The following is a 142,911-nucleotide window of genomic DNA, read 5'->3' as shown; positions in this document are numbered from 1 at the left end:
CTTCGTTGTACGGGCAAATATCTTTTGCTCAATCTGATTGAACTTTGACATCCAAAATGTCTGCCCCCTAGTGGCCAAAGAAACTAATCATGCAGCTTTAAGGTTAAGAAAGGCTGTGAGGAGTGTTTACTGTCAGAACCAGATGGTGAAACTGAATGTTTCTAAACAAGGAACGAGATTTAAAAAAAAGAGAAACAGAGCGATGGCAGTGAGACGGCTTGTTAATCCTCTCTGTGACCAGCTACTGACTTCTATAAGCTGCGGAGGAGCTGCTTGTATGCATGACTATCAGTCCATCTGTCTGTCTGTTGGCCTGTCCTACCACTATAACTATTCAGTGTGTGTATGTGTGTGAGTGTGTGTGTGTTTGCAGCCAACACCCCGGCTCATCCCCACTTTTTCCTGATTTCCCTTCGGTAAAGAAGTGTGGCTGTGTGCTGACCTGCAGCTCATTATACCCTCTGCTGAACCTCCTCTTCATGCTTCCCTCTCCTAATCTAATGGGACTTTCTGTCTGTCTATCTGTCTCCAGCAGCCATCCGTATCACGGTTCCAGGAAAATGACTTTCTGAAGGCCAATGTCAGTATTTTCATTATCTTAAGCCATTATCTTTGACTGGTTTTATGCCAAAACTTCCCCAAAATTACAAATATGTTTCTCTGAGAATTTTTATTCTTGTCTGAGTAGAGAAGGCCTCTGAATCTGAATTCAAATCATAATATATTAATATATGTATCAGTGTAACTTGGGGGCTTGTGCAAGGACATTTTAGGTCTGCGTGCAGGAAGTTAAATTGAACCAGTGTGACACAAACAAATGCAAACTAACAATGCAAAGTGAACGCTGCCTGCTGTGGTTTTAATTTTATTAGTTTTAAAAATGTTGACGGTAGCTGCACACACAGTGCAAAGCCATTTTAAATTCAGGGTCACTGCCCTACTAAGGAAAAGTTTGGTCAAAAATTAGTTAAAATAATTTTTGTGTCATTAAAATGTCTTCTCTCAAATGTGTTTTTTTTACAGTAATTGCAAAAACCTATAGAGAAACCACAGCAAACCATCGTAACTTCAGTTACTGTATTCTAACATGTAAAATATATGCAAGAAAATTAAGAAATATGTTATTATACTACTATATATAACAGAATAGAAAAATATTTTTAAAATGATCACAAACTCTCAGACTCACCACCACAGTGACCACGATCAGGTGTGAAAATGTGTTCAAATTCAGCCATTAGTGTCATATTTTAGTGGAAATGGTTAATATTTTTTCTGTTGAATATTGTCTTTACGTTTATAATTCTAAAATTTTATTTTCTCAGGATATAAAAATTAGTAGATTCAATGGTTCAGAAACATCCCAAAACCACTGAAATAATTTGATTTAAAAAAAAAAAAAACACTTGGAACATCACAAATCTACTGTACTATAATGATAAATGGTGTAAAGATTTGTTACTGCATTTTGCTTTGGTATGACCCAATAATTTTTAGAAAGTTATGCAAAGGTCAAATCAGAGGTCAGGATTAATATGTAGACAGAATAACTTGATATGAAGGTATAAAAACTGCCACATATCCAATTATCTGTCTGCAACTGTTTTGGCTTGACAACAAGAGAACTTTAAAGTCATTGTTCTCAGTTCTGCACTCTGTGAAGGGCACTACGCATTCAGTGAATCACATGTATATAATTTCAGCAACAACCCTCGTCAGTGCTCCACCCAATACTGACAAGACATTGGGCTTTCCAAACCTGTAACTCACCAAACACCCCAACTAAGTCAGCGAGTGACCAAAGTGAGCACAATTCTGAGAGGCTGACATTTTTTCCACAATCCTGTGGGAATCTAAAATCCCTGGAGTCAATCTCAGTATTCATCACACAATTCTAGTCATTTTTTATTCTCTTCTGTGTGCTCTGGTGGCTGGCTGTAGCCACCTGACCCGTGTGTGACATGTGATAGGAGCAGGACAGGACAGGAGTCCTTCTTCTGGGACGGGACAGGAGTCTGCTCCCATCGGTTGCCTGTTTTCACATCTAACCCAGTGGACTGACCCTTCACTATGCACCACCCTCCTTAGTTACTGTTGCTACACCTGTCAAGCTTTACGTTCTCACACTGCATCTATGCAATGATAACTGGAGCAGATTTAACATTGATATTGGGAGTAATTGTTGAAACATGAGGTCACTGTTTCCTTACAGAAGTAAGCATCCGTGGAAACGACTCGTCTTGAGCAAACAATGGCGGCTCCTTAAGAGGTTAGTGTAGATACTGTGATCTGTGTGCATCAGTTGTATAAGAACTGGAGAGTATTTCTTCATTGGAAGAAGAGCAAAGAACAACACTGAAGGCTTTTCTCCATGGAAAAAGATGTTTTCTCTCTTCTTCCGCAGGCTTCGGTTTGGTGAGTTGATCTGATTGGTCGATGTTAGCATGTATTACACGTGACAGGTGTGTGTTTTTGTGCGTGCCCTTTTCCAAGCAGTTTTTATGGACGACTTCTCAGATGGTTCTGTGTAACAATCTGGCATGTCAGATTACTAGAAAAAAGATAATAATAATACGAATTACCCTTTAAACTAATATTCTTACATAAAGCTCCTATAAATATTCAGTATAAATAGTGTGAACAGCAAACCAGCAAAGACAAAAACATAAACCAAAGTCAAAAAGGTGCCGCAGTACCTGATTGTGGCCAGCAGAGGGTGATATACCTACAGTTCCTTATTGCCCTTTTTAGTTGTAAGTTTGCTAATTTTAAAAAGTTTTTTTTCTTTTTCACCTTTGTCACCTTGAATCCATGATATTGAGGCCCTCAGCAGGAGGAGTGTGTTACAAAATGGATGGTTTCACTTGTTTCAGGTGTTTCCTCTGCATCACAATTTTGTCGTCCTGCCTCGGGGCAGCGATGTGTCGAGCCTGACAGCTTAAACCTCCACATAATAAGATGATTGTGTGGTGACGCAAGCGCTGCGGTGTCCGTGTAACTCCAGCAATCAATCCAGCCACGTAGACTACCTTCGGAGAGCAGAGCGGCACAACAGGCCCGTGCTTGTACTTCAAATCACCGAAGTCATAATTTAATTTCACACCTGCTCCTGCTTTCATGGGATACAGATGAGCTGTTTCTCAGGTGGAACGGGACGTGAACGGCTGCAGCACCTGCTGCCCCGTCTCGTCTCTACTTGCTCCGACTCGACTCATCTATTCAGCCCCACAATGTGATCCCTGAAGGACCGGTGTCAGTTTAAGAAGGGCCGATATATCAGTGAGCTGGAAACTCTGCACCAATTATAGACTGCTTTCAATAACAGCTGTTATTACAGGGACAGCTCATAAAATAGATTTTATTTTTTATTTTGAGCCCAACTCAAATTCTTAAGTTTTGAAAAAGTTTTAGCAACTACTGATCTTTTGTTGAGATAATTTACTTGACCTCTTTGAACAAACTTAAAGTTTGAATTTTAAAAACTCGAAACATTGTATTTAAGACAATATTGAGTAAAGTCATTGAAGTGTTTGTTTCTGAAACTCAAAGATTCAAGTTTATCTATAGAAGAAAAGTAAATTATCTCAACTAAAGATTATAGATCAGCAAAACTGTTTGTTGTCTACTTCAAAACTTCAAAAGGTTTGAGTTGGGCTCAAAAGTCAAAAATCTGTTGCAGTCTGTTGTCTTGAAATTCTGAGTTGTCTCTACTTTTTTTTTTCTTTTGCAGTGTAGATAGTTTTGGTGTGAGATGCAGGGTTTTGGAGATTGGCCATACAGATGTCTGCCTTCCGAGTTAATGGGCATCTGGTGCTTAAAGCACCTCCAAAAGTAAATCTGACTACATTCAATACCCAGTTAGTCAAGAAAAACCACAAACCTCTTTGTGAGAAGCTTGATGTAGGTAGATTCTAGATTCTACTGTAGAAACTAAGTGGTGCCATTTAGTCTTGTTATATTGGAGAGAAGGCAGACATCTCTTATTATAGATGGATAAATCACACATAAAAGCAAGAGGAAAAATCTGTATTTTTGTTTTTGGGATGAACTGTGCCTTTAAGTACTCAGAGCCTTATGATATTCAAATGATCAGTTCTCAGCTTCTACTAAAGTTGAGGTATGTACTTTCTGCATATTTCAGGTTTATTTTGTTCTTCAGTTCTTTCCTTCATCATCCTCTTTTCCTTCTCTCTCTGTTTGAGCCCTTGACTGCTTTACCTGTGGTGCATTCAAAAGTTGAAGCTATCCTCCTCTCTACCTGCCTTCCTGCAGCACCTGAGATCAATAAGCACTCAGGGAGAGGAGGAGGGGATGTGGAGGAGCAGGGCGTGTGGAGACCCACGCTGGACTGCAGGTAGACAGGTGGTGACGAGTTTCTGTCTCTCTTCCTTTTCTTTTCCTCCCTCGACATGTTTTGTATTGTTGAGTTTAGTTATTTTAGTTTGGGCTGGAGGTCACAGGTAGTCCAGTTGCTTTTTCCTCTGGACAGGTAAGGGAGAAGATATTTGTTCCTTTTGGCCAGGATTTCCAGCCCCTTTCTCTTTACCTTTTGTTGCACTTTTTAGTATGAAAAGTATGCACATAAAAGCATCCAACATCCTGTTTTGTTTGCAGAGTCAATGATAATCCATGCTTTGATTGTCTATAATGTGTTTCAGCTGCTTTTAGGTGCAGCTGATTTTTAAATTCACTCAATCGGTGACTTCCATCATCATCTGTTGTGGTCCAGAAAGTCTCTTTAGCAGGAGGAGAAATCTGGATCTCATGAAAAGTTACTTTTTTTTTAAGGGAACTAGAGCAAATCGAGAGAAGGAGAAAAATGACAAGTGAGATGAATGACAGGATGGATTCATCAGTCAGCAGCATGGATGGAGAGATGGATGGAGGCGCAGGACTGTAAATTGTGAAAACTACAGTAACACATAGTGTGTTAACTCCTTAGAGATGATGGACAGAAGGAGCGGTTGGTTTTACCTGTTTAAATTAGATGCTGAGAAATTGTAATCCTGCTAATAATCCCCATCTTTACCAAATGTAGCTGTAATCTAATTGTTTTTTTGCAACTCACTAAACCAGTTACATAATCCTGTTACATGTAATCCGTTACTCCCCAAGCCTGGTCATGTGTCGTGTGTGTTTGATAAAGAGAAGAAGAGCCTGCAGCTCGGACAGCAGGTCTGAAGTTGTAAAACTGCAGTCTCCACTCTGTGCACACACAGAGTCGGCCATTACAGTAGAGGCAGATGTGATTGATGGCTGCAGCTCTGAAGAGAGGGACAGAGGGAAAGTGACAGACGAGGCTCCGACAGCGGGAACTAGAAGGCAGACAGATCGTCCTTCTGCTCTCCCTTCACTCTCACTCCACTCCCAGAGCTCTGCAGAGAGGGAGGCTCGAAACCGGGACAGAACTACACACCCTCACAAGTGACCTGAACAACTCAAAAATGAGTCTCTTATGTTTTATGTCGCCTGAAATGTCTGACCTTGACTTTGCAGACTTGTACCCCTGCAAAGTTTGTCACTACAGAGGTTGTTTCCTCTAATGAAGAGTGAGGTGTCTGCACACTTCCCTAAAATCTGAGATTCATAAAGAGGTGAAGTCTCTTCCTTTTTTGTGGTATTGATGCCAGTTTAAAAGACAGTTTATAAGTCACGAAAGTTTCTGTATTTGTTAAATGCATCTCAGAAAGTAAGCTGTTTTAAATGTTGTGTTTTTGGGTGTTTGGTGTCAGAGTTGAAAGCATCCGTCGAACCCTGGAAGCTGCTGTGAGTCTCTGCAGCGTTCATGTAAAACCTTGAGAAAGTCTCAGCTCATTCTAAATCCTTTGAGCTTCAATTGAAATTCACAGGGACCATTACCGCCTGGGGGCCCCATCCAATTCAGAATCCAAGCGCCCCACCTGGGGACCCCAGCATGAAGCCGGGCCATCCTTCTTGTTTGACGGCCTCTCTGTCATATGTCAGGATTAGTCAGGCGTTGAGGTGGACCTTGTTATTGAAAAGCTCACCTGTCTCGCTCACCTCACTCTCTCCTACCTGATCTCCGGGAGAGGGAAATGTCCAATTTCAGTGATATTTTACTTTGTAATGAAAGTGTCAAGGGGATGTGAAAAGGAGGAGATGCACCATAAATCCCCACCTTGGGAAAACAGGGTGGAGAGCACACTCGTCTGTGCCGGTCCGACTCCTCGGTGAGTCGATGTTTTATTCACAGTCTGTCGGCGTTCACCTCTCTGCTTTTTGACGTGGACGAGGACGGTCCTTCAGCAAGAAGACAGTCCATGATTTTTCTGTCTGCCTTTGTTTTTTTTTCCCTTTCACCTAGAAGTTCTGTTCATGCAATTATTCTAAACCATCTACAGAAAAATGGATAAAACTAAAAGCCTGAAGGAACTGGTGTTTACTGATAATTAGAGCTGTAAAATGACTTTGTAGGTAATGAGTGTGAAACATTAGTTAGCACTTACTGCTGACTAAATAGTAACTGAATTACAATTCAATATTCACACTCAAAACTAATAAGGTGTTGCTCAGCCCATAGCCAAACTTTTTAATGCATTTCATTGAAACCTGTAAAACTGTTTTCCACTCACTCTTCAGAACTGAGACAAAGCTGTATTTTTACTCTTCAGTTATACTGGAAATATTTTAGAAGATCAAACTAACAGGCCAACCTCCTAGATTCCACTTTTTATTAAGCGAAGATGTCAGCTCAGTCAGATGGAAATAAATAATATTTCTTAGTATTAACCCTGATAATAAGTCCTTTACTTTACTCTTAGTACCCTCTATTGTAAGTAGCATCCTTGTTGCTTCCATTTTATTACAATGTACTCTGATTCAAGTACTAATTACCTTTTAAAAAGTGCAGTCAGTAACCTAATCGTATCACATTATCGAAGTGATGTCAACCCGGAGGCGTCTACACGCCCTGACTGACAAGGTGCGAGGGCCTGCTCAATTCTTCTGGCAACTTTAATTTTAAAATTCTAATAATAATCCCCATTTTTGCCAAAGGTATCTAACTGTAATAGAATACAGTTACCTTTTTGTATCAGGTTACATGTAATCTGTTACTCTCCAAGCCTGATGAACACACCAGCTTCCCATTTTGGACACCAGGACCATCTGAGGAACATCTAAATGCACTAAAAGAACAGCAAAAAGCAGGTAATCCTCTGCTCTGCTCCATAACGACACCGTCTGAGCCGTCCTGGCTATTGGTCAATTTCAATTACAGCTTCCTTATCAGCCGTCAGAGGGTCAGATCTGTGCTGCTGATTGGACAGGACGTGGCTTCATTAGCTGATGGGAAACACAATCAGCGCTCACTTTCTACCTGTCGTTATCTGCGTTTTTGCTCCCTCGCTGTGACACGTCGGGGTGAAACTGGACTGGAAGCGGTGAAATATACGAGCACAAACAAAGTGACAAAGTGTGAGAGAGAAGGAAAATGTGTGTTTGCATGAAGGATCAATAGCTAATCTTGAGCTTAATCTGGTGTCTCTGGTTTACAGCATATCTGTCCTCCCTCCCTGCTGCTGGCTGCTTCCTTACCAAGAGAACAACATCGTTTGTGTCTGACAAAAAGCTCCAGTGATTTAGGAGCTAATGGCTCCACCAGAGGAGTGTCTGCACACACTGAGAAAGACAGAAGGACGGCTTATATCAGCCTGAGGAGAGAGACAGAGGTCTGAAGCTTTTAAGAGTTTCTTTTATACATTCACAGTGTGAGCCAGCTGAGTACTTCATCTGCCTCGAGCTGTACCCAACGTTTTTTTGTTTTTTTTTATTTGAAGCTTCTAATGTCTGAACATTTTTTATGATGCCTAAATAAAAAATTCATTAGATTAAAGGAGAAATCAGTAATATATTTCCTGTAATAAATCAGAAAATGACCATGATATGTTATCAGAAAACATGCTAAGTTGAAATCCACTCTTCTCTGCTGCAGTGTCTTCTCATGAAATTTCTATTCCGGCCCATAACTTCTGTTTTTCCTTGCTTTTATAGTAATCAGAATTCAAATTAAAGCCGAATGTCTGTTTATGAGTTGAAACAAACTGTTAATAGTCTTTTAGAAGGCGTAAATGTTTAACTGGAGTCTTGCAGGCAGTAAGGCAGGCAGTCACTGAACTCCAGACTGTGTATTTTTGGAGCAGTGGACTTTTGTTTTCAGGATAACAGACTTAGCTTTACATTCACAGACAACTGATAGTTATAAACAGCTGATCAACCTACAAGTGAGGACTCAAAAACACCCGCATTAGCTTTGTTAACATCTTCCTGTTAAGCTTGAAGAATAGAGGGAGTTGTATGCCGTACAGATTGTAAAGCTCTTTGAGGCAAGTTAGTAATTTGTGATATTTGGCTGCATAAGTAAAATCAACCTCTCTTTCTGCCTCACTACATGAAAGGCCACCTTACGTCTTGCACTGACACTGAACATAAATCGTACAGTGCTGATTCGTCCTATAGAAAACATAATTCCTAGATGCTGGGCTGTTTCTTCCACATACATGCATGGACACACACATTCAGACTCAGACGTTCTCCCACACATGTATCTATCTCAGTCCCCTCATATTATCTCCATCCTCAGATCCAATCCAGAGTCAACGCTCCACTGCTCAGACTCATCCCCCTGCCTCCTCCGTCAGCCTCGGTCCGTCTGCAGCTCAGAGGAATAACTCACCCACCGGCCCACAGTAATATCAGGCTGCCTATCGATTAGAGAGCCGGCCGGGGAGAGATCGACTTCTCCAAACACAGACAGAGATGGAGTTGTTTTATGTGGATGTGTTCGAGGGACACCGGAGTGCTGCAGTGTTGACAACATGACCCAAATGAACTTCCTAACATGCTGAGGTCCCATCCTCACATGCTGGATCGGTTATTGATACGTCTCTTGAACCTTCTGTGTGGTTCTATTCCTTTATTAATGACAAAACTTTTGGATAACCCAACAAAATCGAGGTTTAATCAGTCTAGAGAAGATTGAAGAGGGCACAGATTGGTAAACTCAGCTGGTGTGTTTCGCACTGCTGTTTGTCCTGATCAGGAGCACCTGAGAAACATTTCTTAGCACGACATCATGCAACACTCCCTAAACGCCCGCTTTGCTCTGATTGGCCAACTTCCTGGAAGTCTGCCGAGGGGCTACGTGTCAAAAACTGAAAAACTGTCCTTTCAAATAAACTTTAAAATAAATTTGGATAAATCCCTCTCATCACTACATGTTTGCATGTCGTCACTTGACTTCGAAATTTCAATTAATCTTTAAATCAGTTCACTTGAATTAAACCTGAACCCTAATTTGATTCTCAAATGTCACATTTTATTCTGATTAACATCTCTGGATCTTCCTCCACACCACAGCGTACAGTCATGCAGAGACACTAACAGATATACTTTTAAAGACATTTCAAAAGTTTAAAACTTCTCAAAAAGATGGATGCATGTGTACCAAAACAGGCTTGTTACTTTAGATTAATACATTTGAGGAGAATTATTGATTATTTCTGTTTTGCATCATTGTGCACCACCCAACATCAAGACTGATTTCAACCTAAATGAAGGAGAAAATCTCAGGAGGTTCTTTGGTCCATCAATGCATATCCAACGTAACAAGACGAAAGAAGTTGAATCAGTACTTCTACTTTTACCAGATTCTTTTTTCCACAGGTATCTGTACTTCTACTGGAGTAAATAGTGTGTGTACTTTTGCCAGAACTGACACAAACACAATTTCAGAGGAAAACATCTGTTTCGATCCTGTTCGATCAGGACCACATACGGCCTGATTGAATGTCATCTTCGTCACATCCCAAGGCTTTGCTAACCTTGGTGGGTTTAAACACAAAAACGAATCAGTGGAGGTCGTCCTCCTTCGACGTCTGTCGCCTTCCCTCGTTCCGTCTCTGCAGACAGTGAGGGACGGGAAAATAGCTGCGAGCGAGACACCAGAAGACAGACGAGTGATTGTTTTTAGGACAGAAATGCACACAGCTGACACTCATACTTCATGTCAGACGTCCTTCAAGAAACAGAGCGTGTGTGTGTGTGTGTGTGTGTGTGTGTGTGTGTGTATCCTTCCACCTCCCATTTCACCTTGTTTACATTAGACCCTCCAATGCCACAGGGGGCAAAATTAATCAAATTAGGGCTGAGACGTCCGATGGACCAATGACCTCCACTCACATAAATATATACTCTGCTTTAATACAGTACAAACACGCACACACACACCGTCTCTTTCCCTCTCTAAATTAAATCAAGCTCCACTCTGATCATTAGTCCTGCCAATTGGAGCTGGAGTGAAGGGAATGGCAATAGACTCAGTAACCGGCTGCTGCATCCAGACTTTTATTTACTTTGAGCAGAGTGACACTTAATATACTACTACAACCAGGGGACCTCGTGATTTAGAAATTACCCCGCCACTTCCATTTTTCTCTGATTTACTGACATTATTCCCCAGATATGATATCAAGGCTTTGTTGTCTGTCAAGTCTTTGAAATACTAAAAAAAAAAAAGCAAGCTTGCAATACACTATCTTTCCGAAAGCCAGCACTGACTTGACACATAAGATTGTTGTTTTTAATTAACATTTAAAAGTCCTGGGATTGTTGGACCTAAAATGTGTGATCTCACAGCAGCTTTTCTAAAAAGTTGTGATACATGTTGTGATGATTTTAGGTGGTTTTGGCAATGAAATTGTGTTTTTTTTTTTTTTTTTTTTTTTTGTTCAATGCATTAAAAATCAAAGGCAACTTTATCAGAGCTCAGCCAAGGAGAATCCAAAAATGCAGACACACAAGTAAATGAACAAAAGATGACTTTAATGAACTCACTGACAGCAAACAGAACAAACTCCAACATCCAATGAAGAGTGAAAACAAAAGTCCAAAATCACAGCATAAAATCCAACCCAAAAAAACAAAAAAACAAAAAAAAAAACAGGAACATGAGGAGCAGACACAGGAATCAATGCAGAAGACAGAAATCATAAAAGTAGCCCTGACGTCCTGAACTTTTTCTGTGAAGCCGTTCACATCACAAACTCTGATTCCACATCCACACACACCTCCATACGGTAGCAGCCATCGCTCCACGCAAAACCATAATTAAAGATTTGGCTCTCTTTCTCCTCATCTTGTCCTCAGTATTATCTGCTCATGAATTTGCTGGCTTCCCGTGCACATCAGCTTATAAATTAAACTTCAAACACTGACTTCAACACAACAGCATGATCAAGTCTTTGTTATTGTTCATTAGCACATGCGGGTCATTTCAGGGCTGTGACCAGTTCACACTGGAATCTGATTTTCTCCTTGTTCTGCTGGCAAAAGTGCAACAGCAACTTGACTTCCTTGCAGATTACTTTTATCTGACTGTTAATAAATTATCTAACTTTGTCCCTTTGTCAGTCAGCGTGCATTACAGTTACAGAACAGAGCAGAAAGAAGTTAAGATAGGATCTGACAGTTTTGGTCTGTAGTTGATAGATATATAGGTTTTATGTATATAGATAGTTTGCTCTGGACTGAAGTTTTGGAGAGACAGACTGCTCAAAATACACACACACACACACACACACACACACACACACAAACTGGTAAAACTGTCTGCAGGGAATGAAGCAGTAGGAGACAGGGCATTTCACTTCATCCACCCTGAGGTGCTGGTGTTGTTTGGGGTGGGACAGCAGGGTGCTGGGACCCAGCGAGGGGTCACAGCAGGGAAAGTTTGAGGCCAGCTTCTCTAAGCGCACCTGATTGACGTGAATCACAGCCTCTCTGACGTCCACGAGGGATTCCCTCACACAGCACGACATAAACACAACCACATTCAGACAGAAACCACCTGATCGCTCCGCCGGGCGTTTGAGTTCCATGAGAACAAAGGTTAGAGCCCACACTCTGCAACGCCTGAAGGGAAAATCACCTGAAAGAAGAAGACGAGGTATCATTTTTAAAGGTCAAATATGCAAGATGAACAATGGCGTCTCTTTTTGGCATCATGCTACTTTGTTGTTATTAGTGCCCAAACCTGTTGTTAGTATTGTATTTTAAGTGTTGGACTACAAACTGTAATATGCAGGAATTTGAGGAGCATTGCTTACCTCATTCTTAATGTTGTTCTGGTTGTACTTTGCTTGTATTTGTCGGCGTGTGATGGTTTCTCTCCCAAGCCAGCCTGGGAACACTTGTGCATGCTTTAATTACCTGCTGAATTGACTACTGTAATGCTCTAGTTTCTGGTCTTCCTAAGAAAAATATTGCTCATTACAATAACTACAAAATTCAGCTGCATGTGTGCTGCCGAGGACCAGAAAGAAAACACACATTACGCCACTGTCACTGCACTGGCTTCTGCCGCTTCAGAACCGATTTTAAGATAATTTTATCGGTTTATAAAGTTCTCAGTGGTCTTAGTCCTAACTATTTATCAGATTTGTTTTCATCCAGTGGACCCTCTGGAACCCTCAGATCTTCTAGAAGTGGCTTTTTAATTATCCCCAAAGTTAGAGCAAAAACTCACAGTGACGCATCCTTTCATTACGCTGGTCCCGAGAGCCACAGAGGGAATCGATTTTTCTGTTTATTTATTGAGTATTTATTTGTACATCTTAATCTGGTTTACTATAGCTGGCATATCCTTTATGTTATTCACTTATTATTAACTTATATGTTTACTTATTGATTGATTGTTTTTAAGTTTTTATCTATTATTACCTAGTAAGTAAGATATTAATGACTTCCAGAAACACTGTGCAACAGTCCACTTTCTACTTTCCTCCCTCCCTATCTGTCTGTCATCCTCTCTCACAAACACACACACACACACAGGCTAGAGTGGTGTGTATTAGAAGTGTGTGTATGTGGTTGTATCTGCAGAGATCCTGCAGCCCTCTGGATGTTTTTTTCTTATTATTTTGACACTTTCCTAACCCAAATTGTAGGTATTTGATGTTGTGGCTCTCTCGTGGTGCATTTACGAACTGCTTGGACAAACACTGCCGGCTCTAATTTAAGTTTCCTGTACCTTTAACAGCGTCAAATGTTTCAGGGTAACATCATAGTGATAAACGTGGATGTTTTCAACCCAACGAGACGATGGGGACAGCCTGAACGCACCATTAGTTTTGGTCTTCGTGAGAGTGCGGTGATTTATTCTGTAGTTCATCCAACCTGCAGGTCCTTGGACTGTTAGGAAACCTGCAGACCACCTCTGAGCGGTGAAGCTGGTGATATTCTGGTTCCAGTGTTTAGGTTCCCCAGCTCAGCGTGGTGTTTCAGCTGATCATCAGTGAGCCGTGAAACTGAGAAATCCTTCACATTAATGAATCACCTCCAACAGGGTGAAGATGAGTGTCATGGGGACGATATTAAAGGGAGATGATATCTAGGTGAAGAGAGTTCCTGCAGTCACACACACACACACACATACACACTTACAGTGTGCCACTTGCGGCAGGAAGCATCTGGCCTCACCGATGACACAGGTGGTGGAGTGTGACTCCAACCACCTGGCATCCTTTAAGTATCCTTTTATAGATGAAATGAATGACATTATGTCCGTGTGTGTGTGTGTGTGTGTGTGTGTGTGTGTGTGTGTGTGTGTGTGTGTGTGTGTGTGTGTGTGTGTCATCAAAGCTCTCACCCTGCGGAGACTCTTTATTAAAACACCTGTTGGGTTTCCTCTGTGAGATCACACCTGTCCATCACTGATGAAAATGACCAAAGCTGAGTGTGCACTGACACATTTTCTGTGTGTGTTGGAAGGTTTTACTCTATATTTTATACTTACTGTTAGAGATGGGCAGTATTTTAATATTATTTTGGGTTTTAGCCTTTATTTCAGTGGTTTCCAACCTTTTTTCCTTGCTGGGCTCCCACAGCCTGAACACAGACTTGTATTAATTGCGAACAGGTCCTGGAAATCTTTGAAAACACTTGAATTTTGATGCAGTGTTTTCAGGGTTTGAAAAGTGCTTGGATTTGGGACAACAGATGTGGAGATGGTGCCTTGATATTCACAAGTAGAGGCTGCAGAACAGCACACAGGAATCTTGGTAACCTAATCAAACTTAAGTGCAAATATTTAAAAGCATTACATGAATAAAGAGTTGTGTAATATTTTTCTGTTTGTGTTTTCATAAAGTTAATTAATTGACTGCACACGCAATTGAGGATCAAATGAATTTTAATAAACTTTTCAATGTGAATTTGTGTGGAAAGTGAGCAAAAATCCTTGTGGAAGAGCTCTGACCACTTCACTACTGCAAAGATTTATTAACTATGTAATATTTTCCTGTCCGTGTGAGACACAAGACTTTTCTGCATCCCTCCCGTCTGCATCATGTAAAGAGGCTGCGGTGCTGTGCTGCAGTGTTAATGGAAAATAATGCAGAGAAGATGCATAATGTGGGATTTCTGCCATGACTGTTATTCTATATGACTCATCCTCAGCATTTCCAAACCATATGTCGCAGCACTGGTGTGGCTCTGTGGCAGCGGACTGTGGCACTCCTGCGACACCCAGGGGTGCTGCTCATGGGCAGGATAAATGGATTGTTGCTCGGAGGGCTGGAGGGTCCAGATGGAGCCCAGCACTGTGGAGAGGAGCCACAGAGTTTGGTTCTGATTATGAGAGACGCAGACCAAAGACGAACACCTGCAAATGTAAACTACCACACAAGAAAGACCTTAATGAACTAATGATGTATAAAAGTAGAATATTTGTCAGTTCAGCAGATGTTTTACTTCAGGGGACACAAAATAGCATCTAATATGTTTGTTATGAGGACATATTAAATAGTTTGGCCAGTCACTGTAAAGCCCGATTCATCCATGATATAAAACTTTATGTTCATATGATGTAATCAGTTTAAATAGTTAAATAGTTTATGTCCACACTGTCATGGTTTGGGTTTTTTGTGTTTGTCATGTGTCTTGACTTTACTTCCTGTCTCTGTCCTTTTCCTGCTCTTTTTGATTGCTGTTTGTTTCACCTGTGTCTGGTTCGTTGTTTGTCTATTTAGTCCTTGTGCTTGTTTGTTTCTGTGTCAGTTCATTAAATTTTCCTCTGTGGTGAAAATCCTAGCCCTGTCTGTGTTTTCCTTGCAATTTAGGTCTTTTTCCTTATTTGGATTTTGCCAGCTTTAGTTTTCTATGTTTTGGACAACCCCATTTTCTACGTAAGGCTGTTGGTCATTTACTTTTTTGTCATTAAATCATTTTGAACTCTTTCTGTTCAGCCTCAGCCTGAATTTTAGGTCTAGTATCTTGTGTAGCTGCTCTGCCTAACACACATACATAAGATTTAAAGAGGATATTTATCCACATGACAAATCTTTAATGTCACAGATGATTATAACAAATTTTTGACCAAAATGAAGTTACTGCCTTTTTCCCTCATAGGGCAGTATGAGAGTAGTGTTAGTGTGTTTGTTGGTATTTTGTTTCATCTGATCTGAATCAAAACACACTCACACACACACACACACACACACACACACACACACACACACACACAGACTTGGACATTCGGTGTTGGTGGTTTATTGTTTGATGTGATGTTTGTGCAACACATTTACAAAAATTTACACACCCTGACATCCAGACAGGCCTTTGGATGGGTTGCGGTCCCGCCGCATGTGGGGCCCACATGGCCTTCAGTCCAGGGCCAACACACACACACACACACACACACACACACACACACACACACACACACACACAGTGCTCTACAGCAGTTCCAACCTCCACCGTCTGCTCTGTCGACGTGACTGGCTTATAAATCAAATATAGATGTGTGTGTGTGTGTGTGTGTGTGTGTGTGTGTATGAAAATGCAAAGAAAGTGTCGACATTTGTGCTGTTTGTGCGTTTTAGTGTGTGTTTGTGTGTTTGTGTGTTAGTGTGCTCAGTCTGGAGGCAGCAGGTGCTCTGTTGATGTGGAGTCATACAGTACAGTTAGCATGAATTACAGGAGTCTGATCCAACACAGGTGTGTGTGTGTGTGCCTGTGTGTGTGTGTGTGTGTGTGTGTGTGTGTGTGTGTGTGTGTGTGTGTGTGTGTGTGCGTGTGTGTGTGTGCATGCGTGTGTGTGTGTGTGTGTGTGTGTGTGTGTGTGTGTGTGTGTGTGTGTGTGTCTGTGTGTGTGTGTGTGTGTGCATGCGTGTGTGTGTGTGTGTGTGTGTGTGTGTGTGTGTGTGTGTGTGCATGTGTGTGTGTGTGTGCATGCGTGTGTGTGTGCATGCATGTGTGTGTGTGTGTGTGTGTATACATCTGTCATACTTGGCATCAGATGACAGCGGAGGCTCCTCTGTGTCCCCCTGAGACGGAGAGTTCATCTCTGCCTGAAGTCTCACACACCAACACACTGATTTCATGAGAAAATTGAACTTCATTGATAAAAACATTTTTTTTTTGTCTGATGCATGCAAAAAACTTATCCAGGATGTTACAAAAAACATGACTAAAATTGCTAAAATGTAATCAAAATAAAAAAACTCAAAGTAGTGTGCACAGAGGAGATGTGCCACTCCAACTTTTGAAAAACATGTCCACCCTGATTATTTCTAAATAATTTATGTGATTGAAAATATGCATTTCTAAATTGTGGCAGTGGCTGGTCTTCTTGAGTCTAGCTATGGATATCAATTTAAAAAAAAAAAAAAAAAAGAACTGAACTGAAAGAGGAAACACTCCTTTATGAGCTGAGACACTTGTCCTATTTCTTAAGCCAAACAAAGCATGTGTGTGCATCTTCTGTCTAATCAAAAACTGTAAAACAAAAGATGAAAATTCTGTAGGAATGTTACAAAAAATAAGGCAAACATTTTGTGTAATCTCTTCATATGTGTGTTTATTTATATTTCCATTGCTGCTTGACTTAAAAGTTGAGCTTTATTGATTGCAGACTGGGATTTATGTTGTTCCCAGTTCACCCAATTTAACACTTGAAGGACTCAGCAGCTTCAGTTTGGACAGACTGGACTCTTGGATAAATCCGTCCCTGCTTAGATGCTCCAAACAGAGCTAACAGGCTCAGAGACAGAAACGTCCCCCTGGAGACAGAACTGTGATCCCCCTCCTTCTAAACTCACATTGTTTGCAGTTTTATAGTTTCGCTAACACTGGAACAAATTTGTCTTCTAAATGGAAGCTGAAGATGTCTCTAGGACGGGTCACAACCAGAGATTTATGAGTGTTTATCAGATCATCATGACTATAGTTAGCCACTCACAAACATTCATAAATTGTGAGTATTTTCATCCAGTAGAGCTGAAAGTGAGGTGTTATTTTGGTTGTACAAGCTGGATCATTCTCACCACAGACTGTTGCCACGTTTCCATCCAAATGGAGCATAAATCAGAGACAGATTTGCAAAAATCAGCAAAAGAATCCACAATCCACATCCACTACTTATGCAAATATAAGAAGATAAGCTCCTCGTCATAAACAGTTGGTGGCGCTAATTCTCCAGTCATTCATTGCAGAAGCACAACACAACTTGATCTTGTGGATTGGCGTATTAATTGCAGGCCACTTTTGAGGATATTCCATGTGTTAGTCTTCATATGTGGGCGGCACAGTCCAGTTTAAGTCCAGGGTGTGGATCAGCTCCAGCCCCCTGTGACCATACAAGGATAGGCGGTTACAGACACTGAATGTCTTGACATGTAATTAAAGATTCTGATTGTGACTAAAGAGACACTGAATCCAATTAAACACGTGCTCATCCTAATCTGAGAGGTCAATGATTCTGTTCCGGAAGGATCCAGGCAAAAATGAAGCTCTGGAAAGGTGGATTTAATTCTGACATGTTACATTAGCATTTAACCTTTAGTTCTGTTCTGTGTATTATCACATCACCTTCGTGTCCACATGAGGAAAGCACAAAGCATGCAAGGGAAAATATCACACTTCTTCATTAACAATTTTTTTTAAAAACAGATTCCTACAAATGCAGGGTTTAAGTCACAGTTCCTGAATTGTAAAGGTTAACATCTGCAAACTAACAAGCTTCATAATCTAAAGGACTGAATTTAAATGGCAATTCTGATTGTTTTTCACAAATCACACACTGGGTACAGTGGCAGCATTTCCTTTTTTAAAGTATTGTGTGCTTTGCTCCCACATAAGCTTCGATTAGTGGCTGTTACTCACTGGTTGTAAACTGTGTAGCACGCGTTGAAGAAATCCATCTGCATAATGCATTTGTCTGAATAAGTTACACCTTGCTGCACCTACTCAAACTGGCCTAAACATTATGAAACATATAAAGCCAGGATGAACCTACTAGATTAAGTCAAGCCTCACTTTTTCTCTTATGCTGGATTTCTGAATTCTGCTTTTGGAAAATAGCCCCTAGTAAACAGCCCAAAGTCTTCCTTCCTTCCCTGAGATCATTTTTTTGTTCTTTATATTGTTGTGACAGTTTTCATCCACAGCAGCAGAATTATTTACTTTCTCCTCTGTATCCCAGCAGAGGAATATGTGCTGCATATCAGGAGCGTCTTAAATCAAAGGCAGTGAATCCCTGGCAGGTCAATTACCATCTGACCTTGTGAGTTCAAAGTTAAACACACAGCAAATCACAATACAAGTCTGTGCTGACGGCTGACACTACATGCTCATTGTCACGTCTGTGATTTAGTAGGACTGAAAAAAAAAAAGCTGCGTGTTACATCACGCCATTATAATACATCTGAATGTCTCGTGCACGGTGTGTTTCTGCTTCACACAGAATAGCTCACTTCAAAGGGAATCAGATGGATCTCAACATTAATGAACGTGCACAAAAGGACTGACAAATGTATTTCGTGATTTATATATAAATGACGGTTCGTGAACACACAACTGTTGTTTAAGATCTAGTGTGTAGAACTTAGCGGGATCCAGCAATGAGGCTGTAGTTCGCAAACCAAAAGAACATCACCTGCCTCACCCTCCCCTTCCACACGTTTACGAGGACTTCAGTGGCTGCAGTCTGGAGTCTGTGTTTTCTATATATAATATATTATTTCTAGTTTTTGTCTAATTTGATACAAATTAAGGCTTATTAGTGTACTGTAAAATAAAATGGGAACAGATTTTTTGTTGTAAAACTGTATTTTCTCAATTAAAATGATGTTTTCTCTTGTGTTTATCTTCAGCAACACCGCAGATTCCTCCAGCCGGCAGGTGAAGGTGGGTGAGGTTATTATAGGGGAGTCACAGCTCAATGCTTTCTATCAGGACCACAGTTAAGGCAATATTAGACAGAGATGACAAGAGTGTGTGTGTGTGTGTGTGTGTGTGTGTGTGTGTGTGTGTGTGTGTGTGTGTGTGTGTGTGTGTGTGTGAAGAGGGGACAGAGATGAGAGAATCTAATTGACAAGGGAAATTTTCCGCCTCAGGTGTCACCTACTTGTTTATCAAAGTGTCTGTAATCAAACTGCCTCCGCCAGAAAATGGAGCTGCCGTCGTCTGCGACTCCTAATCACACTAACCAGCCTGTCTGTCTGTCCGCGCAATTTGGCCTCTGAAGACTGTCGACACCCTGCACAGTTTTGTCCTCCAGATCTCCGGTGACAGATGTGTCGTCCTGTTGAAAGACAGCCCGTGCCCCGATGTCACTGGGGCCCCTGTAAATGTCAGCAGAGACCGTCAAGGGCCGCTCCCGATGGAAAACGTGTGATGTACATAATGGTTGTCCTCTTTTTTTCTTTTTTTTTTTTTTTGGCTAACATTTTCAGGTGTCTGGCGTTGAAAAGAGCCTCTTCTGAGCTTTGGCCTCGCCTCTGTCATCTGACATTTCTCCTGAGTGTCCTGTGAAAGGCGTCCTGTCACATTGTGTTTTCAGCATTTAAAAAGCAGGCCTGTCACTTCAGGAACTGCTTTGGAAAAAATCATTGCAATTGTTACTTTTTTAGGCTTTTAAACCTTCTCATAAAACTGAATCATTGTAGCGAGTATGACATCCACACAGCCAGAGCTCAATTCAAAATCCAAACATCTGAAATTCACTTTTGTTTTCTCCGGGATTTGACAAAAGCTGACTCAACTTTCTTTGGTACAACTGTCATGATATCAATATTTTAAACATAAATATCATTCTAGTATCAACAAAAGATACTTGATGCCTCTTTTGCAGTAGAAAAAAGAAAACAGTCCTTTGCATGTAGCTGGAGCTGATAAGTCCATCGTGTACATGTTGCAGTGAGTTATTATTATGTTGTTTTTTTTTGTTATATTCATGATGATGAGTATGTTTTCTTTGTAAGTCACATGACCATGACCCAGAAGTTTAAGTGAGGAATAAGCCAGGTGAAAATATGGCGAGTGTAAACAGCAGACTTTTATGCTCCCGTCAATTCTACAGCTGATAATAACTGATTAACTTACCTTATTTGAATAGTGGTACAGTTGGGTTCATAAGTAAATGAGATGCCCAGGGCATGTTTATTGATATTTTCAAAGTAAAAGACCCCACGCAGACTTGCAATCTTAAAGACAGACTTAAAGACAACTGTTCAACTTTATAGTGTACTTACCCAAGATAGAAGCACAAAAGAGGAAGGAAAGACCAAATCAACAAAATCTGAGCACATCAACAAAACGCGCTTCTGAAGCACTGCTGAGCTGCAGACGTACGGAGGACAGACCAAAACCACAACGCTGGCATGCTGTGCATAGTTAAAGAGCTGCTGCAGGGTGATTTTTAAGTAATAATAACATCCATATTTTAAATAAAATAATTAACTAAATCCTAGCAAACTCTCTAGCACGCACCCACATGCACCTGGCACACATCACATGCACGCCCACATAAACACACACAGGTACGACATGCCTACAGTACTGGTTTTATTGGCCGTTCAGGTTTTGATCTGCCATTGGGCTGGTTTTGTCACACTAATATATGTTTTGCTTCTGACCCTGTCCACAGGAGCACATTGTTTAGCTTCCTACACAGGTACTCCTGCTGCTTCTCCAAACACCTCATACAACCACACTTCAAATAATCCCTTTATCTGACCTACATGCTGCACCACAACAACTATTATTACTCTTTGTGTTTCTTTTGTTGTGTCATCCAGAGTCTCCAGGCATCATCTCACCTCAGCTGACAGTGAGCCAACTCATTTAGCAGTTAAACATGAAAGTTAACAATTAGCTGGTCTGAGCTGCTGCAGCACCTTCTGTTCTGTTTGTGAGTCACATCCAAAAGTCTGCAGAGTCTCCAAACAAATTAACAAGACACTCAGCGATTCCAGCTGTTTCCTGCTTTGTTTCCAAACAAAATCTCTCTGTTTGTGTGTGTGTGTGTGTGTGTGTGTGTGTGTGTGTGTGTGTGTGTGTGTGTGTGTGTGTGTGTGTGTGTGCTGCAGCGACCCAAACAACACACGCACACGCACACATACAGAGTTGGCTGAGGATCCCGGGGCATCTGGGACTTGGATTAGAAGCCATGACAGGGAGATGGAGGAGGGATTACTCTGCCTGCCTTGTTTCAGCTTTCCTGCCTCAGTTTGTTTGCATGAGTTAGAGTGAAGATGAAGAAGAAGGAAAAAAAGAGATTCAGAGAGACTGAATGTGTTGGCCCGAACGTCTGCTCCGTTATTGGAAAATAACAAAAGAGGAGAAACAAAAAACGGAGCTGAGAGACATTTCAAACTGTTTCAAAGCAGAAACGATCTGTCAGTGACACAACAGCAACTCTCTCCAAGTCAGTAGCACTCAGCAATGACAACAGAAGGTTTTTAGTGTTTGTAGAGGAGGAGAAGCAACATTTAAACAGTGAAATGTGTGACAGAGCCTACACATTGATATAAACTCTTCGTAACTGCTTTTACAATTATTGATATAGATAAACAGTGTTAATATGTTCCTCTCCGTTACAGGTTTCTAGACAGAAACGTCAAAATTGGACAATTCTAAGTGGTGACTGTCATCCAGGTAACCAAGAAGATGTTTGCCTTTGTTTTTTATTATTACTTTTTTTATGTGCAGAGATTCAGGAATCCAGGGAGAGAGATGTTTTTAAGTCTGTGTTCAGCTCTCTGTGCTTTTGTAGCTTCTAACTGAATCTCTGTGGTTTGAAATTTAGTTTCTCTCCTGTTTTTACTCCCATGAATCTGCTTTATTTTACGGTTTCATGTTCACTTTCAGCTGGTTTATTGCTGATGAAAATTACATTTCCTGATTTTGCTGCTTCATAGGAAAAGCTGATGGACAATGAAATATCTCATGGGACTCTCATTGTAAAGAATTTATAGAAAATGAAATGCAGCTAACCAGATGCTCAACTCAAGACATGGCACACCTTCAAGCAGGTTTCAAAGGTGCAAATCTCTGCTGCACTGGGCAACCCGCCGAGCCAAACCAAGCCTGCCCATGAGCGGGGAAAAGGGTCATATGAGAGCAAGCCTCTTCCAGTTGGAGCTCATAGTGAAAAAAGTCAAACAAATAGACCCAAATATATAATATAAACCAAAGGGGCAATGCTAGACTGTGCAAAAACATTGGTCATCGTATCAGTCATAAATTTAAATGATGAGAAAATGATCATATTTCTTGCTCAGGCGTGTATTTTTTAGCAGTTCATGTTTCTGACTGTTTTCAGCAAATATTGCATGAATCCCATATCATTTTTCTCACTTCATCAGGTTTAATAAAGTCTGTCATTATTACAGTGTTTCACTGTTTTACCAAGCAGCAGAAATCTTGTTTCCTCTCGGCAAACACGAATGTTAATATTTGCTAATTCTTCTCAATCCAAACTAAATTCCTTCAGGACGCTCACTCTTCTTTTCAGAATAGTTTCATGAATAATGAGAGAAAGATTGTGAAGTTGTTTGAACGAGGCTGCTAGCATTTAATTATTTTCCAGTATTTGAGATAAATATGTTGCCAGTCCTGTGTTGTCTGCAGGATGTGCGATCGGCTGAGGGGGTCGGAGCTTTTATCGCTTCTGATCTGAAGAGTCGTAACCCTATAATAAGCATCTTCAGTGTTACCATGCTCATTACTTATCAGAGCAGCTTCAAGACAACAGATGCCAAAACAAACTGTACGAGGAGCTTGGGGAGTCTTGTTTCCTGATGACAGTGAACGCAGCAGGCTGGAAGGATCACTGCCTCTGTCTTAAGTGGAAAAACACAGAAACACACAACAGAAATCATCACACCTTCCAAAAGTAAGCCTGAGTACCAACAAGTATTTTGATAATCGATTAACATTTCACACACATTGACTAATCAATATAACTTTCCACGAGTTCCACCAATCAGTTTCATACAAGCACATTTCATTGAGTGTACTGAAAAGAGCAAAATGTACTGATATTTACTGACACAATCCACCAGGTGCACTTCTTCATTTACAAATAAAGCATATTTTGTTAGAATTTTAATATATTATAATAATAATTTCCTAATTCTGTAATCATTTTTAGTGCGGTTACTTAGAAAATCCAGAACAAGCAGTTTTATTCTCACCAGAACAAGTTTCCTTTGATTTTTAATCAATTCATTGCATCACAATGAAATATGTTTAAGAAAATATTTTAAGCAGAACTGTTCTGCAGAATCAGCGGTGCCTGGTTCGACAGTTTGATCAGAGTTTTGTGACCAGCGTGGCGTCAGATGACACTTTTTTCCCCCCTCTAACTTTATTGAGAAAGTGAACGGTTTTTTTGGTGCTCGTGCTCCACTGTGACCTTTTGGGGTAAATGTTTTATAGAGAACCTTTAATGTGCCCAGAACTTGATGTAACCTAAGATGGATGAATTTGCTTTGGTATAGCTCCTACTGATGCTGGTATTGATTAGAATTGTGTATCAATCTTCCCACCAATACCTGACAGAATGAAGTGAGTCTGTTACAGACATGCAGCAGGACAGTGACGACTGAAATGATTTCAGCAGTGTTTGTGAATTTTATGGAGAAGGAGTTCTAATATCAAGCAGAGTTGGGCTGATAAATGGGCTGATATTTTATCATTTTCTTAAAGCAGTCAGGTTTCAAGTCTCTGCAACTTTTTATCTTTTAAAGTTAAATGAACAGCTTTTCTTTCATCCTCGTACTGAGGTTGCTCATCGATTATTTTATGTTTTCAATGTGCATATGTTATTGCTTCTTTTGGTGAGCATCAGTATGCCTGGGCGTGCGTGTTGGAAACACTTTGAAATTTGCTGTCAGAAGATCATCTACATCCTTGACTTGAGTGATTTCAGACAATAAAGAGAACTGTAGATGCGCACCTGATGAATAATGAAATCAGAGCAGATTATTGATGCCTTTGCAGAACTTGTACTGCAGAGCCTTTAGTAACTTCATGAAGTCACGGCTGATTGGTGCAGTCGGTTGAGGGAAGCGAGGATGTCGTGAATATTTATTGATGTGGCAACGTTTGTATCAGAACTTCAACTAGAAATACTTTCAAATAAAAGGAACACAAAACTATTATGGGTGAATAGCTCTAAAATATGGAAATAAAAGGAAAAAGAAAGCTAGCAAATTAAAAACCTGCAACAGAAACAAGTAAAGGAATACTGCATTACTTATTAAAAATCATTATAATTGACTAGATTTTGCACGACCACATTCAAATAGCAGAAGATGAATGGACAGAAATAGCAGAGTGATGAATGGACAGACTGTGGAAACAGAGGTGTATTTCAGCCAGTAAGTAAGTCTATGCAGCCTCAGTTAGACTCACAGCGACTGCGGTGAATGCAAACGAAGCTGACTCCTCCTGCCTTTGATGCTGCACGGCTGCTGCTTCTAAAGTTAAATGACATCAGAGAGCTGGAACAGACAAAAAAAACTCTAGAGAAGAAACTCTGGATCTCAGTGGAAGAAGCCTGATTAGAAAAGGTTGGAGAACAGAATCACTTTCATACAAATGATCAAGCTGGTCGTGACTTTTAGCTACGGTGTGGCAGCAGTTTGGTTGTATGACTGTGCTGCTTTGTGTCAATTAGAGCTGCAACAATAAATCCCTTATGAATCGACCAAAAAATTATCTGCATCTATTCTGACATGTGCATTAGTTAGCCATGCATTGGACACAAACTCAGCAACTTGGCTTTGTCATTAATACCCGTGATGCAAACGGTGAGCTCAGCAATGTCAGTTCTTTCCTGGACATACACCCAAACAAATAACTGACCCAAAAACCATGACTTTGTGTATTTTGATTACATGTAAAATTTCCATGCAATTTTATTACATAAGTTTAACATAAAGGGTTGCATTTAAAACAATGTATTTCTATCACATTTACTCATGTGAATAAATTAAATACCTTATGTCAGATTTGATTACAGCGATAGTTTACCCAAAAATGAAATTTCACTCAATATCTACTCGCCCCTGTGCTGGTGTGAGGATGGGTGAAGAGCTCCAGTTTACAAAACACTCCCAGAGCTTCCAGTACAACTGAAGTGAATGGTGACCAGTTTTAAAATGTAAAAAAGATAACAAAAAACCAACAAATTGTCTCCATACTGCTCGTGTGGTGTAATCCAAGTGTCTGTAAGCCACAACATTATAATTTGACCCAAAAAGACATCATTTACACCATGTTTTTAACCTAAATGTCAACTGTAGCCTCTCAGCGGGTACACAGGCTCTCACCCAAGCGGTAAAATCAGTGAATACTAACATGCAGTCCTTCAGAAATGCATACATTTAAAAAAAAAAATAGTAACATGTTTTTATTTGTAATTGTATTCAGTTGAACTGGCAGTTTAAACTGGAACTAGAGGAATGGGCTGGACTCTACTATATGACCCCTGGGCCACAAGTTTGAGACCCCTGCAAAAAGAACTATAGTGTAGAGTAACCTACAATGCTATCACCTTTAGCTTTGCAGATGGTTTTCGTTTTTTTTTCAGAGAAAAGAGAGCGCATCTATCTTTGCATTTACCTCTGGTCACACTGAATTCTGCAAGCTTTTCCACCTGCATAAGCCTGTGATTTTTCTGATCCAGATAAGATATATCAGCACAGTGCTGCATTTTTTTTCATTTCATCATTTAATGTCATCTATATTGGCTTGTATATTTCAGGGTCTTTTTCTGCCTCTTTCTAATTTGTCACAGTTGAATGGATGAGCAGAGTTCACATGAAAGCAGTACGACTCCTTAATTAACCATTGTACTCCAATTATGTGGCATATTATTTATTTAATATTTCCAATTTGTATTTATGAATTTCATCCTTTATCATTTCATAATTTAATGATCATGTCAAGTAATTTTATCTTAACGAGCTACTTTTATTTACCATTATTTTTAGTCATTTTTCCTGTGGAAATCATCTTATGCACTTCACCTCTTCTGCACCTCCAGGCGGTTATGATGTTAATTCATTGACTCCGGTGTCTTTGTGAATGAAAGAGGTCAGATTTCCAGTAAGTGCTTAACAAAGTTATTTGTTTTCAATGATTTTGAGTCTCCTAGGATCCAGACTTTAGGATCCTGTGGAATATCCTTTTGAATAATTTCTGAGGGAATTTTAATAATATATTTACAAAACTCAGCAATTGATGGGCAGCACCAGGTCATACAAATATCTGCATCTGAACATTTACATTTCTGACACACAGGTGATATATAATTGTTAAATTTGTGCAGCTTAACAGGTATATAGTATGTTCTGTGCAAGATACTGAATTGGATTAGTCTGTGCTTAGTGGAGATTGTTGAACCATCATATGAACAATTGAGATCTAACTCCCATTTGTGTTTTGTAAGAAATTTTTCATATTCAGGACAATTATGATTGTGGATTCTGCAAACAGCTGACGTTAGACCTCTGTTTCATGGATGTAAGGTGTTTAATAACTGTTTCTCCAGCAGAGTCTCCTCCTGTCTGCCGGGACATCTATCAGGTGAATTTGCTTTGACCTAGTCTCTGATTTGCAAGTACTTTTAAAACAGGTTGTGTTGAGGCAGACAGGCATTATAATTAGCAAAACAAAGGAAAAACTGGGGAGTAGTAGGCTAGATAATCAAGCTAAAATGTCATGTTGCTGCGAGCGCCACAATTGAATAATGGCTCAAAATTTAAATGTGATAAGATGAAAGTTGGATATGTGTGTAAGCCACAATAAAACAAACAAAATGAACACACAAAATATCTAGAAAGGAAATATTCTCACATCTATTTTCAGTATTAAAAATATAACCCATCACCTGAATTCAGGTTTCTCTTCTTTTGCCGAACTAAGATGAGTTTCACTTGCTTGTTGAGTCACCTTCTCTTGGGATGCAAAGGTCAAGGATTCAAATCCACACATGACCAAGTCCTACTTGCCAACAATGCAGCAACTCATGCATACAAGCTGTAGGGGTGCCAAGTCTTGCATAATGTTGCTTTAAGTCAGCATGGAGAGATTGTGGGACGGTCGCTCTGTAAACACTTTGCAAAGCGTCTTCCAACTCGCGCAGATTAAGATCTAAACATGAAGGGGGGGGCAGCGGTTCGTCACTTCTCTCCCCCGAGAGCGCTGCAGATTTACCCTCTGATTCAAACGCGGTCCAAACATGAGCCGAGAGCTGCAGCGTCCTCTCTGTCTGTGTGCCACTGAGAAACGACCTCTCAGTGTAGGAATCAAACAGCATGACAGGAAATACATCAAGACACCCAAGAGAAGGCCACAGAGGACACCATGAAGAGACAGAAACAGGGCACGAGACCGTGCGCTGACTTTAATTTATTCATGAAAGACTTTGTTTTAATTTAACCAATCAGAAACTCAGAGAAAAAAGATGTCTGTGTCGACTTTTACACCCCCGTGCACACTGAGGACTATGTTCTCTGCCACTGACAAATCGACCTCCAATGCAATATTCCCCTGCTAGAGTTTATGAAAGTTCGTTCTCATCTTTCACCTGCTGTTTTTTTCTGTGAAGTCAGAGCACAAGCTGTCGAGAACATTCTTACCATCAAGCTGTATCCAATAAAAGTCCATATACTTTATCGGCTAACGGGTCTGTTCTTGATTCCAGGAAATGCAAACAGCTCCAGGAGGACACGTCAGCAGGAAAAATGATGCAATCTCCCTGTTTTCAGCAGACAGGTGAGACTGAAAGCATGCTCTGTTTTACAGCCAGTCGAACAAATACAGTATACATCATCAGCTCACCTGTGGACAAGAGACTCCCTGCACCTGAAGAGACATGGAAACATGAACGGGAAGATTTTTTTAGAGCTTTGAGCTGCAGAAACATGTTTTCATCAAACATTAATTTTAAGTATTTAAGAATAAGCCGAGAGCCTCAAAGCCCCATCTTACAGCAGGTGCAAGCAGGTGGTTTTGCTTACAAAAATCAAACAAAAATCATCTGAGGCCATGACTCAGATGAATTGATGATGAATGATTGATGAATGATTGATTAACAACAAATCCAAATGTATAGACACTTCACAATCAAAATTTCTAAAAATCAGCTGTACGTCCTGCAGAGATGAAATTTCTTCAGCATGTCTGCTGAATTATGAATCAAGTTTGTCTCACTTTAACTGTGGTCAATTCAAAAGTCCATCACTCTATGTTTTTACAAATGTGAAAAATTAATCAACAATCTATATCTTCACAAGTTTTCTTTTAAATGCTTCCAAAATCAACACAGACATTCTCTAGATGGTCGATTTTGAGTGTTTCAGATTGTGTTCAAATGCGGTAAGACTCCAGTGATATTTAATGTTTAATGTTTAATTTCTACTGTATGCACAACATTTTGAAGTTCTGTGACATCCCTCTCTCTAATTTTCTGCTTGTGAACTTCTTCCCGGCTCAGCAGCGAGTGGGCGGGGCCAGAGAGGGCATCGGGAACCTGGTTCAGAGATCTGCCCTGCCTCCCAAAATACTCACTACTAGACCAACAAATGTGGATTAATGAGCCGCTAAAAATAGTCCTCAACAAGTGCACCGTTGTTGTCAAAGAAGCAAGTATTTCAACTTAACGTGTCTCTGATGACATATCATGGGCATTTTATGATTTATTATAGTAAATATATTACAGATTTCTCCTTTAATTAGATTTTAAAATAGCATATATAATGCAAGTAGATCAGAAGTAATAGAAGACAAATGCGATGTTTTGAATTTCATTGTCCTCAAACTAAATTTTGTGATGTTTTGACGTAATGTTTGCTCCAACACTAAACCATGAACTCCAGAGTCTGTCACTCCATTGACAAAGTGACTGGACAGTAAATCATGTGATGAATACAACATGAAGGCAGCTGGTGGAAAGAAAAACTCAAACCCGGGACTCACTTTCATGCCATAATTCATCGTCACACAGCGTTATTGGTTTGCCTCACTTGACCAGTTCATGAGTGGATTCTCTGGCTGCAGCTCTTCAGCTGTCCTCACATTTCTGTGTCAAAGGGCCACTCAGATCAATAACACATTTCATGCTTTCTGGTGTCAGCGACACGCCGCACTGCTGACGATATGACTGAAGAAGAACCGCTCTGCTGTCTGAAACTTTCCTGTCTCTGATCACCCAGCTGGAAGATAAAAGATGGTTTTCTGAAGCTGATTAAACTCGTTTTCCTCGTTTCCATCCCAAAAAAAACATGACAACATCTTGTCCTTTTTTGTCTCTTTGTTCTCTGTGACGCCGCTAATGCAGTTGACCTCTGACCTTTCATTTGAGAGGCAGCCATATGTCATTGCATGTCACAAATCTCTACCAATCAGATGTGGCTATTGATTTAACAGTGCATCACTCAAAGCATCATGATCTGGAGGTCAATGGGAGGCGCCACCTCCATCTGAAGAGCTGCCCTCCTCTTAATTAAGCTCCGGCTAAGAGTCTTTACTCAACACTTTTGGTTTCACCTTGAGTCAACAGCTGGAACGGGACAGTAAATGATGCTCTCAACAATACATTTAAAGTCATAAAGTCAAAACCTGCTGCCCTAAAGAACCAACTCATAGTTATTTTAAAAGATGAGTCTGAAATGCAGGCTCAGGAGGGTTACTTTAAAAACTTACTCCAATACAGTTAATAATTACCTGTTAAAAACGCTTCACTTTTATTACCTCAGTATTTTGTTTGTAGATTTATTAATTGTTTGTTAACCTGTTCCTTCCTTGATTATGTCTTGATGCAGTTTTACATTATAGCAGAAATAATTAACGTTTAAATGTACTTATTACGTGGCTTTGTTCGCCCCCTGGTGGCTGCAGTACAAGTAAAATAAAAATTCAAAGTACACGTCAAAGATATTTCTCCCAAAGATGTTTTAAATCATTTTAAGTAGTTTGTTCAAATGTTTTATTTTTGTTATTTGATGCTGTAAAAATGGTTACGGTTAAGGATTTCATGTCATGAGTTACTTTCCATCACTGGCTGCTGTAATTTTAACACTGCGCATAATCTTATGTTCTATCCTCAGCCTGGTCTCGGTGTCTTTTTATTGCTATTAATTCAGTGATTACAGTCTATTATGACAGATGTGATGACTACATATTTGTCTGGCACCTCGTGAACATGTTTATCAAAGTTTCTCGACATGTCCGCCACAGTTTTGTCACTTTTTTCGTTAACTCCTGTATCGTTTCACCCAGTTTCACCTGTCTGCTGCCTCTCTGTGTGATCTGTCCCACATCGTCTCCTGCAGTGAGTCAGAATTGAGAGCAGCGACAGATTACACACAGTTTGCTACAGTATATGGGATTACTGATATTTCTCTCAGTGGCTCTGATGTAATACAAATTGGGTCACAGCTCAGAGACCCAGATACAGTAGAGTTTTTTGTTGCCAGTATACTCTAAATCCAAGTCTCTGACAGATTATATTTCATGCCGACAGATCTTCATACATAATTTTTGGGCCACAATATCCACTTTTTTTTCTCCTCACATAAAAGCCCCTGAAACTGCTCTGAGATCTTCACTGGACACTAAGCTCCCTGTTGATATCATTCAAACTGCACTTTATCCTCACTAACTACACAATACCATTGAGGTGCACATAAAACTTCACAGAAATGGTCTGAACATTGCACTTGTGACTTGTGATTTTTACACCCCAGGTACAAATAGCATTGTTGGCTACTGACACCTGGGTGCTAATAGCATCTGCCTTATTTCAGCTTGATACCTGTTGTCATAATTAACCACCTTCAGCTGTTCATATCAAACTGAAACTCGTTTTGAAGAAACAATAACTGAAACAATGAAGATGAATGCAATAAGTGAGTTTATTTGGAGCTCGTATAATGCAGCAGTAAAGGTGTAGTCAAACCTGTCAGGTAAACAACAAACAGGAAGGATGAAATCCCTGAAAGTGTTTGTCGAGTTTTGGTGAGATACAATGTTCGCAGAGGTCACAATGTAAAAATTACAGTAGATGTGTCTGAAATCAGTTCCTTTTAATACTGAAGCCACGTTTCCACGAAACACTGTCGGTACAGTGCCCTTAAAAACTGTATGGGACCATGTGTAACACAACACGCTCAGTTGGTTTGTGCGCTGAATCCTTTGTCGTGCAAGAAGTTGACCAATCAACAGACTGCAGCATTTCTGTCAGTAGCTTCCCAACTTTCCGTTCTAAAGCCAAACGAACTGAACAGCTCGGTGGAAACGTGACTCGAGTGCACCATATTTACAATGAAACTTATCAGCTGTATACTGCCCTCAAAAGTTTTACAACGGAATGAAAAAAGTTGTGCCCGTGGCAGGGACTACTTTGCAATACATCACATTTTGCAGATGCTCACTCAGTATTCAGTCAGTGTTTTATAGAGAGGAGTGAACGAGTGAAGTGATTTCAGACACATCTGTGCATATTTTACCGTCTGTGTACAACAAGCACATTAATTAGAAAACAAAAATGTTCTTGAAAAAATTAGTGTTTGGTTGTGGCAACACACTCGGTGCAGCCCTCTTATGTCTTTTTATATAATATATATTGTATTAATTATTTTGTTAATTTTCCACAATTTATGAAAGTCACGTCTTATTTACTGTATATTTTTATATATATTTTTGTCTTTTAAATGGGTGCCTTAGTACAAAAATGTAATTGTATAGATTATGATAATTTTGAAATTAAAGAGAGAATTCACCCCAAAACCAAAAATGCATATTTTCCTTTGTCATGTAGTGCTATTTATCCATCTAGACGGTTTTGATGTGAGTTTTGGAAAACAGCTCCTAACCATAGAGAGGTCTGCCTTCTCTCCAATATAATGGGACTGAATGGCACTCAGCTTGTGGTGCTCAAAGCAGCAAAATAATACATTTGAAAAATTCAAACTCATTGTCTCTTTCGAGAAATCATGACCCGGTTACTCAAGATAATCCAAGGTAGGAACTACTTTCTGTCTACTAAAAGACATTTAGATTCTACTGCAGGAAGAAGGTAGTTTGTATATGAAGCTGCTCACAACAAGTTCTGTGGATTATCTTGAGTAACCAGGTCTTGATTTCTGGAAAGAGACATTCTTTTTGGCACTTCAAGGAAGGAAAAAATATGTATCTCTGATTTTGGGGTGAGCTGTCCCTTTAAAGGAAGGTTAGCTTACAAATTGCCAGCACCGTTAGATAGGATGAACAGAGATGAGAAGAAGAAGCAAATATCAGGACGCAAGAAGCACATCACTGGCTGATTAGGACGCAGTGGTGGCTTTCTTCCTCATCACCCTCCTCACAGGCTGTCTGGGGACGGGCGCCGGAGCCGGGGCCTGGGCCGGGGCTGAACCAGCGTTGGCGTTGCCGGCCTTGAACTCATCGATGAAAGTTTCTATGGCGGTGAACTTCTCGGTCAGGTCGCCCAGGTGAGCTTTGAGGGCGTTGAACTCCTTGAAGAGGTCGTCTAAAGCCTCAGACAGCGGCTGGATCCTGACGGGAAGGCAGAGAGCAGTTAAGTTCTGGTGAGGGTTTCAAGCAGCCATACTTTTTCTTTCTTTCTTTCTTTTCTTTCTTTCTTTCTTTCTTTCTTTCTTTCTTTCTTTCTTTCTTTCTTTCTTTCATCATGTCAGTCTGGTTTGTAGGGAAGCTAAGAATGGCTTTGCTGTCAATTATTTTTTAGTGCAGTTAATTATTTCATTATCTCAAGATAAGAGAGCTGGTTTTCTTTTGATAACAGGTTAATTTTATCTTGCTATTATCTTAAGAAAACAAAGGGCCACTTCTGGTCTGGTTCCTTTGATCACACTTGGTTTCAGCCTTCGAGATCACTGTCATGACCTCATCTGTATTTTAAACAATCAGTAAATTCATTGATGTGAAAGTAAATGTTAAAATTTTTATATTTTTAATTAAAACTATTTCATTTTACTGGCACTAGAAAGAAGGCAAATTAGGTTTGCAGCTCACTGTGACCAATTTTTAGTGTTTTTTTAGTTTCTAAAACTCACTTCAAGTTTATCTAAAGAAGAAAAGTAAATTATCTCAATTAAGGTTATAGGTCAGCAAAACTTTTTAAAGTTTATTTCAAAACTTAAGAGTTTGAGTTGGGCTCAAAACTCAAAAATCTATTGCATTGTGTGAAGTCGTCTTAACTTTTTTTTTTTTTTTTTTTTTTAACAGTGCATTTGTGGAAGATAAGTTGTATGAAGAGGAGAAATGTGAAGTTTATTTTTGTACATTTTGTCAGACATCTTTGTCCTCCTGTGTGTGTTGAATGAGCAGAATATTCCACGTGAGTGAAATGAAACAGTCTGAGTGTCGGGAGTCTCCGCAGGAATTTGGTTTATGCTTCGGGCTGAAAATACAGTCTGGAGTTAGTTGGGAACACTCTGTGGCTGACGCCGTCATGAGAAACTGCAGCTGAAACTGCAATTTAAAAGTCAAAATAGCAACGTGCTGCTGTGCAGTGTGAAAGAAACCAGCTCGAGTTTTCCACAAGGAAGTCTGGTCCTTCCTGCCTCTCGCCACAGTTTGAGGATGAGACGTCATTATGGTCCTCCAGTTAAATAAACAGGACTGGAGCAGCCATGTTTCAGGGATTTTCTCTTTCCTGTTTTCTTTTCATTTAGACTCTCAGCTTTAATTTTTTTTTCACTTTTTAGTTTTCTCTCATCTTCCTCTGTTTCTGTTTTTGTCCTTTTCTGTTTCTGCTGTGCAGTCAATGACCTTTGCTCAAATACTTTTAATTAAAACTCTGTAATGAGTTAAATAAATCAGTTTTAAAATTTAAAACTTATCTTAATGTGCATCAATAAAATGTTATTATTTCGTCCAGACTTTAGACAGTTTTTTTGTGCACATTCATTAATTTATGTAAAAAAAAAACAAAAAAAACTCAGTGCTGCAGACCAGCACAGGAGAGTTTGCAGCCAGTGTGTGTTTACTGATGAAGCGCTCGTATTTAATGGAGCGTCTGAATAATACATAAACATTTAGCATCCTATAAATTCTTTATAATAAAAGTTCCCCATTACTGTGTTATCTAAAAGTTTTTATTATAGTCGCAAAATCAGGAAATGCTGCGTTTTCATCAGCAGAAACTTAACACAACTCCTCTCCGGCTGAAAGTGAACATAAAACAGGCAAAGTACAAACAGCGACGAAGGAGAGAAACTGAACTTCACTTCAAACAGCTGAAATTCATTTGAAATCTACAAAAGTACTGAGAGCTAAATACACAGACACTTTTAATAACCTCTCTCTCTCTGATCTCCTGCACACACGAGCTGAGTATCAACACCAGAAAAAAGACAGAAAGACCAAATTTGGTATTTAAAAAAAAAAATGCATATACTCACTACTTTTGGTGTAAAAAAAAATTTAAAGACTTTAAAAAAAAAATACATTTTATGCCTCTACAATGTTGACAGCTGTGGCCAGAAGCATTATGTTTTTGGGTTGATATCTCAAGAACACCTTGAGGAAATTTCTTCAAACTTGGCACAAATGTCCCCTTAGACTCAAGGATGAACTGATTAAATTCTGGTGATCACTTGTCACTGTGACCTCCTGTACCTCCCATTCTCATGAATCCTCCAGTATTATAAATATTATAAGTTATATATAATGTATAGACACATTTACATTCAGCTTTGTTCTGTTGTTGATATTTAATAAAAGTCAGATATTGTCACAGTCTTGGGGGTTATGTGTAGTCATTTCCTGTTTTATTTTGGTAATGTCCTCCCTCGTGTCTTTGTTGTCTTTGCTTCCTGTCTTAGACTGTTTTTCCACCTTATTGAGTTGTGATTGTTTTCACCTGCTCTTCATCATCAGTATCAGTATTTAGTCCTGTGTCTGCTCCCTCTTTAGTTGTCAGTTGTCTTCATCTTTTGTGGTCAAGCCTCACAGTTTTTGTGTTCTGAATTCTCCCCAGACTTTCACCTACTCTTGTTATAAGTCTGCACTTGAGTCCATTCTCACATTTGCTGCTTTACACGATTAAAAGTAGAACTGATCAATGCTTTTGATCAGTGGTGTCTTTGAGAAACCATCTGAGCTGATTCTAATATGATGTTTTGGCCGGATTTTACATGTATGACTTCTTATTCAATCTCGAGTCTTCCAGTCTTTTCTTACATCCATAATTTCCGTTCCTTCTTGGAAACCGTCATGGGTCAAACCAAACACTTTTTGCTTGGCCAAGTGTCATTGAAACTGATCTCTTTACCAGCACAGACAGAGAAAACATCCAAAACCAAAATTACATCTGTGAGCTGAAACATGGCAACCAGTCAGGCTGGTTTTGTAAGAGACGATAAAAGGAAATCAACTGAAAAAATGTGATAAAGATTATCTGATATGAATGAAAGCTCCAGAGCCGCTTCTAACCAACTTATAAACTCTGACACAGGTCAACCGCTTCCTTCGGTTGTCCCCTCTGTACCTGGCGTAGTCTGGCAGGAGAGACTGGTGGTCGTTCTGCAGAAGTCCCTTCATCTGGTTCAGGATGTCGAACCTCCAGTTGTCCAGAATCTGAGTCAGGTTGGCCACGCCGCGCATGTTCACCCTCTCAGCTGAGACAAAAAGAGCACAATTTCTCTTATTCCACAAACAGAAATGTGTCAAAGCTTTGAATTCATGCAACTGATGAGGGGTCAACTCTGTCACCACATTTACACCTGGTATTAAAATGCAAACTGTACCTGGATAATTATCCAGATCAGGAAAAACACATCTTAATGCAAGGTGTAAATGCTCCGTGATCGGAATGTGATCAGATCTGCCTGACCACATTTGAGGTAGTCTGGTTTGTATGGTGTTCAAATCTTATGTAAATGTTTGAATTCAGTTTTGAAATAATTTATTTTATTTCTTTAGATAAACTTAAATCTTTTAGAGTTTTAGAAACACCAAAAATTCCCTTTAAAAATCAAAGTACATTCATTCAAGTGAAAGTGAATGATGGTTCAAATTTTATTTTTGAAGTTTATTTCAAAACATAAAACAAGTTTGAATTGGGTTCAAAACCTTTTTACATTTGCCAACTGTAAAAATATATAGCCTGTTCACCAAATTTAGAAAAAAAATATATACATATTTCGACAACTACAATATAGCCTACGACTGTGGCTCAGTGCCTTTTCCTCTAAATTTTGACAGTGGTTAGACTTCTTGTGTCTCCTTAAACTAGCTATGGATGCCAAATTTAAAAAAAGGTTTTCAAGGAAAAGAGAGAATTTAATAGTTGCGACTCCAAACAGATTTTTCTTTCTTCTTTCTTCTTTGTTTCAGAGCGGGACAAAAATGGGTCTTTTGATCATAAAGGTTGCAGACCCCTGTGGTAGGGTAATCATTATTCCCTCCGCAGTGCTCATTGGTTGGTTATTTTTTTTATTCGAGAAACCGCTGTTACATGTCACAATGCCAGACCGGAGCCACAGCCGACTCAGCAGAGCGGGTGGATTAGAGGATCTGGACCCAGCCAAGCTTTATCACAGAGTGAAAGCAGAGGGAAACTGTTAGCCTCGCTCTGCCAAAAGCATCTCTGTCCAAATTGTTGAGCATATTTTGAGTCCATTGTTGTAAGCTGCAGCTCTGCCTGACCAGACAGATCCTACAAGGCAATGGGATCTTCAAATAAAAACAAGGAGGCATTCATCAAAGCTCGCTCTGAGCAGCGAGGTTGCAGTGTCGTCTTTCACCTCTAGCTTTGACATCATCATGACGGGCCCTGAACTTGACCTCTGACCCAGAGTAAACAGAGAGTAATCTGGGTGCTCACAGCCATCCCTGTAGTTCCACTCGTCGGTGGTCGTCGACGTAGGGCGTCGCCTCTGGGCCAGAACTGTGGCAACAGCCAGTAACAGCAGCAGCACGCTCAGTTTGGGGGCCATGATCAGACCAGCACCTGGAGGAAGAAGACAGATGGATTATAAAGAGAGGATACTGATTTTTTATTTTTTTAAATGGTAATTTTTACGTGAAATGAGAGACTAAAAAGAGACTAAATACAACCCCTTTGCATCTTGTGTCTCACTTAAAGCCCAGATTATGTATCGTTTAAATAGCAAAGGTGGAGTTGGACACACCCTTGCTCAGTGTATGTTGGACCATGTGCTATAGATTTTCTAAAGAGGGCCCTATATATTTAATTATTTGCACTTCATTAATACAGTGGAGTAATCAGTGGTGGAGGTAACTAATTACAAATACTCTAATTGCTGTAATTAAGTTATTTTTTGGGAGTACTTGTAGTTTTTTGAGTATATTTTCAAGTCTGTACTTTTACTCGTACTTAAATATGCAGCATGCAGGAGTTGGGAGTAGGGATGTTGATAATTAATCATTAATCGTAAGAATTGGGTTTAATTAAATCATGCCAAGCTCTTTTTTTGGAGTCATCAGTCTTCCTGAACTCTTCTCTTGCAGGATATAGTCTAAATTCTGCATTCCAGTCTCTACTTTAGTCTCTAAATATTCTGTACAGCCTGAGTCAGCGAGCGGCGGGGATTACACTGTTCTTCAGCACTGTGTTAAGCCTTGTACGGCTTTGCTACCACTGTGCCGATCACTCCTAATAAAGCAGAGAAAAAGGAAATCTAAGTTTTCTGAGTACAAACTTCTAAGTCTTCCAGGCGTGTCAGAGGGTGGAACAGGAGAAGAAGCCCTGAGGCTAAACTTGCAGCTCCTGCAGTCAGCTCACATTAAGGAATGAGTCCAAGCAGCTGATCCACGAAACGAACTGACAGAGTTCCTCGGAAAACTGGGAGGAGAGCTGCAGAGACATGCTGAGTACCACCTACCTCAGCAACTTCATATTTGTTCCAGTGATACACCCACAAACCTCTCTCACACTCACCTACAATAATACACAGAGGCTCGAGTAGACTATACAGTTGGTCGTCTTAGACGTGTGTGTTTACATGAATTCTCCCTTATTTCAGTTTCCCATATTTATCCTGTAATCTTTGGTCAGATTGCTGCCATTAAGGTGGCTGTAAAAAGTTTAGCTTCAGTCAGTTAGGATGGATTCCATGTCCATCTGAAGAATCAGTATTCCAATAGGAATGTCATTCAATTTGACTTTTGATTTTAAGGTCATGATTCCATTGGATTTTAAAAAATAAAATTAGCACAGGCAGCTATGCTGTTGTTAGACTATCAAGTCTTGATTTGTGAAGATCATCAGATCATTAGTCTGAGTCACTGGATACACACTGCTGACATAAGTCTGCCATCAGTAGCTTGTTTCAAGCAGCATCGTGGCGTCTGCCGTCTATGTTTTCAAAGTCCCAAAGAAACAAAAACAACCTCTGAGCTGCAGCCTGCAGCTGAAAACAGCAAATTAGTAATGTATCTAATGGTATGAAAATAAACAAACCAGCAACTGTTACCTTTTCTTTCACAGGAATGCAGGCATTTTAATGGCAGAGCTCACTGCCTGACATGCAATTTTTTTCACCAAAAAAAGTTCCCCCTTGACACTGTTTTGCAGCAGCACCATTGCTGCGTCCTGGGCTTAGCGTCACCCAAGACGTTTGTGATTGGTTCAAGGAAATGCAAACAAGGCAGGGCGTTTTTCCCCTGCAGCAGAGTTCTGTTGAGAGAGGTCTGAGTATGCAAGACTATCAGATCATTGGTTTTATGCCCTGACAACTGTCATTTACATTTTCAGATTCTTCTTTGAGTCTGTATGGTATCAAGTGTGAAAACAGTAAAAACGTAAGTTATGCCATTAATTCTTGATTTTGTCTTTGGCACATGTCAGATGCCACAAGTAGGTGGGGGTGGAGAGAACAAAAAAAAATACCGGCAGAAGTGCAGATTCTGGCTTTGATTTTGATTATTGATTATTTTGGTTGATTTGATCTATTTTAGCCCAAATATACAGACACATCAGATTCAGTGCTTCCAAGCATTTGGCCAAATTGTAGTGTCATATTGCAATCATGTAGACTAAATGTACAGCAAACTCAAATTGGTCTGAGGCCACTAATGGCATTGTCATCTCACAGGGGGGAGGCTTCACTATTCAAGAATTCTCGCAAATTCAACCAATCCCTGTGTATTATGTGCAACCTTGCAATTTTGTCCAAACTCTGCAACTTTTCCGCAAATTTGACCAATCATTGTAGCTTCCCACAAGTTCCACCAATCAGAGCAGTCCTCCACGTCAATGCCCTATTTGTACATCTCAATGAACAGACTAAAAAAAGGCCCGCAAAATCCTGTAGGGACTGAAAAATGCAAACCACTCTATATTACACAGTCTGCTGACTTTAGTCTCTATTTAAAGAATAGCTGGTGATGTTTTCTATTTTATTTCTTGTAAATAAATGTCATGTGCAGAGTCAAACTGACACTGATTGTGCTAACAAGTGTTGTGTGTATATTAGAACCTGATAGTATATCCTCTTCCTCTGAGCCATAGTGCTTTGTTGTCCAAAACTCCACGGTGGAAACCACTTGGTGATCTCGTTTGTCTGGGTCAAAGTGATCGCAATAGGCGGATGATTATTATAGTCATTTCTTTTTTTTTCTTTTTCTACAGTAACAGTATTTTTTCACATTTACTGAGCTTCCCCTGAGACTGTTTGCACACCCCATCCCACTTTAAAAACCTCGGTTTCCACTGTATTAAAATCACCCTGAACGCACACATTATAATTTATTTTAACTCACTCCCGCGCACACCGTCCTGCTGCCACAGACACTCACTAGAACACCAACTGTGGATTCATCCACCGCTGAAAATAGTCCCAAACAAATGCAGTGTCTCTTCTTAGATTAATTAGTTATAGGGTGATTTTTAAATATTCCCACCAGTGGGCTTGGACCTGTGACCCACAGACAGGAAGTCAGTCAAGTGTTGAGATATGAACTTCTTGTTGGTTTGGTACTTTTCGGGGCATATAGAATTGCTAACTCTATCCTTTAACACAGCATATGCCTCACACAGGCCCACACACTTATACAACCACCATGTGACCACACGTGTACTTCTCTCTACACATTCTTTAGCAACCAAAATCTCATCCATTCTAACCACCAGGCTCAATCTGGCAACCACAAAATAAGTTTGGCCCTGCAGTGAAAGAAGGCAAAGAAGTCATTCAATATTTAAACGACAGATGCCTGATTCAAATTCATGCTCAGCATTAATAAAGAGTCCCATTCAGTTTCATCTCAAGCATGCATTACACTTAAAGTGCTCGTGCTTTTACACAGCATGAATACAGTCATATTTTCTTTCAAAACAGCAACACAGCCTGGAGAAGAAGTTTTTTTTTCCCTTCAGTTATTTGAGATTCTTTTTCATCATACCACTTTTTTTAAAAGACTTTTTTTTTGTTTTGGTTATTATCAAAATAAAGATTAAAAAAGAGCCAGAAAATCAATTAAAAATCAAGTAAAAAGACAGATATCTAAATAAAATGCTGCTCGCTGCACATACCTGTGTATTAATAGTGTTTACCTGTTGTTGTTTTGTAGCTCCTCTACTGCAAAGCTTCCTCACAGTCCCAACAGAAGGCAGTGACAGGCATGCAAGAAGTGCAGAAAGACAGAGTGCAGAGAGAAAACACACTCCCCTGCTGCACACAAGCATGCATCCACATGCATACACACACACATATATAAAAAAAAACTCTCACTTTTAAACACACACACACACATACACGGCCAGACGCACAGAAACACACACACACAGCATCCACCCTTTCCCCATCATTATGGAGGCCCGGTGGTCAGCACAGTGTGGTTTAGGTTTGAGGCGAAGCTCCAGCTCCTCAGTTGGTTTCTTCTGTTTTGACCACCGTGTGTGTGTGTGTGTGTGTGTGTGTGTGTGTGTGTGTGTGTGTGTGTGTTCTATGACCCCTGGCTGAAGTCACATCCTGGATCCTTCAAATATGAGATCATTGGTGGATTTTACCAGTCTGTGCTTGTGCTCTGAAAGTAAGAAAGAAAGAGTTATGGATGGTATGACTGTCAACAGTTACATAAAGATACATAAACATAACGTTACATTACATAAAGTCAAAATTATGCTGCCTTTAAATGAATTTGTACTCCATCTTCTCAACATGATCAAATCAAGTGAAAAACATATCTATTATCAGAGGTGGGGAGTAACTAATTACAAACACTTTGTTACTGTACCCAAGTAAGAGAAAGAAAGAGTTATGGGTGGTTATTAGCTCACTACACAAAAGACAACAAAATAGATGACGCAGTAATCAGTATAAGTAGGTTTAACCTTCGGTGCAAAAACCTTCTCCAAATCTCCTAAATGCAACTTTTCAGCGGCTCCGCTTGGACTCGCTGCTCTGTTTTATGAGGAAATGAAAGTGTTTGGGTCCAGGTGTTCCATCACTGGTTCAAATTTGCAATTTAGGAATTCCACCTTGTTTACATTGAAATGTTTCACTCTGTTCCCTCCATCTGTTACACACTCTCCATCACTGGGAGCCGTTGTTCAACAGAAGTGCTCAAAGAAATGCATATGGGCCGTAAATGTACAACAAATGAAATAAAGTGAGCAGAAATCTGTGGAGTTCAGCAACAAGGGACAGGAAGCCAAAATGATGCTGCCTTTAAATGAAATTGAACTCCATCTTGCCAATATGATAAAATCAAGAGAAAAACTTCTGTATTATCAGAGGTGGAAGGAAAAAAGTGCAAATACTTTAGTTTTCAGCTATCTGTACTTTACTTGAGTGTTTATTTTTCTGGAAGCTTTTTATTTTTATTTCCTACATTTAGATATAAATATTCATACATTATGTACTTTCTACTCCTCACATTTTCAAAACAGGCTTGCTGCAGTAAAGGAGGTGGATCAGTACTCGAGTAAAGAATGTGTGTTCTGTATATTATGTACATTATGTTCACAGAAAATGTTTGAGCTAATTGTGGAAAAACAGGTTCCCAGTCAGGTGAAGAAAATAAATCACAGATGACAGTTCAGATCAGAGTCTTTAGTCAAATGAGCACTCGGCTCCTTTCGTCATGTCCCTGTTTTACCTTCGGTTTATCCTCTCTGTCTCTCTCTGGCACAGATGGTCAAGCTGCAGGCCTGTATCAAATATTGTGACAAAGATTATTCTGCTGCCTCTGTGACAAGCTCGCTCACGTTTTCTGTTAATACATAAAAACTATACCATTTCTCTTCAGTATGGTGGCAGTTTGAGTTATGACTATCTGCAGCCAAACACACGCATTCATTCATTCATTTTCTACAGAGTCTGACTGGAGCAGCTGTGAATACGTCCACGATGTGGGACACGAGCCAGATAATCACAGAGAGACGCACACACAGGAATACACCTGCACTGACACTGGCTCTTATGTGATTAAGATACGACAAGATAATCCTTTATTAGTCCAACAACAGGGAAATTAGCAGCAAAATAGATAGAAGCATCAATAAAAAAACAGTAAATAATAAGGATGTAGTGTAAAAGAATATAAAAGGTAGGATCAATATAAATAAAGATAGAGAAGAGGAAATGAGTAATACGTAAATAAGGTAATATATAAAGAAAACTATAAGAACAATATAAACAGGAAACAGACTGAGTAGATTAGTTAACATTATTACACCAAGCTGAAATGTAGGTATTGCACAGTTTGTTATGAGATAATAATGCAGCTAAGTAAAAATATTGCGCAGTATGATACACATTTATATTTCCCTGAGTGGTTATTGCACATCGATCGAAACTACAGTTTTTTGGGGGGTTTTTTTACAATCGTTGAAACTGAATTTTAGAGAAGATTTAATCATTTTGTCAAAAACTCCACAGATCTCTTGCAAAATGAAACAAAATCCTACATACAGCTGTCATATGAATATCTCTCAGAGGATCGGTTTTTTTCACACTCAAATTCTGTTTATATTAGATTTGGCTTGTTGAGGTCATATTCAACTGTATAAAATTGTTCCGAAATTGTTTCGTTTTTCTTATTTTTTAAGTTTAGGGTTGTTTTTGCTGCAATGCAATTTTACATTACATACAATATAAAGACTGTTGCTGTACTGTGCTGCAATGCAATGCTATATATTTATCAAATAAATATTGCATTGACACAATTATTGTGTCAGCAGAGGATAAAATGCTCATTTGTGCACATCCAGTGAGCTCCAGTGGGCTTACAGAAACTCACAACCAGCTTCCCAGAGTCAAACTGTAAACCTGTAGGAGTTCTGAGACACATTTGTTCCCTGTTTTGACAAAACTCACAGTGATGGCGCTGATAAATGAAATGAGAAGCCCCACAGTCAGAAGATCTGTCTTTGTGGGGGGTGTAATGATCTGGGTTAGGTCATTGTTGGGCCACGACTGAGTACATGGTGAACCAAAGTTTTGGATTTCATTCTTCTTCCTCCTCCTCCTTTCCTCTCCTGCTCTCACTCCTCCTCTTCCTCTCTGTCCTTCATGCTGCTCCATTTTTGCCACCTGAGGTCACCTGAGGCTTCTTTATGTGCTCTGACACATGATTGGAGTGTTTTGCTAATTGAGTTTGAACTGGAGAGACGTGAGTGAGACCAATTAATGTGTGTGGCATTTTAAATGACAGTGTGTTCTAGGTGAACAAAGTGTGAAAAATGATGTGGTTTGTGTTCAGATATTTGCAAAAATGTCTCAAAACATCTCAAAGTAAACTTTCAGGGGAGCTCTACTATTCTAAACTAGGCTGCTTCTTGAGTTTTTGGCTAAAAAGTTTAGTGTTTTATAATCGCATCAGAGTTTAACCAAATTGTGAGGTGCCGAGAGATTCCTACACCAAGTGCAAACCCCCATGAGATTTCAGATTCATGAGTGCAAGACAGAAAGTTGTGCAGTGTGAACAGGACAGCAATCTGACCTCTTTGAAAGTCATGTATCGTGACTAAATCAGAACTTGTTCGGCCTTCTTTGTTTGTTGCACCCCGACATACTGCCGCCTGCAGCCAGTTGAGCAGATCATGCTGCTGGTTTTGGGCAACATATTTTCCATGTAACTCCACAAAGTTATGCACACCCCAGCCAAGCATCACAACAACGTGGGTTATTAGTGTTCAAAATATATATTTTTGAGGGTTGTTCTTACTCAACTACATCTAATCAGGTCACTTTCCCAGCTTTTCCCAGCTTGTAAAGCCCCAGAAAGAGAGGACCTGATAGAAAGAGATGAAACTCACCTGCAAAAGAACGTGTAGAGACTCCTTTTATCTTCAAAAGCGGGGTCGTCCTCCCTCCTCAAGCCTCTGAACATTATCAAACAGAGGCTGTAGAGATGAGTTCACGTGTAGAGCTTAAAAGAGGTTTAAGGGGGCGTCCTGGTAGCCTCGTGATTAAAGGACTTAACCATATAACCACAATGTTCCCTTCTAAATGACTGTGTCCTGTCTGTATCTTCACCATCAATGTGTATTAAAGGCAAAACAAAAAATTCAACGGACGATGTTGCATAAAACATAGATATTTAATGTTCAAAGTGATAAACTTTATTGTTTTTTTGTAAATATACACTGAAATATATCCACACATATTTCATCAGAGATCAAGGACACTTTTCTGATATCAGTGCTGGAGCCACAGTGTCCTCCTATGACATTTCTTTTCCAGGCGAACTGTTTCATTAGCCTGTTTCACATTAATCAGCGTTTGAATTAATGCTGACTTTTCTGCAAATGAGGAAGTGAAAAATAGGGAGTGATGACAGTCATCAGAAATTGTTAATAATCTTTCAGAAACTGAAGATGTTCATGGCAGTCAAAAGGATAGTTTGATGCGATCAAAGGTCGGGTTTAGTTTTTTAGTCCCCAAAACACTGCTGGAGTTTCAGAGGAAAACAGCGTTGCAGAATCTCCCAAACTGTGGAGGTGAATGGTGAACAGTTTTCAAACAACACGATAAAAACATAAAATGCCTCATCATTTATAAAGGGGGTAGTGACGGCGTGATTAGTAAAGGAAAACCCCCCCGATGGAGTCCGGACACTGGTAGTGGTGGTGCAGAGATGGCTGAAGATCTGGATGTGATGAGGACTGGACTTCTGATGAGCTCAGCCTGGGCTCTGGATTAAAAGAACTGGAGGAGAACGGGGTGGAGGAGTGCAGAAACAACAGCTAAAAGCGGCAAGGAGGTGAACAGATTTAAAGTTCTGACACAACAACATGATTGGCTGATGGAGATCGTGGTTAAATCTGGTTGGTTGACTTAAAGAGCGAACGCCCATGGATAGCTGATTGAGAATAAGTGGATAAGAAAAGACAGTTAGAGATGGATGAGGGGTGAAGACAGTCCTCCTGATTGAACTTAGACTGAGAATTTTTCAGGCCTCTATTCTTTTTCATTTTTGTCCTGTAAAGAAACTGATACAAGTTCAAATCTGTTGTCTTTTCCGGTCTGTTTTCAAGTTTTCCTGCAGTCAAAGGAGCTCAAGAGGCTCTGAGAGACATGCCCCCCGCCCCCCCAAGAATCAGAGCAGGCAACTATCATCATGCATTCACTCTTCCACTGTGTGTGTGTGTGTGTGTGTGTGTGTGTGTGTGTGTGTGTGTGTGTGTGCGCACCCCCTGTGGCTATGTGTGATTTCTGCTCTAATCTGAATTAAGGCTGCCTGGACCTGCCCCGCTCACAGCCTGCAGATAAGAGAGATTAATAGAATATTAGAACAGAGACGTAGGTGTGAAGGCTTACACGGAGGTAATGATGATAGTTTTATCGTCTTGAAACGGCTTCATTAAAATTAATGTACAGATGGGGCACTGTCCTTGGTCCGGTCTGTCCTGCCACTGAGTCATGACTGTCCTCTGAAGCTGAGACAAGTTAGACAAGTGTTTGACTACTGCCCCCTGCTGGAAGTTAGTACTGAGTGCATCCTGTCAGTGTCCAGATGGTAACACAAACGCCAATGTGCAAAACTGATGATTCAGTGTGTGTGTGTGTGTTTGGGTTAAAGAGTAGTTGCCAGATCAGGGGATCTATTTATTGATAACTCTTTCATATCCTTTAACCAGCTAATGCTTAAGTTTAATATCCTCCACTCTTATTTTTTTAGATTTGATCTGGAAAAAAGCTAAATCCAGAGGCCTCTGCTCAAAGAAATCACTTTGACTTTTGATTGTGGCTTTGGACTAAAGAATATAAATAAAAGGAATACAAATAAGACATAAATGTAAATGTCGTCTCTCTTTTACAATTTCATGTTTTGTTTTAGCTTTTTACTAAATGATTCATTTTGCCTGATGCAGTAAAATCATGGATTCCAAGTGAGCAGGAAATTCTGGCAGGATTATTAATTTCCACGCAAAGCTTTTACCTCCACTCCTGTGGCAGTCAGACATCTCTGTGATGTGCTTAGTTTGACTCCAGAGAGCCAGTGAGCTTAAGATCAATGACATAAAAAAAAACAATTTACAGTTAAACAGCAAAAGCAAGAAAATAAGAGAGTTATAAAGGTTTATAAACTACATAATAACCTTGCTTATATCAGGGTTGTTGTGCAGAATGATATTAGACTGAACAGGTAGAGCTGTCTTCATTATACAGAGAATTATATCATCATGTTCTCCTCCAACAACACGACACCCCCGTGTTACAGGAGGGTCTGTGTCAGCATTTTCCACCATCCTGTTCAGCAGTGAGGGTCCACGCAGGGGGTAGCTATGTTTTTTAGAAGGATCTGGAATCATGTGGCGTGAGTCTCAGTGGAAAGAGCCGAAACACACAGAGAGCTCACGGAGCGCTGCAGAGACGCATGGGTCCTTCATTAAAATGGTATTAATGTCACTGTTGGGTTCAGCCTGTTTCTGTCTCTCGGTGTTTTGACCTGGCAGCTGACGTCCTGGACGAAAAGGCCCATCTCACCTACACAATCCTCCCCCAGCGAGTCCAACTCTGGGCCAGTACATGCTGTATGTTTTCGATGTTTTTATTCAAAATCACATCAGGTCCTAATTCATACCGCTGCGCTTACAAATGCACATTTTCCACTGTGCTTAATAATCATGAGAGGTTTCAGATGTCAGGATCCACATTCATGCGACCATGTTGTTGTTCTTTCCAGCCGTTTGTTGCAAACTCTTGTCATTTAAAGCAGGACATATTGTTCTAGTGACATACGGCTCGATACACCATGGTCGGGGGAGGATAATATTAATAGTATATATGTGCAATATTTCACACAGGTGAATTTTTTTTTTTTTTTATTTCAGAGTGCAATATCAATACTGCCCTACAAAAGAAAAAGGCATTAACTTCTCAGAGTGCAGAAGTGAGAAAAATTACTTTAAAGTTTTTTTTTGTCGAGCCAAAATAGTTGCAGGCAGATAATTGGATATGTGGCAGTTTTATAGCATTATATTAGGTCATCCTTTCAACATATTAATCCTGACCTCTGATTTGACCTTTGACCCATATTTGTAAGTTCCTGTGTTCTGCCTTTGCAGAGCTTACCAAAAAATATTGGGGTCATACCAAAGAAAAAGGCAGTAACTTATCGTGCTACTCTGTTCTACACAAACTGAAGCTTTTCCAGCTCTTTGTTGGCAGAAAGTTTGTAGCCTCGCTCCCTCGCAGCCAACAGCCCACCTAAATAACAGATTACATCCAGCATATATTTTGAAAGACGGTTGTTTGGGTGTTAATCTCTAAAGACAGCAGACAGTAATTTCAGGGATGAACAGATGATCATAAAGCCATTCTCATTAAAATGTCAAACTTGAAAGACAAGTGTCCAGTTTTGATCCAAAAATAACCCTGTGAGGCCTCCAGGAGTTCCTCTCTGAGGTTCTCCTCTGAGGCTGAGCAGCTCCTCTGGGGGGACCTTTGATCCGGTCCAGTCACAACAGCAGACTCTGGCCGCAGCTGAGTCCACTAAGCTCCAGCTGAGAACACAAGCCGTCATCCTGAGTGTTTCCCCCTCTCATCCTCACAACAATCACCACCAGCACAGAGTCAGAGACCAGTTCAAGAATGTGAAGCCTGGCGAGCCAAACAGTCACGCCATAATGTTTGTTTCTGATTCCCTCGAACAGAAGGAAGACATCTCTGCCACGTATCTTCAATCCATAACTACAACTTGTAAGATGAAGAAAAGAAAGTTTTTTTTAATACAAATGTTGTTTACAAAATTATTATTCAAGTAAGTAAAAATCTCTATTTGGGACTGAGTAATGTATTTTGTTGTATATTATGCTATATTTATTACATGGCTTTGTTAAATACTGGATTCTTATTGGACAACTGCAGCATTCTAAGGTCTGTTATACAGGAACAATAAAATCATTGCTAAATTACTAAAATGATCTTGAAAATAATATTTTGTGCCAAATTACTGATTATTTTTGGTACATAACCATACAACAAGCAGGATAAAAGGATAAATGTGTGTTGTTTTGGTAAGTAACCATTTAATGAGTGGAATAATGTACAGTGAGCAGTTCATTATTAAAAATAAACCCATTCAGGACGATTTAAGACCTGTATCATCCTGTCTGGATTTATTTCACCTATTTATTTGACCTGTTCATTGTGCATTATCCCTTACTTATTATCATTAAGTACAGAGCCAAATCGATATATTGATTGACTGATATGAAGACTATCGATTTGAAAAACTCAGCGATGTCTCTTTCCAGAAATTATGACCTGGTTACTCAAGATAATCCAGATAATCCACAGACCTCGTTGTGAGCAGTTTCATGTTGGAACTACCTTCTTTCTACAGTGGAGAGAAAAAGTAAAATGAAATTTGGATTTTATTTAGTTCTGATTATTTATCTGTATGCAACAAGGATCGCTAAAGACTTGTGTGTGTGTGTGTGTGTGTGTGTGTGTGTGTGTGTGTGTGTGTGTGTGTGTGTGTGTGTGTGCGTGCATAGTTGGGGACGGACGATGGACACATGGTTCTACGCCAAGCACTGTTTCCTCTCTCTGCTGGAGAACATGTCCAAACACATGGTCATGCTGAGGGACACGTTGGTACAGGAGTGTGTTCAGTTTCCTGGATCTCTGTGAGAGTGAGAGCCAATCTCACACACACACACACACACGCATGCACACACCTGTACAAATGCTGGACCGCTGCACTGCAGTACCAACATTTCAGTTCAACAAACACAATTTCCTTGATGTCAAAATACAACAGACTTTGTTTTATTGGCTGTTTATTTCACTAACATAAAATACATGATAACACGGTCCTCTGCATGCATTCAGATTTCATGCATTTATCCTCTTTGGTCAGTGCTGGTTGTACAGCTGCCTTCGGGCTCTGTTTTCTACTCAGTAGATAAAATGTTTGTGAAAACGAAAAACACAATTTAAAGAAAATTAAGATTTTCTTTAACTGATTTTTGAAAAAGCTACATTTTAAATATTTCTTGGCCTTTCAAATAGGGATGCTCCAATCAGGCTTTCAGTTTCAGATATCAATAACCTCACACGACTACACTGTTTGTGTGAACAACAGTGAGTTCATTAAATTCAATATAAACACTTTTGTCTTGTGACGTGTTCAGACAACATGTCACTTTGCTTCTCTCATCTGGAAACTTTTTCCCTCTGAATGATCACAGAGCGGCATGAAAAGTCTAATTCTTTTACAAACATTTTTAGGTCAAAAACTACTGACCAGTTTGGGTCTAGACCTCTGAATCCATCCACCCGACTGAGCTGCAGCACTGCTGCTGCCAGCCCTGTCATTCTACATTGAGTTTGCAGAAGAAATCTGAGGAGAAGAAAATGGTTGTAACCAGGAAGCAGTTTGATTTTTCATTTCCTTTCATGTCTGTGACATATTCTGCAGATCTACAGATTGAAACCGTGTGTGTTTTTCTGATGCTGTGCATGTCAGGCAGAAAAAAGGCAACACACCAAATCTCTTGAGCCACACCACTCTCATGGGCTGTGGGAATATGAAAATGAAATTTAAAAAATAATCGTCCAAAACCCTGATTTAATTTAGAAAAAAATTAATTGTTTAGGCCGCCATCATTAGCCAACAGCCTGAAGGCAGTGCCTGCCTGAGTCAACAGCTCCAGGTCCACATGGACAGGAACATGAGCTGGTCTTGGATGACAGTTTGCTAAAGATAAGATTTACCTTTTACCTAAAAGAGTAGAAAAGAGTAACTGCAATATCTGATCGTTCCATGTGAGATTGGAGCATCACTACTTTCGAAAGGCATCTTATTGGGATAACTGGATTGTATTATAGCTGCACAGATTCAGCACAAACCATGAAGCATATTCTTCATTATAATCACAGAATGCAATATGAAAGAAATGTAGGTTTAAAAAAATCCATTTGTTTCCATTTTGTACCAAAACAGCCACATCCCAGCGTTTCATTAAGCATTTTCACCATCTTACGACTATGTTCATAAAGCAACATATTGTGTCGGGATTCAGTCTCCGGCCACGAGGAGCATCTCTACCTGATGATCTACAACGTTTTTCTAGTGTGAACGTGGTACCCGTGAGGAGGGGAGAGGTGGCGGGGGTGGGGCCTTCAGGAGAGCGGCCTCTTTGTTATGTCCTGCTCTGTCAGGTAGTAGTTCAGGTATCCTCCCAGAGCGCCGACAGCCACCGCCGTCATGTGACTGGAACAGCCGTCTGCGAGACAAGAAATGACAAAAAAACAGAGGAGGAAGGAGAGGAGAACGTGAGAAAAACGAGTGCATGTGTGTGACTTTTTGTATAGGGCTGTTTTTGGTGAGTTTTATTTTGCTTCTGTCAAGTGTTAATGAAGTTGAGCGTCATCATCATTAGGAGACTTGGACACCAGGCGAGCAGCACGGAGGCATTTTATGTTTTTTCACAGTCATCCCAACATGTTGTACAGCAGCAACAATCATGTCAGTCAGTCACCAACTGACCTGGAAGTATTTTCTCCCTCCTCTTCACCCTCCTGTGAGGCTGCAGCTGTTCCAGCAGCTCGTCTCCGATGATCTGAGAGATGATGCTCTCTGAGGAAACAAACGGCACAGAATGCAAAATATTCATCCATCTATCCACATCCTGCATGGAGAATCTCGGCTAATGAGTCTGGCTCAGGCTGACACCTGATAAATAAGTCCTCATTTACACCACCTGTTAAAATCCAGACTTTTGGCTCACGTGTGATGAACAGAACAGAATATTTTTAGATCTGTTTTTTGTCATGATGCAGAGATGGTCTGGTTTGCACATCATATTCTATAAACTTAAGCAAAACATATTTGTTTAGTTTTCTGGAGGAAAAGGATAATAATAATCATTCACTGATTTTTGTTTTTTTGAACTGGCTATGATTATTTTAATGCAGTTCAAACACTCACTGTCTCTCCCGAAGCAGCCCACTTCCTCATCCTGCAGCCTGAGGATGTGCTGCAGCCAATCGGCTTTGTAGAAGTCGGAGAAACCAGCCAATCCGCAAATCAGGACTGTTGACAAGAGAGCAGAGGAACTCAAGTCAGTCAACATTTACAGAAAAAAAATAGTCATTCTGGTGAATCAAAAAATCAAAAAAATAAATAAATAAAAATTAGGAAACGTGTTTTTTAATAAAAACTGCAAAGAGAAAAAGAATATCGAGTGCATGAAGAAAGCAGCAGACACTCACTGTTTTCGATGAAGATGTCGACCGTCTGTTCAGTCAGACCGTCCTTGATGATGTCTTGGTTGGTCTTCATCATGTTGGAGCAGAAGATCTTCTCGTAGCTGCGTTCAGTCATGTTGGCTCGGGACGGTCGAGTGTCTCCTTTCAGCAGGTTGGTGCAGCCTCTCTGAGAAAGAAACACAAACCAGTCAGCAACTCACAAAGTCAGTGGAGTCCAGGTTATAAACAGAGCAACAATTCTGCTCATTTCTGCTGAATCATCGATGAGAATTTAGTGCATAACTACATATTAAAAGATGATGTATGCAATATATGGAGAATTATGTTAGAGATTAAATTGAACAGATGATCAAGATGACTAATTTCTGTGGATGTTGCGGTTTCCAATCTTTTATAACTTATTTTACAGTCCATATTATAGTGAAGCCAAAAAAAATGTACTTCACTTTAAAAAGTGATCTGTTTTCCTAATTCTGAATGCTTTTCAGTGACGGAGTAACTTTGGAAGATTTAGCCGTCCATCTCACCATTTTTCCGATCATGAAGTAGAGCAGCTGGTGGGACAGAGAGTAGTGTGGACAACCGAAACGAGTCATGGTGTCCCGACACGGCTTGGTGACGATGCAGGGCGTCCCGTTCATCTTCCTGCTCAGACAGACACACACGTGTTTTTCAAGAATAGAAAATATAGTATATAAGCACAAAGAATTATAAGAATAACACATTAATTTCTGTATTTTGAGGAACTTCTGTGAGTCAGAATTCTTGAAAAACCTTTTTTTATTACTTTTTTGTAATTTATGCCTTTATGGCCTTTAAGTCTTCACATTCTTGTGAATGTGATATTTCAAGAACACCTTGGAAGAGTTTCTTCAAACTTTTTTAGAAATGTTCACTTTGTGGACTCAATGATGATCAGATTTTGGTGGTCCAGGGTCAAAGTGATCTCAGCTACCACATTTTTGGCCATTACTCAAGATTTTATCCGTAAACTAGAAGAGATCACTCAGTAGAGTGCAGATCCCTGCCAGGCAACAGATGGTGAAGCACCTGCTGCAATGTCACCACAACTGCCGGACTGTTCCACCAGCATCAATGTGACCTCCACATACGTCGTCCCGAGCTCAAACTAGATTGCAAACTGAAGCAGTTGTTGATCACTTGTGGCTCCAACTGACCAGTTAAGAAGAGCGAGAGGTTGGGTGTCAAAGGTCATATGACACACAGCAGTCAAAAAATAGAATTACTTTGCAAATCTCTGCTGGTTGCATCCAACAGTTGTGGTGGCATTGCAGTAGGTGCTTCACCATCTGTTGCCTGGCAGTGATCACTTACAGTTTTGAGATATTAAGTAATTAGTTTGATACAGTCATTATTCCAAAAGACTAAATCATTATTTTTTTGTTTTGAGGCAACTCATTATTTCAGAAAAGTCATGCTACGGTGTGCGTTGTCCTCTGTGTTCGTGTGTTTTCGCACCACGTTCCCAGCAGCAGGGTCAGACATTTGTCACTGAGCTGCTCGTCGTAACACTCGGTGGTCATGGTGGAGGGATAGACCAGACTGGGATCTGTGGAGCTCCAGCCCTGTGGAATCAACCAGAAACTCCAGGACAGCAGGGGTTCAAACTCTGCATGACACAGAAGAGCAGAGAGATGGAGGAAACGAGTAGTGACAAGACAAGACAGGACAAGAGTTTGCTGATTATTTGATTTTATCAGTTCCATCCACAATTATTGGTAATGATTGATTGAACATTCTGGGGCAGCAGGGCTCGAACTTTTCTTGGCTTACAAAGTCTTTGCTGAGCTGAAGTCTTTCTCACCTCTGTAGTATTTGGGGTCGTTCTGCTTCAGGGCAGCGACGGCCTTGTCGAAGCTTTGATCGAGCCGTTTGACCAGAGCGACGGCGGACGTCCTCTGAGCCCAGCTGACCGGGTCGCTGTGAGGCCACGTCCGAACTGCTTCCTTCAGTTCAGCTGAGACACAAGACAAGAAAACCAAAGATAAAACACTTTCTTTGCATAAAGTTCATTTGTGTCAGAGGTTACATGTAAAATTTAACTCTGAACAATTATTTCACTTAGGAGCGTGGATGGTGATGTCTGTCAATCTACCACCATCCGCCTCAGCTGTACTTTATATTTCATGCCAATTAGCAAATGTTTAGGATGCTAACATGCTAAACTAAAATGATGAACATACCTGCAAAACATCAGCATGTTAGCACTGTAACTATGAGCATGTTAGCATGCTAATGTTAGCAGTGTCTCTAATGAGAGAGTGTACACACTTAACACTGTACCGAGATCTTCTCTGTCATAGGGCTGCACAATTAAGCAAAATTTTGGTACAGATTTCTGCAAAAAAAAAATATATATATATACACACCATAGTCATTTTAATATGTTTTTCAATCAAAATAAGATTAATAATGTAAATCTTTTCATTACCTCTAATATCACAAATCATATCACAATTGCAAATCAGTCAAAATAATCGCAATTAGATATTTTTTCTAAATCATCTCTCTGTGCACAGATATGTGTTGTATTAAACTCATAAATTCAAACAAGAACAACCGAGGCTCCTCAAGTTTATTCTCTTGTTCATCAAAGTGAAGACTGACCAAACGTAGGAGAAGTTTACTTCATCACACTGTAACTTTGTCTGGGAAAATATAAACACAGGCTCACTTCATGAGATTCTGACCCTGTGGCAGGCATTAAAAACAAGTAGACAGAAATAGACGACCTTCTCACAGATGGTCTAGTTAACTTATGTAAGTCATATAGAGGCATTAGTAATACAGTTTTTCTCATTCACTTTGGCTCAATTTCTCAAAAGAGAATTATGGTTTTCAAGATAGATAGATAGATAGATAAGACAGGAAATAATGTGAAAGAAAGAAAATATATTAAATTTGCTGTGAAAAACATAAACCTCTCTTTGTTTTGAGTCTTTAACTTTTAAACAATAGGCCTCTAAACTCCGTAATAATAAACAGTGTCCGACCATTTCACATAACTGTGACTGGTGTGTTTTTATTAGTCTTAGTGCCCTGGGGCATTTCTCCAAAAATGGCCCTGTTTAGCTGAACCCAACCTCATAAACAGCCAGAAACCCTGCAGATGCCTTCCAGATGTTTAATGCAGCTCAGGACGTGTTTACGTACCCTGCAGCATGAGGAAACCCACCACCCCGTCCAGGTTGATGTGCTCATGTTGCCGCTCCAGGAAGGATGCTCCCCTGGAGAGGCTGCTCAGGATGTCATCGATCACCTCCGCCCGCGATCCGCACACTGCGGCAAACAGAGCCAGCACTGCGGCCAGCTGGTGCCCCGCCGCCCGCATCTCCTCACTCGGATAATCCCAGCCTCGGAGGCTCCGGGAGGAACAGACAGAGACAGAAGGAGGTGCAGGGAGGACAGGCTGTCTCTCCTCTAACAAGGGGAATGGAAAGTGAAGTGGCTGGGGGAGGAAAAAGCCGTGACGTCAGGACGGCTGTCATTACGAAATCCAAACTTCTGCTTATTTATTTAAATTATTAATTTACATACTTCTGTATTCATTTCCTTTTTTTTTACTTTCATTTTTAATCAGTTTTATTTTTTTTTTATGTATGTATTTATCTATTTTTCAATTTATTATATTTTTTATCCATTATAATAATATTTTATATTTATATAATTTTATATATTTTTATTATTCACTTTGACATTTATTTGTGTTTTTATTTGTGCCTCATAAAGTCTGCGTCCCCTTTAAATTTTAAGCTCCGCCTCCTTCACTGAGCCACGTCACATCACAAACAAACATGGCGACCCACTGCACCTGCTTGGCTTTTGTGATTGCATTTGCGTTAACTGCGGCGCTTTTAGCGGTGTTTTATGCGGCGGGGTCAGATGTAAGGTGGCCGGCGGTGTCTCTGGCTTTTGTGACCGGGCTGGTGTCGCTGTGGCTGGGGAGGCTGCGGCAGCGGGACGGCGGGACTGACCGGCGGGTGTGTGTCCTGGTGTTGGGGGATATCGGTCGCAGTCCTCGGATGCAGTATCACGCCTTGTCCCTCAGCAAACACGGATATAATGTTTCATTTGTCGGGTTTTTGGGTAAGAAAGACTCACAGTGTAACAGAGCTCCAAGCTATCATTCATACATTCATCTGTTTCCCTCATAACAGCTCCTTAAAACTTCACCTCAAGCTGTTTATGGGTCCACACAACTTTATCAACTTTACTAGGGCTAATAATTAATCACAATATTATCGAAATCACAATGTTGCTAAGTGCAATATCCAAGCCACAGATGCAGAACCATGTCCAATTTTTTTTGAAAAAGGAAAAATTTGTGAGAAAACGGGACACTTGATAATGATCAGTCACTTACTGCACCATCGGTATTTCAAATTCCTTACAATTTAAGCTGCAAAATATACTGACAAATATCATCAGTGCAATCTTTTAATCTGAAATGTTCTCCTTTTAGATACAAAACCTCATCAAGATGTGCTGAGAGAAGAGAAAATAAGGATCGTCCCCATAGGAGAAGTGAAAGGTGTTCGAGGTAACTGGAACCATATTACTGTGTTTTATGTGGTGGAGAACGTATTTAGATCTTTTACTTCAATTAAAGTGCCAATAGCACACTGAAAATATTCTACTGCAAGTAAAAGTCCAGCATTTAAAACATTACTTATGTAAAAGTGTATTAATATTATCAGCAAAATGTACTTAAGTTAAAATGCTTCCTGTCAGCGTTTTACTATTATGTCTGATTTTTACTGACTGTTTGAGATGTTTTCATGGGTGATTAAAAGTTGTGTTGCTGTTTACACAAAGTGCTTTGTTGTTTTTTTCAGTGGGACCAAAAATCCTCACCTACGTGACGAAAGTGATCATTCAGTGTCTGCAGCTTCTTCATGTGCTGCTGAGGATGGAGCTCCAGTCTCATATATTAATGCAGGTACTGGATAGTGTGCAGGATTCAGTGGCATCTAGTGGTGAGGTTGTACCCTGCAACCAAATGAATACGTCTCACCTCACCCTCCCTTTCCGTGCATGTAAGAGAAACTGTGGTGTCGAGAAAACATGCAAAATTTTGAAAATAATTTGTCAGAAAATATCGATTTAAAAATGATTTTATTGTTCCTCCAGAGTCTGATCAGAAGTCTATTCTTCATAGCAACAGTCTGTTACACACAAATAACAAGGATTCAAGGATCCAAGGACATAAGTTAGCATTATACTACACAAAGTTGTACAATGAAATCAGAGCTGTAGTTCCTTTATAATGCACACAAAATACTGTTACTGTTGTAATCGACCAGTCAGAATCAAATATTTAACTGTGTAAGCTGCAGAATAATGAGAATGTAACACTTTCACTGTCCTGCCATTCAGACTGATGTTTATGATTGTGTTCATATCCCAGAATCCCCCGGGCTTGCCCAGCATTGCAGTGGCGTGGTTCGTTAGCGTCCTGCGTGGCAGCAGATTCATCATTGACTGGCACAACTACGGCTACACCATCATGGCCCTGAGCCACGGCCAGAAACACCCAGTGGTCCGACTGGCAAAGTGGTGAGTTCTGTGAAGCTGATGGGAGGCCGTGTGCTGAACTCTTCAAACAGACTGATAATCGATTGATCACATCATTAATCACTGGTGAATACAGGAGATCGTTTTATCTGTGGTCCTTAATATTTTCAAGGCTGTTATCTTGTGATCACAAACTAATTTTCTTGAGATTCTTCTTGAGGTGCTGTGATCCTCATGATGCTTTAGGCTACAAGAAAAACATTCTTGAAAGTTTTATGCAATTTAATTTCTGACAGTGATGTGGTTTCTTCCGTCTTCTTCCAGGTATGAACACTTCTTCGGCCCTCTGGCATCTCACAACCTGTGTGTCACCAACGCAATGAAGGACGACTTGCAGAAGAACTGGGGCATTAAGTAAGATTTGTTTTGCACTTATCATGTTATATACACTTATCATGTTGTATATCTATATATATATATCTGCACTGTCGTTTTATGGAATGGATATGAAAGCAGTGTGTAGTGTAAAATCGGTGTAATGTGTGCTCTCTTTCTGGTCCTCGTTAGCACGTGCAGCTGAGTTTTGTAATAACTGTAATTGAGCAATGTCACAATTTCACAAAGTTGAGCAAGAATTACAAAATACCTTATGTTATATTACAAGCTTCCTTTGGATCAAAGTGAGTTAGATAAAGATAAAACTTGAAAATGCCACCTGCCTGACTCATGTGTGAGATTAAAGCTTCTATATCTGTCAGCCTATTTATCTTAGCTGACAACATGAAGGAAAGTGACGGTTTTGACTGTTCGGCATCTGCAGGGCAACGACGCTGTACGACAGACCAGCCTCCATCTTCAGAGAGACTCCACTGAAGCTGCAGCACGAGCTCTTCATGAGACTGGCCGGAACATATCCTCAGTTCCAGAGCAACACGTGAGAAACATGACAAGAGCATCTCATATCTGTTTATAAAAGACCTAACAACATGTTTTGCTACAGAGCATTTGCAGTTGCACCCAACTTCAGTGTCATGCAGACCATAATTTTGTAAGAATATATAGACATTTTCTCTCTTGTTGTGTCTTCATCTCACTACATACAAATGCATTGCTTAAAACCACCAAGATATATTTAAAATTTGAATCTAGATGTTAAAGTTTCCACAGACATTAACATGTATACAGACACTTTTGCCTTGACCGTGCTGTCGTGTGTTTCCCAGGTGTGAGGAGGAGGAGGTGGTGGTGGAGGTGGAGAGGACAGTTTTCTCAGTTTCTGATCCCACCAATGACACAGTGACCTTGAGGGGAGAGCGACCGGCACTGCTGCTCAGCAGCACCAGCTGGACAGGTGAGAGGCAGAGATGGTTCACATCAACATGTCCTGCTCAGTAAACCTCAACAGCCACATGCACGCAGGTTCATTTGAAAAACCTAAACCTTGACGTTTTTAATTTGCAAGTGTGCAGGAGTCTTTTTGCTTTTGAAATCACAATTTTTCTGAATTTTTCCTTCTCTCCACAGAGGATGAAGATTTCTCCATCCTGCTGAAGGCTCTTGAAGGTACAAACTGCTGCTGCTGTAAACTTTCTGTTAACACACGGAGCGTAAAATGCAATATCTGTGTGCATGTCATCACTTCTCACCTCACAGCTGTTTGTTCTCAACAGAGTACGAAGGTTTCATTAAAGGAGGAGCTTCTCTACCGTCTTTAGTCTGCGTGATCACAGGTAGTCCACCACTCTGACAAAATACAATGATTTCAAACAGGTTTCAGTTTTGATTGAAGTGTGTGTGTTGGTCTCATGCTTTGTGTGTGTGTGTGTGTGTGTGTGTGTGTGTGTGTGTGTGTGTGTGTGTGTGTGCAGGTAAAGGTCCTCAGAAGGAACACTACAGGAAGCTGATTGACTCTCTGCACTTAGAACATGTGAAGATCTGCACTCCCTGGCTGGAGGCAGAAGATTATCCCGTCTTATTAGGTGAGATTAATTGACATGACATCGAGAACTCACTGTGTGTTCAGACCTGCTCCTCTTCATATCGATGTTATTTACTCTTAAAATGTTTGGACTTACAAGGTCAGTCAGTAGAGTGCAGATCTGTAACAGGCCATCCAAAATAATATTTTATCTGTATCTATAGATCTATAATATTTAACTATGGAGGAGTCAACAGACAGTCTAGGTTTAATAGAGCTTTCATTTTTCAGACAACTATAGGCGTTCACAAAAATTGGGTCACATTTTGAGTTGACTGTCTGCCTCGTCTGCCTCAAAACGGAAAGAACACAGTGAGTTCATTTATTTGTTATCATTAATAACATTAACATGTCTGTCTGTGTCCGTTTGTCTCGTCAGGTTCAGCGGATCTTGGCGTTTGTCTCCACAAGTCATCCAGCGGTCTTGATCTTCCCATGAAGGTGGTGGACATGTTCGGCTGCTGCCTGCCCGTGTGCGCCATCCACTTCAACTGGTGAGCACCGTCCACGATCGGCTGTCTGATGTACACAAACACACACAGAACGTGACCGTTCCTCCAGCTTTGCATTGTGAGATAGAAAAATATAGCAGCCTGTGCAGACCTTTAGACGTTCAGTCTCTATTGTTTTGGCTGAATGTTTTCATGCAGTCATCATCATGTTTTTATCCAGTAGAATCGAGCCGTTTGTCTTTGACATTCAACATTATTGCATCAATTGTAGATTATGAATTATATGTGTCATAGAACTAAAAAAAGATGTTTAATTGTTCTGTGTTCAGTGATGGAAAATCCCCTGAAACTGCTCTTTGGTAGCTAGAATTAATCTGTAATACCAAGATGTGTGTGTATGTATCAAAAGTTAGCACAGTGGTCTTTTTCTCCCCAGTTTACATGAGCTGGTGAAGCACGAGGAGAACGGACTGATCTTCAGAGACTCTCAGGAGCTCGCCGAGCAGCTCAAGGTGAGACTGTTGTAAATGTACCTAAAAAAAAACAAACATCAACATATATCCAATCCTATAAAAGCTTATAAGAGTTATGCAGAGACTCTTCCTTCACTAATAAACCTTCTTTTAAATGACTGATGTTGATGTGTGTTTTTCAGTCTCTCCTGTCAGAGTTCTCCAGTTCAGAGGGCAGACTGGGTGCGTTCAGGAGGAACCTCCGCACCAGCAGAGGGCAGCGCTGGGACGACAACTGGGACCAGAACGTCCTGCCTCTGATAACTGCTCCCTGACAACTTCAAGGAGAACGAATGAACGAACAAGCTCAAAAATATCTCTGACCTGTAGTACTATTTATCCATCTAGACTAGAGTAGCTGGGTCGTGATTTTTGCAAAGAGACACCTCTACAGCAGATATCTCCAAAACCTGGCAACTCACAACGAAACTATCTAAATGTATAAATAGAACTACAAACCAGAGGTTAGGGTGAACTGTCCATTTAATGGCTGCAACCAGGTCGGATTCTCCTTGAAATGTTGTTTTTACATTTTTCAAGCCAAAGTTACGTGAGTCACACGTTAGCCAGTTAAAAAGTAGCAGGAGGAGATTTTTACTTAATACATAATTTTACAGTTTGTTATGTTTTGTGGTTATTACGGTGGAAACGCTACTGGTTTTGTCTACAGGGGGCTCTAAAGTCAACACGGTATGAAAGTTCCTTGTAGTAGTTTTAACATGGAGATGAAGCATTGTGGCGTGAAGGCGGAGGATTGTCTTAGCAGTCTGTGGATTGTCCAGAGTGAAACATCTGGGAGAACTTTGAAGGTAACTCAGCATCTCTTTGTTCATCTGAGTCCATTAAACATTGAGAAAAATGAAATGCAGCAGTAACTCACAGGTGAGATTAAGTTTTCATTCCAGTTGTTTTTCCTTCTTCAGAGAACTTGAATGTATAAAAGGACACTTTGATACGATGTACAGTTGTAAATAAAATCTTTATTGTACTACAGTTGTGTCATCTGTACAGTTTAATCATTTCTATGGCAGAGAGTCTGTTGTAAGGAAACACATGGCTGACAGGTCCGGTGATCACATGATGGCTGATTCCTGCCTTTTCTGTCGAGACAAAACACGTTCAGTCAGTTCACTGAAGAAAGAAAACAGTTAGCGGCATTCAACAGGTGTCAATAAGTGATAAAGGTTTTTTAAAATCAGGAGTTCCTAAACTTTTTCTTGTCAAGGACCTCCACAATAGATACACATTACACCACAGATCCCCAGTTTGAAAAGGATAAAGTCTTCTAGCTGCAACAATTAGTCAATCAAATATCAAATATGCATTCAGAGAAGAACAAATGTCTCTTACCGAGCTGCTGCTTGAAGCCGCTGTACGTCTCCTGGTTTCTGACGGTGGAGCAGATGAGGACCTCAGGAGACGAACACCTCAGGATCCTGGACAGCAGCTTCACCAGACTTCCTGCAACTTCTGGGTCATAAACCACATCTGAACCACAGGGAAGAAACAAATGATGAAAGGTAACTGAGTACATTTACTCAAGTACAACTTACGCTCCACAACATCTCATAGGGAAGATACTCTTCTTTTTACTGCACTACTTTTATCTGACAGCATTAGTTACTTTTCAGATGCATTTTTGCATTCAGAGTTTATAAAATATGATTTAGAATTTATTTTGACCAAAGTGAAAATGAAAAACAAACCCAAGAAATTATTTGAGTTACACCCACTTTAATCAGTTATTACCAAAAGTGCATCAACTGAGTCACAACCCGAAACTGTACGAATCATGTAGCCAATTATGAGACTTTGCACATTTGTGGCGCCCCCTAAAGGTAAAACACAATGCGTTTAATACACTTGCTTAGTGAACACTCCTGAACATGTTTCCATTTTCACATTAATATCTCAATTAGCTATTTAGATCAGCAGTGTAGCTGGTCAGTTGGCATCCGCTGTATAAACTGTCCAGTGACTCAGACTGAGCTCTGACCTGCAGCGATGACCGCGTCCGCGCCAATCTGCTTTAACTGTTCCTCTGTTGCTGCCGTCCAGTCCAGCTCCTCCACACTGATGGTCTGCTCCGTCAGACCGTTCAGCTGGACGTTGTTCCTAAGTTTCTGCAGGACACTGGGGTGACAGTCACTGAAGACGTATCTGATCGGGCTGCAGGAGCGACAGGTGGTGATACCGGTCAGCCCAACGCCGCTGCCCAGCTCCAGAACCGTCCTGCAGACAGAAGGACAGGAAAGAGAGAGTTACACAAATATATTTGTGGATATTTCCAAGATAAAGGGTTGTGATTATTGTACAGATACTAAGATCTAGAATTTTCTAAATGATTTTTGCCACTTCTGTCCAGAAAGTCCCAGGTTTTTTCTGAATAAATAAAATTGTTTTCCCCTCGACGTTACTGGAATTTTTCTAGTGGTAGTTTGAGGGGTTGGATACCTGCCGGTGAAGAACTGCCGGTGATCCAGAGCCCACTCTGCCAGGTAGAGAGCAGCCTCCCAGGTCACCAGGCCCGTGGTCCCCTCTGAGATCAGAGCAACGTTTTCCAGCAGGCTGACAGCATCGCCTCCGGGCTGATGGACAAAAACCAACACCAACATGTTAATGTCAGGAGGAATGACATTCAACTAGGGATGTTAATGACTCCGACTCCCTCTGTGCAACGGTGTAAATTCAACTGCAGAGTCCCTTATGTTGTATATACTGTTCTTATTTTTCTATATTGGATTTTTACACTTAAACTGATATATTTTGCTGCTGACTCTGTCCACAGCAGTACATTGCTTCACTTCCTACACCAGTACTCCTGCTGCTTCTCCAAACTGGGGGCATGTCGACTGTCATCCACTGTTGGTCACACGCTATGGATAAGCACAACCACACTTCAATCTGAACTATCCCTTTAAGAAAGGGATAAAAGATGAGCTGCTGTAATACAGTAAATGATGAGTGTTTGTTACCAGTAAGTAGCTCTTGAAGCATTCAGTCGTGTCTTCAGCTCCCACCACCTCAGCCAGAGCGTCATACAGCTCATCCAGAGGATCACTGTCTGCTGCCTCCTGCTGCACACAACACAACAGGAAATGTGTTACCTTGTCACTCTGTGACATCGGTCCAACACTTCAGACTGAAATAATATTTCAGAAAACATAACATTGCAATACACTTGAGTATTAGAGACAATGTACCCTGAAACTAAACTAAACCAACTTAAGAAACAGTCTTGGAACTTATTTTTCTGATCATTCGTACTAAATGGCATTATTATTTCCTGGGAACCTTGAAGACAGTATTAGGAAATTATTAGTAAATAATGTAAAGGTAAAATAAAGCGTAGCAAACAAATTTATTTGACTGACAGGTCACCAACCCGTCTGATGAGCTCAGAGAGGAACAACTTCCTGAATCGGACTGATGGTGGAAACTTCCGACACAGAGGGTGAAGACATGTCTGTCAACAAAAGAAAAGATACAGATACATTATTACTGATTACTGATTTTTCAGGACTGTTTTATGATTATAAGACCATGAAAGGTTGTATGCACGTCCACTTACCTGTTTTAAAATGTCTGAAATCAAGTCTGATGATTTGTTGCTTTCAAGATCTTTTTCTAAGAACTGAAAAGTAAAAAATGATCCGTTAGAAATTACAGAGCTGGTTCAAACCTTTAACGAGGCGTATTGTGCTAATATAATGGATCGGAATTAAAATTTGTTCGAGAATTCAGAAAAAGTCAGAACACTTTAAAATCAGAAATTTTGTATTTCTGTCAGGATTGTGAACTTATCTCATTACTTGATCTTTGTGTCAGAATTCCACCTTTTCTTGATTTTAATGTTAAAACAAAAATGAAAAAATGTACTGTCTTCCTCAGGCCCCAAATCCTGGAACAAATATTTGTAAATGTACTTTACTTTATCTACTAGGATTTAACAGAACATGACTGATACATAAGTTGACACAATCAATAAATTACATATGTATCACTTGAATCTTAAATTTTTTACCCTTTATATTTATCTTTTTCATTACGATTTTATTCTTATTCTGATTATTAACACATATTCTACACATTTTGATTGTGTATGTGACAAATAGAACCGGTGACAGTTTTTTTCTTTACTTTGTTTTTGCATACATTTTGATGCTACATTCAAAATTTAAAAATCAACCCTGAGTCTCCTGTAATTCCCAAAATACATTTGCAAACCTGAGAAAAACGTCTTCCATAGTGGACTTGTCTCTGAAATGAAGTAGGTTGATTGTTTTAATTGTTTTAATTCCGACCTGTTTGTGGGTGATATGTGTGCCGAATAATGCAGAAGATTGCGCTGAACTGTAAAATAATCTCAGTCATATTTTGACACTGAACACATTTTCCGCTGAGCAAATAAGCATGAACAGTCAAATATTCAAATGGAGTTTGGCGGAGCGCTCGCTCTGTGTGATGAATGGAGACATGATAAAAACTCTGCTGGCGGCCAGTCTTACTCACTGTCCAGGGAAATGAAACCAGACGACTCATGGCGAAAAAAGACACCTGAAAGTCCCGTAAAATATCCGTTTTATTTACTCTTGACCCTTCTGAAGTGTGGCTCTGCTCTAAACGCTCCATCTTCAACGTGTCTTTGTTTACTTCCTGTTTACCCACAAGGCATCGCGATAATTTTTTCGCTGGACTTACCGGGTATTGTAGTTTTTAATTCACATTACTTTATTGACTTTGCAGCTGTATGAGACTTGCAGGAAAAAGACCGAACAACATTATAATAGTAATAAATAAATAAATGAAATAGGAATACAAATAAAAATAATACAACAATATTATTAAAATAAATAAAATAAACAAATTGACTAAAATAAAAAACGTAAAAGATTAAAATATATGGCTGTGAATAACTTGTTATTTTTAGGCTGTCAGAGGTTTTTATCCCGCCCTTTTTTTGCTGTGTCATTGCAGGAGGAGATAAATCTCTTTACAGTTGGGCCAACTCCTCACTGACCACCAACTCTGACAGCAGCAGCTCACACACACTGGTGATCAGTGGTGAGTAACAAATAGACTATTGTTTATTATTATCATTCTTTTTTCTTGTTGTCATGTATTACAATTATCAATATTTTTGATTATTAGAGATCTCCTTATTGTGCCAATAACAGTGGGAGATGAATTTGGAATTATGAACCCAAAGTGGACATAATCAATGAAATTGTTTAATGATATTAAAGTAGTAAAAAAAATATTACAAATGTGCATAGTTTGAGTTTAATTTTTCAATGGAGCTTTTATAGTGGTGTCCAAACATTAAGTAGACATATTTCTATTAATGTATAATTACCTAGAAAATCATTTATCACTCCATATAGTCACTGCTGTAAAATTAAATAGCTAAAATAAAACACAAGCCCTAAATAAATAAATAAATAAATAAATAAAGCAAAACATGTAGACATGAGGGTTAAAAATAATACAAATACAGTGGGATCTGTATTAAAAAAACATATATTGGTATACTATGACCCTTTTATCAGTGAAACAACTGCACCCAGACAATAGGAGGACAAGTAGGACAACCTGTGCAGTACAGCACACATCTACTGAATTTTGCAGCTCTTCTCTGTTAGAGCCACAAACTACTGAAACTCAGTACCAAGTGAGATGAAAGAGTGCAATAGCTTTGCTGGGTTTTAAATTCAAGATGAAATCATGGCTAAAATTAACCCAGTCTTGTACCCATCCCACATAAACTCAAACACTCAATCTAATACTATGAAATTTTGTTGTATCTTAATGTTGTAGTTTGATTTTTGTTGTGGTGGTGTCCTAGTGTTTTAGTTTTATTGTTGTTGTTGTGTGGTCTTAATGGTGTAGTTTCTTTTTTCCTTTTTTTGCCATGGTGTCTTGTCATTGTAATGATGTTTTTTTTATATAAATATTAGTGTCTTTCAGCAGAGAAATTATTCTCTGTTTCCTGATCAGGGACTACAGATGACAATTAGCTTATAGCTAAATCTGGTGCAGCTAAGTAGCTGTGCATTGTCCCTGTTAAATAAATAAAGAAATAAACTTGTTACTGGTAGAGTTGACAACTGACTATAGAGGGTATCGAGATTCGTGAGTCTTCACTGCCCTCTAGTGGTCACAGTCACGAACAGCAAGACTAGTGTTGACTTTAATTAAGTGGCTAACATACTATTTTCGATATATTTGCTTTTTAAAACTCATTATCAGTGTGGCTGATAATGGAACAGTTTTAATATTTTTCTGGTGTAGAATTCAGTAACGTCACCAGCTAAACGCCCGTCAAAGTCAGATAAGAGTTTGAGGCGATAGTATAATGACAAGACTTCCGGTTATTAGTTTCAAATTAAAGATACCAAGTTAAATTTTAAGAGACCCAATAAAATATCTTATATTTTAATAAACCAATTTTAAACTCATGATCATATTTTTTTCATAGTCCGGCTGAAACCTCACAAATAATAACATATTATATATTGGTGAAACTCGGCGGTCATAATAAAAGGAACACATAAACGTGTGTTTCTCACCGGAACATTTTATGCACTGGACTGTCAACAAAAGATATGGCGCCGCTCCGTTCTCTACGCTGCTAGACGGCGCTGATGGAAGGTGAAAGCTTGTGTTGGCGTTAAAGAAGGTAAACAATGTGTTTTCTTCTTACATATCCTGTGTCTGCTCTGTTGTTACACAGTTTCACGTCTCTGCCGTGTGATGCAGCCTCATTCAGATTATTAGGTTACATATCATTTTGTAGTCTGTAGGTTAAATGACTGTGGTGAACTTGGAGTAAGACGAAATCAATCGGCGTTAAAGCTGTTCTTTCATTCATTTTTTTATATAAATATGTAGGACATTCGTCTTATTCCGTCGGCAAAATCCCACATTTGTTTTAAAATACAGCTAACCTACTTTCGTGTGCTAGCTTGCTAATTGACTTTACTGTCATTGACATCAATGGCAGTCTTGCCTCGAGCTTTATATGTTGCCACAACAACACGCTGCAAGCTCAATATGTGAAGGGCAATAAATGAGGTCAACCGTCTAGTCAGATACGTTTGGCCACGAAACTCCCTACGAGAATCTGGGAATTTAATATTTTCTCCGCTGTTGTGCTGATCTGTAAGCACGCTCTTCAAACAACAATATCTTTAATGAATAATAAGGAGTCCCTCTTTAATTCGGCATACGACAGGTATTATCTAGTTTATTATAATTCATTTTTATATACATTTAAAGTGTTGCTGGGTTTCACATCTGGAAACAACAGCATGTAGAAGTGGCACAAGTAAACATATCATAGCACAAATAGTTTGTAAAGGTTATTTAGAGTACAAGAATTCCTTTTGCTGGGGGATCCCCTACAATCCTCTGAATCATAATCACCTGTCCTGTTTTTTTTTTTATTTTCTGTTTTTATCAGATCATCAGAGCTGCTGGAGGCTGAACACTGAGCTGTCGTCATGGTGCTGAAGATCTTCTTCCCGCAGTGCTGTAACCGGGCTGACAGCGGGCTGCTGGTTGGTCGCTGGATATCCGGCCATGACTCTGCCGTGGTGCTGGCGGTCATCCACTACCCGTTCATCCCCGTACAGGTCAAACAGTACATCCAGCAGGTCAGTGCAGCAGCAGGCCAGCCTCTGTGTTCACTCACGTCTGGTTGGGGTTAGACTTAACTCCAGTTCGTGCCTCTCATGTGTATTTGAGTGACAGAGCCAAGCATCCTGTTTCCTGAAAGATAAATACCAGGTGATTTTTGAAAAACTCACAACACCCATCAAGGACTCTTCTAACTGTCTGGATGAAAAAATGTAAAATATTTTAACAATAAAACCAGATTTTTCACCCTGTTTGCAAGTCACTTTTCACTTTTTCCTCATCCAAACACAGGTGATAGCAGGAGGTGACACATCAAATTAGTACATTTGTTCAACGTGAACCAAATTTAAAAATGTTGTTTCCAAAAAGTCGGGGTCCTTTGAGGTCCACAGTCCTCCTCATTCACTCCTCTCCTCCATGTTTTTCCCTCAGATGAAGGCCCAGAGTGGGGTGGAGCTGTCGGTGCTGGGCTCGTGGAGTTTACCCAAAGAGGGCCAGGAGGGCATGGAGAGCTTCCTCCGAGACCTCAGCACCATCTTCCCACAGAAACGCTGGCTCCAGATTCACCGCGAGATCGGCAAGATGGGCTTCACTTGCCAGGTCCTCAACCGGGATCAGAGTAAGATCCTCCGTCGTCTGCTTTCAGATATTTATCACTTCTCTGTGGCACATACTGTTGACCTGCTGTTCCCCCTGTTGTAGGGAGGAGGGAGCAGAAGAGGTTAATAATTGTGGATTTTGAAACATTACCAAGTTGTGCAAAAGCACAGTTTCCACTCAGTCCTTGTATTTCATTCAGAATTACTCTGTTTATTATCTTTGGTGAATAATTACATAATGTCAGGAGGACTTTCTGTTCAGGAGTTAATAATGAATTTATCTTTGTCCGAACCAGATGGAAGAGCAACTCAACCAGAGACGAAGAAGAAGAAGAATGAGAAGGTTGAGGACGGTGATGGGGAGGCCGGAGGTGATGAGGAAGAGCAGGATGAGGAGGAGAAGGTGATCTTTGTCCACTATGAGCAGAGGAAGGTGATGCTCTCGCAGCTTCACCCAATTGAAAATGGCGTTCCGGACCCCAAAACTGATCCACCGTCTGAGCTGAGACAGGTACATGACAGGATACAGTCGTGTACCACAGCAGAGTAGATGTTTTTAATGGTTAAATTGAGCATAATGTTTGTTTATTTTTTCTAAAAAGTCATTATTTTGCTCTGATTCCCTTTGATTTCAATTTCTCCACTCAGTAAAAAGCTGGGATAACCAGCGCTCTGACCTGATTATATGCATCCTCAATAATTTTAGCTATTGTGTTCACATTTTACGCCAAGAGCAGATTTTGCTAACACAGTGCTGCTCTCCTGTGGTCCAGGTGTTCCAGACGGTGGCCCACAGCCAGCCTCTGTTCTTCATGGACAAATATGACGACGGGCCGCTGAAGTCGACTCACTGGCAGTCTGAAGGCAGAGAGGCCAGCATTATCGTGGAGCTGCTCAAACAGGCCTCCTTACCGCTCTGCCTGCTCATCAGCTGGTTGCTCTCCATATGGACCTGGATCTGTAACATCAGGTGAGAAGAGAGGAAACAAATACCATGAAAAGACCCAGTGTGTTCGTCCATCTCTCTGTTCATCCATCCATCCATCCATCCATCTCTCCGTACTTTCTGACGTCCTCTCTGTAGATCTCACCTCCAAGCTCACTGGTTCCTACTGAAGATGTAAATCTTTAAAACACTTTCACTTAAAATAATGCTCTGCTATTGATCAGTTTTACAACAGATGTATAACCAAATTGTACTGTACAGGGTTCATACAACATCTTGAAAGTTTTGAAAATGCTTAAAGGAAAAATATGACAACAAAATTAGCACTGCAGTCCAAATATCAAAAATAAAAACTCTGGAGTTGGACAAACCTTGAATGACTGGTTTATATTTGATGTGTCAAATCCAGGCATCGTAAGTCAGCACGCATCGGCTCTAAACACCATCATTGTTACTTTCATTATCTTTAGGATCTTCAGTCTTTATCCGCTGCGTTTCCTGTCCAGTAAGCTGTCCACCTGCGACCAGCTCAGCTACAGAACTGAACACATGAGGACGCTCAGCTCAGTGAAACCCGCCGCCGGACACACACAGTTCATGAGGTGAGGATATCCTCTGGCAGAATCAAGAGGTTTACACTGATGTGTTCAGTGCTGCACACATTATGTGTGAACCAACTTCTTGCAGAGCTCAGATGATCCTCAACATCAGCAGCTTTCATATCTAAATCAAAAGCTGTATATATAGGTTTTATTATTATTTTATTTTAGTTGCCTCACCTTGCATTGCTAGCAGATGAACCAGTGCTCAAAGTGACGCGGCACCCCTGATTTTCTTCTCCTTCATGTCTTTGTCTGTCTGTAGGAAAGCCAACATTTTGGTGTCAATCCTTGTGGACGTGGCTCTCGGCGTGTTGCTCATGTCGTGGCTCTACAGGGACAACCACATCACCATGCTGGCCAACACACTGGTGCCTGCAGCTGATGTAAGTGTGACTCATTACACGTGTTAAAATGAGCGTCTTTCACACCTGACTTGTTTCATTTTGTTCATTTGGATCATTATCAGGCTGATTGTATACCAAGGTTGGAGATAGACGCAGCATAAAAGGCATAATATGCAACATTTTTGGTAAAAACAATGCAGAGACTCAATGCTGTGATTCAAAAACAAGGTTCTTTAGCTTGTTACTGCGATAAGGTTCAGCTTTAGAAATTGAATTTAATTGCAGTAATCAAGTCAAGTAAATATTGACCTTGATGCTTCATTATTGATCCTGTAAATAGTTTGATTAAAAACACTTCTGAGCAAACTGCTGATGAACTGTGTTGTCAGATTTCTGCATCCTGTCATTAAACTCCTGTGTTTCCTCCTCAGCATGTGGCTAAAGAGCTGGAGGAGCTGCTGCAGTGGCTGATGGGAGCTCCAGCAGGGCTGAAGATGAACCGTGCCCTGGATCAGGTTCTGGGCCGCTTCTTCCTCTACCACATTCACCTCTGGATCAGTGAGTCGCAGCACAAAACACACACTCAGGGCTTTATATCGTACTGATATTCTCTGTTTATATCTGAACATTTCCATCCTGAGAGAAAACAGAAAACTGGATATAAAGGCCTGGTAGTGCCCTCAAGAGGCTTCAGAGGTCATTGCATTGTTCAGACTTTCACCTCAACCTGTTATCTTTCCATCCAGGCTACATCCACCTGATGTCACCCTTCATTGAGGGGATCCTGTGGTACGGAGGCCTGTCAGCTTGTCTGGGCCTGACCTTTGCCCTCTCGCTGCTCTCTGACATGGTCGCCCTGCTCACCTTCCACATCTACTGCTTCTACGTCTACGGAGCCAGGTGAGACATAAGCACAGGTTCGACCACGAGCTTATGTTCAGTTTTTTACATGCTACAAAACAGAGAACCATACTTTTAAGTTTCTGGTTTAAGAAGTATCGTCCGTGCAAATTTATGAATCAGATAGTTCCACTTCTTGATTATGATTGGCTGGGCTGTATTGAAAGCTGTCGTAAAATACTGTATGAACACACACCTCTGACCACATTACAGTTAATTGTAATGTTTTCCAGTTATGAGCAGCAGTTACATTTCAAACCAAGTGCACACTGGTTAATTTTCTTACTGTGAATACACTCAGAAATACTTACAATTACAATGTTGTATTGTATTGTGACTCACTGTGGATTTGTGAGAGATGTTCCCTTTCATTCCCTGCAGGGGGCATATTTTCCCAACCTTTTTTCTTCCTCTGTTGCTGTTGTAAAGACATTTTAATTACAGCTCCCCATTGACCCATACGTTCAAATTTCTGAATGGCATTGTGGGAGCACAAGATAACCATTACAGTGCCTCCATCTGCACCAGGAGAGCAGCTGTCTAAAATAGAAAATGATCTTATCTGCACATGGACAAATTTTCCTCACCTTGGTGTTAGATTACATGTTCAGGACATCTAGAAAGACATTAGGAAGCTTTTACTGGTTAGGATTGACTGAAACTCGTTGCATTTGCCAAGTATTTGCTTAGATATCTTCCTCTGGACTGAAGTGATGGAACAACAGACTGAATAACAATACTCCCTCTTTGGGCCCTGGTCATAGTGGGAGGTATTAATAATAACAGAAATAATAATAATAAGAAATAAAATACTCAAAATGATTAAACAATTACCAAAATACTGGGTTTGTACAGATGCTGGAAAAACCGAAGTTTAATGAGAAGTGCTTTGATTTTGGATTTTGGTGCTTAAAATTATAATTGCATTACTTTCATCATAAATCGCTGCCTGACTAAGTAGTTCAGATTTTGTCACCTGGTTGTAGAATGTGATCATGAAACATAATTTTGGTCGTTTATAGCACAATAACATCTGATTAAATGAAATGAAAGTGAAATAATCGTTCTGAGTTTTATATATATAAATGTGTAATTTACCACATCTGTAAAGTGCTGGAAAAGGTTGAAAATGCTCCTTTAAAATTCTTGGTCTTGACCTTCACCTTCACCTTGAAAAGTGCCCAAAATCGACTTCAGAAAAGGTGAAGGAACCCTGAAAATAGCTGCCGATTAACTTATTACTTGACAACTAATTCATTGATTGACTAATCTCTGCAGCTCTACCTAAATTGTACTTTTGGAAGCAACTTAAGTCCTAAAATATGCAGAGATTCTTCTCACTGGGAATCAGCTGTCGGAAAACAGAAAACAGACATATGGTTTAGGAAATGAGCCCAGAATAACAACAGCAGAAGAAGCCTATTTTTTTGCAGTAGAACACCCACTAAATTCAAAAGCCCAAGAAGTCATGCAGACAGTAAAAGTAGCTGTGATGTGTTTTGGCTTGAAAGGAAGCAGAGAATACCATTGTTATTATCCCCTCAATTATAACTGGTACGACAACACATAAATCAGCCGAATCCGACTTGCAGAACAGGATGTTTTGTTTTACGTCACTGTTGCATAACCGGGTCAGACAGCTGTATAAAATAATTTAGTGCTTCAAGTTGTTTCCTTCAGCCTGCCTCAGCTGGTGGACACAGTTTGCTCAAGTCGTCTGCTTCTCCTGTGTTTTTCACTACAGTCACTGAAGATATATCTGGTAGAATAAAAGAAGATCGTAGAAGCAAGTAGGGGTTTCTGGCACAACATCACCTGCTTCCGAGGTGCACAGAGAATAGGAAAAGGGCTGATAAAGGTAAAACTCCAGCAACACTTGAAGTACATCGAACAACTTTATTTTCAGACCAACATGTTTCAGCTCTGGTCTTGACCCTGATGGTCTGAAATAGAAGTTATTCAACATGTTACAAGTGTTGCTGGACTTTTACCTTTTTGAGAATAACTCACAGGAAGCTACAATGATTGTTCAAATTTGCAGGAAAGCTTCTTTTTAGGGACTGTTAGTTGTCTGTATCTTGGCACCATCGTAAATGAGGGTTCTCCCTCTGAGGATTTGAATAAATAAATGATGAGGGCAGCATAAAATTAGCACAAAAAGTAAATTAAATCATTAATCACCATTATTTGTGTGGCAGTTAATTTTCAACTGAAATGTCATGACTGTGACGGCCCTGCCCAGAGAATGCGCCTCCATGTGGTTGACATATGTGGCAGAACATAGCTGTTGTTTTAATCTAAAACATCTACTGTATAGTTTAGTAGCTCAGAAAGATCTAAATATAGTTTGAATCATGTCACTGGCTCCTTTTGTTGTATAATTTTTAATCTCCTGTAATTTGATAACATGACCTGTTATGGTAATTTCTATTTGGAGATTGAAGGATCAATCTGGTGTATTCTAATTCTTATTATTGTTAAATCATGGCTGTTAAGATGACTCTCACCTCATTGATTTTAAACCAGGAGGCCTAATGGACCAACGTGGAGCTCTGTTGAGTCGCCGTGTGGTGCGATGGAAGGCTGAACACTGTGATAATAGTCTTGGATGCTGGAGGAGAGAGGATTGACTAAATTATGCATTTGCTCTAAAGATAGCTTGGCTCCCTCGCCCGTGGTGCATAATGAAATATTACCCACTTTCCTTGTTACATATTTATGCTCCAACAGCTCTTGGAATATGTGCAAGTGTGCGTTTAAATTCGGTCTAAGAAGCTTTGTCGGAGTAACTTATTAAATCTGTATGGCTGGACTAAAAATATCTCCTGCTGCTGCCACCACAAGAGCTCTATTTGTACTTCAGAATTAGCTTTAGAAAGCTCCCTGTGATTTACTCCTCCAACACTGACATCTCACAGATTCAGTGTACGTTACAGGCGCTCAGAGATGGTTTTCTTTAAACAAACTTCTCCTGAAGAAGAAGTCTTAAGGTTTGTTGTTTGGCGCTAGATTGGTTTCTTTTGCATTTAAATAAATTTAATTGGTTGGTTAATTTCTTAGAAGGGACACCACTCCTGAAAGTGGAGGAATTTAAATATAACTTTCTGTTAAGCTGCATATTGACTCAGTGATAAAGAAAATAAATTGCCAATACTTATATATTACCAATACTGAAATGCTCAATACTTATTTCCAGGCCTGGTTAATAGAAACCCAGTTCTGTCACTCTCCCCGTTTCTGTAGCCTCTAACCCCCTCTAGTCATTTAGCTGTTTTTAATTTTGTGATTGTTATTTGTGTGTGTGTGTGTGTGTGTGTGTGTGTGTGTGTGTGTGTGTGTGTGTGTGTGTGTGTGTGTGTCAGGCTCTACTGTCTGAAGATCTACGGCCTCTCATCTCTGTGGAGGCTCTTCAGAGGGAAGAAGTGGAACGTCCTGCGGCAGAGGGTGGACTCCTGCTCCTATGACCTGGACCAGGTAACACACACACACACACACACACACACACACACACACACACAACACGGTGGTCTTCACAGAGATACAGATGTTTACTGTGTTTGTTTTTGTGGTGCTTCAGCTCTTCATTGGAACGCTGCTGTTCACCATCCTGCTGTTCCTGCTGCCCACCACCGCTCTCTACTACCTGGTCTTCACTCTGGTAAGATGAGTCACAACTCAGGACACTAACTTCTGCCAATGTGATCAAAAAAATTTTAAGTGTCTGACAACATTATGAAAAGGATCACTAGAGTGAAGAGTTTTGTTTAACCACAAAAAGCTGATTTGTTGCTCTCCTTTTCAAGTTCGTTCAAACTCAACAGAAACAAAATCAAAAACGTCTTGGATTTAACTGTTTTAACAATCACCAGCTCTGGTTTGGTCGAAATAAACCTTTAATTCAAGCGTGCAGGTCAGGTGATGCAGGGCTGTGAACTGCAGCAGCACAGCAGACGACGAAGGAAGACATTAAAACATACTTGTCGACACTGAACAGGAAAATAAGAACAGATTGTTGAGTACTTGTATTGGATGGACAAATCTGATTTGACTAAAAAACACATTTTGTCGGGAACAGCATAATTCAGTACGTCATTACTTTTGGCTACTAAGTCGTCATTTTGAGATACTAGTCCTGCACAAACAGAGCTTTAGTATTACCTGGAGGCCTGTGTTTCATGTAGCACATTGACACAGTATAAGCATTATCTCTGGATATGTGACGTGGCAGATTCCCACGGGATTAAGATCACAGACAACATCTGTAATTTTACAAATTACTGGTGTTCCCCAGGTAACACTAGTCCTGTGCAAATAGGGCCTAAGTCATTTTTCTGAGATATTAAATCACTACTTTCATAAAGTTTCTCATTATAGTGACTTACAAGATCTTTTTTTATCACATTGGCAGGAATGGGCTTCTATAAGACACTTTAATGAGAACAGCAGCTGATATCAGTTACAACAGAGTGTCCTACAACCTGGTTCTAGACCTCTGAGTCACTGCCCACATCTGTAGCTGTAAACGGGATTCTAGTACTGAAGTCATGAATCAGTGTACTCCTTGATAACAACCCTTCACAGAAACTCTCCGAAATGTTGAATTATTTGGATTTTTCCTATTTTGTTTATTGAGTTAGTCATTCAGTTATGTTTTCTTTTAAGTTCTTCAGGGAAATTTCCTCTGGACACACTGACTTAGTCTCTGTCTTCCTGACAATAAGCACCAAATGTTCTTCTCGTTAAACGTCTTTGGAAATTATCAGGAAATTACAGACCTGTAAATGCTGTTTCAGAGCCGTCGTCACATTGATCAGGGATTATACTGCTGTTGTGAAATACTGAATTATTTATTTAGCGGCCAGTTAAACATTATTTATGATTTTTGACCACCGTGAAAATTTGTCACCATTGCAATCCCTTTTAACTGACATGAACTTAAGATGACGGCAGTCGCTATTTGTGAAGAAGCCACAAATAGCTTCTTCACCACCTTTAAAATCTGCACAGGCTGTGTTTGATAGTTAAAAATAGCTTCTTGGAGTATCCCTGTAAATAAATCATGAAATGTGTGCTTCAGTTTGTTCACTTAATGCAAACTGGGAACATGTCCACTAGAAGATTAATGGATTGGAAAGCTTTTTTTTTATACTTTCCAATTAATTTAACAACATTTCAGAACTAGTTTAATATGTGACTCCAGCGCTATTTGAATCCAGTAGGACGTGTTTGTTTTTAACCCTTGTGTGTCTGTTTTGTGCAGCTGCGGCTGGTGGTGGTGCTGTTCCAGGGAGTCCTCCACCTCAGTGTGGACTTCATTAACTCCTTCCCTCTGTTCGCTGTGGGCCTCCGTGTCTTTCGGTCCTACAGACTGGCAGGTACGTCACATTTATTGTCTCTCTGCTTTATTTGTGTAATAATGCTCAAATCAGTCTTATCAAGATGAAAGCAAGTTGTTTTCTTTTTGGACTTAATTTTATGCTGACGAGACCCAACAAGCTTTGTAGCAAATTAAACAAAAACTAGAAATGCAGGTATCTGCAGGTATGAACGAATGGATGGTGTGATTAAAAATCATACACAATAGACCTGTCATCTAATTGATGTGTGTGTTGTGTATTTTACAGAGGGTGTGAAGTTCAGGGTACTGTGTGAGGAGCCTGGGACAGCCCTTCACCTGCTGATGGAGGTGAGGAGTAACAATTCGTCTCTGTTTAAATATAACTTTATGTTGGCAAGTTGATCTAGTTTCCTCCAGCTGAGGAGTATTTCCAAAATCTAGTTCTTTTTCTAACCCGAGGTTCTGCATCCTGCTGCTGCAGAGCCACATGTGGCTCTTTGGCCTTTCTCCCATACCTGTATGGAAATAAATAACCATTATTTTTCAGTTTCCATTTATCATTGTTGTAGGCCTAAATTGAATCTCACTGTCTCCAACCGTAAAAATGTGCAGCCTCAACCCCGAGCAAAAATAAAATTTTAATATTTCATTAACTAAAATGTGCATCATAACCTCTATACGTCTATATTTGTAACCAGTTCTAACCCAAACCATGTTTTCCTAAATCTTTTTTTTTTTCACTGTTTTATTTATTGAGAGTTTCAAGGCATACGTGGAACACTACATAATAATATTGTTGATGGTAGTAATAACAATAATGATAATAGCAGCAATAATAACAAATCATTTTTAAAAATGCTCTTATGTCTTCCTCCTCAGATTAACCCTATAAAGTGCAGCACAGTGATTCAGACCTACCGCACCCCGACTTACAGCTGTTACCCCAAAGACTCATGGGCTGCCCTGGCCAAGAAACTGTTTGTCGGGGAGCTGATTTACCCCTGGAGACAAAAAACCACCAAGACTGACTGAGAACCGTCAGACAGAAATGTAAGCAAACCGGAGAAAAAGAAAAAATGAGAAATGAGGGGACAGAGGAAAGGGAAGTGACTGAATAAATAATGAGATGGAGACAGAAAGATGGAGGGAAAGAGGGGAAATGGGAAACAAGGGTGGATTTGGTACAAAGACCTTTGAGATACGCTTTCATGTTGAATGCATGAAGAATGTCACAGAAAGACTGAAGCTGCCGATTCACCACAGCTTGAAGAAGAACAAGAATGAGTCAGTGTTTCTGAGCGCAGCGAACATGGTAACGTCAAACCTAAAAACCAGCAAGAAGTCATGTCCTGATGTAAGAACTGTGATCTTAAAATGATGTCCAGAGCATAATGATAATCCTCTTATCTTCATATATCCTTCATTTGTGATGACATTGGGCATTTTTTGTTGTTGTTGTTGTTGCTGTTGAGGTGAGAAATTACAAACCCTAATTTTGAAAAAGCTTGGACACCATGCAAAACATAAATAAAAATAGAATGCAACGATTTGCAAAAACTTTTTCACCTATATTCAGATGAGTTCAGTACAAAGACAAGATATTTAATGTTTAAACTGATTGTTTGGTGTAAATATGCACTCATTCTGAATTTGAGGCCTGCAAAATGATCCAAAAAAACTTGGGACAGGAGCCTGTTTACCACTGTGATACATCCCTTTTTCTTTTAACAACACTCAGTTTAGGAATTGCTAAATTCTTTTCTATTTCTCGCAGGCCAGTCTAGTACCTGAACTCTTTTACCACGAAGCCACACTGTTGGAAGACACGCATAATGTGTCTCAGCATTGTCTCGCTGAAATAAGCAGGGATGTCTCTGAAAAAGACATTTGGATTGCAGCATGTGTTGCTCCAAATCGTGTATGATACTGTCACCTGTAACCTGTTTACCCGTGGAAAGTTCCAAACAGGTGTTTTTTGAGAACTTTCCCAGTCTTTTGTTGCCCTTGTCCTAACTTTTTTTGAAATATGTTGCAGGCATCAGATTCAGAATGAGTGTATATTTACAAAAAACAATCAGTCTGAACATGAAATATCTTTTCTTTGCACTGTATTCAGTACAAGTTGAAGAGAATTTGCAAAGCACTGCATTCTGTTTTTGTTTAGGTTTTATGCAGCTTCCCAACTTTTTGGGAATTGTAAATTAAATATGAGAACTTAAGACTCCATCATATTTTTCCCAATGAAGGACCAAAACTGCCTGCCTTATTTTTCCCGTGAAATTGTCCATTTGTATGATCCGCAAACATCTACTGTAGTTAACACAGACACGATTTAAAGGGACAGTTCACCCCAAATCAAAAATACATATTTTTCCCCACACCTGTAGTGCTATTTATCCAACTAGATAGTTTTGATGTGAGTTGCAGACTTCAGCCATAAAGGTGTTTGCTTTCTGTCCCATACAGTGGAACTGAATAACACTGTAAAGTAAGCAATGTCTCTTTCCAGAAATCGTGACCTGGTTACTCAAGATAATCCACTGACCTTGTTGTGAGCAGTTTCACGTGGAAACTACTGTCTGTCCAGTAGAAAGAGAGCAGTTCCAGTAGATTCTACCATATAAAGAAAATAGTTCCCACATAAAACTGCTCACAAGAGGATGTGTGGATTATCTTGAGTAACATCAAGTTAGTTACATATGTGCCAGTATAACAAAAAACCAACAGAGACATACCTCTCACAATCAAACATATGCAACTTTTTTTTTACATTCATCCTCCCCACAGGGTAAACACTTCCTATTTTGGACACTCCATGAGCTTACATGTAGCGCCACCTTTAGGACAAGCTGACAACTTCTTTACACAAGATATCTCAGAATGTAAAAAGATTGGATCGTTTCAGTCTTGTGTGATCCAATGTCACACAAAACATGGCATTTGGTGCAGCCCTACCACCCAGAGGATAAACCTTTTGGTTTTAATAACTCCGTGACCAGAGGAGAAGGATTTTACAAGTCGTGTTAAAGGGAACAGTTTTCAGACCATTATGGGATAATGCTAAATGCTAAAACATAGCGTTACAGTAGCACAAGTTAAAAAAAAAGAGTCATCAAATGAGCAAGCTGACTCGGTATGTAGTGTGAAAATCAATTTGATCTTGATAACAGCACTTCAAGAAAAATCTTAACTCAAGACCCACTCCATAGATTTTAAAGCCTGGGTCCACTAACAAAGGTGAAATCAGGCATTTATGCATTAACTGCACTGACCATGTGGATAGTTGTAATCTTTTATATTATTAAATTATTAGGAAGAGTCTTTAAATGATACTAACTGGACAAACTGATTTTTTATGTCTTTAAAAATGATTTTTTTTATCTTAAAAGTGTTTTAGTAAAAATTAAATGATTTTTTGTTTTATTTTAGGTTCATATATTGCCATATTTAATTTATATTGGAAGTATTTGACAGACCATAATTTACAGAGAGAGACAAACACTTAAACTGAACTGTTATGGTATAAAGTAAATCCTTTAGTGAAATGATTCTGCTTGTGTTCAGTTTGACAGCATTTTTTTTCCATTTATGTGCCAATTTATGTCAGTTTAAATTAAATGTTGTCCTTGTATCCTTTATAACAATCAACCTGAAGCAGCTCACAGTCAAAGAAAAAGTTCAACATTTGTGGTTTTGGCTCGAGAGGAGCACGTCTGACAGCAGTTTCAGAAGCGCTCCGTTTATACCTGGTATTAAAATGTGATCTGTATCAGGATACACTGTCCAGATTGTTGAACAGATTGCGTTTACACCTACCTAAGATCCAAACACAATACAAGCCAGACTACAATCATGTTACGTTCATGTAGCGTTTACACCTGGCATTAACATGTATTTTCCTTTTCTGGATAACGTATCTGAATTCAGATCACCTTTTAAGCCTAAATAAACTAAACACTTTGTGGCCAATCTTTGTCCTGGACAATAGACTGTAAGTTATAAAAGAAGTGGACGAAGTCATTGTGATGTCAGCCATTAGTTTGTGGACCACCACTTTGACGCCCCTTGTTTGGTTTTTTTGGCTGCTGCCAACTTGGGTTTTTGGAGCCAGAGGAAACCATATTTGACCAAGACAGTGGAGCTGGGGCGATTATAGGTTACCAGCCCCGCAGGGCCAGGTTAGTTAAGTTTAGGGAACACGAAGTAATCAGCTAACGCTAACACTAGCTTGGTTAGCAGAGACAGCAAGCAAGATGATTTCCCAAATTCTAAACAGTTTCTTTTATGTGAATTATTTCTGTTTGTTTTATTATATTGTGTTAACCTTTTACTTGATCATCCCCTGTTTAGATGTTCTAAATGTCTCATTGCCATTTAATAAAATTTTTACCTATTTAACGCACTGATGTCTCTTCTTTTCAGATGATCTGCTCTTATCTGTTCATAAGCAGCTAATAAAAGAATTGGGATGGAAATCACGACAGTCTTACATGATTTAATCTACTCTATGCTGTCAATAACAGACAAAACGTGGGGCTGCTCCATTAATAATTAATTCCAAACAGAATCTGTGTGCTTAGATTTAATGGGTTTTATTTAAACATAAACTACAATCAAAATCCCCCTGGATGCCGCTGCAGCACGCACGCTTCCAGTCTTACAGTAATCCTGTGATTGTTTTTTTATATTTACAATATTTTATAAATCCTGTAGATTATAGGAGTAGTAGTATGATATTAAAGGTGGGGATGTTTGTACAAATTGTCATTCGTGACAGTAGCACAATTTCATATGGATCTGGGTAATAATATTTCCAGAGACTGATGACCACATTTTGATTCATAATTCTTTTTGAGTTTTTTATGTTGCAGTAATTACACAGAATGATTTTTATGGCTCATAATTACGTTTAATTGCTTTAATGTGTGCAGTTTATCCTCTGCTTGTTAATTGTGTGTGCATGTAAAGGTTTGATGCTACAAATAATTCAAATTCTTTTAAGCATTCAGGGTTCTTGTTCTAACAATGGCCCAGAAAGCAATTAAGGGGAAATCACTTCCCTTTTATAATTAGGCTGAAGCTTTTCAGGGGGAAAAAAAGCAACAAACAATTTGTGGCACAAAACAGTAAGTTTTACAGCCCCAGTGCCAAAATGTTGGGATGCTGTGTAAATCATCTCAACAGAATGAATGATTTGCAAATACTTTTCGACTTGTATTCAACTGAATACAGTGCGAAGACGAGATACTTAATGTTCAAACTGACTAAACTTATTGTTTTTTGCTCATATACACTCATTTTGAATTTGATTCCTGCAACACATTTCAAAAAAGTTGGGAGAGGAGCAACAAAAGACTGAGAAAGTTGCAGAATGGTCAGAAAACACCTGTTTGGAGCATTTCACAGGTGAACAGGTGAACTGGTAACAGGTGACAGCATCATTATTGGGTATTAAAGGGGTGTCCTCGAAAGGCTCAGTTGTTCACAAGCATGGATGCGGTGAGGTTCACCACTCTGTGGAAAAACTGTAAAAAGTCCAACAGTTTAAGAACAACGTTTCTCAACACAAAACTGGAGAAATTTAGAGATTTCACCATCTATAATCATAATGTCATTAAAAGATTGAGAGAATCCAGAGAAATCTCTGCACATAAGGAGCAAGGCTGAAAACCAACACTGAATGTCTGTGACCTTTGACCCCTCAGGCAGCACAGCATTAAAAACTGCATTAAAAACCCACATCATCGTATAAAGGACACTACATGGGCGCAGGAACACTTTGGAAAACTGTTGTCAGTAAACACAGTTTGTTGCTGCATCTACAAATGCAATTTAAGACTCTACCATGCAAAGAGAAAGACATATATCAACTTTAATTAATTCTAACCCAATCAATCAATTGATCAATCACTACCTATTTTCAAGAGTTTGCACTGTAGTGAGCTCCAAAGGAATGAACAGATCTTGCAGAAATAATGATACATTACAAAACCGCTGCCACTTTAAATGTGTTTTACTCATCATATTATCTTTAATGATCTCATTCAAGCTGTTGCAGCCAACAAAAGTCTGTATGCTTCATTTATTACGTGTGTGGAGGCGTTCATCCTCAGGAGATTGTTCTGGCAAATCTAAAGAGAGGTGAGTCATAATGTTACATAAACAGATTTGAAACAGATAGCATCAAACACACACAAACACAGCACAGCCTACTACTGTAGCCTACAACACATTTCATAATACCATTCATGTTCCTCCTTCAAATCACAGGAAGAAATGGCAAAAAAACATATTATTCCCCCTCAAATCAGTTTTATTAGTGTTTTAAAAGAGAAAATTGCACTGAATCTAACATTATCAGCTCTGATTTCTTGTTCGTTTAATTTCATGCTCCATCAGTCATATTAGAAAATAATTTGTACCAACACAAAACCTGAATTTTCAAGGAGCAGCCCAACATTTCAGGAATGCTGTTTGGTGTGTTGGATCTGCATACAATAAATATACATATACAAAAAATGTGATGCATGTTGCAAAGTTTGTAGGCATTTTTTTTTTTTTTGGCAGATTGTTTCAATTAGAATAAAACTGCAAAATACAATATAGTAATAAATAATGAAACCTCTAGTCAGTTAATTGAAATGTACATGTTTGATTTTTGCTCGAGGGACAGCTATGATTAGTGGAACTCACGGGAAGCTACAATGGTTGGTCAAATGTCTGGAAAAGTTGCAGCGATGGTGGACAAAAATGCCAGGATGTGTAGAATTCCCAGAGATTGTATGTGCAGTTGACACCAGTTGATTGTTGTTTTGTTTGTTTGTTTGTTTTGTTTTGTTTTGTTTTGTTTTGTATATAGGGGAAACACTTATTAGCACAAGAGCTTCCCAGCACGTATATGTGCAGACACTATGAGTCTTGTTTTGTAACCTGCCCCTAATTGACTGAAACTATAAAAACAACTAACTGATGCTGATGTTAAATTTTTATTAATTTTCTTAACTGTTCCTTCCTATAATTGGTTGCGAATGCATATGTTCAGTTATTTTACATGCTAACTTAAATTTCTTCAATAAAGTTGTTAGTTTAAAAAAGCAGCTTTCTGAGTAGCTTTGTATTGTCATGTTGGTGCAGAGTCCACATGGAATAAACTTTATATTTTATATTCATGTTTCACTTATTTGATGTTCTGTTGTTGTTATTCTACTGTAATTTAACAGTCTGGCAAAAGCATTTCCCTCAGGATTAATAAAGTTCTCTTTTATCTTATTTTGTTTGATAGAAAAGGTCTTAAAATGTATTATATCAGTAACTGGTGATTTTTTTCCACTAACCTTGATATCCGTTCTCAAAAGTCCCATATCGATCAGGCTCTAATGCTCACAAATGAAACTGACAGGATAATATCGTATTGGCTGTAAAAAGGCAAAATAAATTCCCCCCAAACTGTCTTTATTTTTACTTAAGCCCTTCTCAGAGTATAAGAATTTAACTTAAACAGTAAAAAGACATTTCAGAGCTTTGATTTAATCATGTTTTATCCACATGATAAGATGTCTTTTTTGCCATTGTTCTGTATTCAGTGAGAAATGATTCATCTTTGTTGTTCCCCTCACCATCTGCGTGTTGTTGACAGCAAACTTTGATTGACGTTTTGCTCGACCAATGTACGCCGCCACGTATGTGCCCGTGGAATCGACGTCCAATCGTTGGGTTGGAGGCGGGGCTTGGAGTGAGAGGGCGGGAACAGAGCGGGAGGGCGAGCAGCCGATCTGTCAGCAGCGTATTCAGTGTTGTTGTGCGGTACTGAGGAGTCACAGCTGTGATTATGACTGAATATAATGGAAAAAAATGGCAGGATCGCGGACTGAGATTACCGAGTACTTCTACAGAGATTTGGACTGGACGTAAAAATGCCACAGCGTTTTGATCCCACTGCAGATACCGGTATTTTCTGGATATAACGCAGTGAAGTTACGGGAATCTTTGTCATCCCGGACTAAAGAAAGACAAGGGGGGCCTGAAATTACACGGACGTCGGTTGAAGTTGAGCTGCGCTAGCTAAGTTAGCATTTAGCTTGCTGTGAAATGCTAGCAGTCTCTTTTTATCTAATGGGAAGCAGGCGTATAAGGGGTAATGCAATGTTATATGTGGCTGTGTGTAGCATAGCTTAACCAGTGGCAGTGTCTTTAAACAACTCTCGTTGTGCTTTGGGAACGTTAGCACCAGTGGTAATAGCTAAGCTAACTGGCTAGCTCTCTGGCAGGGCTAGCTTGTTGTTTCCCTGCTGACTTAGGCAGCAAGCTTTTTCTAACTGGGAACAAAAAGGCAAGAGCTACACCCTTTAGATTTTTTTTTCTGTGTTTCCTTACCATAAAACATATCCCAGAAGAGATATCTGCTCATAAAGTGGCAATAGCCACATCTTATAATTATCATTCCGGACAATAAACATGTTTTTTCTTCCTTACATAGATTTTTGCCAAGCCTACAAGAGTCATCCTGTCCACATACAGTTATAGTTGCTCTTTGAATGTCAGTGCTCCTCGTATTTAATATACTTTAATCTGTCATTAAGACAAAAGGCGTTTGGCACAAGAGAGATTGTGGTTACAGTTATTTATAACCTGTCAGCTACCAGTTTGAAAGACAGTGCCAGTTGTTTACATTAGGTAAAGTTTTTTTCTCCACTGAGCACCCCTTGAGACTAGATCTGCGATAAGTCAATTAATCACTTAGTTGTCAGCTATTGAATTAATTGCCAACTATTTTGATAACTGATTAATCATTGAGTCATTTTTTAAGAAAAAATATATTCCTAAATGTGAATATATTCCAGTTTCTTTAGCCCTCTGTGATAGTAACCTGAATATCTTTGGGGTGCAGACAAAGCAAGACAGCTGAGGACGTCATCTTGGGCTTTGGGAAAACATTTATCACCATTTATGAAATTTTATGGACCAAACAACTAATCAGTTAATGTAGAAAATGATCCACAGATTAACCGATGATGACAATAGTTGTTAGTTGCAGCCCTACGTGTGACCAGATTATTTTTCTCAATAAGCAATAAGGATGTTTTGCTTTTCACAACCACATTTTTGGCATCCACCTGTTTTTCAACTAAGACACTCCTGTAAGACTGTGTTGTTGGCCTTATTTTAGCCTGAAAATTATCTACTTGCTCACAGTTTGGAAGACTGTTTAAGTTACCAGGCAAAACAAGGACTTTATGCTGATGGACCCCCATTCAGCAAGTTCATGGGATAGCAAACATTGCCTTTGTTTTGGTCAAGTGTGTTGAATAACACACAAGGGGGTTGGTTGGTTATCCATCCTCTTGTTGACGGGGAGTTTACAGTCACTCATCTTCAGCCTCTTCTGCCCCTGGGCTCAGATGTGAGACACAATGGGCAGCCAGGGCAGCCCAGTGAAAAGCTACGACTACCTGCTCAAGTTCCTCCTGGTTGGAGACAGCGATGTGGGCAAAGGAGAGATCCTGGACAGCCTGCAGGATGGATCGGCCGAGTCCCCATACGCTTACAGTAGTGGTGAGTCACTCTAGTCTCAGCTGATTGGCCTGTTGGCACAGATTTACCCTCTTGTGATGATGATTTTCTCCTGTTGTGTCATGCTTGCTCATCACAAAGGTCCTGAACATACTAGCTGTGCATTTTGCTGTGTGGACTGTGGAAAAAAATACACAATGAGCTCTCTGAAACATAACACAGAGCATTCACATGGAAGCAAGTCAGACAGTCATGACTGTATCTGTATTGTTCAGTTAGTGGATAAGTTCACTTGCTAAACAATAGTTTTCATGACCTCATAGTCATAATAATATGTTACAATAGGTTTTAGACCTGTACATTAAACACTGAATATTTTCCATCCTCCTCACCAGTTTTTCCTTGACAAGTGGTGTCCATTTGTAAAAAATAAAGGAAAAATATTGTAATATGCATGGTAGTTACATGTGTTTGAGCTAATTGTAGACTGCTACCACTGTGAGTATGCTGCCCAGATCCATAGGAAATATTCAGTAGGTTTGGTCTGAAATTGAATTACATTGTAATTTCAAATACAAGTAATCTGTATTTGTTGGTTTAGAGTAGCTACACTTTGGAACAGTAGCTCTTTTAGCTCCATCCACCATGCTGTGAAGGTAAAATCTGATGGAGCTGTGCCCGGTCAGATGATTGCTTCCTTGGTGTAGGAGCTCAGATCACCTGGCTCTGTTGCTCCAGGGCTGACAGCCACTATCTGATCACTGCCTGCTGCTGCAGTAAGCTGGTGGTCTGTGGCTACTATTCATGCATACTCACACACTCCCACTCCCCCAGAGGGAAGCCCGACCTAAAAGCAGAGCAGATAGAGCAAAGGGAAGCAAATGAAAGAAAGTTCTTGAAGGACCATACTGGCTTTTTTGTTTATTTATTCCAATTTAATATACATCATACACATATTACTGTTAAAGATTCTCCAAGATATTCCATAGTCTTTTTTAGATTTTCTAAATGTGTTCATTCCAGTCATTTGGTGTTTCCCAAAGGTTTAGAATATGTTTGGCTCATTGCACGGGATTGCATTCACAACCTAATTTATGATATAGTGACCCTACCATATCATGCTGTTCATAGGCACACTAGAAAGATTTCAGGATGTTAAATACAGAAGTTTTGGGTTGGTAAAGCTTCTCAAGCACAGCAAAACAATGAGAAAAATACGGAAATATAAGCAGAGGGCATAGTCTATTGGTCAATAATCATTTGTTGCATGGCTTTGTCACTACCACATTGCTCCTGCTCCTATGTACGTGAGTGCCTGAAGTTGGCTTTGTAGCTGCTATTTATTTATTTCCCTCATTTCTTCAAATAATTGGCAGCTTTAACTGCAGCTCCCCAAAGGAATAATAAATGTCAAAATATGGGGGGGAAAAAAGCGGTGTGGGTGGGAGTAAATCCATTTGGGTGGGTCGCTCAAATTAATTCTACATGTGGAAAACACTTTATCACAATAAACATCCCGTTAGTGGGATTGGGTATGTCGTGCAAATCATTATAATGGCAACAACAAAAGCAAGCGCGGTTCACTGTGATGGATTACCTCGACTCAGGCCACCTTCAGATATCTGCAAATTAGTTTTAATAGTGGAATAAGGTGAAACTAGTGGTTGTAAAGAAAGCTGGAAAAACACAATAAACAAACAATCTTTAGGTCTTGTAAAGTGGACCTTTGTCACATGCATGCAGCCTAGTTGAACTCTCTTCTCCACTTCAATTCACTGGTCTGGGAATATGAGCTGCTATGATATAGGGCTGCACAGTTAATCGCAATTGCCGCATCCAAATCGCAGAACCAAATCGCAATTTTTTGAAAAAGGAAAAATGTGTGAGAAAACATTTGTATTGCATATCGCAATTTCAATTGAAATAATTGCAATATGACTTTTTTAACCAACCATGCATCCTTACTTATTAATTTCTTAAAGGTAAAATATGAATGTAAATTACATTTGTCAAGATATTTGCTCCAGCAAACAATCTTTACCAGAGATGCTGTCACAGACGATTCCCTGAGTATCCGTTTCGTTTTTCAGATGAGGACGATTTCCATCTCCTCCCCTCAGGATGAAAGCAACTGTTCATGAAAAATACATCAGTCAGCAGAATGACCCCTTTTCACCAGTGCTAATCTAATGAATTCTGCTAAAGGGTGATGCTGCCTTTTGGCATTTGGCAGCAGTGTGCAGTGCAGTGTGTCATGTTGTGTGTTTTCAGACACCCACACTGAAGGCCAAACTATTTCACTGAACCAGGTGACAGTGATTTAGAGAGGGAGGTCATCATTGCAAAAAAAATATTAAAAGTCTTCAGCAAAACATTTGATGAGGGTCTCTGCATCGTGGCTGAAGTGTTACTCTATTCCTATAGATTGTTGGTGGCTCTTAACACACTTACTGAATGCTCTGGTAAGAAGCTACAAGGTTTTGTACAGTTCATAATATTCAAATTAGGGGTGTAAGAAAAAATCTGTATATTTGGATATTGCAATATTGTCTATCTGTTCTGATTACCTGAAAGAGTAAACTTCTTAATCTGGAATTTAATTAGATTAGAAAAATAGCAATATATCACCTTGCTTACGCCATTACAATATATTGAAGCGTAACGCCTGTATCATGATACGTATCATATTGCCAGATTCTTGCCAATACACAGGAATAGTTTAAATCATATTTTTTTCAAAAATTAGCAGAAGTCAGTTAGCAGAAGCTTAATCAGCCAGTATTTTGAGAATTCATTAATGGTTTTAATCTTTCTCTTTAAAAATTTGAGCTGTTCTCTGGCACAGCCAGACTTAAAAAATATTCTGAAAATAATCGTTAGTTGTAGCCCTAATCAGAAGTGCCACTTAAAGACGTTACCTTGGACTTAAGGAAATTGCGATGGGCATTTTTTGCTATTTTCTAACATTTTATAAACCAAATAATTACACGATTAATCATACAAATCAGATGATTAATCAGTAATAATGAAAATAATTATTTGCAGCCCTTATACTAAAATACCACATTACTGGCCAGCTCTAGTTGGAACTTAGTTTGACACATAAATATTTTCAAATGGATCTGCATTAGTGTGGCTGACTTAAAGATGAGTGCATATCACCTCTGCATTAAAGGACCAATGTGTAGGATTGAGTGGCATTTAGTGGTGAGCTTGCAGATTGAAAACACCTTGCATCACCCCCCCACTTATGAATATTATATTCAGTTTATGCCAATAAATCCCCATAAACCTTACACACTGGATCTTTAAGGTTTGTAAACAGCCAACCTATGGAGAAGCTGTTACTCTTCTAAGAGCAAACTCTTCTCAGCTTCTTAAGAGTCACTCTAGAAGAGGAAGATGTCCTAATTGATGCAAGCAAGATCAAAAGCCTTCAAACAGCCTCATTAAATATGGAGAGCAGAGTGGAACGCCACTGAACACGCTTCAGCTGGGATGTTTGTGCAGACAGAAGCTCTGTTATTGATTTCCATCCCTCTGGCAAAGAGAGGTTAGCATGGAGGGAAGGGGATTGCTTGTGAAGAACATAAATATTTTAACAGGAGAAAATCAGGACAGAAGAGCAGATTTTAATTGGATGACATTGTCCTCAGGCTGTGATTGGTACCCTTCCTGATTTGGGTCAGTAGGATAGACCCGTCTGTCACATTTCCTCCTGTGATCAGTGATTGTGTGTTTTATTGATCAGAAATTTGATGATTAGAAATTTCTAATGTTCTTACATTGCCCCTGTTAAAGGTCTGCATTGGTGAAGGATGTTTTTTTGGTGACTTTGTCAAATTGTTTCTGGCCCTCAGGTATTCAATGTTATGTGCTTTTGGATCGTTTTTATGATGTTTTGCAGTGTAGTTATTTTCTGTGCTGAAGTTAAAGCTGACACATTTAGCTTTATCAATTTGTTCGATTTTTTTTTGACAGAAAACAATTTTAAAAACTGAGAACTAATTTAGCAATTGATTAATCACTTCACCAATTTTCTAAAATTACCAGAGCACAAAATGGCATATTTAAACTTTGCCCATAGCCATTCTTAAAGAGACAGTTCACCCCCAAATCAAAAGTATATATTTATATGAGCTTTTTTCTATAAAGGTTTCCTCTGGCTTGTAGTGCTATTCATAGATCTTTACTGTTTTTGTCTCAGTTGCCAAGTTTTGGCGATATCAGCCATGGAAATTTCTGCCTTCTCTCCAATATGATGTAATTATATTGGGTCAGTAGGATAGACCCGTCTGTCACATTTCCTCCTGTGATCAGTGATTGTGTGTTTTATTGATCAGAAATTTGATGATTAGAAATTTCTAATGTTCTTACATTGCCCCTGTTAAAGGTCTGCATTGGTGAAGGATGTTTTTTTGGTGACTTTGTCAAATTGTTTCTGGCCCTCAGGTATTCAATGTTATGTGCTTTTGGATCGTTTTTATGATGTTTTGCAGTGTAGTTATTTTCTGTGCTGAAGTTAAAGCTGACACATTTAGCTTTATCAATTTGTTCGATTTTTTTTTGACAGAAAACAATTTTAAAAACTGAGAACTAATTTAGCAATTGATTAATCACTTCACCAATTTTCTAAAATTACCAGAGCACAAAATGGCATATTTAAACTTTGCCCATAGCCATTCTTAAAGAGACAGTTCACCCCCAAATCAAAAGTATATATTTATATGAGCTTTTTTCTATAAAGGTTTCCTCTGGCTTGTAGTGCTATTCATAGATCTTTACTGTTTTTGTCTCAGTTGCCAAGTTTTGGCGATATCAGCCATGGAAATTTCTGCCTTCTCTCCAATATGATGTAATTATATGGCACAAGTCCTGTGGTGCTCAGAGTGCCAAGAAATACATTTGAAAAACTCAACAGCAATGTCTCCTTCCACAAATCACGATCCAGTTGCTCAAAATAACTGACAGACTTTGTTGTGAGCAGTTTCATGTCGAAACTACTTTCTTTCTACAGTAGAATCTACCAGAACTACTTGGTTTCTTACGTGAAACTGCTAACAACAAAGTATGTGGAACTGTCCCTTTAAGCTTAGGTGATGCAGCAAATTTGCTGGAAATTCTGTCACAAAACTGAAACTGAAATAAGCATATATAAGTGTATTGTTAAATCCATGGAATTTAATACCTGACAAATCAAGGTCTCTTGAACCTCTAAATCTCAAGTTACCATAAAACATTCCAATGCATTAATTTCCAGTGTTGCCCACAATGACCTAATACGTTATCTAAAGGTATTAAAGAGAAAGCTTTCTCAGTGATGGAGGTCTAACAGAATCTCTGCTGCTTTACAAATCTCTCTTGTCTCTCCCTTTCTTTGTTGAGCCTCCTGTTTGAAATAGGCCTAGTTGACACATTCTGACCGATTTCTTGGTTGGTATCATGCAGGATGGACACTATAAACAGATTTTTCAGAAGGGTGTGCTTTGGGAGGCGTTGGGAGGGGGGCATTGGTGTGTTGGGGCTACAAATAATTTTTTAAGGGATCTTAAGATTAATATTTCACACTGATAAGGTTTTGAATTTCACACTCAGTTGATGTTTGCCATCAGATAACGCCAGCCTCCGAGGGATGAAGCCAATTAAAATGCAAAAGCAGGTTGTAAAGACACTTTTCAGAGCAGCTGCAAGAATCTTAAACCTTTTTTTCACTCAGCACACACTAACAATGGAATATTCCCAGGGGTCATGCAGGCACGGCGGTCCATTGTTCCTCTATAGCGTTGGACTGGCTGTTTTGACAGTAGCATATCCATAGACAGCAGTTATCGCTGGATACAGGCCAGCTCAGAGATAACTGAAGGAGAGGGGGGTTTAGAGTGTCGGTAGGTAAATGAAAAGCTGAACCTGGTCTAATCCTCTTGAAAGATGCGCGGACTGACACACCGACTGTTCAGTATTACCACAGAGCTTAGCTGCAACTGCAGTCTCACTGCTGTCGGATAAAATTTTCTGCACTTTGCTTTCTTTTCCTCCCATTTCATCCTTCACAACCTCTGCATGTAATTTACACCTGCAAATGTATTTCATATTCACATGCCTCCGACTCACCTTCACAGTAGTCTTTGTGTTTCTGGATTCTGTTCCCGAATTTTTATGTTCCTAGTATATAATATGCAGTGCATAGTAAGGTTGTCACCAGTCTGATAGACCAGCTGTGTGCTAGAAAAGCTTGTCCATCTGTTTCATTAAAGCTATTTCAAGGAACATTTTTTGTTATGTTGATTTTGGAGGGCCCTTTGGACAAAAGCTTCCACCATAATTCCCACAAAAAATTAAATTCTGCAAATAAAAATCTGTTTCTGCTTCCTTTGAACAGGCTAACATACACATAAGACTTAGAGATTATGTTTTTCACATCTATACAGTCCTCAAGTTTTCGTTGTAGAGATTTTATTTCTGCTGCTCTGTTTGTGCTACTCATTGTAATTAATTGTTTCATCATTTATAATGGTATCTGTAAAAGAATTTTGATACAGATAGGTATTTGACTTAAAAATTATGTAACAGCCAAAACCACATAACATTAATGAACATCCATTTATTTTTTCTCAAAGAGATTTTCTCATCAAAATCTGCCTTTATATTGTCACTTTGCTGTTCTGTTTTGCACATACAACATCTATTCCATGTCTGTCCATGCTGGGATGGGATTTTTTTTACCTGTTAAAGGGTTTTTGGGGGGCCATTTTCCTCAGTCTTTTGGGGGGTCTAAGGTCAGGGGATGTCACACACTGTGCAGATTGAAAAGCACCCTGACGCAAATTTTGATTTGTGATATTAGGCTATATTGGCCTAAATAAAATTTGACTTACTGTCAAATGGTAAAGTCACACTAAATCTTGTCTTGTTTGACTAGATTTCCAACACCAGTAGAAAAAAAAATTACAGGAATACAAATAAAATCTCTGCATTGTACATGCTGCATCACAGTTTAGGGTTGCAGGTTAAGCTTTTATATAATGTGAGGCAATATGCATTAATTTCTCTACTTACCATCCTAAATTTTGTATTACAGTTCATACTGATGTATCTATCCATTTTAATATTTCAGCCTGTGTTAGACCTTTATGGGAAATGTTGCATATCAAAGTTATTTCATTACTGGATTAATCAAAGGCAGACAACTGTTGGGGTGACTTTTTCTTGAACAGGTTCTCAATTGATTTTCTGGAACATGTACTAATTATGGATAATAACATATACTGTGAATGAGGATTGTAGCCACTCGTAGGCTGACTGCAGTGCAGCGACAGAAACATCATCTCCAACATTATTATAGTGTTAAATCAACACCCCTCTAACAGTCACTACAAAAGCTGAACATCATAAGCTTCACACAGCTTTGAGTACATCCACAGAACAAACAAAGTCAGCCGACTCCCAGAATAGAAGCAGCAGTATGCAGCTAAGACATCAGAGACATCAGAGGAGGCATTGATTATCTGGGATATCTAAGTGAGCCCTGGCAACGAGAGGAGAGGAAGCACTTGGTACGAAGCCCCGCGCTCACTCCAATTCAATTAGGCGAGCCTGAGCTCAGCACTTTGGCTCAGCAGCAGCTTTATGTTGCCTGGAAAATTGGAAGATATTGGTAATGTTGTTAGCAAGCAGCTGCTACCTGCCAGAGCCTGATGCATTCATGTGTGAGAGTCTGGGAACAGGAAAGGCTTGCTCTTTGGCTGTGCCCGTTTTTTCAAACAGTGCTGTGATGTTAACATATTGTTTCCCCAGGAGTCTTAACAGTTAATCTTAAACACCTCCTCCAGTGAAAATTGTGTTTTTCTCATGTGTTAGAAGACATATCAGGAGTGAAATAAGCAGTAAACTCCACATCTGAGCATTTCTTGCTTTGAAACTGTAGTGAGCAAAGGCAGTCTCAAAAAAATAAACCTGAGAAACCAATCCTGTCGATTGAGGGCATGACACTATACATTTCATTAGCGGTGATGCCCAGCCAACCGGAGAAGCCACATGTAGCTAGTAACTGTGATTAACCAGCAAAACGGAGGAGAAGCCACATGCAGCTACTTTAGGGGTTGGGGGGTGCGGGAGAGGCTGGAGACTAATTATATATTCATAAATTCTTGAATACTGAATGAAGGCAAGGTGTATAGCTATATGTAAGCCATTTTGACAAGGTATTTGAACTTATTTTGCAAAAAAAAAAATCAGACACAATTTTTTACTTCTTGCTGAGCATTTTATATTGTTTGATTGACGTTGGCCTTCAAAGCTGACAGTTCCTGGTTAAAAGTGCTGTGAGTTGAAAGTAACTCCCTTTTATGCGGCCCCCGATAGTCGATGATTGGAATGATTAGTTGGAGTCCCAGTAGTCTGAGATTCTTCCAGTCTGTTCCCTTTGTCAGTCATTATGTATTACAATTACAGGATAAAACAGATAGAGGCTACAAAAATACACACGCAGAATATTTTAATGAGGAATTGTAGGGAATCAAATATATTTTTATATCAGCTGGTGCACTTATTAAAATAATATCCTTGGGGCCACACATGCTGTGAGCTGACTGATGAGAGAGGGTGAACGGAGTCGTTGGCAAACAAGTTTCAGCTCTTGTTTTTTACCTGCGTCATTGTACACAGAGCAGTGCAACAACATGACAGGCTGCAAACTCAACATCACCACAGACCACAAAACTAACTGCGATGAAAGCAGAGAAGAGTGATTGAAACGCAGAGCAGTGTGACACACTGCCAGCCTCTTCATACCGGGGCAGGTGACGCTTGTTTGTTTGGTCGTACTTTGTGTTTGTTTTTAATACACGTAAGAGTGACATAGTGTGTTTTTGGACAGCAGAGGAACTCTATGGCTCTTTTCATGGAATTTGTGGACAGTAAGAAAAGCAAGCACACACATTTCAACAAGGTTTTGGTGTTACCTGAACAGTTTGAATCTCTGTCTTTATGGAAAAGCCATTGAAAGCAGCGTTTAGCTGGTTAGCATGTTGAGGCAGACTGAGGAACATTGTGTAACAAGCTCTACACAAGTACACATAAAACTGTTGAGTATAAAAGATAAACATCTTCTAGCATGTGGAAATACTGATTATCCAGTGGTTCACCTGTTTGGCCTCAGGTGGTACCAGGCTCACTGAAAACCGCAGACTCAGGTGAACATGTGGAGACATGGAGCAGCAGGGCGACAGGTGTAGCAGTCAGACAGGTTTGTCAGAGATGAGCTAAAAAATGAGCCACAACAGAGAGATCTGTTAGCTGCCTGAGGCTGTACAACGCTGCCTCTGTGCTGACAGTTAAACAGTAAACGCTGTTGTTTTAAACTTTCACTTTTGGATCCTTATTATTATGAAGGTTATTTTTAGATCATGTTTTTAATTTGAATAATCAAAATATTGTGGATGCGGTGGTGTGACTTCAGGGAAAGCAATGCTTCTCTGTCAGGCACTTGTTTCTGAAATATTTCAACAACTCTTGGATCAGTTTACATGAAATATGGTGCAAACTTTCATGGTTCCCAGAAGATGAAGCCCACTAACTGTCCTGACTGTTCATCTAAAGCCAGCAGGGGGTCAAAGTTTTCATGTATCCTGCAAAGATTTCCTATATGAATTAGGACAAAATTTTGCACATTGGTTCAAGGTTCCCAGACATTGTATTTTAATGACTTCTGATCCTCTGGCTTTTCTACTGGCATCACAATGAGATTCACATTTGTAGTTGTAAGCGAAATATCTGAACAACTCTTAAGATGAATTGCTCTGAAATTTCCTTTGGACACTCAAGTTCCCCTCAGATTGAATTGTAATTGTTTTTGTGACTCTGACTTTTTATTTAGCACCATCATCTGCTGAACATCAGCATGTTAACATTGTCATTAGCTGAATTTCCACTCAGGCTAGGTATAAAAAAGGACAATACCAGTACCAATACCAGTACCCTTAAAGTTAAACCAATACCAACAGAGAACTCTATTCAATATATTCTTTTATCAAAAAGTGCACCTGTCCACCCTAAAGTTTTCTTCATGCCGTATTCATGCTTCATTCACATTTTTCCTAAAATAATCCTTCCACATTTTATGTATTTATTTTAATCAGACACCAGAGACGTATAGTATAGCCTTCCTTTCAAATGTTTTGGTGGCAAAACCATACAAATGGTCATTTTTTGGACTGAATGCAGGTATCGTTTGAGTGGAGAACTTTTGATAGTACTTGGTACTGGGTCATTTCAGTGGATACTTTGCGTTACCCAGGAACTACTTTTCAAGGACCTAAAAGGTTCCTTCAGCCTGTGGTTGTTTGCGATTCCATCACAGTCCAAAACCCTGTGAACACTGGGCAGACTAGTCCGCTGACATGTAGTAAAGTGATTCGTTAAGCATGATTTTGTGTGACTGTACAACGAGGATGATGACATATAAAGTTATGCTCCATCTGTTGTGTAATGTCTTCTGTAACTCCATGTTGAAGCACAATGAACAATGAAGAAACCAGTTTGCGGCTACAGATTTTAAAATGAAAATCTGGCTAAAAGCACAGGGGAACATTTGTACTTTTCTGAGAGGTAAAATAGTGTCCCTGGCCTCATGAGTGAAGGTGGTTCATCAGGAGTGTCTTTGTTTTTTAGCTTGCAGATCTTCACATCTAGCTCAAAGCAGTACTGTACCAAAGTAAGACTTTTGTTTGTTGTTTGTAGTTTGGGTATTGGTTGGTTTGAGCTCAGGAATGGCTGCAGAATGGCTCATTTAATTACATGACCAGTAATTCATGTTTCAGCTTTAAAATTAAAATAATGGAATGGAATGAAAACGGTTGTTATTAGCAACCATGAAGATGTTCAGATGTATTTACCAACCAAAAATTAAGTAGAATTCAGAGAGGACAGATAATTTCAGAGCAGGACACAGACTGCGAAAAGAGGCAGAGAGGACAAGCCTTGTCATGAAGTGAATGTTCAGTGAGAGTTTGTCTTCACAGATTTTCCCATGATTATATCAAACAGTTAATCGGTTATTCTACACTGTAGCTTAGTGATATTGGTGCCAAGCTGGAATAGGAAGAGAGTCTGCCTAAATGTTTTCCCTCGTGAAGACACTGACATAATAAAAGTATTACATTCAAAGTAAGCTGAAAGAGCTCCACTGCGTTGTCTTTAGCGTTGTCACCCTTGAATACACGGGTGTCATATTTTTCAAAGTCAGTCACAGTCCTCTGTAGTGTGTTGTGGGTAAATTTACGATTTGGTTTAGTGTGCGGCTCATATAGATGATGAAGCATTTTGTCTCTAACTGCAGTGCTGTAATCTTGATTGAAGCTGGCCTTCTTGATGCATCCATTTGCCTAATGCCTGTCTCTGTCTGCCCTCTCTCTGTCCACCAGGTATTGACTATAAAACCACCACCATTCTTCTGGACGGGAGGAGAGTGAAGCTGGAGCTTTGGTAAGCTCACATCACTGCTGAACACATAACCTGTTGTTATCTGTACAATAGAGAGTGTGACTGCTGCTCTTTTTCTGGCATGCGCTCTTAAATCCCTCAACACAGTACTGTTCTAGACCTCTGAGACCTTTATGGGTTTGTTCAGCCAAAGTATAAACAAATAGTTTCTCAGTGTGTTGTCAAATCATGAAGATAGTTTTGTTTTTATCCACTGTGGTATATGAGATTTCTTTGCCGAGCCTGATACAATAAAGGTGAATGATGTCATTTATGGTTCTCACAGCCTTGACAAATGACATCTGAACAATACAACAACAACATGTCTTTCTAGGAACAGTGTTACTGTGGATAACCCACAGACCCAACTGTCAACTGTTTTCAGAAGGAGTTTGTTCAGAGAAAATAGTTCCAATGAAAACTGATCACACAGAATGCTTTGAAGTTAATATTGCCATGGTACTTGACGTCCAAATCAGTATTCAAATGCTGCAGGTTTTTTTTCATTTGCATGTTTTTTGAAGAGAGGGTGAAGATGTTGCATCAGCTGCCCTGAAAAAGAGGCAAAAGGCTGATAAATAGTGAGAATTGCGTGCACAAATGCAGTCTTGTAAGCACAGAGCTGTAGCAAGCTCGACCCTCCCTATGAGTTGCAACTGCTCAACACTCTCTCGCTTGTCAAGTTGATATTTGAGACTTTGGGGCAGGGATGGGCCGGGGCCCTCTTGTCCTGGTCTCTCATTACTCATAATTACAATTAAGGCACAATATAAATAATGACCGCAAGTAGGGCTGGGCCAATGCACAATGCTATCATCTGTCGCTGATAGCAGATGGTCATTGATTACTGAGCCCTGTACAATTGTAATATCGCAATTTTAGAGCCTTCTGTATTTGAGGTACTGTGTCCCCTCAAATTTGCCATGAAGCAGGAGTTTTTGACATGTGTGAGAGAAAATAAAAAAAGAAGCTTCTGCTGCTGGTCTGTCTCTCCATGTCCCCGTTATTATTTTCTTATTAAACCCTCCTCATTAAGTGAACCCATTACTCATTTGGCAGTGGTGTTTCTTTGCAGCAGGCCCCGCAAGTGTGTGTATTCTGATCATGCCACTATGGTTTTCTTAGCTTAGCATTGTCAGCATAGCTAGCTGGCTAACTTTGGTTCATGCGTCAGAGGCTGAACCCAACTAAGTTACAGACTACAGTGTGGAGATGAAGATGCTTTTAGACCTGTTATGGGGATGAAACATTTCAACTTACAAAAATGTGATTTTGCGCCATAGGAGCTTTACTTTCATCTTCAGAAGCCGCAGCATTTATTCACTGACAAACTGCAACCTGCACTGTACATTTAGATTGACACATTCACTGTTCATCTTATCTTCCATGCACTCACTACGCTGTGATGCTCAGACCAGTCAGTGGCCTCCAGTGTTTTCATGTCATATTTTAGTATGGGCTCAGCTCACTTGCAATCTCAACTAAAGTGATTCAAAAACAGTACCAGGCACGATACACAATGGCAAACCAAAAGAGAGCAAGTCAAGTCAAGCTGAGCTGAGCTGAGCCATGCAGTGGAAATGCAGTTAAAGTTATGCTGTGTAACAAAACATTGTTCAAACCCATAAAATTTAACTTCTACCAGGGCACTGAAAGTTTTCAAACGTGTCAGCCTGGATTTTTGGGAATGTGTATAAAATGATGCACAATGCATCTTGAATATTTCTGTTTGATGCCATAAAAACATGAAGTCTTGGGTCTGAATATTTCACACTGTGTAAACATCATAGAGCCTCAATGAGGAGTTGGAACAACATGACACAGAATATATCTGTCAGACAGTGAAAACTACTTAGGGAAAAACAGGAACACCGTTTGTCAAATGGGGTTGCATTTACATAATACACCTCATTTTAATAGACGCAAAAGAGAAACATACATAAAGAAAAATACAAAAATATGCTAAGTAGGAAGGTTTATATAACGGTTGCATACAAGTGTGCAGAAACAAATTTTGCAAACATTTGCATTTAAAAGGTCTGACAGAGGAAAGGATGGGTTTCATCCAGTTTGCAGTAGGTACATTTTTTTGACAGGCAGCAAAACAATGATCCATCTTAAAGCTCATTTGATCCACAAAACAGAAAAGGTATCTTGGTAACAGTGTATTGCATCAAATGTTTATTTCTTAGTGTTATAGAGAACCTATCTAAATCAAAGTGTTTGACATGCAATATGGAAAGAAACCATACCCAGCTGTGGTGGGTACAAGTGCTTATCTCCTGCATATTGTTACATACCACACAAATAATCTTGCATCAGTAGAGATGCGTGTAATTGTCAGTTAAGACTCACTGCAGTGCAAGGCGAGGCCTGTTTGGTGGAAGTAGGCCAAGGAATTCAACAACTTACTCTGGGGAGAAGCAACGCCTTGTCTTCCCTGTGGAGAGAAAAGTTTAAAGACAGCCCAGTGATGCAGAATCTTCTTTATTTTTGCTGCGTCACTCTTTCCTCCGCTTCTCACTGTTTCACTGTTGTTTTACTGTCTAAATGCTGCCTTCCTTCTCACTCTGGCTTTGCCTCATCCTTCCTTTCCATTTCTGTCTCTGTTGCCATCTGTGTCTCATGACTCAGTCTCTCTCTGAGGTGGTAGAAGAGTAAAAACTGAAACCGTAAAGCATAAATCTGGTGTCTATATGTTCCTTCTGTCAACAAATCACATGAAACACTGTAGTTAATTTGGACTCAATCCCACACACACCATCCTGCTGCCTCAAATATTCAGTAGAAGACCAAATGTGGACTCATCCAATACTGAAAGTAGTCCCCAACAAATGCACTTTTTCCTCCAGCTTGAGCAATGTTTTTTAAAAACTACAGTGGCCAGTATTAAGAGCCAGATAACATACTGTTGGTTTTGTTGTTTGATCATTGTATGCCTGTATTAGAGGGTTGATGGTTAGATAAAGGATACAAGGTCAGAGAGACGTGGGGAATAAAATGGTATAAAGGAGGACTCAAACAGTGGACGTTGGTCATTGTCTGTGCAGCATTCAAGCGTTAATTTCGAATTTGAACAAAGCTTTGAAGCTGCAAACTATTTGATACAGCCCTAAGGTCAAAGAACAATAAATCAGTTTGCTTATATCTGCGGTTGGCTCGTCAGTTTTATCTAACCTCAATCAGACAGTTGAGCATGATTTAACTCTTATAGTCATTCATAAAGCTGGTGTGGCACCTGCCTTAAGAAGCGTAAACATTTCATTAGTAAGGGCGTCATTTCTGGTAGACTGCACAAGAGAAGATTGTCAGATGATATTGGGCATCAACAGTTGACCTAATGAACACACAACTAGCTGAGCTGTAGACTAGCTGGTCTGACGTTGTTATCAGATTTCTTACTAAATCTTAAAAACACAGTAACGCCTGTTTTAATAGCTTTTTAAAAGGTTTGGTAGAGAGGCACCAGATCAAAACGTTCCCTTCTAAACACTCCCCTTCAATCACTGATTTATCAGGCTCAATTAATCATTTACTGTCTTGGTAAAAACTAAAATCACAAGATGTAGACTGGCTTTACATGACTGAGAGTACGTGTAAGCTTAGCTGGCTGCTAAAACGAATACATTAGGATTTTATAAGTAGGCCACAAGATCACGTGAGAGAAATTAAACTTAACATAGTCATCAAGATATGGATGATAAACATACAGTAAAAATACATAGACTATATTTATATCAACTTGCTGTTAGCTTAAGGCATTAAACCTAGTTCTACATGTTTTGGGTGATGTCTCACTCGTGTTCAGTGCTCCAAAACCTACCCCTCATGTTTTTGTTTATGAAATTTACCCATGGGAAAGCACTGCAAGGATTCTGGTGGTGAATGTGAATTCATTCAAGGCCTTGTGGTGCTCAGTTTGGAGATCAATCTGCCCCTCTGAGGCAACATAAGAATGTTTGATCACTGCTGAAACTGAAGTTGGACCAGTTTTCAGGCCCGTGTTTTATCCTCTGTACCTAGAAAAGTAGCAAGTTTGAGCACCGAATCCAAAACATGTTTTACTTCCTGGCAGCTGAACAAACATGAGTTGACTGTTAATTTCTCTGTCTACCTTTTCTTTTTGTCTTCAGGGACACCTCAGGACAGGGGAGGTTCTGCACCATCTTTCGCTCTTATTCCCGCGGGGCTCAGGTAAGGAACAAATCACTTAAAGGTCTGGTGTGTAAGATTTATGGGGATCTGTTGGCAGAATTTAGCACAAATATGTGTTTTCACAGATGTATAATCACCTGGGAAAAAAAATCCTGTTTCTGTTACTGCTCATTCCACTAAATCCTGCACACTGTGTTTTTAAGTAGACTGAGACTCTTTTCACACCTGAAAATGCAAACCAAGGTTGACGCTTTTTAAAGCTCAGTTCAGTCCAAATTGTGTCGGGGGGCTGGTGCAGTCTTGTCAGAAATATTGAAATGTCCATAAATATTTATACTGATTTATTTATACTTTTGGTTTCACATTGCACTAATGTGAACATGTTAAAGAAACACATATGACATGCCTACGACCTGTTGTTGTCACCTACATGAGCTGCATGTCTCTATACTTGACAATAATCGGACAGTTCAGTTAAATTCCTCTCTCATCCCTCTGGAAAATAATTGATGATTGTGAGTTTTTACCAGCTTACTTTTTATAAAGTTCCCTGACCAAATGTCAGTTATAGTTTTGGTCTCCTCCTCTTTTAATGTGCTACCGCAGCTCATATTGTTAAGTTGAGTCATTTTTCCTTTTTCCGGTTCAGGTGATAGCCTGCCAGAACTTTGGTTGGTTCAGTTTGATCCAGAGCAAGACCACCTCTTTGGGTCAGACAGACAAGATTTCACATTTGTAATTTTGGGTCGGATCAAACTGAAAAGTCTGTTCGAAACAACATGGGTGTAAAAGGGTCCCAAATTGAAAACTGCTCCGCTGTGCATGAAGTAAACCTGCTGGACTTATGTGTGTGTTTGTGCCTCTTGTCTTCAGGGGATCCTTCTGGTGTATGACATCACCAACCGGTGGTCGTTTGATGGAATCGACAGGTGGATCAGAGAGATTGATGAGGTGAGTCTCCAAGATGGATGGATAAATGAAGGGATGATTGGTTAGATGAGGTTTGATAGATCTTGGCAGGATTGAGCTCAGGAAGATCAGTCATAATTGGAGACGTAGGTGAGAGGTACAGTTTTCAGATATATCTTATCAGATTTTTTATTCCTTTTTTAGTGCTATAACAATCCAGCAAGATTTTTATTTGTTCCTTTCAGACTTCAGCGATTTGAAAAATGTTCCAGTTTATAAGATGGGACAAAGGGTCAATAGAAGAAGTTAAGTGCATCACTTAAGACAGCGTGTGTGTGTGTGTGTGTGTGTGTGTGTGTGTGTGTGTGTGTGTGTGTGTGTGTGTGTGCGCGCGCGCGTTCGTGCGTGCGTGCGTGTGTGTGTGTGCGGGTGTGTGTGCGGGTGTGCGTACCACTCTCATCATTTCCTTCCTGCTGACTGAAACAAAAAGGATGTCCGTGTCCGCTTTGTCAGTGTGTGTGTGTGTGCGTGTGTGAGAGAGAGAGAGGTGATATTTTTGGCCTGTGGAATGTATGTTTCAGCTTGGCCTTTCCTGCTCCACCTCCACAGATGTGGTCGGCCACTTTTAAGGACAAAATAGCGAAGACATTGATGGATGAAAAATGTCTGGATGATGAAAATTAAACAGCTTTTAGAGAAGATGAAAACAGATACAGATGTGCAGTCCTGAGTGCACAGCTGAGCTTTAATCAACGATTATGTTTTGTGTTTTTATTTTATTATTATTTTCAGTTTTATAAATTCTACTAAACTTTTGTTAATTTTTTGATTAATTATTTTATGACTTACTGTATGAAATATCAAGAAATGGTGAAAAATGACCTTCACATTTCTACAGGGCTCAAGATGACCACTGTTTGGTCCAAAATCCAATATACCAAAATGCATTCAAACATGAAATCCTACTGGAGATATTGGCTGTAGAGATGTCTGCCTTCTCTCCTGTACAATACCACTCAGCTTGTGACGCCCAAAGCCCCCAAAAATACATTTGACTCAACACACAAAACTATGTGGATGGATAAATAGCACTACAGATGAGGGTTGGATGAAATAATCGATTCTTAGATACATCATGGTTCTCTCTTAATAGATTATGAATAAATGCAGCAAGTGTAGGGACTCGATTAGTGCAGCGGACCTTGAGACAGGTCACCCAGCCGGATCACGATCACGGAAGAGAGCCAGGATGAGAGCTAAGCTAACCCGGCTTAGACCCGACACAACAAGCCAGAGAGAGCTGCATCGTCATCGGCCCACTTTGATTCTGCATCAGCCCACATCCCCCTCCTCAAACTCCCCACATAACTAATGCAAATGCAGTGGTATCTGACAAGTTTGGCTGGAGGTAAAGTCACTGCCGTCAGTAAGCTAGCATTAGATAGTCAGACATGCTAACGTTTGCAGCTTATGTTAGAGCAGATGAAGACAGTTTTAATCCATTCCCCACCTCTTGCACACCATATGTAGAGGAAAGTTTGACAGGCCTGTGGCGCCCAAGTTATGGTTGCTAAGCTATGACTGGACGTGCTGTTTGGAGGCGGGGCTTAGGGAAGGGACAGTTGCATCATGAGGTGCCAAGAGATTCCCACCCCTACTACAGGTAAGAGAGAAAATGTGTATTTTTGATTCTGGGGTGAACTGTCCTTTTAAAACAAAATTATGACTCACCAATTTTAAATAAAAGTCTTGTCATCAGCTGGGTGATCCAGTGCTCATCTCAGCATTGGGGACAGAGGAAGGTCTTGAGGCTTTAGTAATCTGAATATCCATCCTGAGGGTTGAAACTCAATACAGAGGTCTCTAAAATGACTGGAGCCTTTGAAATTGCTCTGTTGTGGAAAAAGTGAGACGAATCAGGCAGATCAGTGCATCTTACTGGTAAATCCTGGCATCTGTAGAAACCTCCAGTGTTTGCTTTTTCCACCGCCACCTCCACTGCTGCTGCTCCAGCTGTGGCCGTCTCCCCTGTGACCACTGCTGCTGCCGACCTCTGTGGAGAGACTCTGAGCACGAAAAGGCGACAGGGAGGCTGCTGAAGGGAGGCTGATGAGTGGTGACAGCCAGGAGGAGAGAGGTCGGCCTCTCGCTGCCATCATGTTTCATTCAGTTTGTCAGGACAGATGGGGATGAATTAGAGAGACCTGAGCTTGAGTGGCAGGACAAGATACATTCTGCTGCCTTGAGCTTGTTGAATTAATAACAAGCCTCTGCTGGTCATTTCATATGAATGTAATGTCTCTCATTTACTTTATCTCTCTGTCTGATGCTTTGGATCAAGTGGAGCTACTGTATAGACTGAGATTTCTCTAATGTTATCAAAGCATGACAACTTTAAATCATTTTAGAAAAAGGTGTGAAAAAAGTACATAGCTGATGTGTGCCTCAGGTCTATGCCAACTACAGAGACACCACATGGAGACCACAAGACCGGTGATTGGTCAGCTTCAGCTGCTTGTGTTTTCTCCTACAAAGAGATGGGGAAAAAACAGACGAAAAGTGTGACGGAGATGGAATTGCTTTGTCTGGGTCATGTAAAGCAGATGACAGTATTTAATTTGAGTTATTCTTTGAACACCAGATTGTTTCCAAAGTATCAGTCTGAATCACAGGAGGGATTTTCATACTGCATGTCCTCAGCCCTGAGTAAGAGTTAACCCTGGGATAACTTAGCCCCCTTTCACACACACATACCATACTTAACCCAGTGTTAAGCTAAGCAGCTAAGCTCCTGGGCTATATGATTCACATTGCCCTTCTCATAGCTTTGGGTTAAAGCCTCTGTACACCCACACAAGTGTTTTCCATTAACTTGGCTGATTACCTCCTTCTAATCTTTTCAGCCCTGTTTCACACTAGCAGCTTTTAGCGCTGGGTTTAGTCGATTTTCAGGGTATAACGCCGCAAACCTATGTGCAGGGTCATTGTGCCAGTGTGAAAGCTCTTTTAGCCTTGGCTAACAGCTCCCTTAGCCTGGGGCTAACTGGTCTCTTAACCAGGGATTAAATGCAGTGTGACAAGCCCTTTGGAAAGGTCCGTTCTCAAACCAAACACACTTTTGGAAGCCCTGGTCTCTGTGGATCTCCCACCTCACAGACCCAGTTCAGCTGCACTATCTATATTTATGCCCCTGCTGCTGTCAAACACAGAGAATGAAAGGATGTAAACACAGTTACTGTGGGGAATACAATCTGATCACATACAGTACAGTACATGCGCCTAGTGTTATTTATTACTATTTATTTATTTAATATTTATTTATAGATGGTAGGTTTGCTTGGCAACCCTGCATTAACAAGCAAATGCTCATAGAGAGAGAGAGGAATATGTGTTTTGCAACTAGATAGTGCTTTAGTTTGTAGGATAATTATCAAGGTTAATTCCATCCTCTGTTTGATTCTCTCTTCCCAGCATGCTCCAGGTGTGCCTCGAATCCTCGTTGGTAACCGTCTACATCTGGCCTTCAAACGGCAGGTTCCCACTGAGCAGGCGAGGGCGTACGCCGAGAAGAACGGCATGACCTTCTTCGAGGTGAGCCCCCTGTGCAACTTCAATGTCATCGAGTCCTTCACGGAGCTGTCGCGCATCGTCCTGATGAGGCACGGCATGGAGAAGTTCTGGAGGCCCAACAGAGGTGAGCGGGCAGGGAGAAGGGGCGTCGATGTGGATGAACCAGGTTAAACAGCTGGTACGCCAAAGAATTAAAGTAAAACAGTCAATGTCAAAAAGTTCCTGGAATGAACTGAACAGCTTTGAACAACTTTGTCAAGCATCTGCAGAGATTACAGAAGTGTGCTTTAACACTTTGGAGTAACTTTTTGACACATTGGGTTTATGAAGTTAATGTAATTCTCATATAAAAGCCAATATTCAAATAATGTCCAATTCTTGAGGGAATTACCTTAGTTTTTTTTCACAAATTTCAAGTGAATTGGCCAAAGAAAAAGTGAATGAATTCTTGTTTCTCTCCACCACTAAATAAAATGTATAGTCTGTTTAAATGATGCTTCAGTTTTTAGTAGATTAACTGTACTCCAACTGTAACTGTACTTGGATTTTGAGTCTGTGCTGTAGACAAACTTTGAGACATTCTGTGCTAAATGAACCAAAATAGTCCTCAGATGTATGACACACTCATAAGCTAATTAATTCTTGCTCATTCCTGTCAGCCTTTTGTCTGCCTCATATTTAATTACAGAGGGAAGCAGGTGGGAGGGGAGTCCTGCAGACCCTCAGAGAATTAATGATGACCTGACGCAGGATTTCTGTGTCACAGCTTCGTCTGAACTTTATTTATGTCTTCAGGGTTTATCCTGTTGAAGTCCTTAAACACATCAGATTGAGACCTGCCTTCTCTACCATGTCTGTGGCTCTCAGTCCTTGGCCCTTTGGTTCATGCTAAAAACTCAATCTCTAAAAACACCTCACAAATATAATCAGTGTGTCACAAATGTCTTGTTTTACCTACAACTCAAAAAAATTCAGTTTACTGTCATAAAGGAGTAAAGAAACTAGAGAAATATTCACATTTAATCTGGGAATTTTGGCTTTTTTCTTAAAATATTACTAGAAATATTACTGTGGCAAACCAGTTACCAAAACAGTTGATGATTCATTTAGTAATAAATTAATAACTGAATATTTGGTTAATCAATGCCATGATCAAAGTCTGACCGTGTGACTCTCCGTCCTCCTCTCTCTCTGCAGTGTTCAGCCTGCAGGACCTCTGCTGCAGAGCCATCGTGTCCTGCACGCCGGTCCACCTCATCGACAAGCTCCCACTGCCCGTCGCAATCAAGTCTCACCTCAAATCCTTCTCCATGGCCAACGGCATGAACGCCGTCATGATGCACGGACGCTCCTACTCGCTGGCCAACCCAGCCGGCGGCTCCAAAGGCAACAGCTTGAAGCGCTCCAAGTCCATCCGTCCACCGCAGAGCCCGCCACAGAACTGCACTCGCAACAACTGTAAAATCTCCTAAGTAGAGGCTTCCTCGGGGGAGACGAAGAACAGTCGTCAGCGTGGGATCAGGAGACCGATGTACAGGATGTTGTTAGTTGGAGGGAAAGAGCACATCCCTGAACCTGAAGAGCTGAAGAGCGAGAATGATGGCTAAAGGGATGTATGCGTGCTGCCTCTCACCTTCATGAGGTCATGTTGAAGAGTATAAAGTACTTTCCAGGTGAGGGGAGCTCGACTGGTGCCTCAAGATAGCAGAGGAGAAGACTACAAACATTTTGGTCTCTGCAGACCTGATTTTCACTACCAACTGCTAAAATGAGAGAAAGAGACTCAAGATTCACTCCTGTCTGCTGGAGTGTAACTACATGTACAGAAATCTCTCACCAACTCAACAATATTCAGTTACTCTACGTGATGCACGCCACTCAATGTGTCCATGCATCACAAAAATCACCTCAAGATTTTCACTTTTATGTCTCACGTTTCAACCCTCCTTACTTTCTTCTGTCTGTAGTTTTTCTGTCCACACCATGGTTTATTTGCTATTTTAATGACCAATAAGCTAATAATCAAGACACTAGTAACCAGTCAGTTCTGTATTGATCATTGCTTATCTTCAGATGGCTGTAACACTCATTGTTCAGAATGTTTATTTGAGCCACAAACACTCGCTGAAGGGAAATCATGGTAACGAGATGAGTGAAGGTTCCCATCTGCTGTTGCAGTTGAAGTGGAGGCAAACCTCACCCTCCTGAATTCCCCGCAAGACCAAACCTGAACCAGATCTCAGGTCCTGATTTGATAGTGTGCCTTGAGTCTAAATTGATTCTCACAGAGGATTCTTGGGTCAATATGAAAGTGTAAACATCAACAAACACCTGCTGCATTTTTAATGATGCAGTTCACTTGCAACAAACTTTCTCAAAACATAAAAACAACCGTGAATATGAGCTGAGTTTTAGGTTTCAGATTTTTCTGTACAGAGATCTAATGATGCTTGTTGCCATGGATACTACTCAATGCTGTCAAGAGGTGAAGTCGTTCCCCTTCCGGTGTCTACCATGGGAACATTTTTGGGAGAAAATCTGTACAGTAGTCAACAGCAAGAAGCATACTTTTTTTTATCCCATTTGAACTGTGTTGTGAATTATACATATGATGTTTGTCAGTTTATTTCACCACAAAAAAATTTTGAAAAATTAAGTACCATTTTTACCAGTTTTGTGTGAAACCGCCCACTCGACTACATCTCTCGTCTCACACAATAGATCCTTTTGAAGTCGACGTCATCAAAAAGCTGTGCCCGCATTTCAGCAACAGAAGAAGCGGTCTCCCTCAGTCATCCAGACAAGTTATTGTGGATTTCTGATGTCCACTATGCAGGTATTCTCCAACGCATTTTGGCTGATTGCCACTATATGCACATATTTTTTTTCCCGTCTGATTGCAGAGAACATCAAGTCTCTGTTGTAGTGAATCAACACATTATTCTGCCTACTGATAGATGCAGACATAAAATACAATGCCTTTCAAAATGTCCACATTCACTGGACAAAATAAGAAAACTACTGCAGTTTTTTTCCCCTCTTTGTTCTTTACAAATTTGTGGTAATGATCAGGATGACAATGTTCGTTTTGGGCTGATGCAGATATTTAATTTAAAAGTCTTTTTCGTCCAAACCCGGTGACGTGCTGACATTATCGTGCATTCTTAGTTATGATGTCACTTACATGACTTTTGGGTTTGTAGTCTTTCTAATTAAATATCCTCACAGTTTGATACTTTAACAGTTTAAATTGGCAGACATCATATGTGTAACTGATGACACAATTTCAATGGGATCAAAAATTATTTGTCTCTTGCCATTTACACATTTTTCTTATGGTCTCATGGCTTTGCCTCTATAAAAAACAAGCAGCCTATTTAAGATATCTTCACTTCTCTTTCATTTTGATGCCAATCGAAGAAAATTTTCAACAAGGTAAAACCAAATTTGACAGTCTAAGTAAAACAGATCTGATGTTCTTGTTTTTTATATTGATGTTTCCTCTTGGCCCAAGACCTTCTGGGAGTTGTAGTTGAGAGATGAAATGGAGGAGACACCCAGGGGTGCTGTCTGAATTTAGGCAGAGATTTATTTCATTGTCACTTCCTCTTCCTCCTCCTCCTTCGTTCTCCTTTCTCGTTCCCCCTTTCCCTCTCTGCTGGATATTTAGGGACTCCAACTCTTCATGTTTTCAGATTTCACACCTCACCTGTCCTGTCGCACCTGTTCTATGCAGGAGGAAACACACACACACACACACACACACACACACACACACACACCAGTCCAGGCTAATTATATATAACATACACAGAGTATACAGTGCACTCAAACTCTATCTGCTCACTTGTGATACTCAAATTCTATGTTTTGAGTTTCCTGCGGTGAATTTAGTATGATCCAAATAATCACTGATTCACCACAATGTGAATCAAATATATAATAAATATTAGTAAGTATTAATGGTAATGTTTCTGCTGACACTGAGGGTTTGGAACATACTGAACTACAGCCGAGACAAGTAATCAGTTAGAAAAAAAATGATCAACAGTTTTGATGATTCATTAATCATTTCATCTTCCTCTCAAGAACAAAAGCTAAATATTAGCTGCTGCTTTTCTCAGTTTTATATTATTTTCCGCTGAATATTTTTGTTTTCTGACTGTTGGTTTGAAAAAAGAGATATTTGAAAATATCTGCTCGTCACTCTAAACGTTTAATTTTAAATATAATTGAGCAATTATTTATATAATTAATAATGCAGCCCCATCCTGAAGATGCAGATGGACAGAAGTTTCCATGGCTATATGATAAGTTTTTTTCTTATCTATGAAGAAAACTTCAGAGCCCACAGAGTTTGATACTAAAATGATTTTGGGTGGAATATCACATTAAACTATGCTGTGCCAAATTTTAAAACAAGTAAAATATAATACACATTGTTGCCGCACACGTTTTATCACCCTATTCCTGTTTTTCAGTAGTATGTGGAGTCCCCCGTCCCTCTCATCAGTGGTATGCACTAATGTGTTTTCCATACATTGGTTTCACTGTTGGACATGGAGGGAAAAAAGGAAGCTCAGGTTTCTGAGGCCGTCTGAAAAAGCGGCGCTCCTGGTGTTTGATGATGATGGCGAGAGCGACAGTGAATGGTCTGATGAGTGTAAACAGAAACCAGTCAGAGTAGCCGGACAGGATCAGGTAATGCAGAGACACAAGTTGTCAGGTAAAGTGTTGATAGTAAACAGTGACCCATGTTTATCAGTTTTCACCTTTATCTTCCCAGAGTGTGCGTTTAAAGGACCAAACTGGTGTTTTCTGCAGGCTTTATTTTAAACTTGATTGGTATAGGTAATCCGTGATGACTCGACACTGTTGCGTTGCCATGCCAACATATTTGAATCCCCTGTAATGTTACTACAGCATCTTCATGTTCATTTTTCACAGCAGACTTAGACTGTGAAAAGCTAACGTTAGCTAATTAGCAGCTACGAGTCAGACTAAAGGCAATTAAAATATTCCAAAACCAGAGGTCTCACAAATATTTTTAGGAGCTGCAGAGCTATCTCACTTCAAAGTACATCCTCCTAGAAACAAACGATGACTGATTGCGTCCTCTTTTCTTCTTACATGGCTCCGTTATTTTTTTATTTAGAGCTAAAATATTTTCAGTGACATCGACAGAGAACTGTTTTGTTTTCATTTCATCATTAAATAATTTTTTAAATAAAAGTACAAAATTATTAGCTGTGAGTATTTACCGTTAATGATAGCAGATGGCATATTCTGGGGGTTCTGGACTGCCGACCAGGTGGATATGAACCATTAACATATATAAAGATGTACGACATGACAGCTCCCCATAAATTAAGCCAAATCTTCTCGATCGCCCCTTGGTTGCAGTACAAGTCATGAACCCCACCCCCTCAATGTCAGTAGATGGGACAAACGAAAGAATCAAGATATGCAACAAATAAATTTTTCACAGAGATGGTTTCTGTTGTTTTAGGCAGTTCTTAATCACGCTGATGTTTGTTCAGGTCATGTCAATTCAAGTCCAGCAGGAAAGGTGACGGATATGGCCGGACAAGTTGTAAATATTGTTCAACAACAAGCAAACATGTTGATGTTTTAAAAAAAACATCAGCTCCAGCGTATCAGTTGTTTATTTCTCGCGTGAGAAGGTGATCAGACAAAACCGAAACAAGTTAGAACACGTGAACTCTTCCAAGTCGCTGCTTTTTAAGCACCAAACTGCTCCGACTGGATCTCCCACAGGACTGAATGCGGCATGTCTTCTCCTCTCGCTCCCACTGATCTGCACCACCGCCTCCGCATGCTGTCCCATGATTCATAGCTGCTGAATAATAGATGCTCTTTTCATAGATCTCTGGAGGGCTTCATCAGAACGCCCCGGCTCCGTCTCTCCTCGCTGCTCTTTCATCCTCCGCTCCTCCATAGGAAGCTCAGCGTGGTTTGTTACTTCATCTTCACCGCTCGTCCTCCTCAGTATCTGCATTTTTTTCCCCCCTGCTTCTGTCCCGTTTCCTCCCTCTGCTTGTTTTTACGATACGTTTTCTCCTCAGGTGTTTAGTGGGTTTTTCTCCCTGACCCTGGTCCAGTGTTTACTCTCTCTGTGTAGTTCAGTGTCAGTCTCCCTCCTCTCCGCCTCTCAGGGAGTTGCCTTTGCCTCCAGACTTTAAGATGTCTTGAGTCATGCGATGAAGCCTTTTCGCTCAAGGACAGATTTCCACTGATCCAGAGATTACTGCAGCAGAGACTGTACCTATCTTTGAACTTGTTTCAGCCCGTTTGCTACAAATTAGAGGATGACTGATAGTGGATTTTTAAATCACATTAATCAGCCAAAACAAGCCTCTACTACAAATGATTTATACTTGAGTGGTTCCTTACCTTCTCAACAAAATTATGACAACTTTTGACTCTTTCTCACTGGTTACAAATTTTCAAAGAGTCATTTTTGCTTCTTTAGTTGTTTTATTTGAAAATTCTTAGGGATAAAATTATCTGCTGTTATTACCACAAAAACACAATTATTGAAAAGAGTTTTAAAGCTTATGTAGGATTTTTTTTTCTGGTTGTTTTTTTTCCCCTGCAAGGGGGGCAGGGGTGTGGAAACTTGACATATGGCTTCTCTCATCCGTTGCAAACATTTGAAAAATCCGGGTAAAACGCAGGTGGAGTCGTCCTTTAAATAGCAGCTAGGTTAAATCTGTAGAAAAACACCAGTTTGGTCCTTTAAGGACGGTAAAAATGCAGTGGTGTACCTGTGCGCTGGCTGCAGTCTTTAAGGGTGATGGAGACTTTTAGAAACAGCTGACAGATTTTTTTTTTTTTCTTTTGTCACCACCAGTGTTGTAAGAGAGACAGAGCTGAAAAGGAGACAAGCTTGTTGCCCAGATTTTTAGTTTCCCTCTCTGTGATGAACAAGAAAAGGCTTTTATTGTTGCTGCTGCTGCTGCCGCTGCTGCTGCTGACGACTCACAGAGGATAATAACCCTCGTCGGGTGTAATGACGTTGTTTTGTGTTATGTTGTACATCCAGTCTCTCTTTGTGTTATGTGACAACAACCATTTTCCTCCATGTTTTGCTTCTACGTTTCTTTGTTTATGTGCGGACATCCTCAGTGTTTGTTGTGTTTCTCCTGAACTGAGTTTCCATTTTGGATTTTTTTTAATGGACATTTTTAAAAGATGGAAATGTTTGTAGAGGATGGTGGGAGATTCAGGGATGTTGTGGAAGTGTTTGTATAAAGGAGCAGACTGTTGTGATGATGATGACTTAGACAAAAAAAGAAAAAAAACAACCTGTAAAACACTATTCTGGTTTTTGGCTAAAGCTGCTGAGTAATCTGAAGCGAGTGTGTGTGAGAGTGTGTGTGTGTGTGTGTCTGTGTGTGTGTGAATGTTCCTCAAACACCAAGCTGAACATTTTTCTTTTTTTAAATTATTGATTGTACAGTTTCAAGGCAAGGGTATGAAGAGAAAGACTTTTTCACAATAAAACTATTGAATGTTGCAGTTAAGATCTCGCTGCTGATTATTTTCACATGATTTTTTTTGGGATTGCTGCTTTAGAGGAGTTTGATGTCATTTATTTTGGGAAGGCTGCCATCTAGTGGAAACTCCACGACACATCTCTCCTGCAGACAGAATCATACCAAGATTCATGGAGATCAACACAACTAGTTTGTACACAGATCATATTTTTATTTAAATGTCTTTTTTACACAGCTTTGTTAAATAATTGATTCTGATTAGTTAATTACAGCATTCTAATGTCTGTTATTTCTGAATAATAGACGTGATAGTTGCTGTAAAGAGCTGACTAAAGGACACAGTTCTGGTTCTAGATTCTGGAGGAGCAATAAAACTCTTTTTAAATTTAAAAAAATATTTTTAATTTAATATTGTGCATCAAATTTTAGATTTTTTTTTAAATAAGTAGCCATGTCAGACAGGATACTGTACAGTGAGTGAGTTTATTTCTTTGAAGAATCTAAATTATCAAAGTGCAAAAAACCTTTTCACACTTGTAGGTCGACAGGTGCTCAGGAGAACACCATGGGTCGACAATAAAAACCAAAAAGACTCTCACATACTGTCCTCTGCACCTGCAATCACAGATTTAATAACATTATTATATTTAGATTTTATATATGTGAAAAGCAAGCACTTTTTTTTTTTTTTTTTTTTGGCTTACTATATAACCTTAAGATGTTTTTTTAAGTCTGTAGAATTTGTAGTTCCTGTAGTTTGTAGTTCCTGCGTTCTTATAAATTAAGCTTTTACTTTGAAAAGAATAATATTTGACCGGAAATGTTTCGTGTCAACTTGAAAAGTGTTAGCTTGACTCTGGTCAAACGCTGCATGTCGGGCTGCCTCTTTCACAATAAAAACAGCGTGTAAAAGAGTGAATATCACTCCGGAGTGTCGGCTCGCATCATGTCCAGCATTCAGCTGCTCAGAGTGCTCGTTAACGAGCGGCTGTCTGCGGCCGCGGACGAGATCTTCGAGGCGGTGAAAAAAACCATCGCGGGCTACGAGGAGGAGATCCTGCTCTCCAAACGGGAGATCCGCCGGCAGCGCAGGATGCTGCAGACAGTTTTACAACCTGAAATAAAGATAAACAAACACTCAGGTTTGTGAATCACTGGCATGCATTTATTCTCTCGCCATGTCTGGTTAAATGTCGCTCTGACTGTGCACTGAAGCGCTAACAACATGAGCCTCGTCAACGCCCACTTTACTGGTGAAAATCAGTGTAGCTAGCGTTAGCTTAGCTGTGTTCTCTGTTTTCCTCTTAATAAGATGACATTTTAAATAAATGTGTAGTTATATGTGATTAAAACTAAAGCAGATTCAATACCAGGTTAACATGCCTCATATTTAGCAGGCCCTTCCGGGGTAACGTGATACCTGCCTGAAGGGAAGAACGTCAAGACGCCAAACTCTATTGAACTTTCTCAAAATGCAATATTTGTCTTCTTATCTGCAAATGTATATACCTAGTAGACCACGAATGAAGATATATTGTTGATTTCAAATTTACAGTTTGATATTCGGCGTACAAATGATTCACCAAGGACCTCTAAAATTAGATTAAAATAAACGTTTATGGTATCTGATCATCAGCGTTAGTTTAATTTGATGGAAGAGGACTGTGGTTATAAACAACAAAGTATAAAGTAACGTGTGTTGATTGGCACGTTTAGTGTACGCCGAATTACAGAGTGCGTCCACGTAACTTGGATAAAGATAATTTTCTTGACTTAACTTGTCAAGGTTGGCTGGTAGATGAATTAAGGAGATATTAATTTGTCATGTTGAATGAAACAGAAAAAAAAACATAGATTTATCTTTTATTTACAATGCACATATTCAGAGCTTTGACCCAAATATTCAGTTTTACCCAATCAGACAACTTTATGTACACACCAATCGGCACACCATCTAATATTGTAATATTGTCAGTAATATCATCATGATTTCCTAAATCCCAGTGTGACATCTTCAAATTTTAATTTGGTTTTATTACTTTAATTTGTGTGATGCATTTTAATTTCACATATATTTAATATTTTCTTTTCTTTTTTTTTCTCAGTTCTCATTTTTGACACAAGTCTTTTATCTTAACCTTGAGAACACACCTCATTGTCTTTTAATAATTATATTGCTTTTGTATGTTACAAATAAATCTCTGAATCCTCCTTAAATTGCTTGTTTTGTCTCACCAGCAGTTTTAAGTAAAGGCTATAACAGAAGACAAAGAAAATCAGCAGATCGTTACAAATAACTGGACTGGAACAGGGAAATATTTGCTTTTTGCATTTAAAATTACTACCAAAATAGTTGCTGATTAATATTCTGTCTGTCAACCTATTGAATTGTTTTAGCACAACTTCAAACACCAGTCAGACATAATGAAGTAACTCTAATGTGATTTTCACATGAGAACATACGCAGGTTCAGAAGTTCTTCTCCTTGATTCATTTTTAAAATGGCTTTAAATATTTAGCTCGAGACTGAGACTGCAAACCTTTCTGACTTACTGAAATTGGACTGAAAGAGGTGCTGTTGTTCTGAGACAGGATATGGATAAAAATACCAACTGGTCGAGTAACTGCTGATTAGATGTTACAGAGGGAACAGTCTCCCTGCCATCTCTGTAACATAAAAAGTTGTTTGGGTTTTTTTAAATCCATAGTTAATCATTTCTGCCACATTTTGATCCCAAGCCCAGAAGTTATAATAGTCCCAGTCAGACTAAACTCATCTAATTTGACCAAAATACACGGATCAGCCACAACATTAAAACCACTGGCAGGTGAAGTGAATAATATTGATCATCTTGTTACCATGGCACCTGTCAAGGGGTGGGGTATATCAGGCAGTTCTTCAAGTTCACGTGTTGGAAGCAGAAAGAATGGACAGTCGTACAGATTGAAAAGGTCCAAATTGTGATGGTTAAACGACTGGGTCAGAGAGTCTCCACAACAGCAGGTCATGTGGGGTCTTCCTGGTATGCAGTGGTCGGTCAGTGAACCACCAACAGGGTCGTGATGCTTATGGTGATCCCACAAAAAAACTACTGCAGCACAATACTGCAGTGACTGAGCACAATCTCCCACCTTCTGATGTTTAAACTGGGTGGAAACAATTATAGAGTTGCCAAATTGCCAAACCAGTCCAAAGTCTTTAGGGCGGCCTTTCATGTTGGGATGCTGACTAGGGATGCCACGATGGGAAAATTTTAACCAGTTTAAGAAATCACTGGTGTTACATATTACACAGGACAAGAAAAGATATGAGGGGATGACGCTCGTCTAAGTGCTTTATTAAGTTCCAAGTTGCCAGGTCTATTAAACATCTCCCTGACTGCAACAACTTTGTCTGACGTCCACAGACGCGTTGCAAAGTAACACTAACATTATACTCACAAATCGGTTGTAATGGTAGTTCCTCTACAAGACTGGTTTAGCAAGTTAGCATTAGTTTTGACACATGAGCACCAGCTAACGCCTTCATGATAATGTATTAATATTTGGAGATGCTGGGGATACGTATAATTGTAGTTTCAGTGGATTTCGGTCTGTACAACCATATCTAGTCCAGTCAAGCAACCTCATGCTACAGGGTTAAGTTTGAAATCTGACTCCTTCAACTCGGCTGCTGCAGCTGTACGGAGCAAACACTTTGACTTTACAATTGTAGCATCCGTTGTCATTACACATTACACTACATTACACTGAATATAGCACAAAGACAATGTATTTAATGTTCAAACTGTTTAACTTTATTTTTTTTGTAAATATTCACTCATTCTGAGTTTGATGCCTGCAACATGTTACAAAAAGTTGGGACAGGATCATGTTTACCACTGTGATACATCAGCTTTTCTTTTAACAACACTCAGTCAGTGTTTGGGAACTGAGGGCACTAATTGTTGAAGTTTTTAAAGTGAATTTCTCTCTCATTCGTGTTTGATATGTGACATCAGGTGCTCAATAGTCCAGGGTCTCTGTTGTCGTATTTTGTTCTTCATAATGCACCACACATTTTCAGTGGGACACAGGTCTGGACCATAAGCAGGTCAGTGTAGTTCCTGATCTGTTACTACAAAGCCAAGCTATTGGAACATGTGCACAATGTGTCTTGGCATTGTCTTGCCAAAATAAACAGAGACATCTGTCTGGATGGCAGCATATGTCGCTCCAAAACCTGTGTATACCTTTCAGCATGACGGGTGCCTTCATAGATGTGACTACCCATGATGCCATGGGCACTAACACACTTTCATACCATCACAGCAGCTGTCTTTTGAAGTTAGCGCTGGTAACAATCTGGATGGTCCTTTTCCTTTTTTTCTGATTTCTGAAAACAATCTGAAATGTGGACTCGTCAGACCACAGCACACTTTTCCACTTTGCGTCAGTCCATCTCAGATGAGCTCGGGCCCAGAGAAGCCTGCAGTGTTTCTGGATGTTGTTGATATATGTCTTTCTCTTTGCATGGTAGAGTAGTGCAGTTTTTAATCTGGTGCTGTCCTGAGGGGTCAAAGGTCACTCACATTCAGTGTTAGTTTTCAGCACCTTACATGCAGAGAATTCTGTGATATCATGGTTTGTAGATGGTGCAATCCCTAAATTACTTGCAATAGTGTATTGACAAATATTCTTAAACTGTTTGACTATGGAACATAAAAAAAAAGTGTAACAAGGGTAACACTAACTACTGTGGCAAACCTGTATTAAATAAACCTTGTCTGTTATTTTCTGCTTGATATTCTGTTTAATAAAAGTTTCTTTTCATTCTTTTTTTTTTTCCCGCAGACCAACCACAGCTGGCTCTCTCTGTCTGGGATGAGGACCTGTCCGATCAGCAGCAGGAACACTGTGATCAGGGGTGGAGCTCCAGTCAGGATCAGGAGCCTCCACAAACTGAAAAGAGCCAGGAGGATGTCCCCAGCAGCCAGGAGGAGGAGGAGCAGCTTCAGGAGCTGGAGGAGCAAAACACCATCAGGTACATCTTTGCCTCTCCATATGTTAAGAACGAGCTGGAGCAGCTTCAGTCCAGTTACCAGAGCACTAAAGGAGAAGGAGATCCTCTGCCGAGCACTTCATCTGAGCAGGACCAGACGAAGGTTGAGGTCGATGACGGGGCTTCCTCCAGCTGTTCTGCAGTGGAAAACGATGACAGCGACGAGGAGTGGAGGGCCAGTGTGGGATCACAGAGCGACGACAGTGACAGCAACCGCAAGTGGAAAAAGAGGAAAGGACGTCGTCTACTGACAGTCCCAACACTTAACCCGACCAAAAAAACAAAATCACGAATTTGCTGTAAAGTCTGTGGGAAACCCTTTCACGCCAACGTCTCTTTGGTGAATCACATGGAAGTTCACCCCAAGGATGTCTGTGGCGTGTGCGGGGAACGTTTCGAGACTGAGGAGAGCTTTCAGACTCACGTGAAGACACACGTGAAAGCTGAAATCTGCAGCATTTGCGGGAAATGTTTTGGGGCCTCCAGCTCTTTGGAGACACACATGAGGATCCACACAGGAGAGAAACCGTTCAACTGTAGCGAGTGTGGAAAGTCCTTTAACTGTCGCCACAACATGATGCGACACATAAGGATACACACGGGGGAAAAGCCGTATGCATGCACCATCTGTGGCAAATGCTTCAATGACTACTCAACATTGAAACGGCACCTGCTGGTTCACATGCATAAGAAGAACCTCGACCCAACTGAAAATGAAAATGGCAACGACTCTGAGAAGAAAATGAAAACATCAACGCCAAAAAAGCACCAGACCCGGACCATATGCGAAGTGTGCGGGAAAATGTTTCACTCCATGGTTTCTCTGGTGAATCATGCCAAAAGTCACGCCACAGACCTCTGTGGCGTTTGTGGGACGCATTTCGATTCTGAGGAAAACTTAAAAATTCACCTGAAAACTCACAAAAATGGGAAAGTTTGTGAAGTGTGCGGGAAGTGTTTTGACAGCCAGGGAAACCTGGAAATGCACATGAGGATCCACACGGGGGAGAAGCCATTTCTCTGCAGCGAGTGTGGTAAATCCTTCAACTGCCGACACAACATGATGCGACACATCAGAACCCACACAGGAGAGAAACCCTACCTGTGTAACATCTGTGGCAGGTGTTTCAGTGACCACTCCACTCTGAAACAGCACAGCAGCACACACACTGGAGAGAAACCACACCGCTGCGAGATCTGTGGGAAAGGCTTCCACCGAAAGACCTACGTGAGACTTCACATGAAGAGCCACACAACTGAGAAATGACTGAGGTGTAAATATGGCGGGGTGTAAATAAAAACTTTGAAGTGTTACGTTTTACAAGTTGTATGTGCTGATAATCTTTTTTATATGTCGGAGCTGCAAACTCATCCTGACATTTCATGCATCATTGGCTGTGATTATATACAATCATTCTTCTATGCTGCCATAACTATTATTCTTTACTCATTCTTAATCAGTGTATTTCCTGCAGTAGATGGTGGTCGACACGCCCCCAGTTTGGAGAAGCAGCAGGAGCACTGGTGCAGAAACATAAGCAATTTACTGCTGTGGACAGGTGCAGCAGCAAAATGTATTTTAAACACCTAAGAGACCAATATCGGTTTAAATGTCCACTATATTTAGAATATTTTCACCACTTAACCTTGCTGTTACACAGCCTTTTTCAAGCTGCTGTTATGTAAGTCCAATATCTGTCTCTCCAAAGCCAAAGACTCCTTTGGCAAAAACATTTTACCCTGCAGAACACAGGCCTCGATCTGTTAGTTGTTTCTGCTATTCTGTGATTTCTATCAATCCAACAAAACCTTTTGAAACCACGAAGTCGCACAATAACACAAACAAACTGTAATTGAGGCAAACCATCAACTACTGTGTTCTGCAATGTAACAAGTTTTTGCGAAAGGAGTCTGTTGGCTTTGGAGAGAGCAATATGACAGCGGTTTCCTGTCTAATGATAATTCTCAACCTTAAATACAAACATCTCCAAATTGTACTAGAGTAAAACAAAAAAAAATGTACACAAGAAGGGCTGCAACTAATTATTATTTTCATCCATCCTCAATTAATCGATAAGTGGATGGTCTGTAAAATGTCAGGAAATGGTGAAAAATAGTAATCTGTTTTCCAAGCTGATGTCCTCAAATGTCTGTCCAAAACAAAAAGATATTCAGTTTACTGTCACAAGAGGAGTAAAGACACCAGAAAATATTCAATTATGAGAAGCTGAAACGAGGTTACAGTAGCATCTCCTCCAAGCAGTGTCATTTTCCTGCTCTCTTTGTCCCAGGCTGCAGAGTCCTGAAACACAGAAGTGAGTCAGCATATATTAGCACTTCCAGTTACCTTGTCTCAGAGTTTTCCATTATTCGCCTAAAATAAGGTCTGTGGTCTACAGAGCTGAATGATTTTGAAGAAATGTCTAATTGCAGTTATTTTGACTGATGTTACAGTTGCAAGATGATTTGCGATGTTAGAGGAAAGGATAGTTTTTACATCATTATTCTCATTTTCACTGAAAAACAATTTTAGTGTTTTTTTCAGGGATCTGTACTAAACAAAGATGTTTTCTGAAGTCTAGAGAATGGTGTGTATTGCGATATTGCGGTTTGGATAAGCATCCGGTTATTCTACAACATAAAATATGTTAGTAAATAACTCACCCAAGAATTTCCCACTGGTGATTGCATTTTCTGCCTCAATAATTATAAAAGTGCTGGATTATCTTGCTGAACAAAACATGTAAGTTTAAACTATTGTTTGCCACAGAGTTTATTTTCACATTTTACATTAATCTAAAATCCAATGGAAAAATTCCATTGGCTTTTTATGGACGGATGTTAATTTTCAGGTTGGCCTACAAGAAACACGTCATCCCTGCAGCTCGCTCATTTGTCACCATCCCTGTTGCCTACTTTGCAGGAATCAAATCAGTCAGTTGCATCTTTATTCTGGGCGTCTGTTACAGACTTGGCTGCACTTCAAACCGACTGAAAATGAGTTAAGTTCTGCATGAAAGGAGAAGACCAAATCCAATTTAAAGAATAAAACCAGCTCTGAGCCAGTTTCCCTTCTGAAAACAGGAATCTTCAAAAACAAACAGCTGCATTCAAAGTTGCTCACTTTTTCTTTTTGTGCTTTTGGTACGGACTGTCATACGACAAAAACTCAGTTTTTCATCACCCGGTCCCGAGTCCCTCCCGAGGTCACAGTTCTCCTGTTTTCTCCCAAGTTTCTGACAAATTTTCCACAACTTTTTTTTTCCTTTTTGTTATCACACCTTGTTTCTGGTGCTGTACAGCGTGTACCGTTTCCACCTGGACAACAGTACAGCTGCATGTGACGATAAAGAGAGCATGTGCCCGTTGTGTTGTCCTTAATACATCTGTGTTCACACGTCGTTCTCATCAGGAGGAGAGAAACGGAGAAATGGAGAGTATTAGGATGAAAAAAATCTCAAATTTGAGATGTCCTTAAAAGAAGAATCTTAGAAGTTTCTTCTGGAGAGTTTCAGAGGAAAGGGACACATTTTTTTCAGCCTAACAAACCCTTAGAAAACCATTTGAAAAATATTTTCTGTTATTGTAATGAAATATGAAATTGGATCAGTTATGGTTAAATTCAGTGTTCACATTGTGTTTTCCAGCTATTAAGTGCCAGTTATAGGTCATCAATAGTAGAGCTGCATCGTTGATTAATCGCTAAATAATTGATTATTAAATTAATCGTCAAAAAGAAGAAAAACGTCACAATTCTCTGATTTCAGCTCCTTAAATGTGAATATTTTCTGGTATATCAACACATTAACCAACTATGAAAATAATAGTTAGTTGTAGCCCTAACAGACAGGCATCTGTTTTCAAAAGAAATGTGACAACGATGGAGGACACTCAGACCCCCTGTTTTGGTTCCCTTCCTTTTTTGGGAGTCTCAAGATTGTGTACTGCAGCTGTCTTTACAAAGTACCTACTGCTGCATGCAGTAGACATACAATTGGGAAATGCTGTTATGTCATAACATTGCGCCTTGAACTTTGACCCTCTTGCTTATCCACCTGTTGCAGTCTGTAGTGTGAAATTTTAAGTAAAAAGAAAAAGTACGCAAAAAATACATAATGCACCGTCATCTGTCAGTGAGCTGTCATCTGTCGTTGTGATGTATCTTCAACTGCACAGAGGATTGGGGATCAGAATCACAGAATATAAATACGTACACGCCGACTTCACCTTTGGATTGTACATGAAGCGTCTTGGCTGGTTCAGTATGACGCTGATGTTGACATCACACAGCAACAAGCAGAAGTGATCAACATGTCTACAGTCAGAACAGCCCTGTTTGAAATCTGGAAATCCTCTGAGGCCTGTGAAAATCTTTAATCATAACTCTGGTTTCTCAAAACATGAGATTAATTTTACCAGTGATGACACGTAAGGTACATTTTCACCAAATAGCATCTAACACCCGTTAAACTCGGTCAAATAATTAAAGAATAACACAAGGCTTTGCTTCATTAGTTCTGATTACTTTCTAAAAAAAATTAATCACATATATTTTATACGGTCATTTCAAACTTGTAGAATTGAAACTTAAAAACATTTTATTTATTTATTTATTTTTCTTGACCTCCGTAGGCCCACACTTTGGGAATCACTGCGGTAGGACATCTGTTTTTGTTTGTTTGTTTTTGTTTTTTTGCATACTATGTTTGACATATTATGTATTTGGACAAACTAAATCTTTTTCTGGCAAGTATGGTTGTATGAGGATTGCAACACACCCATAGTGTCGTTTCTTTTTTTTTTTTTAATTAAATTAAAGCTCAATAATGTCAATAAAGACCTGCTCGCTCTAGTTTGTAATCAAGGAAACATGAATAAATACTGCATTTGTTGGGGACTATTTTCAGAAGCAGACTAATCCACATTTGGTGCTTTAGTGAGTGTTTGGGGCAGCAGGACGGTGTATACGGCGTCAGTCTGGTTTAGATTTTTGTTCCAGATTTGTTGACAGTAGTCAGAATCACCAGACTTATACTTTGATTTAACAGCCTCCTGTCTGATCACAGCTGTGTTGTGCCTCACTATGATTTCGTTTGTCGTTTAGTCGTCCCACTGACATTAAACCTCTGTAAAATAAAGTGGCTTGTTTTTTTAATCAGATGATGCAGTGCCAGCTTTTCTAATTTGTTATATACTGCATATTTTTTCTATTTTCATATTTCACTTAGATTTTGTACTGCATATTTTTTCATCTCATTCATATTTTACTTATAATGACAAATTATTTACTTTTTCCAGCACTTTTGTTCTTAAATTCTATACGTTTTAGTCTTAATATGTGGGCTCATGTTTATGTGTTGTATTCTTCCTGTATACTGTTACTGCAGCAACAAAGAAATTCCCATTAAGATCGCTTCAAAATTACATTATTTGCATTGTAACACTGCACAACACACACAGAGGCACTATCATTCACTCTGAAGCTGTATGTAGTTTTGTGTAGTCTTAATGCAGTGTAGTCACAGCGTGCCTATGACCGATGTGAAGGATAAAAATGTAACCGGACTGTTTTCTTCTCATTTATGGAAGTTTGATCTCATGACGTCAGATAAGAATGACTTTGTAAAACTTTTCTTGTAATACGGAGTTTATCTGAGGTCTGGTGTTCAACCAAAGATGTTTGCGGAGCTGTGAGATTCAGACAAAGTGATTTGTTCCAGTTTGTTCTAATAAACCTTCATTTTATGACTGATTCTGGAGTCTTTTTTTCCCGTGGCAAGAGGAACAGTTATTAGTTGCTAATTACACTAGTTGCTTCTGTTTTCTTGTTAATTTTTGCTTTGTGTTTTTGCCTTTGGACTCTGGTTTGGATTCTGGATTTTGATTTTTTTTGTTTTTCCTTTTGGATTTGTTGGTTGCCTTTGTTTGCCTTTTTGCCAGCACCATAACACATTTGAACATAGTCAACTCCGTTCTCCTGTTCCTGCCTGACCACTCCTGACAAAACTGAGCAAAATATCTGAACACTGTCTTTCTCTAAGATTGGTATTTACTGTGTGCACATACAGCCAGCCAGTCTTGACAAGAGGTATTACAAGCAATATATAATGTGAAATCTCTGGGGCACAGTAGAGATGATAAATAAGCTGGTAATTCTTGGAGCAGAAATAAAGTAATGAACATGTGGTTTGTGCCAAGACTGTTGTCTGTTTGTATTATGGAAAGAAACAGTTTTTGTTTTGTGCACACAGGAGAGTAGAATGAAAGTCTCAGGGTCGTCCCATCCTTCCTGTAATAAAAACCAGGATACAAACAACAGTTATGTAACAGGTGGGAGCTGCTCAGCCGCCTCCCAGCAGGACCAGTCATAACTGGCACTACGCACACACACAGGCTTTGTTATCTGAACAGTTCAAGGTGAAATATGATACCAGTATCTGTTCCCATTTCTCCCACATCAAAGCACACACATTCTTCTCATATTCCAGGCGCTCAGTGAGATCTAAAGCGAGATGTGAGGACTTTCTGATTAAGAGTTAGAATATTAAACCTTTTAGCCACTAAATCACATTTTTCTGCAAAAAAAGACGACAGAGACGCCAAATAAAGTTTAAAAGCAGCACTCGAAGGAAGCCATGACAGAAAGAATAGATAAACTTCACCCCTGATGACTCATGTGTCATTTATTACCTTTCTGAAAAGTTGGCAGCAGAGAAACCGGAAAGAAACAAAGCGGTTTATGTGTCATCAGTTAATGCAGCGGAGCTCACGGAGGGAAAACTGTGTGCCGTCAACCGTTTTGTTTTTAGATTTACTTTTCCACTGTAGTCATTTTAGTCTGTTCATTCATGCTTGAGGTTGAGAGATGTGAGGTGGAGTGGGTTTCTAACGACGTTCAACCAGCCAGCAAGCAGTTCTGTTGGCATTCTGGCCACTCTGCTATTGTCCAAATCGGCCAAACAGTTGCTGAAATATTATCCGTGTACTTGATTATGCTAACCAATACCAATTATGCAAGTTCTACTATATATACAAGCTAGCATCTTGCAGTTTCATAATGCTAGGGACCCAAACTTTGAAGTTCTGAGATGAAACTTTGGGGAACTCCACATTTCCAGGTTGACATTGCTGGCAAGTAGACTATATTTGGTGTACGTGTCTAAACCAGTATTGCTTCAGTCAAAATACAGATTCGACAGGTGAGCTGTAGAAAAACAAACTCAAATTTTTCTTTTATTGTTTTTTTGATAATTAGTATTGGCTGAACTGTACTGGTTTAAATGCAAACTGCGTTCTGGGAGTTTTGGATTTCTTTCAGTTTCACTTCACGTCTCAGGCTGAGGAAACACAATTAGAGCGTGATTTTATTTAGAACAAAACAATCTGGAGCGGAAGTCAAAGTCACCAGTGATCAGTCTTGATTTCGTGCTCATTCTTGAGAAAGAGTTTCAGGATGAGTCACAGCTGATGAACGTTCGTCTGTGTGTCTGCAGCCCGTTTTATGTAACTTGGAGAAAGAGGAAAAGGGTGTCATCCACGCAAAGAGCAAATCAGTGTGTTATTAATGCATATACACACTTAAGGAAGAACATTGTACGAGGCAATTAGATCGTTTTGGTGTGACTTGCAAAGTTTTGGAGATATCAGTCATAGAGATGTCTGCTGTCTCTCCAACATAGTGGGACTAACTTTCTAACCCATGGCGGCATCTGTGGAAGAGGACCATTTTCATTTTATGAAAATGAGTTGTCTGATTGAATTATACATTATACACTAATGGAGACATATTTATGAATATTATATCCCCCAAGTCTTACACACTGGACTGAGTACAAGTGAGTACAAGTACATGATTAATTTTCCTGATGCAGCTCATCTGCCTCTGTGCATGAGCCGGTCTGAGCAAGATTTGAATTTTTCTTCTGTCTTGCAGGTACCCAGCGGTAAAAACATCTGTGAAATGATGGAGGGGAGGAAAGTCCCACAACTACTGTGCCTGCATCTAATGATAAGATCACTGTTATGAAATCTGCCTTCCTTGCACTTTTCCCACATCTGGAAACACGAGGTATATGTCGGGCCTGATCATAGGTCATTGACCTGAATAGGCATTCTAGCAATTTGTATTTTCCCTTCTACCTGCCTGACCACAGCATACAACTGTACAAAAAAGGGACCAGCGCATCCCCCAGATCCTCTGCCTCTGGCCTCAAGGTCGTAGCTTATCTTGTAGGCAAACTGTCTCCTCACTCTACAACAGAGCGCAGTGTGTGACCAAGGGTGATGGACACTATGATTTAGAGCAACAAGGTAAGCATAGTTCCTTGGTTTTACCATATGTCCAATAGAATTTTTGCATGCATATAGATAGACACGATATATCCATACATGGTAATGAGTTGGATTCCAGGGCAGGTCAAATATCTCTACCCAAGAAGTAACCTTCAGAACTGGGTTGGCCGTCACAACACCTCATGTGCATTGCTGATCTTGAATTCTCCTCGATCGAGCTTCATTAAATACTCCTGTGTAAGTCACCCAGGACTCCTGAACTCATCTTCAGTGTCTGAGTGAACCATTCTTCAGAATTTCCGCTACAGTCACTGATAACTGTGCTGTTGGCTGGCAGGTCAGAAAACAGCGCCGCCGTGTTGACCACACCCAAATAATACACAAACATCCTGTCTAACTAGAAAATGATGCAAAATGTGAAACACAACTGAAAGTTAAGTGGACGTCTAAAGAATTTCTTCCTGTTGTCAGAGTTCCTGTTATCTGTCATAAAGCGCAGAGTGAATTCACTTTGGAGGAGGAGGGCAAAGCGAGCAGAGGTACGTGAACACACACTTTGTTTTTCCTTAAAAAGTCTTAATTTCCAGAGTAAATGTAACCAACACTTTATGTATGAGGGGATGAATTAAGTTAGTGTGATGGAAAGTTTGTTTTTCAGCCTTCAGTGGAATATGTTAACTGACTGAAGCGTGAGTTTCCTGACTGATAAAAGCAGACATATCCTGGTGTGCGACCCAAATAATTACACTTTCAAAACATATTTACAACAGTTTTTTGTTCAGAACCTATATGTTTAGTGTTAATAAATGCCAGCAGCAATTTTAAGACAGCTGATTCCTGACAAAGAGTCATTTAAGGTTGGCAACCACAGTTAATCAGTGTGGATAAGGAATGACAGTCAACAAAGCTTTTTATTTTAATAAGACAATATCATGTAAAAAAAAAAAAAAAAAAAAATGATCAGGCTGGAAAATCTGTCAAAGTCAGGTCAAAGTGAGGTACAAATTATTCAGCTGCTGTCTTCCATATTCGTCATTTAAGTAAAATTATTAATGATTCCCAAGCTTTAAAAAAAATAAAAATAAAACAATTAGAGCACAACTTTGTTCAGAGCAAAACAAGTTGGAGTGGAAGTGAAACAAACAATGATCAGTCGTTCATTTCGTGCTCATTCTTCAGAGCGAGTTTGTTTCAGGCTGAGTCACAGCTGTGGTCTGTTTTATATTACACTTGGATCAAGAGAAAAGTGTGTCATCCACACAAAGAGCAAATAAGTGTGTTACTTCAACATCCACAAATAAGGAGGAATGTTGGATGAGGCACAACAACCGAGGAACCTTTTTAAACTTGATTTACATGTGAGTGACTCATATTAAGCAAACACCAAGACTGCAGGTTATGCCAGCTTCCACCCGAAGGCATCTTAAAGGGATAGTTCAGCCAAAATTGAAAATTCAGTCATTATCTACTCACCCTCAGGCTGATTGAAGGTCAGGTTTAGTTTTTTAGTCCACAAAACACTGCTGGAGTTTCACAGGAAAACAGCACTGCAGTTTAAGTGAATGCTGACCAGTTTTCAAACAGAAAAAACAACCAAAATTATGTGACTTAAAAGGGATAGTTCACCCAAATTAGCGTACGAATTCTCTAGTTATGGCCAAAAATGTGTTTTATGAGGTCACAGTGACCTCTAACCAGTTCATCTTTGTGTCAAAGTGAACATTTGCACCAAGTTTGAGGAATTTCCTTTAAGTCATATGGCACTGCATCTCATTTTCTCCACTGGAGGGGTGCATTAGAGGACACTTTATTACATTTTATCTACCATAGGATAGTCTTGCATAGCCAGACTCTCTACAGTGCTCAGTGCTGCATGCATGTTCTGGGAAACAGGAAAAAGCACCCTGCCTTGTTGGCATTTCTTTAAACCGACCACAGATGTCTTGGGCAGAGTTAAGCTCAGGAAGCAGCAACGGTGCTGCTGCAAAATAGTGTCAAGGGGGAACTTGTTTTGGTGAAACATTTGCACATCAGGAGACGAGGTCTGGCATTAAAATGACTTCATCACTACAAAAGCAAAAGGTACAAGCTGTTAGCTGGTTTAGATTCAGATTATTAGGCCATAAACGGCCAATTTTAGCATGTAGGTTGCATTTAGGTTGTTCTTGTTTCCGGGGGAAGCGACCAATGGCAGACTTACACCCACAGTTTACATCTGGTGAGTCAGACTAACCACAGAGAGCACTTTTGCCATGTTTTTTTTCAAACAATCGGCATTGTTGGCACACCCTAACAGTGCTTTCAGTTTGCCACCATAAAGTGCATCCACCTGTTTTTACGTGTTTAAAAAGTCTAAAAAATTCAAAACATTTTTACACTTAGGTGGAGCTGGAAAAGTTGCTGCATAAATAAAAGTAAAATGTATAAAGTTCAATGGAAACACGCCTAATTAACCATGACGTGTATGAATGATGTGACTTAAACGTCTGTGGTCACTTCCAGTGAAGAGCTGATGAGGAGGCTGTGACCTTCCTCACATTAATACGTGAAACAGAAATGTCATGTTTCCATCATGTTTTCCATCATTAAAGCTTCGACTGGAGCTCTTTTAATGACATAATCTCGTTGTGTCATCTTCTTCTGTAATGGTGTAATGGCACCAACTAAAAGATTCAGTCCACTAAATGTGTATTTCTATGAGCTGCTCAACTCCTAAAGTAATATTCACATAACAGTAAAAACAAACATCTGTGCCAAACAGGAAAGGCCTGGAAATTCCCATGATCACACATGCCAGTCTTCAGACCTCAGAAACAGGGAGGACTCGAAACATAAAAAATGACTTTTAGTTTCTTTCTTAATTGCAATCTGGTGACTTTTAAAGGCTGAAAATTATAAGTGCACTACCACAGTATTTTTTATGTTAAATACTTTTACTTTAATTCTTGAGAACAAATAGAGGATCAGTCACTGATCACTGTGCCGCTGACGGGCAGAACAGGAAATCACTAGTGTGTTGGCCACACCTAAATCATCACATCTTGTCTAACTGTAAACGAAAGTCATAAAACAGTGCAACGAGTGAAACAAAAGTGAAAGATGAATGTACATTTATGGAATTTCTTCCGACAGCCTGAACGTCATTATAAGAAGCAGAGTGAACTCACAGCCTGCATTACTGGAGAAACCCGGAGAGAGGTACGTGAACACACACTTCATCACTTTTCTCAAAAAGTTTTGATTTTTGCAGCAAACACGATCAATACAGCGTGTGTAAGGAAACAAACTTACTTAGTCTGATCCAATGTTTGCTCTTAAACCTTCAGAGGAATATTTTGACACACTGGATTCAAGTGTGAGCTTCCTGACTGATAAAAGCAGATTTATCCTGGTGTTTACATCAACAATCACCCTTTTGAACTGCTTTTAATCCCTGGGAGGAGCTGCAGCAAAAGGTTGCACTTGGGTGCAGCATGTTTAAAGAAATACTGTACATTATATACACTGTAGTTGTATGAGGTGCTTACCAGTGTATTATGTACAGTAGATGATGGTGGGCATGTCCACAGTTTGGAGAAGTAGCAGGAGTACCGGTGTAGGATGCTAAGCCATACACTGCTGAGGAAAAGATCGGTGGCAAAGTGTGTTTTAGACAGATAAAAAAATCAACCTCAGTTTAAGTGTACGCTATATTGAGAATATAGACCTGTCTGACAGGAAACCACCATTATGTGAGCTAAATATCACTCTTGCCAGATCCACCGGACTCCTTTGGCAAAAACAGCAATTTTAACTTGCAGACCACGAGAGTTGCTGGTCTACTGCTGCTTCGATCCCTTAGTCTGTTTGAGTCATTGTGTGACTTCATGAATCGTCTACTGCTGCCTCCATCGGTTAGTTCAGATTCAGAAGACTGCTTTGAAATTTGATCTCACAAAACCAATTTCAAAGCTTTCTGGTAGCTTTGGAGGGAACAATCTGACAATATATCTTTAGTTTCCCGTCAGAAAGGTCAGTCTGATAGCAAAGTAAAGCAGTGAAAATATTACAGATATAGCATATACTTAAAGATAATGATTTTTTTTAGCTGTCTAAAATATAATTTGCTGCCGACCCTGTCTAAAGCAGGATATTGCTGAGCTTCCTCCACCAGTAATCCTGCTGCGAATGCCTGCACCACATTTTGTGTTAATGTATGAGAATTATATGAGAATTCATCCAATAGCTGTTGAGATATTTCACCCAAAAAAAACCCTAAATGTTTATCTTATGGTGGAGGAGGAAAAGCACTTTGTATTTGGTGTTAATTAGCAAATGTTACCATGGAAACAAGACGGACATGATACCTGTTAGACATAAGCATGTTAGGATTGCTACTATTAGCATGCTAGCGAAGCCTTCAGGTCACGGCACGGCTGTGTCTCAGGCTGCATTCAGAGACATGCAAGCGCACATGAATGCTTTATAATGTGAACATTGTATTTTTACTGTTGCAAGAACAAATACAAACATCTGAAGTATTTTTACTTTTGACTCATGGATTTATTACTAAAAACTGGACTTCCTGGATTATTTCATCATGTCTCCCTGGTACTTGAAGCAACACACCTCAGACCGGCGCAGCATGGCTTCAGTCTGAATGGTCACTAAATTTAGTCAGGCAGAGACATTAGTGCTGCTAAGATAGGCTAAATACATCCAGCTTAAACTGAATTTTAAATATTGTAGTGTGTTGCTGAACTTTTTTTTTTTTTGTTCTTGTATCGTTTTATTTGCATGTTTAGTTTCTTTTCATGGAGTCTTTACTCTAATTGTCCTCTCTCCTACAGTGACACTGAAACCAACATGCAGCAGTACCAGTGGGCTGAAGATGACTTTGATCTGCCCTGCGGTGTAGTTCAACTGGGTCTCTCTGAGCCAGTTAGTGGTAAAGAGTACATCATGTACCATGGCACCACCAGGCAGCATGCTAAATCCATCCTGTCCACTGGTTTTCGCCAGTCTGCAGACGGGATGCTCGGCCGCGGCGTCTACCTCAGCAGAGACCTGGATAAAGCCAGCCGCTACCCCATTGATCACCCTGAGCATGACAAAGTCGTCATTAAGGTTGTGGTCAACGTGGGGAAAGTGATCGCCATCAATCGTCAGCGCCACCCACTTCAGAAGACCTGGCATGACTACGGATATGACACCGCCTGGGTGCCACCCATGTGTGGGATGGTGAAGAGCGGTTTGGAGGAGGATTGCGTGTGGGATCCCAATCGAATCCGGATCATTAAAGCCATTAACCCACGCCCAGTCCAACCCTCCAACCCTTCCTGTGGTGCATGGGGCTACAGATGAGAGCTACAAGCTGTTTTTAAATTATTTTGTATGTTCAAATGTATTTTTATATATTTGGATAAAAGGGAATGACATATTTTTTTACTGTGTCATTGTAACAAAATAAATTGGTCATGTTAAGTCTGAGTTATGTCTGGTTATGTCTTTACATGTGGCTGGTATACCTGAAGGTTAGCATGTCCACCACTGTCCCAGCAGAGACAGCAGACAGAGGTGGTCCAGTTTTACAACAGATTCCAGAGTAATAAAAACACCCACAGGCCATTTTCCTGCATTGATACGTTTCCTGTTGATACTGTAAGTACCATCTCACAGTTTTCAGCCCAAGAATTCTCTTACCAATTCAGCATCTAACACTTTATTCACAGCTTTAAAAAATGAATTGTACTTGACTGGTTTCCTTCTCATTTGTCCCCATCGCTGTGATCTCATCTTCCAAAAGGTTTTCTTTTATCCTTTAGTTATTCACTGGGGAAAAAAAGAAGAAAGTTGAGAAAACTCATAAGGGAACTGTCTTCTTTTAATTTTTTAGTTTTAAGTCAAACCCTTAAATTTTTCAAATAAACTTGAATCATTGAGTTTTAGAAACCCAAATACCTCTGCATCTCATTTTTCACATGATTGGGTGATGTATCTACATGTGAAACATGTTGAGAACACAGGAACAGGATCAACACAGAACGAAAGTGAAAGGGAATGTTGGGAATTTCCCTTTGGCCAGGGACAACTTTATTAAGCTCAGTGTGCTCAGAGTCTGAAGTCTGGAAGAAGCTGGAGAGAGGTAAGCGAACACAGTCTGTTTTTGCCTGAAAAAACAACAATTTTTAGTAATAAATTTGATCAATACTGTGTGAGTGGAGAGGAGATGAGAAGAGAAGTTAGTCTGATGGAAAGTTTCCTCTTAAACCTTAAAAATATGTAGCTTGACTCAGCTGTGAACTTTCTGACCAGTGAAAGCAGATGTGTTTGCTGATCACCCTTCTGTTTGTTTTATAACACACTGGAAAGTCCCTGACAGCTATGGACAGGATAGAGAGTGCAGGCTTCTTCAAGATTAACCGCATCTTGCCTAGAAAGTAGAAATAATCAGGCAGCTGCAGCAGAAGGTGGAGATGAAAATGCTTCAGTCAAGTCAGACAGTTTCCAGCTGACTGCACAGAATACACAGGAAGACGCTAACATCCTGTTAGATTACCTGTTGGCTACCTGTAGTTGGCAGACCACATTTATAGCTGAAATAAAATGTGTTGTTGATTGCTGTTTGAAGTTGAAATAGAAGAGATCCCCCTACTCTCACATGATGCTGTCCATGTTCTTTTGTCTGCCTTGTAAAGCACAAAATGTCTGCTTGTTTAGAGTTTAAAACTTTATTGCATAACATAAAACTAATATACAATATAGTGACACAGAAAATTTTTATTTTACACAACACTTGGTGTTTGTTGTTAAAATTAAGAGCCAATCGGAGCCTGTCAGCTCATCGATCAGGTTACAGAGAGCAGCTGTGTCGCTTGGCTCTAAATATATTACCCAGCCCTCGTTCAAAGAAAGATGAGTCAGGGGCCTTTTAATGTTTATTCATTTTGTTTGGTATATAACATTAATATTTGTTCATCAAACTCCAGTAATTTCACAAAAGCTGCCCCCAGGCAAAACAAGTCGACTATCACGTCTTTTGGAGTTAAAAAGAAACCTGTTTTTGTTTGTGTTTTACTTGGTGTATAGGCTATGCATTTTTACTTGCATACTAAAACATTTTTACCCTCATCTGAGAACCTGCATCACTAATGAAGAACATCATCAGGAAGAGAAATAGTTAAAGAGCAGCACTATTAACATCTAACTTAATCTGAAACTCTGAACATCACCTGCTCCAGACCAGTTCAGAGTTCAGCATAAGTTATCATGGTGATCCAGCCGGGTTAAAAGAGAACCGCCTTCATGAAAACTCTGACTTTAGACTCAACGTACCTCACTAGCACATTCATCTTGCTCGTAGTACGGCCCACAGGTCTCATTCTTGTATTATTTTATTTATAATGATGTTTAGTTTCTTCACATGAAATCTTTGACCAATAAATTTCTCTCCTGCTCAGATTCAGATACCAACATGCAGCAGTACCAGTGGGCTGAAGATGACTTTGATCTGCCCTATGGGGTAGTTCGGCTGGACGCCGCCGAGCCAAGTAGTGGTCAAAGGTACATCATGTACCACGGCACCACCAGGAGGAACGCCCAATCCATCCAGGCCACTGGTTTTCACCGGTCTGCAGACGGGATGCTCGGCCGCGGCGTCTACCTCAGCAGAGACCTGGATAAAGCCAGCCGCTACCCCATTAATCACCCTGAGCATGACAAAGTCGTCATTAAGGTTGTGGTCAACGTGGGGAAAGTGATCGCCATCAGGTATCAAGGACACCCACGTCAGACGACCTGGCATGACTACGGATATGACACCGCCTGGGTGCCACCCAACTGTGGGATGGTGAGGAGCGGTTTGGAGGAGAATTGTGTCTGGGATCCCAATCGAATCCAGATCATCAGAACCATCAGCCCACGCCCAGTCCAACCCCAAGACCAATCCCAAGCTATCGCTGGGTTGGGCTTGGTAGCGTTGGGCGCTGCTGCTCTTTTGACAGGTCTTTTCGCACATGTGTCTAGAAACTAAATGACACTGCATTTTGTAACTGTGTTGTTGAAACCTGAAAATAAATCGGTCCTGTTAAATCTGAGAGCAGGTTGTGATGAGTGTACTTTTGTTTGGTAACACAAATGTTCTTTTTCTTGACTTCTCTGCATCCTGTAAATGAGATTAATCTGAGCTTTATCTGGGCTGGTAGGTGGATTTTATTACTTCCACACAGAGCTGGCTCACTGTTTTCCCCTTTCCCTCCCACCTTTATGCTAAGCTAAGCTAACCAACTGCTGGCTGGATTCATATTTACCATACAAACATTATGATCAGACATCATCAAATAGGAATACTTATTGTGATGTATGCATTCAGCAGTCCCAGATATATTGTATGATTGTGTACACTGAGGTGTGTAATACATGTTGTCATGTCCAGGTGGCGCAGTGGCTCCATGGTAACGCTGCTGCCTCACAGCGAGCAGGTCCAGGATGAAGATGTGAACTGGATATCCACAGGTATGAATGTGCCCTATTTAAAGGATTAATTCATATGTTCACTTCATGTCATTAACTGTGTATGGTTATGTAGATTTTCCTTTAATTACAGACGTGTGTTGTGTGTACTGCTAAAAATGGGGACAATAGCCATTATCCATATGGTTATGTTGGGGTTACAAATCATCATTTAATTAATTATCAGTTTGTTCGCACCACTGATACCTGCTGGAGGGAAATTCAAGGCCACAACATTTCAGATGGATGGTTTTCTAATTAAGATGTTTCAGTGCAATAAGTTCGGTCTAGTGCTGTTTTGTTTTGTTTTTTTTGTTTTTGTTTTTTTGTTTTTTTTAACATTTTGAGAAAAATAAAAATAAACAAGAAATATCAGTTAAACTCATTTGGAAACAAAACCTATGTGTCATCTGCCTCATCAGACCAGGCAGGTGAGAGCTGAAAGGAGATTTTGCATATCTCACATTCCTGGTTACATCAGCTTACAGTTGATTCTGATTGGCCAGAGGGTGTGCATTGTCTTCACCAGCTTTCTGATTCATTTTGAGATCTGCAGCTAAATCTTGTTGTACTTGTTGGGGAAGTAAAATTACAATTCCTCTGTTTATTCAAAGACATTGAGTGCAGTGTGAAACTGTTGGATCATGTTGACAAAGCAGCTCTGAAACACAAACGTGACACAGATTATGTTTTTATCACCCTGTTATCACAATCTTCATCCCCATGACTAGTTTACTGCAAAGAAAAATTCCAGTACTTTTTTATTTAATAAGTATGTTATGTCTTATCAACACTATTTAATCCAATATTTTTGCAATCAATTGAACATTATCAGGGTTGGGAGGGTATTTTTTAAAAATGTATTCCAATACAGTTACTAATTACCTGCTAAAATGTAGTCACTTCACAATATTAAAGCTACTTAATTCAATTACTTTCTTTTACTTTTGTATTACCTCAATATAGAATATGTTGAAACTGTTCTGCTTAATCTAGTGTTTTTAGGGCTGCAAATAATAATTATTTTCATTGATTAATCGGTCAGTTAATTTGTTAATGGACTGATTAGTTGTTCAGTCCATGAAATATCTGAAAATGGTGAAAAATGTAAAAGAGACACACAAAACAACTACAAACACAGTGACAACAAACAGACACAAAACAAGCACAAAGAATCACAGGGACCACAAAGAGACACAAAGCAACTACAAACAGACACAGAGTGACTGCAAAGAAACATGAAAAACATCACACCGTGAAGCAAAATAATGCAAAACTTTTACAAAGAGATGCAAAAATTACTACAGAGAGACACAAAACGATCAACTACAGAAGGACAAGAATGAATACAAACAACAGAACTGCAGAAAATCTACAGACAATGTAGTCATGTAGTTGTAGTTGTTCTCTGTCTGTCTGTGCCCATTTTCTCATCATCCATTCATGTCCGGATGTAGCTCCCTCCACAGTTAACCATACCTCCCAGATTTAAGTTGTGTTGCAAGAATCCTCATGCTTTGCAACAGAGGTGGAGAACGCAGTGTTAGCATGACCCACAGAGACTAAATTTACATTTACAGGAAGGATGGCAGGTTTGGTTTTATCAGTTACCAGCTGCTTCATGCCATAGGAATGAAACTCAGGTGCAGAAGCACAATGCAGAGAATGTGGTTCTGAAGGGTGTTCCCAGTTGCCAAACCTGTTTCCTCTTGATAGTGATGCTTTTGATCAATTTTCTCCACTGTATTCAGTTCATTTTCCCCTGTACATGATATACTAAATTAACTCTGGACAGTCTCATACTGTCAGTCACACGCTCAAATCTGCCTGTAAGGCCTTAAATCTCTGAGCACCGTGCTGCTGGCTGGCAGGACAGACACCCAACATCGCCGTTCTGTTGACCACACCCAAATAAATACATCTGTCTGACTGTAAACGAAAGTCATCGGCACAAGAAATGAAACTTAAGTGAAAGATGGATACATGTTTACTGTAAGGTCCTCCCAAATCCTGAAAGCCCTTATATAAAGCAGAGTGAACCCACAGCTGACACTCTCGGAGGAACCTGGAGACAGGTACGCAAACACACACAATATTTTGCATTCTTGTAGAAAATATTGTCAATGTGAAGAGACAGAGTTACTTAATCTGATGGAGGTTCTTCTGGTCTTTGCTCTGAGCAAGTCTAAACAAATCCAGTATTTAGACCTTAAATATTGTAGTTTATTGTTGAATAATTTCCTAATTTCTGGATTAATTCCCTTACTGTTTTACTTGCAATACTGTTTAGTTTCTTTGCATAGACTTCTGAAGTCTTGACACTAACAAACCTCTCTCCTACAGTCACACAGACACCAACATGGATCAGCACCATGAGTGGGCTGAAGATGACTTTGATGTGCCCAAGGGGGTCGGTCGACTGGGTCTCTCTGAGCCAGTTAGTGGTGGAAAGTACATCATGTACCATGGCACCACCAAGACGAACGCTCAAGCCATCCAGGCCACTGGTTTTCGCCGGTCTGCAGACGGGATGCTCGGCTGTGGCGTCTACCTCAGCAGAGACCTGCAGAAGGCCAGCCGCTACCCCAGGGATCACCCTGAGTATGACAGGGTCGTCATTAAGGTTATGGTCGACGTGGGGAAAGTGGTCGCCATCAGGTATCAAGGACACCCACTTCAGAAGACCTGGCATGACTCTGGCTATGACACCGCCTGGGTGCCACCCAAATGTGGAATGGTGAGGAGCGGTTTGGAGGAGGATTGCGTGTGGGATCCCAGCCGAATCAAAATTATCACAACCATCAAACCACGCCCAATCCAGTCCCCACGGCCAGTCCAGTCCTCCAGTTCACTGGGTGCATGGGGGTACAGGTAAACACTAAGAGTCTTTACCAATTTATTTTGCATGTTCAGTGTATATGTATGTAATGTCTGACAAGGTGTCCATGATCAGGAATTAATAGACGACGATGATCAGGACACCAGAGAATACTGCAACCAGCTGATGATAAATAAGTAGCTGAGGTAGAGACACATTTTTATCGGTTGATTCCCCATTTATTGTTAATGATTGATTAAAAAATGTGGGATGGGAGGGTGTGAACTCTTTTCTCTGAAAGAGGGCCCACCAGAAAAAGTTTGCAAAGCACTGGCTTAACGTTCCTTCTGCTTCTTCTCATCTCTGTGCTAAGCTAACCCAAACACATCCAGAACTTTAAATGGAACATTAATATTAAAGTGTGTTGCTGAAGACTTTTGAAAATCTTCTTGTTTTATTCCTGTATTGTTTATGAGCAGTGATGTTCAGTTTCTTTGCATTGAATCCCTCTTAAATTTTGACACTAATAAACTTCTTTTTTACAGTGATTATACCATGCCATGGTGGTGCCACCAACCGGTTTACAGCCCCATGATGAGTCCTCTACAACAAATGGCGCTGAGCAGCATGTTCAGCAGGTATAAACTATGTGGTGACAGATCCTAAATGCTTATTTCTCTCTGTTCTCCTGCACACACACGAGCTCAGTATCACAACACTCGCTTGTTCGAGGGGGAAGAAAAGTAGGCTAGTCACAGTTTGGCTGCAGTTGGCGGCGACATGACCGAGTCAGACTCGCTCTGTCCCCTCTCCAGAGTGGGTCCATCTTGGGCACAGCTCAGCACAATATAAGCAGTAATAGAAATGCAAATCAGCGGGATGGCCAAAAATGCCAGCACAGTTTGATTAACAGTTTCTTTCTGTCTCATCCACTATTGTGCTATTCTAGGCTAAACACAGAACTTAAAATGGATCCTGAATATTGTGTTGTTGAATAATTAATTAATGTTCTCATCTCACTCATGTTTACTTTCTTTGCACTGAATCCTTCTGAAGTTTGAACCTCTTTCCCACAGTGATAGTGACATCAGCGAGAACCAGCCAGACACTGATAAAAAGACTGCTAAGAGCCGTGGCACTACCAAAAAGAAGGAGGAGCAAAGGTAAGCGTACTGTATTGTAAAAATACTCCACTGCAAGTAAAAGTCCTGCATTCAAAACCTTATTTCAGTAAAAAAAAAAAAATTACACCAGTTATCAGCCAAATATATTTAAGACAGGTTGTCAAAAGTGCTCAAAATCTTGGAATATCACTTGTTTTATTTGCAATCATGTCTACTTTGTTTGCACTGAATCCTTCTTAAGTTTGAGCCTGTTCCCACAGTGATAGTGGCATCAGCGTGAACCAAACAGTTACTGGTAAAAAGACTGCTACGAGTCGTGGCGCTACCAGGAAGAAGGAGGAGCAAAGGTAAGCCCACTGCAGTGTAAAAATACTCCACTGCAAGTAAAAGTCCTGCATTCAAAACCTTATTTCAGTAAAGAATTGCAACAGTTATCAGCCAAATATATTGAAGGCAGGCTATCAAAAGTGCTCATTGTGCAGTAAAACAGTCCCTGTCACTGTTTTACTATTTTATCCAAAGTATTTGCATTAATATTACTGCTGCATTCATGTATGAATTAAATTATGCCCAACAACAACAGTCTACACAGATGGGAGGTCTGTATTCTGATATCAATCAGCCAGTTATTGGCATACATTCTCCACTGATTAAGCTACACTGGACAGGCAGAATAACCACTAATTAAAGCCACATGGCCTTCCCTAAAATCTTGGAATATCGCTTGTTTTATTTGCAATCGTGTCTATTTCGTTTGCACTGAATCGTTCTTAAGTTTGAGCCTGTTCCCACAGTGATAGTGGCATCAGTGTGAACCAAACAGTTACTGGTAAAAAGACTGCTAAGAGCCGTGGTGCTACCAAGAAGAAGGAGGAGCAAAGGTAAGCCCACTGTACTGTACCCACTGCAATCATGTCTACTTTGTTTGCACTGAATCCCTCTGAAGTCTGAACTTCTTTCCTACAGCGATCGTGGCAACAACACGAACCAGCTGTACCTGTGGACAGAGAGTGACAATGATCTGTTCGATAGGGTACTTCAGCCGAGTTCTTCTGAGCCAGTTACTGCTAAAAAGGCCACTAAGAGTCGTGGCCCCACTAGGAAGAAGAAGTAAAAGTAGGCCTGATGTACTGCAACAATACCCCACTACAAGTAAAAGTCCTGCACTCAACATTCAGCACTCAACAAAATGTACTTAAAAGCTATCAAAAATAAAAATTAACATTGTGCAGTAAAATGGTCTCTGTCAGTGTTCTACTATTGTATTTGATGTCTTTGTATTAATATTGCTGCTGCATTGATGTGCCATGTTGCAGTTTACTCCTGTAGATACTTAAGGTTGATGGGTCTCTGAGAGCCAGGGAGCTTTGGGGAAGAGAGCTGGGTACAGGCAGAGGACAGACAGGGCCAGAGCTGAGGCACAGAGCCAACAGACAGCTGCTGAGAGCTGGGGAGCTTTGGGGGAGAGAGCAGGGGACAGGCAGGAGTGGAGCAGAGGCACAGAGCTGACAAACAGCTGGTGACAGCGGGGAATCCTTGGGGGAGAGAGCCACGGACTGACCTGACACCAACTCCTTTACTGGCAGGAGTGGAGCTCAGAGTTTATGTTTCAAACTTTTGGGATAAAAAAGCGAATTCATCCTCACTCTCACTTTTCAGCCTGTCTGCAGGACTGTAATTAGTCTCTCTGTCCATGTTGACTGCTGACCGGGGTTATGTATTTTTGTGAATGTGCAGAGAGGAGGGTGAGAGAAGAGAGACAGGAAGGACAAAACAGAAAGAACCGGCTTCTCTGGTGAGTTCTGTCAGAGGCTAATGCACAAACAGCTACACACACAGCTGGTGCTCACTAGCTGTTAGCCTGTAGCTCATTACCTTACACCTGCCTGTTAGAAGTGAATAAACCAATATTGACATATGACCACAGTACGTATTCTTTGTTTTTGCAAAGTCATCCAGTGGGCCGGTCCTGGCCCGTGAACCGCATGTTTAACACCCCTGCTTTAAATGACAAGAAAAAAAAAGCAACAAATGTTTGTCATTTTTATTTGACCAGCCTTCAGTACATGCACTCATTTTTACAGATAAAGAGTGTGGAGGAAAGCATGAAAGAGAGTGAGATCACAGTGATGAAGGAGAGTAGGAGTAAATAAACAAAAGAATGAATAATTGACATCCATTAATTTGGGTCCTCTGTATGTGGGCCAACCCTTTGTTTCATTCCTTCCACAGTTTTGAGACTTTAGGCAAACAGTATCTGACTTGATATAAAGGTTTTAATAAGAATCAGATCATAATGTATCAGATGTGAGCATTACATATACTTCATGGAATATGTGACTAATATGACTCAAGGAAAATGTTGACGCAACTTCGAGGTTCTCCCAAAAACAGGTAAGACCTGAGCCATGTGAGTTCGTCACCATGGAGACCAGGAAGAGGACAGACTAACACATTCACACGGGAGGCAAAATGCGAGAACACAGTTCACACAGGGGGAGACAAAGAGACAAAAGTTCAGCGTCCTGGAGGACAAAGATCCAGATCCAAGACGTCTGAGGCCTCTGACAGAAGATAGAGAGAGAAAGAGAGGGCAAAGAGTCGAAGGGGAAGAAATCGTGTCTATTTTTAGATGTTCATTCAATTAGATTTCTGGCACTTTTCTGCAATATGCATGAAATCAGACTAATCTGGTGGAAAGTGTATTACGAGGCAAGCAGAGCAAGATTCATAGAACGACTGGAGCGTTCTGTGTGTTTGTGTGTGTTTACTGCATGACTGATGATATATAATGTATAGAGAGGTAATCATTTGCTTATGAGACTTTTTTTTATATATATATGCATATAAAATGTGTGTGTGTGTGTGTGTGTGTGTGTGTGTGTGTGTGTGTGTGTGTGTGTGTGTGTGTGTGTGAGAGAGAGAAGGGACTGCAGCAGTTAGATACATGAGAAGAATGGACTTTATTATTTAACATTTATCAGTGTTTTGGATTTCCTTGATGTGTTTTTTCCTCAAAGAAAATGTATTGTTCAAGATGTTAACCCTCTATGGTACACATTATGATGCCAGTGAGGGAAAAAATGTTTGGAGTGTTTTTATGTCTCAAAATAGACTAAATAAACATAATCTGAAGAAATTTTATTTTTATTTTTATTTTTGGAAGTTTTTGGGGTTCGTTGCCTGTAG

At 39.9% G+C, this 142,911-nt stretch overlaps 8 protein-coding genes across 8 annotated transcripts; 5 read left to right on the top strand and 3 right to left on the bottom strand.

Moving 5' to 3' along the window:
• Positions 1-32,004: 32,004 nt before the first annotated feature.
• Positions 32,005-40,993, bottom strand: LOC146309094 (uncharacterized). Its single transcript, XM_084744242.1, has 4 exons — positions 40,835-40,993; positions 37,163-37,288; positions 35,825-35,954; positions 32,005-32,868 (listed from the first exon to the last, which is right to left on the bottom strand). Exons 2-4 carry the CDS (start codon positions 37,272-37,274, stop codon positions 32,637-32,639), a joined length of 474 nt encoding a protein of 157 aa, XP_084600368.1. The 5' UTR covers positions 37,275-37,288; positions 40,835-40,993; the 3' UTR covers positions 32,005-32,636.
• A 9,495-nt stretch (positions 40,994-50,488) lies between these two features.
• Positions 50,489-55,423, bottom strand: c19h16orf89 (chromosome 19 C16orf89 homolog). The gene is made up of 8 exons (XM_084744259.1): positions 55,146-55,423; positions 53,797-53,949; positions 53,451-53,601; positions 52,499-52,616; positions 51,975-52,137; positions 51,691-51,795; positions 51,250-51,339; positions 50,489-50,986 (listed from the first exon to the last, which is right to left on the bottom strand). Exons 1-8 carry the CDS (start codon positions 55,321-55,323, stop codon positions 50,883-50,885), a joined length of 1,062 nt encoding a protein of 353 aa, XP_084600385.1. The 5' UTR covers positions 55,324-55,423; the 3' UTR covers positions 50,489-50,882.
• A 356-nt stretch (positions 55,424-55,779) lies between these two features.
• alg1 (ALG1 chitobiosyldiphosphodolichol beta-mannosyltransferase) lies at positions 55,780-60,913 on the top strand. Its single transcript, XM_084744869.1, has 13 exons — positions 55,780-56,078; positions 56,455-56,532; positions 56,828-56,931; positions 57,400-57,548; positions 57,831-57,920; positions 58,327-58,440; positions 58,730-58,857; positions 59,031-59,069; positions 59,177-59,236; positions 59,375-59,485; positions 59,864-59,978; positions 60,373-60,448; positions 60,592-60,913. Exons 1-13 carry the CDS (start codon positions 55,787-55,789, stop codon positions 60,721-60,723), a joined length of 1,488 nt encoding a protein of 495 aa, XP_084600995.1. The 5' UTR covers positions 55,780-55,786; the 3' UTR covers positions 60,724-60,913.
• Positions 60,914-65,110, bottom strand: eef2kmt (eukaryotic elongation factor 2 lysine methyltransferase). The gene is made up of 8 exons (XM_084744870.1): positions 64,961-65,110; positions 64,020-64,082; positions 63,834-63,914; positions 63,424-63,525; positions 62,903-63,036; positions 62,445-62,680; positions 61,799-61,936; positions 60,914-61,548 (listed from the first exon to the last, which is right to left on the bottom strand). The coding sequence occupies exons 1-8, from the start codon at positions 65,078-65,080 to the stop codon at positions 61,448-61,450; spliced, it is 975 nt and encodes a 324-aa protein (XP_084600996.1). The 5' UTR covers positions 65,081-65,110; the 3' UTR covers positions 60,914-61,447.
• A 1,888-nt stretch (positions 65,111-66,998) lies between these two features.
• Positions 66,999-78,469, top strand: pigq (phosphatidylinositol glycan anchor biosynthesis, class Q). Its single transcript, XM_084743972.1, has 14 exons — positions 66,999-67,127; positions 67,911-68,103; positions 68,519-68,705; positions 68,982-69,196; positions 69,459-69,655; positions 70,102-70,233; positions 70,496-70,616; positions 71,009-71,135; positions 71,324-71,477; positions 74,840-74,951; positions 75,055-75,135; positions 76,738-76,852; positions 77,102-77,163; positions 77,695-78,469. The coding sequence occupies exons 2-14, from the start codon at positions 67,951-67,953 to the stop codon at positions 77,845-77,847; spliced, it is 1,809 nt and encodes a 602-aa protein (XP_084600098.1). The 5' UTR covers positions 66,999-67,127; positions 67,911-67,950; the 3' UTR covers positions 77,848-78,469.
• Positions 78,470-84,589: 6,120 nt separating this feature from the next.
• Positions 84,590-108,856, top strand: LOC146309089 (ras-related protein Rab-40C). Its single transcript, XM_084744683.1, has 6 exons — positions 84,590-86,367; positions 97,746-97,806; positions 101,937-101,997; positions 102,832-102,909; positions 106,339-106,561; positions 107,635-108,856. Exons 1-6 carry the CDS (start codon positions 86,226-86,228, stop codon positions 107,907-107,909), a joined length of 840 nt encoding a protein of 279 aa, XP_084600809.1. The 5' UTR covers positions 84,590-86,225; the 3' UTR covers positions 107,910-108,856.
• A 5,863-nt stretch (positions 108,857-114,719) lies between these two features.
• On the top strand, positions 114,720-122,363 carry LOC146309088 (uncharacterized). Its single transcript, XM_084745199.1, has 2 exons — positions 114,720-115,099; positions 118,791-122,363. The coding sequence occupies exons 1-2, from the start codon at positions 114,904-114,906 to the stop codon at positions 120,263-120,265; spliced, it is 1,671 nt and encodes a 556-aa protein (XP_084601325.1). The 5' UTR covers positions 114,720-114,903; the 3' UTR covers positions 120,266-122,363.
• A 5,254-nt stretch (positions 122,364-127,617) lies between these two features.
• Positions 127,618-140,695, top strand: LOC146309087 (uncharacterized). Its single transcript, XM_084744111.1, has 10 exons — positions 127,618-127,829; positions 130,423-130,488; positions 132,120-132,610; positions 134,796-135,288; positions 135,704-135,783; positions 136,208-136,211; positions 138,094-138,651; positions 139,144-139,236; positions 139,675-139,761; positions 140,517-140,695. The coding sequence occupies exons 3-10, from the start codon at positions 132,136-132,138 to the stop codon at positions 140,605-140,607; spliced, it is 1,881 nt and encodes a 626-aa protein (XP_084600237.1). The 5' UTR covers positions 127,618-127,829; positions 130,423-130,488; positions 132,120-132,135; the 3' UTR covers positions 140,608-140,695.
• Positions 140,696-142,911: the final 2,216 nt, after the last annotated feature.

Source organism: Lutjanus erythropterus, chromosome 19, assembly GCF_056507025.1.
Source record: "Lutjanus erythropterus isolate fLutEry1 chromosome 19, fLutEry1.hap2, whole genome shotgun sequence".
Lineage (NCBI taxonomy): Eukaryota > Metazoa > Chordata > Actinopteri > Lutjaniformes > Lutjanidae > Lutjanus > Lutjanus erythropterus.
The sequence above is the reverse complement of the archived record's forward strand: the minus strand, read 5'-3'. Positions and strand labels throughout refer to the sequence as shown.

Coding starts and splice junctions, on each gene's coding strand:
- LOC146309094 (XM_084744242.1), bottom strand. CDS start 37,274: ATGGCCCCCAAACTGAGCGTGCTGCTGCTGTTACTGGCTGTTGCCACA. Junction 35,955..37,162: donor GTGGAACTACAGGGATGGCT/GTGAGCACCCAG, acceptor TTTTTGTCTCAG/CTGAGAGGGTGAACATGCGC. Junction 32,869..35,824: donor CTCCTGCCAGACTACGCCAG/GTACAGAGGGGA, acceptor CCTTCCCGTCAG/GATCCAGCCGCTGTCTGAGG.
- c19h16orf89 (XM_084744259.1), bottom strand. CDS start 55,323: ATGCGGGCGGCGGGGCACCAGCTGGCCGCAGTGCTGGCTCTGTTTGCC. Junction 52,617..53,450: donor ACCCTGCTGCTGGGAACGTG/GTGCGAAAACAC, acceptor CTGTCTGAGCAG/GAAGATGAACGGGACGCCCT. Junction 51,796..51,974: donor CGACATCTTCATCGAAAACA/GTGAGTGTCTGC, acceptor TCTTGTCAACAG/TCCTGATTTGCGGATTGGCT.
- alg1 (XM_084744869.1), top strand. CDS start 55,787: ATGGCGACCCACTGCACCTGCTTGGCTTTTGTGATTGCATTTGCGTTA. Junction 59,486..59,863: donor AGATTATCCCGTCTTATTAG/GTGAGATTAATT, acceptor TTGTCTCGTCAG/GTTCAGCGGATCTTGGCGTT. Junction 59,979..60,372: donor TGCGCCATCCACTTCAACTG/GTGAGCACCGTC, acceptor TTTTCTCCCCAG/TTTACATGAGCTGGTGAAGC.
- eef2kmt (XM_084744870.1), bottom strand. CDS start 65,080: ATGGAGCGTTTAGAGCAGAGCCACACTTCAGAAGGGTCAAGAGTAAAT. Junction 64,083..64,960: donor TGGTTTCATTTCCCTGGACA/GTGAGTAAGACT, acceptor TTTACTTTTCAG/TTCTTAGAAAAAGATCTTGA. Junction 61,549..61,798: donor CGGCTTCAAGCAGCAGCTCG/GTAAGAGACATT, acceptor TTGTCTCGACAG/AAAAGGCAGGAATCAGCCAT.
- pigq (XM_084743972.1), top strand. CDS start 67,951: ATGGTGCTGAAGATCTTCTTCCCGCAGTGCTGTAACCGGGCTGACAGC. Junction 69,656..70,101: donor ACCTGGATCTGTAACATCAG/GTGAGAAGAGAG, acceptor CATTATCTTTAG/GATCTTCAGTCTTTATCCGC. Junction 76,853..77,101: donor TCGGTCCTACAGACTGGCAG/GTACGTCACATT, acceptor TGTATTTTACAG/AGGGTGTGAAGTTCAGGGTA.
- LOC146309089 (XM_084744683.1), top strand. CDS start 86,226: ATGGGCAGCCAGGGCAGCCCAGTGAAAAGCTACGACTACCTGCTCAAG. Junction 86,368..97,745: donor CCCATACGCTTACAGTAGTG/GTGAGTCACTCT, acceptor TCTGTCCACCAG/GTATTGACTATAAAACCACC. Junction 106,562..107,634: donor GTTCTGGAGGCCCAACAGAG/GTGAGCGGGCAG, acceptor CTCTCTCTGCAG/TGTTCAGCCTGCAGGACCTC.
- LOC146309088 (XM_084745199.1), top strand. CDS start 114,904: ATGTCCAGCATTCAGCTGCTCAGAGTGCTCGTTAACGAGCGGCTGTCT. Junction 115,100..118,790: donor AAAGATAAACAAACACTCAG/GTTTGTGAATCA, acceptor TTTTTCCCGCAG/ACCAACCACAGCTGGCTCTC.
- LOC146309087 (XM_084744111.1), top strand. CDS start 132,136: ATGCAGCAGTACCAGTGGGCTGAAGATGACTTTGATCTGCCCTGCGGT. Junction 138,652..139,143: donor CTGGGTGCATGGGGGTACAG/GTAAACACTAAG, acceptor TCTTTTTTACAG/TGATTATACCATGCCATGGT. Junction 139,237..139,674: donor CTGAGCAGCATGTTCAGCAG/GTATAAACTATG, acceptor TCTTTCCCACAG/TGATAGTGACATCAGCGAGA.